General features: G+C 60.5%; 3 protein-coding genes across 3 annotated transcripts; all 3 read right to left on the bottom strand.

The window, feature by feature from the left end:
• Positions 1-4,855: 4,855 nt before the first annotated feature.
• CACNA1S (calcium voltage-gated channel subunit alpha1 S) lies at positions 4,856-60,701 on the bottom strand. Its single transcript, XM_070473808.1, has 44 exons — positions 60,550-60,701; positions 59,147-59,252; positions 46,215-46,354; positions 44,028-44,170; positions 43,745-43,897; positions 43,139-43,344; positions 41,862-41,965; positions 39,495-39,640; positions 39,014-39,095; positions 37,000-37,160; positions 34,996-35,221; positions 34,204-34,411; positions 33,952-34,072; positions 33,524-33,638; positions 33,046-33,139; positions 32,400-32,469; positions 31,761-31,893; positions 31,071-31,200; positions 30,391-30,450; positions 28,543-28,649; positions 28,097-28,184; positions 27,737-27,844; positions 25,712-25,764; positions 25,358-25,504; positions 24,774-24,975; positions 24,003-24,161; positions 22,490-22,600; positions 21,890-21,973; positions 16,868-16,924; positions 15,939-16,067; positions 15,512-15,577; positions 14,788-14,879; positions 14,094-14,253; positions 12,810-12,937; positions 11,731-11,827; positions 11,233-11,335; positions 10,480-10,581; positions 10,181-10,305; positions 8,411-8,539; positions 7,558-7,808; positions 6,563-6,648; positions 5,781-5,872; positions 5,465-5,605; positions 4,856-5,368 (listed from the first exon to the last, which is right to left on the bottom strand). Exons 1-44 carry the CDS (start codon positions 60,699-60,701, stop codon positions 5,117-5,119), a joined length of 5,619 nt encoding a protein of 1,872 aa, XP_070329909.1. The 3' UTR covers positions 4,856-5,116.
• Positions 60,702-61,480: 779 nt separating this feature from the next.
• On the bottom strand, positions 61,481-74,166 carry ASCL5 (achaete-scute family bHLH transcription factor 5). Its single transcript, XM_070473759.1, has 2 exons — positions 73,746-74,166; positions 61,481-63,019 (listed from the first exon to the last, which is right to left on the bottom strand). The coding sequence occupies exon 2, from the start codon at positions 62,668-62,670 to the stop codon at positions 62,128-62,130; it is 543 nt and encodes a 180-aa protein (XP_070329860.1). The 5' UTR covers positions 62,671-63,019; positions 73,746-74,166; the 3' UTR covers positions 61,481-62,127.
• Positions 74,167-79,220: 5,054 nt separating this feature from the next.
• Positions 79,221-91,504, bottom strand: TMEM9 (transmembrane protein 9). Its single transcript, XM_020906998.2, has 6 exons — positions 91,420-91,504; positions 90,890-90,992; positions 89,793-89,884; positions 85,987-86,095; positions 84,986-85,117; positions 79,221-80,042 (listed from the first exon to the last, which is right to left on the bottom strand). Exons 2-6 carry the CDS (start codon positions 90,953-90,955, stop codon positions 79,896-79,898), a joined length of 546 nt encoding a protein of 181 aa, XP_020762657.1. The 5' UTR covers positions 90,956-90,992; positions 91,420-91,504; the 3' UTR covers positions 79,221-79,895.
• Positions 91,505-119,617: the final 28,113 nt, after the last annotated feature.

Genomic DNA, 119,617 nt, shown 5'->3' with positions numbered 1-119,617 from the left:
TGGACTGCAGAAAAATCAAACCAGCCCATCCTAAAGGAAATCAATCCTGAATATTCGTAGGAAGGACTGATGCTGAAGTTGAAGCTCCACTATTCTGGCCACCTGATGCAAAAAGACAACTCATTGGAAAAGACCTTGATGCTGGGAAAGATTGAAGGCAGGAGAAGAAGGGAGCGACAGAGGATGAGATGGTTGGATGGCATCACCGACGCGATGGACATGAGGTTGAGCAAGCCTGGGAGCTGGTGATGGACAAGAAGGCCTGCGTGCTGCAGTCTGTGGGGCAAAAAGAGCCGGACACAACGGAGCAACTGAACAACAAGAAAGAGTCATCAGCTGCGAGCCGTGAGGTCAGTCCTGCTCAGGACCTCCCGAAGACTTCAGCCCGGGAGACAGGCTTGTGGCAGCAACACAGAGCTGCTCAGAAGAGGTGAGAGCAGGCCAGCCTCATGTGATTTGGAGAAGGGGTATGTCCCCCCAAAGCAAACATCTCACTAAGGGTTTGCTAATCATGGGGGACGGATGTCTCCAATGATGATTTTAGTGCTTTTCTAGGTATGAGAAGATACAAGAAATTAGGCTCATAAAATCTGAAACTATCTAACTCTGAAAGTCTGCTCTGCAGGCTTTTCTGGAGCACTGAGGGCCTCATTTCTGATCTCTGCCCTGAGCTCTTTCAGAGAGTATTGAAGGTTGGTAACTACAGTGGCCAATGACGTCATTCTTATGGAACCAGGTGGCCAGTGGCCCTCTCAAATGGACAGAGTTTCCCGGGGTCATCAGAGAAGGCCCGCCAGAGGAGACGGGCTGGGACAGAGGAGGAAGGTTGCTGGGTGCACAGAGGTGCCGAGGGCATTGGGGTACCCATTCTGGGTGGGTTCTGGGCAGGGCGTGGCCCAGATCAGTAGGGGGTGTGATGGGGCTGGGTTAGGGACTGTCCTGCCATCCTCCTGATAATGGGAAGTCAGCAGCTCCAGAGTGGTGTCCGGGCCCCCGCTGGACCCCTGGCCTGAAAGCTAACTCGGTCTTTCCTGGAATGAGTTTAATAACAACCCACTTCCTGGATGGTGTCGCAAGGCTGAATGAGACATTGCGTCAGGCACTTAATGAACTGGGTTTGATAAGGTCACTACTATCATTCTGTGATGACAGAACGATAAACTGGCAGAGGCGTTTTAAAGGGCCCCTCCGCTGGGCCCGCCTGTCTCTCGGGCCTCCTCCTGGAACCGGGCTCCTTGCATGGACTCTGATGCACGTTCCTCCTCTCGATCTTGGCTTCCTTTCTGACCACGATGAAATCTCCTCTTCTGATCATTTTAAACAAACACTGCTTGGCTCTCCCTCCTCTGAACCCTCCAAACCCCAGCAGCTGATGCTCCACGTGTTTCTCTGACATCCTAGTGTTTTCAATTCTTGTTTGACACCACGATTATTATTTTGCCCTATGTATCTAGGCCACCTTCTTTTAAAATGCTTCTAAACCAGATTTATGCTCCACTGGGGGACAGCTGTATGGCATAGGAAGAAGACGCGATGGGGTAGGGAGCTGGAGGACGAATCCAGCCCTGCCGGGCAAACGCCACCCTCAGCTGGCTCATCAGTAAACTGGCAGCAGGACCCTTGCAGGGACGGGGAGCGAGTGTCCCCTGCCATCATAGCTGTCGGGCCCCAGGCAGGAGTGACGTGGAACTGGGGTCAGATGCCAGGGAATGGGGCCAGGGTAAGGTCTGGGTTGACTGTGGCTTTTCCAGTGACCTGTGTGCCTGGCCTCCACACCTGCTGGCTGAGGGTCGGAGCTGCAGAGCCTGTGAGAGGACCAGCCTGATGTTGAGATGTGCAGTTGGGGGCCGAGCTGCCCAGCTCCCCAACAAGAGACTCGGAGCCCCATCAGGTCAGCCTCCGCCCCATTAGGTTGGGCTCTCTCAGTGACCAGCTCTGACCCAGTCCAAGCAGCCGCTTCTTGGAGGGCCGGGCCCTTCCACAGTCACCCTCATGTCTCCCAACAGCCTAGGAACAGAAGTCATTCCCCCATTTATAGGAGGAAGAAGCTTGAAAGGGTGTGTGAGGGCCTGACATCAGGTTGTGGGGCGGGTGGAGGGCCTTGGGGCTTCACCGGCCCGGCTCCAGGGCTGTGCTCTGTCACCTTGCACAGGGCAGCTCGGCTTCAAGGACCACTCGGCCCGGCCAGAGCTGGGCCTGGAGATGCACCGGGACCAGAGCCAGGGCGCCTCCGCACTTGGGAGCTGGGCCAGCCTCCTGGTTCAGAGACGCTCCATCTGAGCTCCACAGCTTCCAGATGAGAGAGGGGGCTTCCCGGGCCCCGAACATGGCTCAGTGACTGCCCCCGCCCCTTCACCTTGCCCCTTCTGCAGATCCCCCAGCACAGCTGGGCCCCAAGTCTGCAGGGGATGGGCTGGGAGAAGCTGGGGTGCAGCAGACAGCACTCTGGCTGGGAACCTGGTTGGAAGGCTCTGCTGACCAGAGGGGCCTGCCTGCCCCCCGCCGTGGCCCCCCGCCTGCAGCCTTCCACCCTGAGTTCCCTTTGTCCTTTATTTGGGGGCCTGACAGCCCTCCATGGAGACACTCACTGATCATTTGAAGGGGAGCTGGGGATAGGCAAGGCTGTGTACACGCCGACCATCAGGAGGTCCTGCATGTGGCGGAGGAAATGGCCTGGGCTCTCCCAGAGGGTGAGAGCTAGGCTTCTTCGGAGCTGGCGTGCACCCATCCCTTGGGCTGGGAGGCCGGCCAGACCTCCCGTGAGGGCCGTGGAGCCATGGCGTGAGGTTGAGTCCCGCCTGGGCCCTCCTACCAACGTGGGGCCTCTGGCGCATTACCTGTCCTGTCCTGGTCCTACTTGTAAGAGGATGACGCTTCGTGTTGAGAACAAGAAGAAATGGATGTGGGGCTCCTGGAGCAAGGCCTGCCATAGAGCTGGCATTCTGTACGCTGGGCATTACGCTCATTAATAATTCTGCTTGTGAATGGAAACCTCCTTTTATAGACTTTTTCCTGTTAGTTTTCAGCCAGGCTGCAGGTGGACTATCTTCTCTCTTCCCCGGAGGAGGCAGAGGGGCAGGGACATGTGAGTCCTCTCCGAGACAGTGGAGCCGGGGAGGCAGATCTCACCTCGGGAGGGCCCGTGCCCCCGCCCCCTCCCCGGGTCCTGGACAGACAGGGCGCAAGGCTGCAGCCCTGGGAGGGTAACCCCAGGCCAGGGGTGGGCCCCAGCCAGGGCAGAGGGCACACTGGTCAGCATTTCCCTGCGTTTGTTTGACAGTGGCTGAACACTTTGTGTAGAAGAGTGCTCAGCTCTGGGGTTCAGGATAAGCCTGGGGGACCTGCTCCTGCCTTGGTACAACGTGGCCTCAGGCTGAAAGGAAAAGCTTTAGTTGCTCAGCCGTGTCTGACTCTTTGTGACCCCATGGACTACAGCCCACCAGGCTCCTCGCTCCATGGGATTCTCCAGGCCAGAATACTGGAGTGTGTAGCCATTCCCTTCTTCAGGGGATCTTCTCAACCCAGGGACTGAACCCAGGTCTCCTGGATTGCAGGCAGATTTTTTACCAGCTGAACCACCAGGGAAGGCCTCGAGCTGGTGTGAAATAATGTCACAGTGGTGACCTGCTGCAGTGGGGACGTGTGTCATGGAGCCCCCAAGCCTTTGGAAGCATTTGAAGGGTGCTCTCTGCAGGAAGTAACAGCGAAGCTGACAACAGGCGAGGGGTCTGTTGGGCTCAGGGTTGGCTAAAAGGCGGGGCAGCTGTCCCCAGCTGGGCTGCAGCGGCTGGAGGGTGGGTAGACAGGCTTGAGGGCCAGGGCTGGGTCCAGGGCAGCCTGTCAGCCCAGGCATGGGTTGTGCACCCTATGCCGAGGCTTTGGGGGCTTCAGGGGATTTAAGCGAGGGGCTAAGATGGCAGGTTTCTCCATTGAGATGGATCAGGGTCAGGCTGGGGGCGGGCAGGAAGCTGTGACGCCTTTGGGCGGCTGTGGCTGTAGGTGAGGCCGGAACGAGGACCGAGGGTCGGGGGAGCCACCGTGGGAGAGGCTGGGCTGAGAAACAGCGGGACAGGGGCCCATGGGGCAGGGCGGGGGAGGGTCCGCCTTAGACTCGAGGTCTGAGCAGAGTGGGGCCCCAGGTCGCAGGCTGTAGGGACGGGTGAGGAGGTCGGCTCTGGGCATGACGGGCTTTTGGCTCAAGCAGGACATCCTCAGAGCTGAGGAGCAGGACGCGGAGCAGCGTTTAGGCGAGATGGACCAGGCCACTGGGGTGGGACCGGTCCGGGGGGCGGGGCCGGGCCATGGTGGGGTGGGGACGAGCACGGGGATGCAACGGGCCACGGGGCAGGGCGGGGCCGTGGGTGCGGGGCCGGGCCTCGGGAGGTGGGGATGAGCACGGGGATGCTACGGGCCACGGGGCGGGGCGGGGGTGCTCGGCACTAAGTGAGGAAGGTGATGTCCAGAGAGGGGGCTGACCCTGCAGGAAGCAGGGAGGACCCAGCACCCTGAGGACGCCCTCGCGTGTGAGGTGAGCGGCCTGGGGGAGGTCACCGGGAAGCCGGCGGAGGGAGCACGTGACAGGGGAGCACCAGGCAGAGCGAGCAGGTGGATGCCAGGGCCTTGCTCCCCGGGGGGGGCAGCCCCCCTGAGGCTCTGGGGGGCGGGCAGGCAGTGGATTCCGGTCAGGCTGCGGGGAAGGGCAGCTGTGAGGGGCCTGGCCGGGCAGAAGCTTTGCGCCATCTTCAGCGGCCCCTCCGCCCCTGCAGGAGGCCCATCCGGAGGCCCCTCCGTGGGAGCAGGGTGGGCGGAGGTATAGAGGGGCCCCCGGAAGGAGACAAGCAGAGGCAGCGCCCTATCGCAGGCCTGGAGACTTTAATGTCTTGCTGGCACTGACCAGGCCTCTGAACGATACAGAAGCTCTGTCCACTCACGCAGCTTGCTGGTGAGGAGAGCGACTTCACCTTCTGCACGCTGCCCTTGGACGTGTTTCCTGACCCCCTGCCTGCCCCCAGCTCATCCCTCTGTCCGTCGAGGCTGCTGAGTTGGGCTGACCCTCCCACTCCAGCTCCCCCACCCTCAGTCTCGCCAGCCCGGGCCCACGCTGATGCCGGGGCCCTCATGGCCTGCGGGGAATCAGGGTCTCCTGGGAGCCCTCATGCTGGTCGAGGCTGCCCAGGGAGGACCCGAGGCCCGACCACCCCTGGGCACCAGGCACTCCCTCCGGGGCCTCGCGTCCCTGCAGAAGCTCTGCGGCTGCCACCTCCACTTCCCGCGGTTCCATCTGGCAGGCCTCCGCCAGTGCCTGGCCCGTGGCCATGACGAAGTTAGTATCCGCCGCCAAGCTGTCCAGGCCCCCTCGAACCAGAGCCTGCAGGGAGGGCAGGCCAGGTGGGTGGTCCCGAGGCGCCCCCCACCCTCTCCACCCCAGGCCGTGGCAGGACTGCCCCAGACGCAGCACCCTCACCTCTCGGATCAGCAGTGTCGTGGCTGGAGCTGGGCCCCCGGGGGTTCCATCCTCCATCCTACTGCCGGGGTGTGCCTCCCCAGGCAGGGACCCTGGGGTGGGGCTCCTCGCCTCGGGCACCGGAGACTCTTCTCCCATGAGCTGCTCAGAAAGCAATAAGGCAGAGACCCCTCAGGGAGGCCCGAGCCCGTGGGGATGGGGAAGCCCCAGCCAAGACCCAGGTGGGGGAGGATGGGGGTCCTGTCCCTTCTGCTGTTGAGTCGCTGCCGCCCGCTCTCTGCCTGGAGCCTGCTTCCTGTTGTCTCTGGCCTGTTACCTGGCAGGAGGCGGCGGGGGCCTGGGTTCGGGGCATCCTTCTCCAGGGCTGCTGTCCCTGCAGCCTCTCCACTTGGGACTTGCTGTGGGGCCCTGTGGGCAGAGTGGGCTCAGGGCTCTGTCCTCCTGGGGGCCTTGGGTCCACAGAGCTCCCCTCGGCCAGTCAGCCCCACCCTGAGGCCCTCAGGGTCCTAGAAGTCCACCTACCCCGGGCCGGGCAGGACCACCCCCCGCCGCCGCACCTCCCCACCCCCATTTGCCCTGGTCTCTGTCCTTGTGGGCTTGGGAGGGGATCAAGGCCAGACCCTGACCAGCTTTGGCCAAGCTGATCTTTGTGTGAGTATGCACGGGTGAACATGCGAGTTGTGTGTGCGTGCTGTGTGTGGGTGTGCATGAGTGTGTAAGTGTGTCAGGGTCGGAACACGTGCCGAGCACCCTCGGGCCCTGTGAACTGCAGCTTCCTCGGTTCCCTCCTGGCCCGCGCGGGGGTCTAGGACCCACTGGGCAGCCGCCAGGTCAGCTGCTGAAGGGCAGAGCCGAGCTGACAGTGCGTCCAGGGGCTCTCCTCTGGCCGGGCAGGGGCGTGCCCGGGGAGGGCCCTTTCACAGTGCAGACACCACCGCCCCCCTTCACTCTGGCCCCTGTGCGGCCCCTTCCTCTGCCTGGGTGACGAGCTGCCCCCGTCACCACAGGCTCTCCCGACCGAGTTCCCCAGCCGGACTGCAGGCTCCCCAGGCCTCTCTGGGAGAAGGCCAGCCGCTCAGGGGTGCAGGAGAGACTGACCCAGGGCCTCCTGGGGCCGACCGAAGGGGGGTCCTCTGGCGGCAGGTGTCTCTGTCTCCTGTGCAAGCTCCCCTTCATAGTGGAGGCTGAAACAGAAGCGGGGCCAGTGAGCCGCAGGCTGCTGGCTGCCCCATCCCGGCCCTCCTGGGCCCCAGAGCCTCCCCTTGGGCCTGGGCCTGCTGCTGTGGAGTGGCCTTGACTCCCGAGTCCTCGGTTTTGGAAGCTCCCTCAGTGTCCCTAGCTAGTTGGGTCCCAGGCCCTCTGTCTTCTCAAGAAGTACTCTCTGAGGTCATTTGGTCACAGTTGCACCCCATGGCACACGCCCCGACCAGACTGCGACGGTCTGGACACAGGCCCGGATCTGCACGTCTGTAGTGCCCCACACCACACTGACCCTGCAGGCGTGGGAGTGCAGGCGCCCTCCTAGGTGTGTGGACTTAATTCAGGGGCTCTCTGGCTGGAACGGGGTGCAAGCAGCCTGGCCTGGGAAGTGGCATTTCCCCTGACCTCTGCCCTGTCGTACCCATTACGGAGGGTGAGGAACCCAGACTCTCCAGGCCAAGCACACCCCAGCCCTGGGCCTCAGGTCTAGAACAGAAGGTCTGCGTGGAGGGCCAAGGCCCTCTCTGCTCATCCCTCGATCCCTGGTTATATCCAGTCCGAAGCCCGGGGCTGGCAACAGAGGAACCACCGGAGCCCAGATCCAACAACAGAACCTTAACTGATCAGGTTTTCATAGGATGTGCCTCTCCTAACCTAGCGGGTCCTATTCTGGACCAGCCAAGACCATGGAAAAAGCCACTAGGTGCTGACTGAGGCCGACCCGAGGCTGCCCCCTGCTGGCCACACGCGTCTCTGCCGCCCAGGCCAGTCTCTCGCAGCATGGCAAAGGCTGGACCCCAGAAAGTGCCCCTCAAAAGCCCGGAGCCCACCAGCCATGTCTACCTGGCCCCACCCCAGCCCCTACATCCTGGGCTGCTGGCTGCTGCCACTACCTGGGAAATGCCTGGCTGTTGCCATGGTTGCTGTTGCCACTGGCAACATTGGCGTTGGCATTGTTAGTGTTGGCGCGAGCAAGGGGGTGGGTGCTCGGATGTTGAGGGAAGTCCTCCAGGAAGACGGGCGATTCCATCTCCTCCATCTCAATTTCAGTGAACTGGAGGGGTCTCTGGTTGGCCATGTGCGGGGCCAACGAGTTGGTCCTTTCCAGGAAGCTGTCCACCTGGCCAAACAGGCCGCCGGTCCTCTGGGGTGAGGAGGAGAGGGGAGGGACTGAGAGCAGGGACCGGGGCTGGGAGCGCGGAGGGACCAGCGCCCGGACGCAGGCCAGAGGGGAGCAGGCCAGCCTGAGGTCACAGGAGGGACCGGTGCCCTCAGGGTGTCCTCAGTTTGGGGGAATAGACTAGACACCCCTAAGAACTGTAGGGTACCAGATATTCAGACAGGAGTGTGGGGAGTGGGAAGCCTGGAGCCGGGCGTCTGGAGGAAGGGCTCTAGTCCCGCCTCCGAAAGTCACTTGGAGAACGGCACTGGACATCTCAGAGGGTCTCTCTGGGCCCCCCTTCCTATGAATAACCCAAGAAGCTTCAGCAAGGTGGTCCTCAGAGACCCTCCAGCGAGGTGGGTGGGTATCTGATGGGTGGAGCTGCCTCGGGCTCGGGAGGGGGAGGAGGAGGAGGTTGGGAGGGGACAGGGGGAGGGACAGGGCACCCAAGTAGGAGGGTCACTGGGTGGGCATGCCGGGAGCCGTGGGCAGCGGGGCAGCGGGCGTCCTCAGCCCTGAGGGCGTGGCGGGGCTCCCAGGCTCTGTCCTGGAGCCCACACACCAAGGGCCACCGCCTCGCTCACCCGGAAGATCCCTTCCTCCATCGCGGCCTCCACCATGGCCCTCTCCAGCTCCTCCTCAGCCGTCAGGTCCCCCGAGATGGTGCGGCGGATCTCGGGGGCTGCCTCTTCCTCGATGGTCCTCAGTCCGGCCTGGGGACGGAGAAGGGACTCAGGGGCGCTCCAGGCCAGGAGGGGAGGATAGGCTGCTTCCCTCACTCGCTCCTAATACTGGCAACCGGGGCTTCCCTGAAGGCCCGGGCCTTCTTTCATGCCCTGGGGCTCCTTCTCTAGCCTCTGGGATCATGCACGCCCTAAACTCTCAAGCTGTCTTCTTTTGCCCTCATGGGGACTTCATCTCCGCCCAGGTCTCCTGGCTGGGAAATCCTCTCACTCCACACCTTCTTCATACACATGACTTCTTTGGATTGCAGTGTCATTAATGCCACATTGAGAGCTGATCAGAGTTCATCTCATCAGCAATGGGACAAATCAAGGTTGGTGTCCCCTGACAGTCTGCAAAGAGAACACAGCATCCATGCTGGGACATTCCTGTCCAGGAAGCAAGCCCTTGATCTGTCACGAGGGAACGTCCCACAAACCTGGCTGGAATCTTCCCAGTGTCAAGGTTGCATCAAGGAAAGACTGAGGAGCTAAAGACTAAAGAGATCGCACAGCTAAACACAACACGTGATCCTAGGTCCAATCCTTTTGCTTCGAAGGACGTTATTGGGACCACTGGTGAAATGTGCATGGGGCCTAAGGATTCCACGGGACTAAACACATCCATCTCCTGATCTTGGCGGCTGCATCAAGGGTATGCAGGAGGCTTACGGAGGAACATGCCCTTGTTTTCAGGAAATACACACTGACCTGTTCAGGACCAATGGAACACTGGGCATGACTCTCAAATGGCTCAGAAAAAAAGTTTTATAATGCACATGCAACTTTTAAAACTCTGAGATTGTTTCACAGTAAAAATTGAAATAAAATTTTGAACACACAGCCCAATTATGTGGATGCTTTTTTAATTTATCCATTATGTGCACTATACTTAAAACATTGAAATTAAAAACAGACAAGGGCTTCCCTGGTGGCTTGTGGTCAAGAGCCTTCCTGCCAATGCAGGAGGCATGGGTTTGACCCCTGGTCTGGGAAGATCTCACACGCCGTGGAGCAGCTACGCCCGTGCACCACCACCAGTGAATCTGTGCTCTAGAGCCTTGGAGGCACAAGCTACTGAACCCATGCACTGGAGCTCCTAAGCCCGAGTGCCCTAGAGCCTGTGCTCCACCAAGAGAAGCCACTGCACTGAGAAGCCCGTGTAACCAAGCGTAGCCCCCGCTCGCCACAACGAGAGGAGAGCCCGCGAAGCAGTGAAGACCCAGCGCGACCAAAAAATAAATTAATAAAATAAAAGTTGTAAGAAGAAAACGGACAAGATAACACAAAATTCTACATATATTTGCATACCCAGTGGGTCATTTCAAGCCCTTCCTTCCTCTGGAAACCTGCCCTCTTTGGAGACCACAGCTGTCACCTAGCCCAATCTCTCCCTTGTGTTCAGGGGGTAGGACCATGGCTCTGGGTCATATCATCCCAGGGACGGAAGGGCTCCGGGTTCCTCCCTTGAGCTTGAAGCGTCTTCCATCTGGAGCCATCATCTCACCGCCACGCATCCTGGCCCCTCCCGCCCTGCCTGCCTTCCCTGCCAGCCCCCAAACACACAGAGAGGGAGCTGGAGTCTGGAGACCAGCTCAGCAGCGGAGCCCCCGGAGCTCGGGGTGGGCTTACCTGGATCTGCACGGTGTTCTTCTTGGGTCGGTACCCATAATACTCCTCCTGGCGCCTCATGAACTTCCGGAAGTGCTCCTGGATGAGGAACGTGGCGTAGAACTTCCCCACCGTCACCTCGTCATCTGCGGAGGGGCCGACCGTGGCCAGCGGGCGTCTGAGGCTGGGGTCTGCGTGGGGCCAAGCCGGGACTGGCCCCCAGCTCCCCTCCTCTCGCTGGCCTGAGTGCATGGGGTCCGGCCAAGGCTACAGAGGGCCAGGTCGCACTCCGACGCCTCTGGGCCCCAGCGCGCACCCACCTCCTATGGGAGGGATGACCTGGTCCAGGAGCTTCATGCTGGTTCTCTTCCAGACCTTCTTGATGATGGCCCGCAGCTCCTCGTTGGCCTGCTCGAAGTTACCTGGGGCAGCGGACAGGCCGGGTCAGCAGCACTTGACAGGGCCACCTCTCGCTCAGCAGATGGTGGCCAGCTTTCCCCTGTGCTGGCGGCTGCCCTGGGCACAGACTTTGCTGGGGGTGGGGGGTGACAATTGCTGTGCCCCTGGGGCAGCCCAGCCTCAGGTCACATTTGCCCCAGGCCTTGGCTTCCAGCACCCAGAGTGGCCGACTGCAGAGGCTGTCCCCTCCTGTCCTCCCTGCCGTCCCAGGACAGTCATCAGTCCCCTGCACACTTGGTCTGTTCCGCCTCCTCCAGGCAGCCCTCCAGGTGCTCGGCCTCGGCCCCTCCCTGACCCCGGCCCTGTTCTCCTTGCCCTCCTGAGGAAGCCTTCCCTGCCGTTGCCACCCCCACCCCCCCAGCCCATCTGTCCTCCTGTCTGACAATCCCCCGGGGCCCACGCCTCCCGCCCCACCCCCGTCAGAGCTGGCCGTGTGAGGACAGAGGCTGGGGGACTCTGCCCTACAGAACCCGGGGGCGCCCGCTGAGCCCAACGTGGCCTCGGCTGGGGTCTGCGCTTTGCTTCTCCCCAAGACCCCCGAGCCCGACCTTCAGCTCAGAGGGCCTGGCGGGACCTGCGGGAAAGCCCGACCCCCGGGGAGGGGCCGCCCACACCTTCCGTCTTGATCTTCAGCGCCGTGCGCACCAGGGCAAACAGCGTGGCGTTGAAGGTGACCGTGCCGTCGCTGTTGAGGGGCATGTTCATGCCCACCAGCCGCTATGCAGAGAGGGGGGCTCACTGCGGGCGGGGCCACTGGCCAGGTGCTCCTCCTCGCCGGGAGGGGGCGGGGGGCGGGGCTGGGGGAGGTCGACCATAGGGGGGAGGGGGGAGACTGACCATGGGGAGGGGCCGGGGCTGGGGGAGGCTGAGCATGAGGGGAGGGGCTGGGGTGCAGGGTGGTCACGGTCCCCTCCCTGAGGGGGTAAAATGTGAGCTGGGGACGCTGCTGAGATTTAGGTCCCAGGCAGTGATGTGGGCACCCAGGGGACAGCTGCTCTAAAGTGACTCACCCACTCGCCCCACCCCAGGGCCCCTGCCTCCTCCTCCCGCCCGGGGTGCGGGTCGGTGGAGGTGGGAGGGGGTGCCCACCTCTCACCGGCAGCGCTGGTTACCTTACATGCTACCCGGTGGGGGCAGAACTTCCCGAAGCCCAGCGGGGGCTGGATCCTCCTCAGCAGGGTCACGACGTCCAGGTGCTTGATTCTGCCCCTGCAGGGGGACCCCAGCCCTGTGAACCGTGCAGCCCCGGACCTCCCTCCCTGCTTGGAGAAGGGCTCCGGGGAGGGGCCAGGAGACTGGGACGCCTCCTGCCTTTCAGTCCTGTGTGGGCAGCGGGAGCTGTTTCCTTTCTGAACAAGGAACAATGCTCGAATTCACCGCTGCCCAGCACACAGAATGGGCTCTCTGTTGGCGGGAGTGGGTGGGGGGCGGCAGGTGAGAAGAGGCCAGTGTCCCTTCAGATACCGGATCTCCAGGGCTGGGATCCAGACCTCATTTTTCCCACGGGGGAGGCTTCCTTGGGCTTTAGTCAAGCTGTCTGGGGGCTCGTGGGTTGTATTAACAGAAGCAGAGGGTGTGGATCAGGGGAGGGTAAAGCCCACTCGCAGAGATGGGTGGGGACGGCAGTGCTGTCACAGGCTAACTAACGCATCCCGGTTGGCACAGTGCCTAACACCTGGGAAGTCATCACCCGTGAGCAGGCAGCCTTCTTGGCAAGAGCGTAAGGCAGCCAGCCTCCCCAGAGTTCAAGTGCACTCAAGGCCCGGAGGCCACGTTACCCCAGCACAGACCCTGGTCCGGTCAGTGTCGGGCGAGGCCGGGGCCTGCACTCTCCTCAAGCTCAGCTGCTTGCCCAGTGCCCACATCCTGGGCAGTGGGGCCTAGAATGCCTGGGGAGGTAGAGAGCGCTCTGCTCCTAGAAGTGTCTAAGCGAAGCTGGACGACCATCTCCCAGTGAAGAGCAGGGGGCTTCTGCCCCGGGGGCGGTGGGTTCCCTCCTAACCCGGAGAGACTCCACTTCTCTGCTCTGGGCCCTTGGGTAGCAAAGGGAGGGAAAGCCCGCTCCTTCCTGTTGGACTGGAGGGTGACTTGCTGTCAGACGCCAGGCTGGGAGGGGGACCTAAATCTCCCACTAGAATCGGAGGAGTTGGTGGAGGGACGGTCCAGCCCCGGGCCGGCAGCCTGGACTCACGTAGCCTCCGGGTCGTACTCCGCCCAGATGGCCTTGAACTCGTCCAGGTGATGAGGGCCCAGGATGGACCAGTCCCGAGTGAGGTAGTCAAAGTTGTCCATGATGACGGCCACGAAGAGGTTGATGATCTGTGGGAGGAGAGCAGAGGGGTCTGCATGGAAAGGCAGATGGCACGGTGATGCGCTGGGGGTGTCCACGGGGCCTGGGGTGTCCACAGGGCCTGGGGGTGTCCACAGGGCGTGGGGTGTCCACAGGGCCTGGGGGTGTCCATGGGGCGTGGGGTGTCCACAGGGCCTGGGGGTGTCCACAGGGCCTGGGGGTGTCCACGGGGCTTGGGGGTGTCCACAGGGCCTGGGGTGTCCACGGGGCCTGGGGGTGTCCACGGGGCCTCGGGGTGTCCATGGGGCCTGGGTCCATAGCTTCTCCAGGGGCCCTGTCTCCCAGCCCTTGTGGCAACTGCGTCCCGCACACGAGCGGCCTCTGTCACTGCTCAGGTCCAGGAGGCGTCCTCGGCCTGGGCTCCAGGGACTCCTGCTCTAAGTCCCAACCTCGGCCTCTCGCCTTCACCCCCAAGGGACGCTGGGCCCCCGGACACCGCCACTGTGCTGTTCTCGCCTGTTCTGTATCGCTGGGTGTGCCTCTGAAATGCAAGCTTTCTTGCACACGGACCCCTGGCACCCGGGGGTGTCTTCAGGGCCAGGACAGTGTCCTAGTCACGTTCACGTTTCTGTCCTCTGCCCTGAGCTCAGGGAACGTGAGATGCTCAAACTGTTTTAATGAACATAGGAAAGAAAAAAAGCGAGGGTCCAGGGCTGCAGGGCGCTCTGCCCCCTGTGTGGGAGACGGCGCCCTGAAGCTGCAAACCGTCTGTGCTCTGCTCCAGGCCCCCGCGATGGCTCTGCTTCCAGACTCTCAACCTCTCAGGGGTGGCAAGCTTCTCTTCCAAGGGAAGAGAGAGGGGCAGATGGCTTTGCTCTCTATTTTAGGAAGTAAAATAGAAGCCTCTGTTTTAGTGCAGAGTCTCAGTAAATTCTTTTGATTTTTTGATTACTAATTGCTAATGACAACAACAAAAAGGTAAAACCTTTGAACAACTCCTCTGGAGCCTGAGAATCACAACTAGGAAAAGAAGCCACACCCAGACTGACCACAACAGGGATGCCAGCCGGAGCCCCGTCTGTCTCCTGTGTCCCTGAGCTGCGTCCCTGGAGGGGCAGAGGCGGCCGGGGCGGGGCGTGGGGCTCCCCCGGGCTCGGCGCATCCCGCCTGCTTGCGGGCCCTCACCAGGAAGGCGCACAGCATATAGAAGCTGAGGAAGTAATAGTAGGCGAAGTCCGTGCCGCAGGTGTACTCCTCCCCGGGGGCGTAGTCCGACTCGGGGTCACAGAGCTGGCCGTAGCTGCAGGCCAGCAGGATCTCCTGCCACGCCTCGCCCGTGGCACACCTGGAAGGCACAGGTCCTGGCACCTCTCGGGGGAGGGAGCCGCCAGCCCCGAGCGAGCAGGACGTCTGGGAGCAGGTTGGCGCCCCGCGGGACCTGAGGTCCCCGGGCTGCCCCTCTGCACCGAGGCTCCGCTGCTCTTCCCCACGTGGGGTGCCCCGGGCAGGGGCTAAACAGAAAGGGGGCTTCCTGGACGGAGGCGCAAAGTCAGTCCAGGACTCACGTCATCAGCGGGGCAGCAGGAGAGCTGACCCCGGAACATGGGGTCAGAGGTCGTCAAGGCCTCCCCCTCCCTCCGAGGGACCCTGGACTTCTGCCTCCTGCCTCGGTGCAATGAGGGTGGGGGACATGCAGGACCCCAGAGCACCATGGAGTGCTCGTCCCGGAATGACTAAACGGGGGTGCGGGCTGTCCAGGGTGAGCTTCGAGAAGGACAGCAAAGCCTTGGCCCTTCTGAACGAGCGCAGGGCCCACGTGTGGGAAGCCAGCCGGCCTCCCATGGACTGGGGAGGGGGCAGCGGGGAGGGGGCCTCCTGCCTGAAGAGCAGCAGCACCGCCTGGGGGAAGGTCTGAAAGTTGTTGTTGCGGTTGATCTGGGTCCCGTCCACCAAGGCGATCTTCCCGAACATCTGCAGGCCACGAAGGGCTGGACTGTGGACCTGGACAGGTCTCCCACTGTCCCCAGCTCCAATACCCTCCACCTCAGGTCACACAAACTGGGCTACAGCTGACCCCTGAGCAACGCCAGGGTGTAAGTCAGCCCTCCGCCCTGTATCCACGGTTCCACATCCATGGATTCAATCAACCGTGAATCCCGTGAAGCCCTAGTACATGTTCCCTGAAAAATACATGGATACATGGACACCCGAAGTTCAAACCTGCCTTGTTCAAGGCTCACTTGTGTTTCCAAGGTTGGTGAAGTTTTTCCCCTCAAGCCAAATAAATCTGGGAGGGGGGACAGTGTTCCTAACCAAGAGCTGACTTAGAGTCTCAATGCAGGGAGCAGCAGGGTGCTCCAGGAGAGGGTAGCTGAGACTACCAGAGCCTCCAACAGGGGCCTTGGAGAGCAGCTCCGGCCTTGTCCATCTGCCCGCAAACTTCCCCTGGGCTGCCTCCTCCTGACTGATGCTGGCCCGCCTGGGAACCACCTCCTCTTCTGGGGCTGTGGCCAAGCCCTGGGCTGCCAGGATGCAGAAGGCAGGCTGGGTGAGGGTCCAGGCTGCAGGCCGGCCAGCCTCCCCGGGCCCCTCTGGCCCCTCACCTGCATGCCGATGACCGCGTAGATGAAGAAGAGCATGACGATGAGCAGGGCCACGTAGGGCAGGGCCTGCGGGCGAGGACGGCAGCTCAGGGTGCAGGGCTCCACCGTGTGCCCGGCTCGGGGCCCTCCCTTAGCTCACCGGGGCCCCGAGGCCCACGGGCCGCGCACAGGGTGGCCCCGACGTCCCCGCAACCCCTGCGGATACAGTCCAGTGGGTGGGCGGGGTCCCATGGGTGCGGTCCCCGGGTGGGCAAGGTCCCCTGGTGGGCGGGTTCCTGGGGTGGGCGGGGTCCTGTGGGTGAGTGGGGTCCCTGGGTGGGTGCTGTCCCTGGGTGGACCGGGTTCCATGGTGGGCAGGGTCCCGGGGTGCGATGCGTGGGTGTGATCCCAGAGTGGGCGGGGTCCCGTGGTGGCCGGGACGGCACACCTGGAAGGACTTGATGAAGGTCCAGAGAAGCGTGCGCACGCCCTCCGCGCGGCTCAGCAGCTTGATCAGCCTCATGACGCGGAACAGGCGGAAGAAGGCGCTGGAGATGCGGGCGCTCTCATCGGGGTCCTGCGGGGCGCAGCCCCAGGGTCAGTCTGGGGCCGGGGGCAGGCCGGGAGAGGGCAGGCAGGCAGGGAGGGCAGTGTGTGAGGGGCGTGTCGCGGTGGAGGTCTTCTAGCCCACCCTGCGGGGCCTGCTGGGCCCTCGTGGGGCCCAGGGCCCTGGGCTTGCTCAGCCGGAGGCAGGGTGGGCGGGGCGCCAAGCGGTGTGCTGGGAGGACAGGCATTCCCGTCCGCCCTGGGGGAGGCAGCGGCCAGCCCCCGTACCCGCCCTCTGTCCTGCCTCGTGTCACCTCCTCCCCAAGCTGCCACTCAGCCGAGGACCCCGGCAGCGCTCCCGCCCCTCCCCAGTGCCCCCCCAGCGCAGAGTCTCCCAGAAGCTCAGCTGCTCTGTGGCCATCGATTCAATGGCCACTCCACGCCCACCCTGCCCCGCACATGGCTGTCCCAAGCCGGAAGGCCTCTGCCCGTGTGCCCCCCTGAGACACTGGATGAATGGCCAGGAAGAGCCCCTGCCTGGCCTTTGGTGTCCCCACAAGCTTGGTGCTGGTGACCCGTCACTGAGGTTCTCTGCCATCCAGTCCTCTCTGGATGCTCCCGCCAGCACAGAGCCCCACTTCCCACCGCACCCATGCACACTCTGGTGGCACAGAGTCTCCACCCACCCCCAACCGGACCCTCGGGGGCCTGCTCGGGGCATGGGGCCCTGAGTGCGTCCGCCCCATGCAGTCCAGCAGCCAGGCCCGGGCATGCAAGCTGCAGGGCAGAGCTGGCGGGCGAGCTGGGCAGGCTCATGCAGCCTGGAATTACAACGTTCCCGCAGCCGCCACCCAGGCAATACAGTCCCCCGCTGGAGGCCAGGAAAGTCTGTGGAGAGAGAGGGGGAGGGGAGAGAGGAGGGACACGGTGGGAGGGAGGTGAGGCGTCAGAGAGGACAGACCACGGACAGCTACAGAGAGAACAAGGCGGTGAGGCGGGGGGGTGAGGACCCCCGGTGGCTGCCGGTTAGGGGTTGGGTGAGTGGGTGGGCGGGGGTGAGGAGGAAGCTGTGGGGATGGTGAGGCGACAGGCCGGGGGCCGGGGAGCAAGAAGAGGAGGAAAGACGGAACACAGGCAGGCTCCCCTCGCCTCCAAGATGCAGCCTGTGCGTCTGGGGTTTGTGGAGCCGGGGCTGTGTGTGTGAGGGCACGGAGGAGAGCCCTGCTCACGGTCGCAGGAGAAGCCAGGGGTGCTGGCCCCCATGGGGGGGGGTCCCATGCTCCAGGCAAAGGCCTGGGAGAGTCTGAGAACCCCTGCCTGGGAGCCGGACCAAGGCTTCCATCTCAGGGGCCAGCCTTCCAGACCAGCTGGGCTGTGGGCCAGCCTTTTCTCCTGTCTACTCTGAGCTCCTCCCTGGGGCCACATTTCCAGAGAAGCCCTGTTTCTGGAGCCCTGGGATGGGGAATCATGGTTTTATCTTTAATTATTTGGGAGACTGGTTCCCTGGGCAGCTTTCTCCTGGACCAAGTGTTCTCAGCCCAGGCGGCACATCAGAACCGCACAGAGAACTTAAAAAAATATGCACCTTTGCTGGGTCCCCACCTGGCTGATTAAGGCAGCTCCTGGGGACTGGGCCTGGCTTCCACGGTGTTGCACCCAGGTGATTTAACACACAGCCAGGGATGACAAGCCATGTGCCAGACCTGTGCTGCCAGTGGGGTGCCCGCAGCCACATGTGGCCATTTGGATTATGGTGAAAATGACACAGATGTAGATATTCACGTCCCCGGCTGCACTGGCCACATTTCACATGACCAGCAGGCACCCGTGGCTCGTGGCTGCCGCCATGGACAGAGCAGAGCCCTCCTGGCAGAAAGCGCTAACAGACGGCGCTGCCATCCTGCTCTCTGGATTATATGGCAGGAATGTAAGTCAGCATTTTAATTCAAAGTCTTAACATGACTTTAAGCAGACAGGCCTGGTGATGGACATCTGCTGTCCCTAAAAATCCCACGGTGACCAACGACGCCCTTGGCCCTCCTGCACGGAAGAAAGGGCTCCGCCTGACCCTGATGCCCCCCACCCCCCGCATGGACCTCAAGCTCCAAGAAGTGACTGATTGTCATTCAGGCCAAGATTGAGCTGGCAAGAGGTACTGTCCCAAACCCTGGGCCCATGGGGGCTACTTCCCAGGAAGGCCTGAGCGTGAAGAAGACACGCACACAGGCCCAGGGCACACTGGTCTGCCGCCTCGGCCCCGCCCCCTCCAGCCAGGAGTGCCTAAAGTCTGTCCCGTGTGTGGGGTGAACCGGACCCCATGCCAGGCCTGCCCCCACCACCGAAGGCACTGCTCTCTGCCAGGCCCCTCCCTTGCAGACTCCAGACTTGTCCTGGCTGCCCCTCCCCCCAGTCCCCCATCCTGCCCCCACCCACCCACGAGGGCCAGCCCTGGGCTGGCAGGGCTGCGGTGCTCATTGGTGGGCCGTGGTGCACGCTGGCTTGGGGACTGGTCCTCTCCTGGACCCCTGCAGTCACCTTGCCACGGCCACCCACGTCCCAGGCAGGATGCTCTTCCCCACGCGGTCTGGGGGACGCGGCCTTGTGACCCCAGCCTCGGGCTCCGAGATGCCCTTCCTGTCCCCTGCTCCCCACCTTCACCTGCAGCCTCCCCAGCTTCAGGTCCTCGGCGAGGCCGCCCTGCTGTCTGTCAGCCCCACAGCCCACGGCCTGGGTGCTCCCTGGCCTCCCAGAGGCTCTGCTGGCTGGATGCCTGGGAACCTCCACTCCCCTGGGCTCCAGCTGTCCCCTCCCTTCATTCATGGGGGCGGCTGCCACGTGCTGGGGGCAGAGACCCATGTTTCCTGGCCTGTGTTTCCAGTGATGCACGACCTACCCCCCACATACAGGGCAGCTCCCGAAACTCAAGCCCCAGCACAGAATCATGGAGATGCCTGCCCCAACCCCCACCCGTGTCCTTGATGCCTTCCTTCCCGTGGGCCTGGGCAGCACCCAACTCATCCCGCTGCCCACAGGTCCACGGGACTCACGTCCCCCTCCTGCTTGGGGATGAACCAGGTTCCCAGAGCCAGCAGTGCCCCGGGACCCCAGGGCTCCTGCCCTCTCACCCAAGGACGTGGCTCTTGCAGTCGCCGCACCGCCCCCCCCCCACAGCCTGACTCTCCCCTGAGCCCAGGATGTGCTGTAATTTCTCCCGTTTTCTAAAGAAACTCTCCTTGGCTGCACACTCTCCAACTTCAAGGCTCTTTCTCTTTGTAGGAAAAAGAGAGAACCGTCCAGGCCCACAGCCTGCTCTGCCTCTCACCTGTCCCGATTCCCGACGGGCGTCCTTCCCCGGGAGGCCATAGGGCAGGGCTCCTGGAGGAGCGCCACCATCCAGCCCCCGGACCTTCGCCCTTCAGACGCCCTGCTCTCTGCCACTTGTCTCACCCACTCCCACAACTCTAAACGCCAGCTCCTTCCTAGAGTCTCCGACTTAGGGCTCCAGCCTAAGCAGCCTCTGCGCTCCAGGCCCATGAATCCAAGCCAGCTCCGCGTCGCCCCGAAAGCATCCTGAGCTGTCACGCCCCGAACAGGACTCTTGGTTCCTGCCCCCCTCCCACTCCTCCCGGAGTTTCCACGTCTCAGGAAACGGAAGCTCAGTTTCTTGGGCAAGATCCTTGCAGTCACGGTTGATTACTTTTCCTCCCCGCCTAAATCAAGTTCATCAACAAATGCTGTCAGCTCAACGCTCCAAGCAGATCCAGCTGCTGGTCACCTGGCCCCTCCACAGCTCACCTGCCACCCCTCGTCGGGTGCTCGGGGTGCCTCCTGACCGCTCCCCCGGGTGACCCCAGTGTTCCCTGCACCGTGCTGTCAGCGCAGCATCCAGAGGGGCCTCTGAGAACCAAAGTTAGACCAGGTGTAAGCGCCTCCAGGGGCTCTCATCCCCCCAGAACAAAATCTTGGACTCTAACAAAGGACTGATTAACAAATTGTGGAAGATTCCTCAAGAGATGGGAATACCAGACCACCTTACCTGAGAAGTCTGTATGCAGGTCAAGAAACAACAGTTAGAACCGGACACGGAACAACAAACTGGTTCCAAATTGGGAAAGGAGTACGTCAAGGCTGAATATTGTCACCCTGCTTATTTAACTTATATGCAGAGTACATCATGAGAAACGCTGGACTGGATGAAGCACAAGCTGGAATCAAGACTGCCAGGAGAAATACCAATAACCTCAGATATGCAGATGACACCACCCTTATGGCAGAAAGAGAAGAAGAACTAAAGAGTCTCTTGATGAAAGTGAAAGAGGAGAGTGAAAAAGTTAGCTTAAAACTCAACATTCAAAAAATGAAGATCATGGCATCCAGTCCCATCACTTCATGGTAAACAGATGGGGAAACAACGGAAACAGTGACAGACTTTATTTTCTTGGGCTCCAAAATCACTGCAGATGGTGACTGTGCCATAAAATTGAAAGACACTGGCTCCTTGGAAGAAAAGCTATGACCAACCTGGACAGCATATTAAAAAGCAAAGACATTACTTTGCTGACAAAGGTCTGTCTAGTCAAAGCTACGGTTTTTCCAGTAGTCACATATGGATGTGAGAGTTGGATTATAAGGAAAACTGAGTGTGGAAGAATGGATGCTTTTGAACTGTGGTGTTGGAGAAGACTCTTGAGAGTTCCTTGGACTGCAAGGAGATCCAACCAGTTCATCCTAAAGGAAATCAGTCCTGAATATTCATTGGAAGGACTGAGGCTGAAGCTGAAACTCCAGTACTTTGGCCACCTGTTATGAAGAACCGACTGATTGGAAAAGACCCTGATGCTGGGAAAGATTGTAGGCAGGAGGAGAGGGGGACAACAGAGGATGAGACGGTTGGATGGCATCACCGACTCAATGAACATGAACTTGGGCAAGCTCTGGGAGACAATGAAGGACAGGGAAGCCTGGCGTGCTGTAGTCCATGGTGTCGCAAAGAATTGGACACGACTGAGCAACTGAACTGAATAAAGGACCAGTCCATCCCCTGCCCTGTGTCTGAGCTCAGCTCCCCGCCCTCGGCCTCAGCCCACACCCTCCTAGCTGCCCTGTACCGAGGGCAGAGCACTGTCCCCTCCACCCACCCATGCCTCCTGCAGGGCTGGACTGGGGCCAGCCGACACCACCTCCCGCCCCTTCACCAGCCACACCTGGCACGTGGTGGGTTGGCTTTCACTGCCCATCTGCCCTGGTGCTGTTTGCTGCTGTATCTCCAGCCCACGTGGGGCACAAGGAGAGTGTCTGAGGAGGAGACGACTGCCTCCCTGACTGTGCACCTGCTCTCAGCCGTCTCACCTCCGGCCCTGGCCCCCAGACTCACTTTTTAGAAGTGCGGCTTTGATCCTTCCACTGCCCTGCTCAGAGACCCCCAGTGACGCCCCCACTGCCAGGGACACAAGGTTCGAGCCCCCCACATGCCTCTCCCGCAGTCCCCCCACCCCCGCACGCTTGCCTGCTTCCACTGCGCTGAGCTCTGCACGCCCTGGACCTTCTGTTCATTGATCTGCCTCCTGCAGCCACCCTGCGGCTTGTCCCCGCCCTACTTCCCTTTCCTGAAGGTCCCCTCACGTGGCACCACCTCCACGAAGCCTTCCCTGACCACCCACCCGGAAAGGACGTCTCCTGTCCACTGTGGCACTTGCCGTGGGCCGCCTGGCACCCTCATTGTGCCTGGACTCTGCAGTGTCTGCTCTGCAGGACGTGTGGCCTGGGGTGCCGGGCTGCACACCAGTGGGTGCCCCACCAGGGTCTGTGGCCTCAGCCCCGCCCCAGTGATGGCTCCGCCCGCCCGGTACTCACGTCGATCTCACTGAGGATGACGTCGATGATGCTGCCGATGACGATCAGGAAGTCAAACACGTTCCAGGGGTCCCCAAAATAGCCCTGGGGGAGGGGGTCTAAGGGTGAGCTGTGGAAGGAAGGAGCTTGGTGGCCCTGCCCGAGGGATGCAGAATTGCTGGGAGGGGGCATGATGCCACTTCCCAGGGGTGCTGCAGGGCCCCTCCTCTGCCCCCCTCCCTCCAGAGCATAAAGTGGCCCAATGGGAAGGCAGCATGCCTGGGAGACTCAGGATTGGGGTCCTGTCCACACAGGGAAGTCTCCCCGCCTGACCCCCTGAAACCCAGTCTGGGGCTTGCAGGCAGACCTGATGGGGTGGGGGGAGGGCAGCGTGGACTTGGGGACCAGGACACTCCCAGGCCCTAGGGCTGCCGCTCAGACGCTCAGCGACCAAAGGGGCACCGGCACATACTGCCCACTCCTGTGGCCAGAACCGAGTGGCCGGCCAGGTCTGAGTGCCCAAGGGGCTGCCTGGGAGGACGAGGCTGTGGGGGGCTCCATGGGAAGGCCCCCCCAACACCGGCCACATGAGTTCGCCTCTCCCCAGAGCCCAGGACTCACCCTGGCCTTGAACGCCATGAGCTTGAGGACCATCTCCAGCGTGAAGATGATGGTGAAGGCCACGTTGAGGATGTCGGAGATGTGGTTCATTTGCTCTGACTGGTTGTAGTGCTATGGGGGGCACAAGGAGGGGCTGGGCAGCTCCCCCAGAGCCCCGCCTTCTTCCCCAGTCCCTGCCCCTCGGGAGCCTGCTCCGGCCACATCCAGAATCCTACCAGGCCTGATGGCCATGCCCTCTCCCCGGAAGGACAGTGAGGGCAGGAGAGGGGTGCCCAGCACCAGTCCTGTGAGCAGGTTACCCACACACATCTGTTCTGGGAGGCCAGAGGCGGGGCTCTGTGGCCAGCTCCCCGGAGCCGCCTGGGTGCAGGACCAGGAGGCAAGCACCCTGGTTCTAGGCTGGGATAATCACCACCACCCGTGGGTGGCGCCTGCGATCACCTGTACCTGCCAGCTGGCCCCCAGGGACACGGAGGCAGCCCGGAGCAGCGCCCTCAGCCCCCTCGAGTCTCCCCTACAACCCTCCTGAGATCTGTGTCCTCCAGCATTTCCCAGGCGTCTCTCACCCTTTTAAAAATAAAGTTGACAGAAGCTCACTTCTTACCTGAGACCTTCCCAGGCAGCAGAGGCTCTGGCGCTGCCCCCGCCCCAGCCCCCCACTCCTGGCTGGGCTGCTGGATCCATTGCTGCCTCCGCCCCCCACGTGAGCCCAGCTCCTCCGCTCTGGGCCCCCAGCTTGGGACTTCCTTTCCAGACCCAGCCCACCCGGCAGCCTGTGGTCCTTGGGAGCATGTGTGACTCCTGGCCCAAGGGCCTTGCTGTGCGATTCTATTGATTCACGGGCGTAAGGGATCAGATGCTTAATTAAGGCTTGATAACCATGCTGCTTGAGGGGCTTCCCTGGCGGCTGAGCGGCAAAGAACCCACCTGCCAATGCAGGAGACCTGGGTTCGACCCCTGGGAGGGGAAGATCCCCTGGAGAAGGAAATGGCACCCCACTCCAGTACTCTTGCCTGGAGAAGCCCATGGACAGAGGAGCCTGGAGGGCTGCAGTCCACGGGGTCCTCAAAGAGTCAGACACGCCTGAGGGACTGAGCACGCAGTGACGCTGCTGACTGTGACTTGTCTACAAACTGTGCTCGAGGTCTCCCCAGACACCTGCTCTGTGCATGTTAAACCCACTTTTCTTGGGACTGGAACCAAGATTCCAACTACCTCCACCACCCAGACGTGCAACAGCAGAAGGAAAACAGAGAAGGCACTTCAGGCTTCCCACACGGCCCACCCGTGTGGCCGGCCCCGTCCCAGAGTGGGCGCGGCCACGTGTGTGCCTGAAGCACCGCCTTCAAACACTGCTGAGTGCCTGGCACCCGGGCCTGCGTCCCGCTCCCCTCTCTGCCCCGCGGGGCACCTCAGCACAATGCTTGGCACAGAGCGGGCCATCCAGCCTGGAGCCCCCTCCCCCGGGCTGCCCAGGCCCCTCCACCGCGGGCCCTGGTCCCGATGGCCTCACCTGCATGCCCAGGCAGATGGTGTTGAGCATGATGAGGGCGAACATCAGGTACTCGAAGTAGGAGGAGGTGACGATGTACCACACCTTGTACTGGTAGGGGTTCTTGGGGATATAGCACCTCAGGGGGCGGGCCTTCAGGGCGTACTGCACGCACTGGCGCTGAGACGGGAGCATCGGGCAGGTCAGCGCCGGGGCCAGGCCCCGCCACGCCCACGCCCTGCCCCCGCCACGCCACGCCCACGCCCTGCCCCCGCCCCGCCCCCGCCCCGCCCCTCGCCCCGCCCCGCCCCCACCACGCCCGCACCCCCCGCCCCCACCACGCCCCGCCCACGACCACGCCCACGCCCCGGCCCCCCCCCCCCCCCGCCTGAGCCAAGCTGCGCCCGCGCGCCCCCCCCTGCCCACGCCACGCTCGCGTCCCCGCCCCGCCCACGCCCCGCTCACGCCCGCGCCCCGCCCACGCCCACGCCACGGTCACGCCCACGACCACGCCACGCCCATGACCACACCCACGCCCGCGCCCGGGCTGGAGGGTCCTGCCCTCGGCAGACCAAGGGCAGCTGTGACCTTTGCGGACTGTTCAGGGAAGGGTGCCCCCCAGGCTGTGGTTCCTCTGGCGCCAACAATGCCCATTTCTAGGGGCTCTGGGCATCACGACAGGTCCACAGGGGACCCCACCCGACCACCGAGTGCCGCTCCGGGTGGGAGCTGGGTTGGGGGAGGGCCCTTGTCCCTGGCCCGAGCCTCAGCCCGGCGGCAGGGGCCCAGCACCTGGTTCTTGTCCAGCTCGCAGTTCTTGTACTCTGTCTCCCCCTGCTCCTGGAAGGTGACGATGACGAAGCCCACGAAGATGTTCATCATGAAGAAGGCGATGAGGATGATGTAGATGATGAAGAAGATGGCCATCTCCACGCGGTGGTTGTACACGGGGCCCTTGTCCTCCTCGTGAGAGTCGATGGCCTTGTACAGCAGCCTGGGGTGGGCAGAGGACAGAGGCGGGCTGGACAGGCTAGGCTGAGGCCGAGCCCGGCTAGGAAGGGCAGGCTCTGTCCCACCGGCAGTGGGGGAGAAGTTAGGACCCTGCCCGCAAAGGCTGCGGCCGGTCCAGGAAGGGGCCTGCCTCCCATCCTGCACGGGGTGCCGTGTCCCCCCAGTCACTCAGTGGGGCGCCCCTGTGGCCGGAGAGGCCCAGCCCTGCGTGACCCCGGCCAGGCTGTCCCTGGAGTGAGCCACCAGCACCCCATCCCGCACATATGCCGTGAGAGCCCCCGCCACGCCAGGCTGGTACGGGGGGGCGGGTGGTTCCCGGGCCTCCCCCAGGCATAGCCGTGTCCCCAGGGTCCCCGCTCACTCACTCAGGCCATCCCTCGAAGGTGGACACAGTGAAGAGGGACATCATGGCCGAAAGCACGTTGTCAAAGTGGAAGGCGTTGTGTACCCACTGGCGGGGACGCACCTCTATCTGTGTGGGGTCCCCATCCTTGTACACATAGTAGTAGCCCCTGGGGTTGGGGGGCCAGGTCACCACACTGCGCGTGGCTCCCCCACCATGTCGTCCCGGCCCTGGGCAGTGAGTGTGGTCCAGACCCAGGACCCTTCCCAAGGCCACCCGAGGAAGGGGCCTCTGAGCCCAAGGGGCTCAGGCTCCCCAGTTCCCCAGCGGAGAGCCACCCTGCCCCGCACGAGGCACTCCCCCAACCCCCGCACACCTGCATTCCTCCTCTGTCATCTTGGACAAGTCGTTGCAGCTGAAGAACTTCCCCTGTGTCCGGGAGGGAGGTAGGGAGACCGGTTGTCATGGAAACAGGGTGGAAAGATGGGGCGGCAGGGAGGAAGGAGGGTGGGATCTGGGTCTGTCTCTGCAGGGCGGCCTGGCCATGGGGCAGCACCCAGGACTGTCCATCACACCCTGCTCCCCACCAGGCAGATGGCAGCGAGGCTGGCACCGGCTCCTGGGTGATGGCACTGCTGGCGCCCAGGCCGGCCCGAGGAAGGGAAGCGTGGGCACAGCCCCTGCCCCCTCTGCTGGGTCTCCCCGTCACAGAGCAAGGACCAGGCTGCCCTGCCTCCCCACGCCCCGCTCAGGCTCGGGGGACAGAGCCCAGCTGGGCCAGATGAGACCTCTTATCTCCACGTGGCGCGGGGGTCCTGGCACGCCCACCCCCAGGGCTCAGTGGGTGGGCCCTGTGAGCCGCTCTTCGGATTTCAGCCCGAGCAGCTTCTCCTCTGATCTGCCTCAGACACTGGGCACCCACAAAAGGTTTCATTTGGGCAAAAGGGGGTAATTGCCAGTCTGACTGTGGCTAAATTAAGTTTGAACCCACAGATACTGCTCCGGGTCCCTCGAGGGCCAGGAGAGGGGGCTACCTCGGCCAGGGACACAGGACAAGCTGAAGGCCACACCCCGCCCTGTCACCACCTCCCCTGATGTCTCAGAGCAGGTGAAGGTGAGGCAGAGGACGCGACTGCCCCTGGGCAGGTCTCCGGGCACTTGAAGCCAAACGGCCAGTCTAGCATGGAAGGCAGATGTGACACAGATGCATGAGACAAGTGCATTACAGACACGGTGCGCACGCCACCCGTGCCTGCTGTTTGACTGCGATGTGGGCGGGCAGGAACCGGGGGTGTGTTGACAAGAGACTAAGGCACAGAGGGGGTTGAGGGCGGAAGGGCAGCTGCTGCTTGTTCCTTGGGGAGCGAGTCTGGAGGGCTCCCATGCGGCGGCCCAGATGGTGCCAAGGTGAGCATGAGTTGGTCACATCGAGACCCTGCCCTCGGGGGGCCAGGGTCCCCAGGCTGCAGAGGTCAGGGCTGGGCAGGAGGGTGGGGCAGTCTGGCTGGAGCTGGGGATGGGCCGTGTGCAGCCTGCTGGGAGCACTGTTTTGAGACTAAGCTGTCAGTCCAGATGCCCCTCCTGCCCCTCCACCCACAGGACCTGGCCCCTAAATGTCCTCTGGGAGCCCCACCCTGACAGCTCTCCCCAAAGCCTGCCCCTGCCCGCAGGGATGACATGGTGGGGTTTGCTGCATGGCCCTCTCAAGCCCTGGCAGAGGCCTGGACCCAGAGAAATTGCTCCTGAAATGTTAGTTGAATGAATGAAGGATTGTAAGATGAAGCTATTGCATGTCTAAGAATGATTGAGGTTATATAATCGCAATTGAAAAGATAGTGCTTTGGGGACGGGAGCAGAGGGTTCTGGAAGGACCCGGAAGGTCATGAACGTGGATGTGTCCTCAGGGTCCGTGTCTGTGTCCTGCATGTGATCTAAAAGCCAGAGGCATCCAGCAGTCAGCTCTGGAAGAGAAGCTGGACTGCAGGGCTGGCTGAGTCCCAGACGGGAGTGAATGGCTGAGTTCTCCCAGGAAACAGAACTGGAGGGAGCAGCCCCTAGATGGGACACAGCAGACCCCCACCCCCGCCCTGCAGAGGCTCCCAGTGGACGCACCGGCGGGCACTCGGCTTGCAGAGGCAGGGTGGGTGAGGGTTAGGCCCGGCACTGTCCCCAAGGGTGGAGGGGAAAACAGCAGGGAGGATGCTGCTCGGGCCGGCAGACTGGGGCCTCGATCTGCAGACCCAGCGGGGCAGCGGGGGGCCACCCCTGAGGGTCCGCGCTCAGGCTCCTCACAGCACGCCTTGCACCCGTGCGTTCGGGACACCTGCCCTCATAGCGGCCTCCCTTTGCTTGGAGGGGACGTGGGCTGGCGAGCGCTGGGCCGGGGGCCGGCGGGGCTCACCTTGAAGAGCTGGACGCCGATGCAGGCGAACATGAACTGCAGGAGGGTGGTGACCAGGACGATGTTCCCGATGGTGCGGATGGCCACGAACACACACTGCACCACGTGCTGCGGGGGTGGGAGCCCTGGTTGGCACCCGCCCCTCCTCACTGCCCAGCCCAGTTCAGGGGCCCCCCCAGTGCAAGCCTAGCTGCTTCCCAGCTTGTCAAGGACAGAAGGGGCTCACAGGGACAGAGCTGCCCAGGCGCACCGCCATCCTCACTGAACACAGGGGGCGGGCTGAGCCGGCGCCGTCTGGGCCGAGTCTGGAGTCAGGCCTGGGGTCCCCTCCCCCCGAGGGTCGCTCTGGGCGCCTCTCACCTTCAGGCCTTTGGCTCTGTTGATCGCCCGGAGCGGTCGGAGCACCCTCAGGACCCTCAGGATCTTCACCACGGAGATGGCGCTGGACCTGGGGGCGGCCTGCTCAGCCTCCCCCTGACCCCAGCTCCCTGCGCCCCCGCCCCCGCCTGGCCCTCCCCTGGGGCTGCGTATGTCCTGGGACAGAGGGGCCTCCCGCCCCGGGGCTGCCTCCCTCCGGGCAGCCCACAGCCTCGGCCCTCTGTCAGACAGGAGCTCCCCGGGCACAAGCCCGTGTTCCCCACGCGGCTGGGGGCGACTGCCCTCTCTCCACATGCCTCCCGGCCTCCCGCACACTCCGCCCGCCGCACCTTGTCACTCAGGCCAGTTGGTGCCCGCCCAAGGGGCTCTGAACGCCATCCCCGGCAGCTCGGTGCCCACCAACCAACACGGGCGGCTGCCCCACTCACTCGAGCCCCATGGAGATGAGGGACACGGCCACCACCACCAGGTCCAGGATGTTGAAGTAGTTGCGGCAGAAGGAGCCCTTGTGCAGGAAGGCCCCGTAGGTGGTCATCTAGGGGGTAGAGGCGACGTGCTGGGCGGGGGGTGGAGCCTGGGCACACGCCCCTGGTGGGTGGAGCCTGGAGACACGCCCCTAGTGGGGGTGGAGCCTGGGACACGCCCCTGGTGGGTGGAGCCTGGAGGTATGCCCCTAGTGGGGGTGGAGCCCGGGGACACGCCCACGGGTAAGTGGAGCCTGGGGAAATGCCCCTGGGTGGGTGGAGCCTGGGGACACTCCCCCAGGCGGGTGGAGTTTGGGGACACGCCCCCGGGTAGGATGGAGCCTGGGGACACTCCCATCTGGGGGTGGAGCCTGAGGACACACCCCCTGGTGGGGGTGGAGCCTGGAACACACCCCCTGGTGGGGGTGGAGCCTGGAACACACTCCCTGGTGGGGTGGAGCCTGGGACACACCCCCCCTGGTGGGGGTGGAGCCTCGGACACACCCACCCTGGTGGGGGGCTGGGACACTCCCCCTGGGGGGGGAGCCTGGGGACACTCCCCCCTAGTGGGGTGGAGCCTGAGGACACACACCCTGTTGGCAGGTGGCTGGGACACTTCCCCTGGTGGAGACGCCTGGGTACACACCGACCTGAGTCCTCAGGGCACTGCCCCATCCTCAGTGCCCAGTTCTGGAAACTCAGGGACCTCTCTTGGGCAGCGAGGCCATGGGAGCCCCGGGTCTCCTTCTTATGGAAGCCCTGCCCTCTGCCCTGCAGATACAATTCCCCCTCCTCTTCCTCTTCTTCCTCCGCCCTCCTCCTCTTCCTCCCTGGAAAGTGTCCTAGGCATGGTTGGGTCAGGCTCAACAGCCTGTCAAGACTGAAGACCTTGCCCAGCGCCACCCCCCCACCCCAAACCTGCTGTATCTCAGCCCAGAGGGGCCACTTTCTCCTCTCAGCACGTCTCAAACATCTCTGTACAATGCATCAGTCACTGTTTTGTCCAGGACTGCCCTGCTGTCTCTCTGATGAAGTCCTGTCCAATTTCAAGGCCTAACTCTAACATCACCACCTCCAAGAAGTCCTCCTGGACCCCAAGGAGTCACCATTTTCCTCTGATCAATTCCTTCAATAAACAGGCCCGTGAATGAAGGGACTGTCCTCCCTTCACTCTGCAACTGGCTCTCGGCCTGCTCCCCTTACATGGCTCCCCTCTCCCCTCTGGGTACGTGGAGGTGACCCTCCGGGTCCCGGTCACAGATGGGAGGCCTCTGCCCCCAGACCCCCCACCATGATGGTGTGAACCCAGTGGGTCCGCTGTGAGAACAGGAGGGCAGCAGTGTGCTATGGATGTGGGGGATGGGCTGGGGGGGGGGCGTGAGAGGGCGGAACTGCCAGAAATCCCGCCCAGGGCAACAGCCGCTTCTCTGGGACCCTGGGGGAGCCCTTTCAGTCACTGACAACCCAGGCCTGGGAACAGATCACTGCTTCCCGTCCGCACCTGGGTGAGCCGAGCCTGGACATTGGAAGAAGGTGCCCAAGGCATCACAGACACACAGGACGCTCTGCTGAGAGGTGCATGGGCTGCCTGCTGACCATACCCCAGGCCTGCACCCACCTGCCTGCTCGCCCGCTCATGCCAGCTCTGAGCTGAAACCACCTGGTCCCTTGGGTCCTGAGAGTCTGTCCCTGCTGCTCTCTGCCGCCTTCTGGCTTGTCCCTCCTCCCTGCGACCCAGCCCCCAAGGGAGCACAGCCTGTGTAAGCGGGGGTCCCAGCTGGCCCGGGGTGTCATCTCATGGCCTTCACGCACCTTGAGGACAATCTCCACAGTGAAGACAGAGGTGAACCCGATGTCAAAATACCCAAGGATCTGGTGGCAGGGCAGAAGTCAGCGAGAGAAGGAGCAGAGCAGGAACGGCATCATTACCCTCATCAGCATCAGCACCACCACCATACCACCGTCACCATCAAGACCACCCCCACCCCAATACCACCATCCCCCCATCACCACCGCCCTCCCATCCCCACCACCATCCCCCATCCCCACCATTGCCCCCACCACCATCAGCACCACCACCATCAGCACCATCACCGTCAAGACCACCCCCACCCCACCACCACCACCATCCCCCCATCACCACTGCCCCCCCCCCATCACCGCCATCCTCACTGTCAGCAGCACCACCCCCTTCCCCACCCTTCCACCACTAGGACCAGCACCAGCTCCTCCCTCCTCACCAGCATCACCACCGTTATCTTCACCCCCACCATCACCACCACCATCCCTACCATCATCACTGCTAAAACCCAGCACCCAGAGCCAGTTTAGGGTGCATGCTGTGACCACACTGTCTTGGCCCTCTGGGGACTTAAACTCTAAGCAACTGTGATGCGGGGACCACATAGCAGGTACAGCCGAACACGGGGCCTCAGGGTGAGGAGTGGGCGCCTGAGGCCTGGAGTGGGGGGCGCTGAGTTGGCTGCCGTCACCTGGTTCCTCACGGACTCAGCCCGGAGGGGGTCCTCGGCGGCCAGGGCGGCGCTGCTGAGCAGGATGAAGAGCAGGATGAAGTTGGTGAACCAGGTGGCGTTGACAATGCGGTGACACAGGACGCGGATCCTGCGGGCGAGGGGGCGGTCAGGAGGCTCTGAACAGGGCCTTCGGGCCTCAGCAGCCTCCGCCCTGCTCGGTGGGGAAGGTCAGCCTGCATCCAGGCGGCCTCTGGCTGGACACGCCGGGCCCCGCCCGGGCTACGCAGCCCTATCCCATCCCCCAACAAGCCCTCCCCCAACACTCTGCCCATCCCATGGCTCCCATCGAAACACGGGCAGACTGCTCTCCAGCCCCGAGGCTGATGGCTGAAACTCCAGAACTATGGTCTGTTATCTAAAGGTGTCAGACTGAAGCCTGTGAGAAATACAGCCCCACTCTGCTGTCAGAAAGGAACCAACATATCCGTCCCGTCCCTCTCGGGTGTAAGTAATGTGTGAGGCTTAAGATAAATGTCTCCTGGGGATGCTGGCATTTTAAATGGGGCAAGAGATCCAAAGTTAAAGGAGTGCCTTTCTCACAGCGTAAGTAGGCCCAGAGAGTTGGGAGAAGGTGGTCTTCTCGGAGCAAAAAGCAGCCTTCTCTGAGACCCCACCACCACCCTGCCCCACCGCCGAGGGGCCACCCACTTGTTGGTGGGGCTGAAGATGAAGAAGGCGCTGGCTTCTGGAATGGGCACTGCCTTCTCCTTCAGCTGCAGCTCAGCCAGCGGACGGGGCCGGGGGCTTATTGGGACCTCGGGCTCGTCTTCCTCATCATCCCCTGTGGGGAGGGGAGAGAGGCTGGGGTGTCTTTCCATGTTTCGCTATCCCCTTAACTCTTGTGCTCTGAACCCAACCCCCAGCAGCCAGGGCGTGGGGGGCCAGCAGGGTCCAGCCGGGCACCTCCCTTCGCCACAACACACTGGCCTGAGAGCTGTTGGCCTCAGGACCTTCCAGAAGTGGGGCCAGGAGCAAGGTCCCAGAGCCTTGCTGCTGTAGCTCCTGTCTCGGGGCTGGATGCGCTACCCTGGGGTGGCTCACAAGCTGGGGTTGCAGGGGGCCCTGCTCTGCAAGCGACTGCAGTGCTGAGCCTGGCTCTGCCCCTGACTTGCCCGCCAGGCAGGCCCCCAGCTCGTGCCGTTGATGAGGGCAGGAGTCCCGTTGAGATAAATGGACTCTGAGCTTCTCTCTCCTGGTTTCGGGTTCCACAAACCCTCCTTTGGGTGGGGGACAGCCAGCAGGAGGAGCCAGCCCAGCACACCCCGCCCTCGGTCTCAAGACCCTCACCTGGGAAGTCGGCAGAGGGGTAGGGGTCCTTCACCTCGTTGACGTTGGATTCAAACTCATCAATCTTCAGCTGGAAGGAGGAACACGAGGAAGATGAAAACGAGAGTTGTGGTTCCCCCGGCCGGAGGGCGTGCAGGTGTGAGCTCACCTGAGCCTCCCTCCCTCCTGGGATGCTGCTGTCACTGTCACTCCCGTCTCACGAAGGGGAGGCCAGGCCCAGAAAGCCACCGGGACCCCCGCCTGTCTGAGCCTGAGCACTGCCCCCCCCCATACCTGCTTAGTTCTCAGAAGACAGAGGAGTCCCCAGGCCAGGAACCACCCCCCACCCCCTGCCCCTCTGAGCTCTACTCCCTCAGCCCCCAGGCCGGGACAGGATGGCAGGGCTGGAAGCTGGTCTGCGCTGCTCCGCGGAGCAGACAGCATCAGATGGGAAGAGGGCACAATACAGAGGAAGTCTGCTTCCTGGGTTGGGGCATGTGCACCCTCAGCGCAAAGGCATCCCTGCGATGGAGCTGCCCTCACCTGGCTGGTGCCCAGGCAGACAGCCCCCTTCCCCAGCACCCACCCTAAGGCATGGGCAAAAGGGGGACTTTCAGAGGCCCCTCCCTGCGGCCCCTGAGAGCTCCCCAAGGGCTGACGGGCTCACCTTGGCGGTGGTGGGGATGCCCTCCCCCTTGGGTTTCTGCTCCAACTTCTTGGCCATTGTTGCCTTCTCCTCCTCCGACTTGTCCGGGAGCCCCCTGAGTTGGAAAACCAAGCAAACCCAAAGTGGAGGCCCCGCTCCTCCACGGAAGAGAACCTCCACCTTCTGGGGTCCGCTCAGCCTGAGGGCACCCTTCCCGACCCCACCCAGGGCTCGAGGAGGGGGGCGCTCCGTGGGGGCAGGGGCAGCACAGGCCCAGCGCGTCCTCCCCTCGCTATGAGTGAGCAGTGCCAGCAGCCTCAGTGTCAGCCACCCCAGGGCCTGCCGGCCAGTGAGAGTACAGCCGTGGCACCGTCCGGGGTGGCACTGTCTGGGTTTGCAGCATGGAGTGCGGTTTGGTCCAGGACGGCTCAGCTCTCCTGTGTGGGGTGCCCTCCCTCCGTCCCTCTCTCAGGTCCCTCCCACTGGGTCACCCACTCACTTGGACATCTTCCTGCGTCTCCGCTCCTCAGCCTTGGCCTTCTGGGCGGAAGTCAGGCTCTCGGCCTCTGCCAGGTTGTCCACAGCGATGGCCAGGAAGACGTTGAGCAGGATGTCTGGGGTGCCGCTAAGGAGCTGGGGCGCTGGGCTCGGCAGGACCTGCCCGCCCCGCTGCTCCGGGCCCCCCGTCTTTCTGGGGCTGACTCCTCCCCACTGTCACTAGTCACCCTGAGGTCGCCTAACTTCCTGCTGGAAGGAACGGCCCTACCGCTGTCCCCACACAGCACCTGCTGTGCCCCCTCCCCGCTCCCGGCCCCGGGCGCTCCCCCTTCCTGCAGAGGCCCTGGGCCCCTGGGCCCTCCGTCCCAGCCCCTCCCCCGGCCCCGCCCCCTCCGGGCTCTCCTCTGAGCCCTGCGCCCCAGGGGATACAGTTGCCGCAGACAAACAGGATGATGAAGTAAATGCAGACCAGCACCCCGGGGTAGGACGGGCCGCCGTAGGCCATGATCCCGTTGTACATCACGGAGTTCCAGTCCTCACCTGTCAGCACCTAGGGTCGTGGGGTACAGAGGGATGTGAGGGTCTTCCCTGGGGACTACGTTGTCCAAGAGTCCCCTTCCAACGTAGGGGGGCGCGGGGCGGGTCAGAGGACGCGAGGCCCCGCCTGGCCAGGCTCGGTACCTGGAAGACGCTGATGAGGGCCTGCGGGAAGCTGTCGAAGTTGCTGCGCCGCACCTCGGTGTCCTCGAAGTCGTACCGGCCCCCGAAGAGCTGCATGCCCAGCAGGGCGAAGATGACGACGAAGAGGAACAGCAGCAGCAGCAGGGAGGCGATGGAGCGGATGGAGTTGAGCAGGGACGCCACCAGGTTGCTCAGCGACGTCCAGTACCTGGGAGACGGGGAGGCCCGGGGCGCGGAGGTCAGGCGGCCGGGAAGGCTGGGGCTGCCCGGACCCAAAGCTCCCACCCCGGTTTGTCATTGCATTCTCCTTAGTAGCGTGGCCGTTTGACTTCCGGGGCCACCACTAGACTCTAAACCCCACGGGGATGAGGCCCACTCCTCCCCTGCACCCACGGCCCGCGACCACTCCACGCCCCCTTCTTTGTATCCTTCCTCACCACCCCCTTCTCCTCCCCCCTTTCCGTCTTCCTTTCCTTCCTCTTCCAGTCTCTTCCCTTTTCCTCCCTCTTTTCCATGACCCTCAATAAACCTGGTGAGAGGTAAGGAAACAGGAGAGGAGGAGGTGGAAGGGGGAAGGGTGGAGGGGCGGGGCAGCGCGGGCGGGACCACGCCCCATAGTGGGAGGGTCGAGGGGGGCGGGCGGAATGGGCGGGGCCGGTAGAAGTGGCGGGGCGCCTGGAGGGGCGGGGCGCGGTGACCACGCCCCTGCTGGAAGGGTGGAGAGGGGCGGGGCAAGGCGGAGGGACGGGGCCGGTGTAAGGGGCGGGGCGCCGGGACCACGCCCCCGCTCACTTGGTGATCTTGAAGATCCGCAGGAGGCGGATGCAGCGCAACACCGAGATGCCCAGGGGCGTCATGGCGCCAGACTCCACCAGTAGGATCTCCAGGAGGCCGCTGCACACCACGAAGCAGTCGAAGCGGTTGAAGATGGACATGAAGTACTGGCGCAGGCCCAGCCCGTACATCTTCATCAGCATCTCCACGGTGAACAGGGCCAGCAGCACCCGGTTGGCCACGTCTGCAGGGAGGCCCGCGCAGCTCAGCGCCACTCCCCTGCGCGTCCGCCTGGGCCAGGCTCCCAATGACCCCCCACTGCCGGCGACACAAGGGCCCCGCACTCGGCACCCTCCCTGTGTTTCCAGGGCATCCTCTTCTCCCTGCCCTCCAGATCCAGTAAAACCTGGTGAATTTTCCCCATTGAAGGAACACAGCCTAGATTTCTAACAAGGTAAACCGTCCTGTGTTTGGCAGGCCCACCCTCCTCACTCCAGCAATCAAGCCACGGGTATTTTAACCCCATTTTCTTGACCTCCCAGAAACACAGCAACCAGGGATCGAACCCGTGTCCCCTGCAGTGGAAGGGCAGAGTCCTAACCACTGGGCTTCCAGGGAAGTCCCCTCTTGAGTTTTAAAACGTTTGCTTCCCTTGCATCCTGAACACCGCATCCCCCTGGGATCCCCCCAGCTTCTCCTGTACCCCTCTACAGAGGCACCCCCACTTCACCCTGAGTGCTGCACTTGAGCTGAGCACGTGAGTACATATTGCCCTCTGGGGACCTGGTGATGTCTTCTAAGGGCAAGCTTCGATTATCATGCCTGCCAGTGACTCCAGACTCTGACTTTTCAACCCAGACCTCTCCGCTGCGTCCCAGACCTACTTTGCGTCTGTCTCCTCAACATCTCTTGGGGTGTCTCAGAGGAACCTCAAACTCAACAGGCCCAAGACTAAGCTGATGGGGACTGCCTGTCCTCCCCCACCCCCCAAAAATACCTGGTCACTGACTGTGTTCCCCGTCTCAGCAAGTGGCACTGCCATTAATTTATCTGCATAGGCCAGGGACCTCAAATTCATCTCGGACCCCTCTTGGTGGACAGTGTCCACATTTTGTCCACGTTAGTTATTGACAATGCATTGACTATGCCTGACACACTTAAGGGGTTCTCAAGAATATTGGCTGCAATGAATGGATGGATGGATAGTTAGGCAGGTGGATGGTTAGATGGATTGATGGATGGATGGATGGTGGACGGGTGGATGGTTAGATGGATGGAAGGATGGATGGATGGATGGGAGGATGGATGGATGGATGGATGGATGGATGGATGGATGGATGGATGGATGAATGAACAGATGGACAGATGCATGGATAGATTGATGGTTGAGTGGACAGGCGAACAGATGGATGAATGCATACTTGCATCTGATCTGTAACATTTCCTGTCTCCTCCCCATAGAAAGAGATAGTGTTCTAGCAATTTTCCTTCTTTTTGTCTTTTTCATCATTTTAACCAGAGTGTCTTGCTCTTATCCCGCCTCCCCTCCTCTGTAATCCTCCTCTTACATTTACCTCCACCATTGCCCTCCCTATGTGGCCTGACATCACTCATCAATATCTGTCTTCTTCTTTGGCTCAGGAAGCTCCTTGAAGGTGGGAGATGTGCCTTCCTTCCTTGTGTTCCCTGCATTCTTCGCTAGGCCTTACATAGAGCGCGTATGCTGTAAACACTGCGTGAGAGGCTGCTGTGCCTGGAGTAGAGCTTGAGCGAACTTGGATGTGTGAAGCGCTCAGTTACTGCTCACCGGTCCATCCAGTAGCTATGTTTGTGATCATTTGCCCAGGCACCTGGCAAACACCTGGCGGGTCCCCAGTGTGTTGCTGTTGTTAATATTTCCCCTGGTAATGCCACAAGGAGGAGAGGACCACCACTAGAGTTCCTAGAAAATGATGTCAACATTTAACTGACTTCACAGAACCTGAGGCACCCTTGGCTTTGGCTGTCAGTCACGTGTCTCACCTTGCAGGTGGGTCAACCACAGAGGCTGGTGGTGGTGCTCCGAGGCGATCGACAGCGTGTTGAGGGCGACAATCAGGATGACCAGCCAGTAGAAGACTCTGGACTTTACCACGTCATGGCATTTCCAGCGGAAGACACGATTCCACTGCCTCCAGTGTCGTCTGAGAAGCAGGCAGGGAGGGAGGGGAAAAGGTTGTGTTACCAGAGCTGCCACCTTCCCAAGGCTGCCTTCAGGCCACTCCGGCCACACTTAGTCTGACCACCCACTCCCTCCTCCAGCCACACCAGAGGAGACAAGAATGTGAGCTGCAGAGACAGGTGGCAAATCTTGCCTCCTAGAGCAAATATCTTCACATTTCAGAGGAGAACAGCAGTGATGCAGACCTTGGGGGTCACTAGAGACAACGCAAGTGCCGAGTTTAGCGCAGTGCCGGGCCCAGAGTAGGGCTCCATACGTTTCCATCTTAAGTAAAGCCACACTGGGATGCCCCGTTTCACTGGTCATAACGTCAATTCTTTAGCAAATTGGTCATATTGGTGTTGGGGAGGGTTCACAGAAAGGGCACCTCCATCACTGGCACAGCCCTTGTGCAGCGTTTACCAGGGTTCAGACTCTCCATGCCCTCTGACCCAGCAAGTCTGTTTCTAGGAATCCACCAGGCAGAGATGTTCACTATTACAACTGTTCCCTTCAGCACCATGTGTACTGCCCCAGACTGGACAGATTAACTAGACTACGACATATTCATGCTGTGGAATATTTTATGTTCAAAGATCTACCACCAGAAGGTGTGTGTCTGAGCTATCACACCTTGCAAAGCTGCAGAGGGACCTTAAATATGTGTCACTAAGTAAAAAGAGCCCGCCTGAGATCACACTCTGTGACATTCTGGGAAAGGCAAGACTTTGGAGACAGTAAGCTCAGTGGTAGGTTGCCAGGGGTGGGGGGTGGAGGTGTGAATAGGCAGAAAGAGAGGCTTTTTAAGGCAGCAAAAATACTCCATATGATATTATAATGGTGGGTATGCATCATCAAACACAGGATGAGCCCCAACATAAACTGGACTCGGGGTGATGATGCTATCCACGCAGGCTTATCAGTTGTAACAAATGGACCATCTGGTGGAGGTTCTGATGGTGGGGGCCCCGGGCAGGGTCGGAGGGGGGACAGGTGGGCCGTCTCTGTGCCTTCTGCTCAGTTTTGCTGTGAATCTGAAACTGCTCCAAAAAAAGAAAGTCTTTTTTTAAAAAAGCAAGTTTTCGTGTGTATAAATTTGCCCTAAATAGACCATTCTAAATTTAGAATGTCAGTTACTAGTTGTGTGTGAATCGTATTCATTTATCCAGCAAGCTCTCCTGTGTGTTGGGTACTTTTGTTGGTTCTGAAGTGACAGTAGTTAATATGAGAAACCCTGTCATGTAAAAAACTCGTGTGTGTAGGTGTGTGTGTGCCCACGCGTGCATGTGTGTGTAAGATGAATGCGTCGAAGCAGCCTTGGAGGGATGCAAATCTGTTACCATGGTTACCTCTTTAAAGGGCAGCAAGGATTTCATCTTTTCTTTGATGCATTTCTCTATTGTTGGATCTCTCAAAGTCACAATTGTGTGTGAATTTGGAAGCAGCCGATCAAATAAACACACAGTCCTCTCGAGACAAAGGTGCTGGTGTTCCAGCCCCCTGCCCCAGAGGCCTGCGATGCTGCCTGCCTGCCCTGCTGGAGCAGAGGCCTGCGATGCTGCCTGCCTGCCCTGCTGGAGCAGAGGCCTGCGATGCTGCCTGCCTGCCCTGCTGGAGCAGAGGCCTGCGATGCTGCCTGCCTGCCCTGCTGGAGCAGAGGCCTGCGATGCTGCCTGCCTGCCCTGCTGGAGCAGAGGCTCCCAGTGTCTTCCTCACGTGATGTGGAAATAGGTCATCTGCTCAGTGCCCTCCGCCCGCACTCAGGGAACGTGACCCAGAAGCCACTCACGGGGGGTGACTGGGGCTAGGGGGACCCGGAGCTGGGCAGACACTCACATGAACTGGATGACTTTGTTCAAGCCCGCGATTTCATACAGGCTTTCCGTGTCGGAGCCACCTTCATCTAGAGCCAGCTTCCCTGGGGACAGAGAGGCACAGGCGGCCTTGCTCCCCTCTGGGCTGGACGCACCAGGAAAGGTCACTGACCGGGGACACCCGGGGCAGCGGCCCTGGGTGGGCCTGGACCCCTCCCTCCTGGGAGCCAGAGAGCCTGCACCACTGGGAGGGTGGTTCCTGGGGGCAGCGAGGCACTTTAGTAGTCAGGGCTCTGGGCAGGCCCTGGGCCCACCTGGCCGCCTCCACCTCAGGCATCAGGCTTGCCCTCTAGGGGCCACGCTTCCTTATCTGCAAAGTGGAGCCGGCAGTCCTGCTCGTCAGGCCCCGGGGCCATGGGGGAGCAGGGCGTTGGGATGCCCTCACGGGGGCCGGCGCAAGGGCAGCTCGGGGCGGGGTGCTGACCGTGGCCTGTGGCTCCCACCTTCTCTCAAGTCGTCCACGTCCATGACCTCGCCCTGTGTGATCCAGCTCAGGTAGCCCCGGAGGTCCTCCTCCAGCTGCTGCTTCTCCCGCAGCTTCTGGAAGGTTCCCCTGGACTTGGCCTTCTCCCGCTCCTTGGTGAATTCCCTGCAGGGGGCCGGGGAGGAGGAGGAGGAACCGGCTGGGGAGATGGAGCTTCTCGGGTCACCGAGCCCGTTCTGAGGCTGGACGCACCCATCCTCCTGGCCCAGCTATCGCCGGGTCCAGGGACCTTCCGGGGGCCAGGGGCAGCCCTCCCCCCAGCCCCGCCCTCCAGGATACTTGGCACACTCAGCCCCCCTCTGTTGCTCCTTCTTCTCATCCCGTCTCATTTCTCCCGCCTTGTCTTGGGTGACCTTGGGCAGGGGTTAGTGACACGACCACCCACTGCCTAACAGGACTGCCTGGACCCTCCCGAGACAGGCTGGGACCTGTGACCCTTCGTACCCTGCATGCACCTGGACACACCTCTCCTCCAGGAACAAGATACAAAGAAACTGCTGCTGCTGCTGCTAAGTCACTTCAGTCGTGTCCGACTCTGTGTGACCCCATAGAAGGCTCTGCAGTCCCTGGGATTCTCCAGGCAAGAACTCGGGACTAAAAATACCTGTGTGCATGTGTAGCTGGGGCAAACTCTGGACCAAAAGATACCAAGACAAACCCCTGCCCCCAACTGCCATTTCTCAAGAGCCAGGAGTAAAAGCAGGTTACTGCACACGCCCCCCCGTGCTCAACACCACAAAGGGGTGGGCACACTACCTCGGGCCCCTCCTCCGGCCCAGCCCCTGGACACACCACTGCGTCCATCCCACCCCAGGAGCTAGCAAGGCAGGCTCTGGCTTGTGGCTCCCTCCTGTAGCTGCTGCAGGAGCCCCAGTGACGTCTGGCCTGACTTCCTGGTCTGGCCCTAGCCAGTTTATATTGTCTGGGGACTGAGAACTACCTGGTATCACTCGTTTTCCCTGCAGCCCTGACCTTTTAGGCCGCCTGACGAATTTAGTTCTGCTTACAGACCTAAGGCCTCGGGGGTCCTGGGCCTGGAAGAAACCAGGCTGCACTGGGGCAGGGGGACCGAGGGTCGGGGAAGGCTCTGAGCTGGGCGGGGGGCAGCCCGCCGGAGGGGCGGGGGCCGCTGGAAGGTCTGCTTACACCGCAAGCCCTCACGCTGCCGGGGCAGGGTCCAAGAGGGTTCTTGGCCACCTCGTGCCCTGGTCCGCTCGGTGCTCCTGTGAAAGCTGTGGGTCCCTCCTCAGAGCCACGGGGAAAACGCTCCCTTTGGGAGGATTTGGGGGAACATTGTAAAATGTTTCATTTGGAAACCAGAGCCTGACAACAGAACCAGTGCTATGAAAACGTGGCTGTTGAGACATAAATAGTGTTAAAATTACATAGAAAACTCTGGGAGTTGGTGAAAGACAGGGAAGCCTGGCGTGCTGCAATCCATGGGGTTGCAAAGAGTCGGACATGACTTAGCGGCTGAACAAATGCTGCTTTAGTAATTCATTAACTGGCAAGATCTAGTCGCAGGTCTAATAACCATCATAATTTTAAGGTAGTGAAACTTGCAACACTGGGATCTGACAAGGGCTTCCTACTGGGACCAGTCACGGGCGGCGCTGTGACCACTTCCTGAAAGGAAGTGTCAAGTTCCAGTTAGAGGCAATAAAAACAAAAGCATGTCCTTCTTCTCCAAGTCCACAGACAGCAACCCCCCGCCAATGCCAGGAGGGCAGCTCCTGGGGCTGGTGGTGGCCACTTCCAGGCTGCCCGCCGCAGCTGGGGCGCAGCCTCAGAGAGGAATGGCCACGAGCACTCAGCGCCCGCGGTGTGCCGGCCTCTGCCCGAGTACGTTACAGGAACTGACTCGTGCGCTTCTCCCAACAAGCCCGTGGCTCAGGCCCTGACATGACTCCTCTGTGACAGAGGTGGACCCCGAGGCACAGAGGGGTTCGGGAATTAGCAACGGTCACACAGCCAGCGAGCAGCAGTGCAAGGGTTTAAACTGGGGCCTCGTGCCCCAGTCTGCGTGCTCAGCCCAGAGGCCATTCTTGGAGCTGAGCCTCAGACCTTGCACCTCCAGGGGCAGCAGGCTGGGGTCTCGGGGACTTCACGCAAGGGGGCCGAAAGAAGCGAGGACAGAAGAAGGCTTGGGGGGGTGGAGAAAGGGGGGCTCTCCCTGCACCTTCACTCTCCCTTGCTAGCGGGGAGCCTGCTCCTGGCTTAAAGGGGACCGGGGAGGAGTGAGAGGTCTACGTCACACCCCCCGCCCTCTTTCCTCTCTCCCTCCCCACCCCCTCCATCCCCCCCCCAGTTGCTTCTAGCCCCTCACCCGCTCAGGACGCCCAGCACCAGGTTGAGGATGAAGAAGGAGCCCAGCAGGATGAGGGTGACAAAGTAGATCCAGGGCCACTCGTTCCCAATGGCATCATTCACCTGGTCCAGACATGGGTGTGAGTCCCCGGCGTGCGGGTCCAGGCCCTCCGCAAGCTGGCCACCTGGGTCCGGCCTGAAACGCAGCACTGGGGCCTTGCTGACAGCTACCTGGCCGGCGGGACAGAGCCCTGCCTCCCTCCAACTGCCTGGCTCCCTGCCTGGACCCGGTCCAGCCGGCTGCCTCCAGCCTCCTTTCCAGCCAAGATTTCTCCGAGTACAAACACTCCAAGCCTCGGCCTGCACTCGGCCGGCTCCTTCAGGAACCATCTGTGGCTCTGATGAGTCCCCGGCATCTCTGAGCCCTGTCCCAGCACCTCCTGGGCTGATGATGTGACCTCGCTCCTTACAGGCTGGTCACAGGCGAAATGACATGTGTGACAGTCCTTTGAAACGTTTAATAATTGGCTCCCATAATCTGAGCTCACAAGAGCCAGTCACACTATTCCTTTGTGTCTGCAAAGCATTTGACAGTTCTATGACTGTCCCCCATAGGCAGTCACCCCGTGGCCAGGCTCCGGGGTTGGAGCCGGGTGGATTAGAGGTCAGTCTTGGCCATGTCGCTCACTAGCCACCAGAGGCCAAGTCACCGAAGCTCTCTGAGCTTCAGTTTCCTTATCCAGAAAATGGGATCCTGCCTTCCATTGCTGGAGGATCAAATAGCTCTGAGTAACACCAAATAAAGAGCCTTCTCAACAGGAGGACTACACTCTGGGTGTGCATCGGCAATGTGGGGACTCAGTTAACAGCCTCACTGACTGTCATAACTACCCGATGATGGAGCTGGTATTTTTATTCTACAGACGAGGGACCTGGTATCCCACTTGTCTTTTTATGGGAGAGCAACCTTGCCCAGCAGTGAGGAGAGAGACTCACAGGGCCCTTCCTCCCTGGGGAAATCTGAGATTCCTGGCCATCAGGGGTGAGTCACTCATAGCCAGGCTTGGGGACAAGGGAGGAGCTGAGATAGAAGCCGCCAAGCTCCCGGTTTCCATCCTCACCGCTCCTGGGGCTGCGGACACAGGTGGTACCTCAGCCCTTACCCCGGGGATGCTGGGACACTCGCCTGGGAGGGGGAGGGGGAGCAGCGGACCCTCCAGGGTCCAGGACTGACAGGCCCACCCACGGCCCGAGCCCACGAGTAGGGGCAACCGGCAGGCTCGGGCCCAGACCCACCCAGTAGAGGACGTCGGTCCAGCCCTCCATGGTGATGCACTGGTACACGGTGAGCATGGAGAAGCCGAAGTTGTCGAAGTGGGTGATGCCGTGGTTGGGGCCGGGCCACCCGCCCCGGCACTCGCTGCCGCTGATGGTGCAGGGGCGGCCGGAGCCCGTCCGGGCGCAGGGGGACGGCTTCTCGTTCTCCACCGTGGCCACGATGTCTGAGGGTGGGCGGCGAGAGCAGTGAGCCCCCCGGGGGGAATGGGAGGGGGCATCTCAACAAGAGTATGAAGTCGGGAGGACAACCCCGGGAGAGTGCGGTGCAGGGAGGCTGAGCGGAGGGCGGGCGTATGGATCCGGAGACTGATCCACGGATACCGGTAGGCTCGGTGGCGCCTGCGGGCGGCAGCTCCGGGCAGACCTCCCTGGAGGCGAGGCTTCTAGGGACCACAGGCTGCGAGGCACGCCACGGATCACTTGTACCCACAGACTTTGCAGCGGGGCGGAGGTGTGGGCAGGGCCTCTCGCCGGCACTTGAGAGCTCCTCTGGGCCGCTGAAGCGGAGCCCGCCCCCGCCCCGCCGCGCACCCGCCGCGCACCCGCCGCGCACCCGCCGCGCACCCGTGCCGATGAAGTAGCAGGTCTTGTGCATCTTGCCCTTGAAGAGCTCGAGGCCGATGATGGCGTAGATGACGACCATGAAGAGCACCAGCAGCGCGATGTGGAAGAGCGGCAACATGGCCTTGAAGATGGAGTTGAGGACCACCTGCAGGCCTGCGGGGCGGGGCGGCGCGGACTCAGCCTCCCTCCCGCTCGCCCGGCCCTCCCCGGGACGCCCAGCCGGGAGGGGCCCAGAGCCGGGGCAGGGAGCAGGCCAGGGGAGGGGCGGGGCGGCGCCACCCACTGGGCACCCCGGACACCAGCCGGAGCGGGCGGAGCACGCGGAAGGCCCGCAGCGCCTTGACGTCCAGGCCGGCGCCTTTGCTGCTCATCGGGGCCGTGTTGCTCTGGATGAGGTTGACCTGCTCCAGGATCGCCGTGAAGACCCTGCGGCGACGAGAGGGGGAGGCGGGGCCCGCGGTCAGCTAGGCCTCTGCCCGGGGTCGGGGCCCTTGTCCCGTCCGGGGACCTGTAGAGGGGCAGGGCGGCGGGGGCCGCGGGGCCGGTATGGGGCCCCAGACCCGGGGCTGCTCTGGTGATGTCTGTCTGTCTGGGGAAGTTTATAGAAGCCCCTGCCACCGTGTTCAGGCTCAGTGAGACGAACACTGGGTCCATATGTGATGTCCACTCTGACCCTGAAGGTGCGGGTGTAGCTGCGGGTGTCCCAGCATCTGTGTCAGGCCTGGGGGCTAAGCGCACCCCGGGGTGGGTGGGCGGTTCCAGTGGCCCCACCCCGGAGGGCGGGGCAGGGGGGACGGGGAGGAGAGAGCCCGGGGCTGGCTCTCCTGTGGGCATTCCTTCTGCTGCCCATCTGACAAAGCCCCGGACGGTCCTTCCTGCTCTCCGGTCACTCTGAGCTCCGTCTCAAGCCCTTCTGTATCCTGTTGACAGCCGCCCCCAGCCCGCACCACGCGGGAGTGCGGCCTCCAGCCAGGAGTCCGTCCAGGGCAGAGGCTGACTCCCGAATCCTCCTTTCTGTGTTCTGCCCAGAGCAGTACTGTACAATTGCTAAGTAAGCACCACGGCTTTTATTGACTTGCAGGGCAGCTTAGTGGTTAAGACAGCAGCCTCTGGAGTAAGAGTCGTGTGTTCGGTTCAGTGGCTCAGTCGTGTCTCTGCGACCCCGTGGACTGCAGCATGCCAGGCCTCCCCATCCCTCACTATCTCCTGGAGCTTGCTCAAACTCATGTCCATCGAGTCAGTGATGCCGTCCCGCCATCTCATCCTCTGATGCCCTGTTTTCCTTCTGCCCTCCATCTTTCCCAACATCAGGGACTTTTCCAATGAGTTGGTTGTTGGCATCAGATGACCACAATACTGGAGCTTCAGCATCAGTCCTTCCAGTGAATATTCAGGGTTGATCTCTCGTAAGATTGACTGGTTTGATCTCCTTGCTGTCTGAGCAAGACCTTCAGGAGTCTTCTCCAGCACCAGAGTTCAAAGGCATCAATTCTTTGGCGTTCTGTCTTCTTTACAGTCCACATACCCACTGGGAAGCCCTGTTATAGTTAGGTGGTGGCTGCTAGATCTTATGTCATGGGCTTAGCCATGCTCCCCACTCCCCACTCCCAGTTCATATGCTGAAACCCTAACTCCTGGGATCTCAGAATATGACTGTATTTGAAGAAAGGACTTTAAAGAAGCGACTCAGTGAAGAGGAGTCTGTTAGGGTGGGCTCTGATTGCCCGATTGGTGTCCTTAGAACAAGAGGAAATGTGGGCACACACCGGGGGTGCGTGTGGATGGAGGAAGGGCCATGTGGGGACACAGCAAGAAGGTGGCCATCGGCAAGCCAAGAAGGGAGGCCTCAGGAGGAACCTGGCAACACCTTGACCTTGGATGTCCAGCCTCCAGAACCGTCAGCAAATACGTGTTTGTGGAATCAGCCCCCAGTCTGTGGCATCTTGTCATGTGCTTCCTGCGTGCTCAGTCACTCCAGTCACGTCTGACTCTCTGTGACCCCAGGAGCCCCGCAGGCTCCTCTGTCCCTGGGCTTCTCCGGCAAGAACACTGCAGCAGGTTGCCATGCCCTCCTCCAGGGGATCTTCCCGACCCAGGGACCGAACCTGCGTCTCTTATGTCTCCAGCATTGGCAGGCGGGTTCTTTACCACCAGCACCACCTGGGAAGCCCAAGCAGACTCCCACAGGTTACGACTAAATGTCCGTTCTCGTGAACTCAAGTGACACGTGCTCCACACAGGTCCGTGGAGAGATGATAATGAAGGCTGTGATATTTATGAACGTCCAGAAGCTGCTGGGCCCTGGAAGCATGCACGCATTTCCAGCCGTGTGTGCAGAGAGCAAGCGGGCTGGCGATGCCTGGCTGGGGAGGGTGTGACTTACTGGCGCCCCCACTGCCCCCACCCCCTCACCTCTGCACCCGCCTCTGGGTCCCCGCCAGGCTCAGCCCCGCACCCCGGCCTCGCTCACCCCAGGAAGACGATGGTGAAGTCCAGCACGTTCCAGCCGCTGCGCAGGTAGGCATCCTGGTGGAACAGGAAGCCGTAGGCGATGATCTTCATGGCAGCCTCGATGGAGAAGACGATGAGGAAGAAGTACTCCAGCTTCTCCTGCAGGGCGAGGGGGTCACACCAGGGCTCAGCCGCCTCGGGACCCCTGCCCCTGCTACCCTACCACCTGGGTCCCTCCCTCCGGCCGGACCCCTCCCCCGGGGGCCACACCAGGCCCTGGGGCCACCTCTGACATCCTCTGCTCCTCCTCCCACTCTGTCTCCTGAGCATATCCCCAGCTGAAAAAACCACACGCTTTTCTATCTGGTTCCTTTCCCGTCTTCCTCACTAGAATATAAACTCCCGGGGGAGGGGGGGTGTTGTTGATTTTTTGCTCTTTTATTTTTTTGGCCATGCTGCCTTGTGGAACCTTGGTTCAAGGACCAGGGACCAAAATGACGACCCCTGTGGTGGAAGGGCAGAGTCAACCGCTGACCACCAGGGAAGTTCCTCCTTTTTTAGAAAAAGACTCTACACCAGCCTAGAGTGGGACGAATGGATGAACAGCCTGACAGCCCCCGGATGAAGGCCCCAGGTGGCTCCCGTGCAGGGGTCTTCTCCCTCATCCTGAGGACTCACAGGAGGAGGGTGGGGGAGCACTCACTGGGGTTCCGGAGGGGCCTTCCGGGCTGGTCAGAGTCTTCCCTTTCATCCACTTTCTGTGACCCCCTCCACCCACCCCACGTGCCCACATCCAAGGTTGACAGGCACCACTCGGCGGGCACAGGCGCCGTCACAGATGGTGGGGACATTGCGGGGTCACTGCCGTGGAGGGGGCAGGCTCCTCCAGGCCTCTCCTGACCCCGCCCAGTGACCCCTCCCTGTCCCTGGGCCCAGGAAGCAGCTATTTCCAAAGTAGCAGCTCACCCTGTCAGGGCTCCAGGCTGACACTAAGGTCTTCTGAGCCAGGCTTCAGAGCTCTGTACCCGCCCCCGCCCCGCGCCCCCCACAGGCTAGACCCCTGGACAGCCCTGCACAACCGCCCTCAGGAGCACAGACAGGGTCCTCCGGAGCTGACCCCCAAGGAGGCCTGAGCCCCACCACCCACGCCTGCGTCCCCACAGGTCACCCGCCCCCACCAGGCCAGCACCGGCAGAGCCGTCGCTGCGTTAGGGCCGCCTGGCTAACGACCCAGAAGGGAAGTGACTTTAACTTCCAAGAGGGTTGCTGTGGAAGGCAAGGTCCCCAACAGCTCACTCACATGTAGCCGGTCGCAGAGACCTCCCATTTAGTATTTAGAGCATTTTCCTGAAAGCACGATTTCCCCTTCCATCCAGAGGAGGAAACTGAGGCACATATGGGCTAAGCCTGCTTTCCTCAACGGGCCCCTCATTTCTTCCACCAACTTGTAAGCCCAAAGCTTCCTCCTTCTTCCAGAAAATGGCACTGTAGGACTGGAAGGCAAGGCTGCACCATCCTACTGAAGGGCTTGTGTAGGGCCTGTGCTTGAGCTAAGTAAAGCAGCCGGGAACTGGGGCCATCGCCCGGGGCGGCTCCCTGCGAGGGCGGGGGCCGCACAGCAGAGCTGAGGGGGCGGGGGTCCCGGCCCTGCAGGGCAGGCCTCTGGGAGTCCGGCAGCCCGAGGGGGCAGGCAGGAGCAGCGAGTGAAGTCAAGTCAGCATTTAAACCCTCCAGCGGCTGCTGCCCCGGGGGCAGAAGTGGGCTTAGCGGAGGGAGAACAGGGCCCAGAATAGCCGCAGAGCTCACGGGCTGGGCGGCGGCCACGCGCCGGGGGTGGGGCCCTGCACCTGCCCCTGCCCATCCTGCTTCTGCTTGGCCACTAGGGCGCCCGTCGAGGCCACGGGACTCTCAGGGGCCGCGGCCGTCAGCTCCTGGCCTGGCCCTGAAGCGCGTGGGGTTGCTGAACTCTGGGTGGGCGCCCTGTGTACACGTGCGCCGCCCCCCCTGGAGGCAGGGGGCCGGGCCCCTTCCTTCGTCACAGGAATGGGGTCCCATGGAGTCACCCCCAGCCCCCCAGCCCTGGCTCTCCCCCTGGGGCTCACTGAGCACCACCCTGGAAGCCGTCTGTGATGGTGGCCCCGGAGGCCAGCCTTCCCGGAGCTCCCCGGCTGCCTGCTCCCCTGCGCCCCCTTCCCATCTGCTGTGCCTGCGTCCCCCTGCACCGCCCCGCTGGTTCTGATGGAGCCGTGGTCCGCGGTCGCGTCCGGGGGCGGCCAGGGCTGGGCCCCGCGTGTCCCGCCTCTGGCCTGAAGGGCCCCCCAGGTCCTGCTCCCCCACGGGGTCCCCGGCTCCGCCGATGGCACCAGCTTGCTGAGCGGGACTCCTGCCTGGCTCCTTCTGAACGCCTCCCACCGCTCTGCCTCGGGCCCCGGCACCCACCACGTCCAGACCTTTCTGCACCCTGGTGATTTCTGATCCGCCTGCCCCCAAACTCACACAACCTGTGCCCCCACGCCTCCCAAAGCTCGGGGCTGCCCATGGTTTTTCGGCAGCGGTCCCCATCAGCAAAGGGATTGAGGAGTGGGCAAAGGTCACCTTAGGCGGTGTCCCTGAGTCTCTGCTGTGGGGGGCGAAGGGAGGTTTCATGGGGGGACTCCACCCCCACCCACGCCAGGCATGCCTCCCCCCAAATCCTGATGAAGGCACTGGGGCTCAGGGCTTCCGCCTTTGCTGTTCCCCTGCCAGGACTGTCCTTCTGAGAGAGCCCAGGACTGCAGCCTTCTCTCTCAGGGACCCCAACTCCAGTGTCATCACTGGGCCCCAGGACCCCTCCTCCCCTCCCCCGGCTGTCTTCTTGCCCCGCTTCGGGTGTCTGTCTGCAGCCGTCCCCACTTGCCACACCCCATCTCGTTCTTCCTGACCATCCACCCGCCTGACTGTACCGCCCAGAGCCGCTGCCCCGTCCCCTGTGTCTGGCACCCAGCGGCCGCGTGGGCATCTGTGGTCGTCGGTGTCCCCGGTGCCGGCCCTCGGTCCTCGCCTGCAGTGGGAGCCACGCAGGCTCCAGAAGTGGCCTTTGGGAACCGTCAGAGCATTGCACGCTACCCCCAGGCACGCAGGCGGGTCACAGGCCAAGCTCGCGGAAGCCACGCGGCGAGCCCCAGGGCCAGCCCACACAGCGCGCTGCCGACGAGGTCTGTGGGGGAGCAGCGCCCGTCAGACTGCGGCGGCCGGGACGCGCCAGCCACAGACGGCGCTGGCCTCACAGGTCGTCTGCAAAGCTCCGTGCTGGAGCACGCAGGACCGCCTGGCACACAGTAGGGCCTCAGGCAATGTTTGATGAATGAATATGCAGCAGAAAATCCATCCCTGATGCCGCATGCCTCAGAGGCAGCCATCAGAGGCCTCACCATCTACGTTTCTGAGAAGGGATGCTGGACCCCATCTGCGATGCCCATGCAGGGAGACAGTGCCCGCCTCAGAGCCCTGGCACTGCCCAGGCGAGACCACAAGCCCGTCTGAGCGGGAGCCGAGACCAGCTCCCCACAGCGTGTGCTGAGTCGCTCCAGTCGCGTCCAACTCTGCGGCCCCGTGGACTGCAGTCCGCGAGGCTCCTCTGTCCCCGGGGCTCCCCAGGCAGGAGCATTGAGCGGGTTGCCATGCCCTCCTCCAGGGGATCCTTCTGACCCAGGGGTCCAACCTGGCTTTCCTGTATTGCAGGCAGATTCTTTGCCACTGAGAGACCAGGGAAATCCCATCGAGGAAGGGCCTTAACTAGCAAACGTCTCTGCACAGACAGGCCTCTCACTGGGGCTCCAGGGTCAGTGTTGGCTGGAGGTAGGCCTGCTCTGCGACCCTGACCCACAGACCGTGCACCTGCTCCTGGGGGCGTCGGAGCCCTGGGCTGGGAACGGCGAGGCTCAGACCGCACCCCACCAGCCGCTGCCTCTGTCTCCAAGGGTCTGCCATCCTGGCCTGACTCTCCGTGCCCCAAGGCCCTGGGCTCTGAGGGGAGATGGGGGCAGGGTGGGGCTCCCTCGGGGGATCTGCGGGCCTCAGCTCCCCTGTCTGACCACACTGGGGCCTTCAGAACAGCGGTCCTGGACGCCAGCAGCCCTGACGCCAGCGGCCCCTTGGAGGGCTCTGGGCTCTGCAGGGCTCTGGGCTCTCCAAGGCCCCCAGGCTTGTCCAGGGCAGGGCGCATGGAGCTGGGTAGCTCCTGTCAGAGTTCTGAAGTCGGCGGGTCATCCCCGACCCCCAGGCCTGAGGCTCCTCCCTTAGGGGCCAGGCGCTGTGGCCTGTTCGGACACAAATCTTACTGGGGTGGGCGTGGGGCAATCCACTTTTCCAGTCACAGTCATTCACTGTCAGGGCCAGAGCGAGTTTGGCTGATGGAGGGAGCCTGTGGGCAGGGGGCACCGGTGGGGTCTCACTTGGAGCTGGCCCCCGGGCGCTGCGGCTCCAAGACGCTCCCCGCCACATCCTCCCCGGTGTGATCCCCAAGCAGACGCTGGGCCTGCTGCCCCGGGAGAGGTAGGGGGCACGTCCGGAGCTTTGTCTCCTAAAGCCCCCACCCCGGCGTGTGGGAGGGCTTGAAGGGAGCAACCATCTCCCCAGCAAAATAGAGCCTCAGCCCAGGGTTTGGAGGTTCGAGGGCCTGCTTCCTCACGGTACTCTGAACTGCGGCAGCGTCTGAGGGCACCGGGGGACCCCGAGACAGCAGGGGGCAGCCCTGCCAAGGACGCCTGCCTCCTCAGCTGCCTGCGGGGACAGCAGATGATGGCCTGGGGAAGCACGTGTCTAGAATGCTGTGGCCTCGAGGGTGGACGGGGCCACCTGAGACCGGCGTCGGGCCGCAGGCTGCGTGAGCGGAGACCAAGCACGGTCCAGTTCCGTCCATCCCGGAGGACAGACATGGGGCCCCGGCAAAGTCGGCCTCTGGGAGCAAAGAGGGCACCTCTTGGGCACCCTACTCTGCTGCTTTTCCTACGCGGAGGTGAGGGGCGAGGGGGCGAGGGGCAAGGCCCCGGCCCACCTGCCCTGGCTCAGCCCCAGGCGTACAGGGAGCTGGCCTGTGGAGTGCAGGCCCTGGGGCGTGTCTGCAGGACCCCTCAGCCTCCAGGCTGGGAGGAGAGCCCGCTGGCGGGAGGGCAGTGTCTGCATTCATCCTGATGCACCCTCCCCTGCATGGACGGGACCTGAGCCCCCACTCTCCAGTCTCCCCTTCCCTTCCCAGGAGAGCCAGCTCCCGCGGGCCCGCACCAGGGTCGGGGGTCAGCAGTGTGTCCAGAGGAGGCCAGCAGGGCTGAGGGCCGCAGTGGGGGAGCCCGGTCACCTGGGGGGCAGGAAAGCGAGGCCCCCACGTCGTGGGCAGGAGACGGGGCCTGGGCTGGCATGGTGACGGCCGCGCTGGTTCAGTGAGCTCGTGCGCCAGGTCCTGCTATAGTCACACACGCACACGCATGCACATGTGCACACACACGCACGTGCACGCACACACGCATGTACCCCCACCCTGGCTGGGGCTCACAGACTGCAGGGATCTGAGCCCGAGCCAGACAGGGCAGGGGCGGCAGGCGCCGAGGCTGCCTGAGGCCTGGGCTCCACTGAGGCCCCGGGCCGACCCGCTTGGGCCAGGTGTGCAGGGCAGCTTCGGCTCTGCCCACCCGCCGTCTCAGTGCCCACGTGGCACCTGGGCTGAGGGGGGCACGGAGGAGCGTGGGGAACTCTGAGCCCCCTGGTGGGAGAGGGCAGGCATTTCGCCAGACCCCCGAGCCGTGGTCCCAGCTCAGACCCCTGTGCCCGGCTGGCCCAGGGTCTCTGATGGGCTAGGCCAGCGTGGGCCGCTTCCCGGGGAGGTGGGGCAGCTGAGCGGCAGTGGGCGCATTCCAGACCCTATAAAAAGACGGCAACCCGAGCCCAGGAATGTCAGGGGCCCGATGGAGGGCAGGCGCAGGATGGGGGCGGGGACGGCCGGCCCCTCAGCACCATGGCCGCCCCAGGCCAGCCTGACTGGTGTCAGCAAACCCTCCAGACCTCGGAAATCAGCACTGGGTCCTTGCTGGAACCTCTGCAAGCAGGCCTGGCCAAGGGGTCTGTCGGGACCTCCGCCCGGCCTCTCCTGTGGGTGGACAGCTCTTGGTCGGCAGCAGGGGGCAGTCCTGGGCACTGGGGGTGGCGGGGCAGACCCCCGGCCTCTGCCCTGTAGACACTAGCGGTGTGCTCAGGATACACACCGAGGATACACACTCAGGACACACACCCAGGAGACACACTGAGGATACACACCCAGGAGACACGCTCAGGACACATGCCTAGGATGCATGCTTACACAACCAGGATACACGCTCAGGACACACGCCTAGGACACACGCTCAGGACACATGCCTTAGGATGCATGCTTACACACAACCAGGATACACGCTCAGGACACACACCTAGGACACACGCTCGGGAGACACTCTCAGGACACATGCCTAGGACACACGCCCAGGAGACACGCTCAGGACACATGCCTAGGACACACGCCTAGGACGCATGCCCAGGACACATGCTCAGGACACACGCTCAGGAGACATGCCTAGGACGCACGCCCAGGACACACGCTCAGGACACATGCCTAGGATGCACGCCCAGAAGACACACTCAGGACACACGCTCAGGACACACGCCCAGGAGACACACTCAGGACACACGCCCAGGACACACGCCCAGGAGAAACACTCAGGACACATGCCCAGGAGACACGCTCAGGACACACGCTCAGGAGATATGCCTAGGATGCACGCCCAGGAGACACACTCAGGACACATGCTCAGGACACACGCTCAGGACACATGCTCAGGACACACGCTCAGGACACATGCCTAGGATGCACGCCCAGAAGACACACTCAGGACACACGCTCAGGACACACGCCCAGGAGACACGCTCAGGACACACGCCCAGGACACACGCCCAGGAGAAACACTCAGGACACATGCCCAGGAGACACGCTCAGGACACACGCTCAGGAGATATGCCTAGGATGCACGCCCAGGAGACACACTCAGGACACATGCTCAGGACACACGCTCAGGACACATGCTCAGGACACACGCTCAGGACACATGCCTAGGATGCATGCTTACACACACCCAGGATACATGCTCAGGGACGCACGCTCCCTCCAGTCTCTAGACTGTCAGCGAGAGCCCCTCCGCTTCCCACCCTGAACACCACTGACTGGGGTCTGTCCCTCTGACCCTCAAGACTCTGCCCAGTAGGAGCACAAATAGACACCACAGGAGCCTGATAGACACCATCCCTGACGGACGCGCCGCCGCCCGGTAGGACGCTGGCCCGCTGTGGTCCACCCGGCAACCCTAGCCTGTCATGCTTCCTCCAGGGCCACAGATTTCTGTTTCTCGAATTCTCTTTGAACCAGCTGTACCCTCCTCCTTGATGTCTGTGCATTGGATCAACCTATAACATGTGTTCCTTCTCTATTTTAATCAGTCATGTCTATACTTTCTGCTTGGGGGCAAAGTGACAGATAAGCAGGTAAAGTGACATTTCTAGCCTGTCCCAGAGCTGGTCTCTCTGGTCACCACCGCCATGGTTTTTCCGCATGGGTCCCCTCGGTCTGGGCCTGGCTGGATGGAGACACTCCCAAAGGTTTCCTTTCGTTCATTCAGTCGGGGGTCCCCAGGGGCAGGCCCCTTCAGGCCTCAGGGAGCAGGTGGGCCTTCGAGGGGCAGAGCTGACCTCCCGGGGTCCTGGACTGGGCTGCGGCTGGCGCCCTAGGTCCTAGTTGGGCTTCCATCCCACTGCCCCTCCACTGGCCCCAGGAGGGCTCAGGGTCTATTCCATCCTCCTGCTTCCCTGACACATGCTGGCCCTGTGTGACCGATGTCCGCAGCCTCCACTAGGCTGGGGAACCTGGCGCAGTCAGGGTCGGTCAGTCCTGCAGACATAAAGCAGCCTGCCCTCTGGGGGTTGTGGGGGTGGGGCTGGATCTCTGAGCATCCTCCTTGGCCTGTGTGGCAGCAACTCCACAGTCTAGAGAGAGGGGTCCTGGGGAGGGGCTGGGAGCTGCTGTCCTGGACGCCCCCTCCTCCAGCCCCGCTCAGGACCACTCCCCAGGGAAGCAGAGACCCCCTGCGTCCCTTCCCCTGCACGTGGAGGGAGCCACACGCAGTGCCCAACCAAGGGTCCAGGTCTCCCTGCAGCGCCCCCTGGACGGGCGCGGTGCCTCAGTTAGTGAACTGTGCTGCCCGCTGGGGCCGCGGCGGGCGTTCGGGGGGTGAGGCCCTGAGCATGTCACAGCAGCGCCCGGCACAGGGCAGGTGCCCGACGGATGACGCCCAAGACGAAAATGGTGATGATGGCGTTCGGCTGGAGGAGGGGGTGGAGGCCAGGAAAGCCGTCCAGATAAGTCAGAAGTTGGAAGGAGAAGAAAAGGGTTAAAGAGGTCGGACACAGATCGTGGGTGGGGTGAAGAGGAAGATTTCATCTGAGACAATCCTTTGGTCATCGCTACAAGTTACATCCTTTGAGTCCAGAACAACCCAGGGCCGCACCTCTGTGACCAGGGCCCTGTGGCTGGGAAGCCCCCACAGGGGTACTGAGACCCAGCACAATAAAGGCTCCTGTGTTGACAGACGAGGTAGCACAACCCACAAGGTCTTGGCTCATGCAGAACCTCCGGGGAAGTTTGTGGTGCTGACCCCTTTTACAGGTGAGGGCGCAGGGAAGCAAAGCAACTCGCCCGAGATCACCCAGCTGCAGCCCCAGGGCCCCCTCTCTGAGCTGCCATCTGTGTCTCCAGCCTGGCTGAGGCAGGGTCCACGCCCCCTCTGCCGGCTGGGATGGCATCACGGTGGCCGGTACGTGGGTACCGATCCCACCTTCACAGGCCTCTGACCATGGTGTCTCCCCAGGCCTCCTGGGCCTCTCTGGGCCTCAGCTTCCCCTGCTGCTCTGACCCTGGGCTTCCCCCTGACACAGCATCACGGGGCCCCCAGCTCAGCCCATCAGCCTGGGTGAGAGCTGGTGGGTGGGACCGGAATGGCTCCCGGAGGGGCCCTGGCCTCCTGGGGGGGGGCTCGTTCCCAGAGCAGGTGTCAGGGCTGCCCTCCCGAGCGCGGGGCCAGCTGCCTGGGTCCGCACGAGGCCCGCCCCTGGGAGTCTGCGGTCACCCGGAGTGGAGCCTCTGCGGCCCGGGGCTCCACCCCGCACGTCCAAGGGCCGGAAGGCTCGGGCCGCACCCGCGCGGCTGGGGGTGGCCCTGGCTGTCCCCTCCCCCGGGAATGCCTGCTCGTCACCCTCCCTGAAACCCCCGCCTCCCTCCCCACCTCCACTCTCCATCCCATGCCCATCAGGCGCCGGGTCCATGGAGCCCACCTCCTAACCAACCCCCTCACTGTTTCCAAGGCCTCTGTTCACCAGACACGGCTTTGCTGCCCACCTTGCCCCAAGCCCACTCTCTGAGGTGCCTGAGAGCCGTTCCGGCCCCAGCTCACGTCTCCACCTCATGCCCCCAGCCCTGTGTCCGTGTGGCCCTCGCCTGGGGCCCCCTCCCTGCGGGCCTGGGGATCCTTGCAGCCCCAGCATCCCTCTGGACAGCTGCAGGGCTGGCGCGCCCGGGGATGGTGCCCACACGGGCCTGGTCCAGGAAAAGCGCCATTGAAGGTTCTGGGATGCCTTCCTGCCGCGCTCCCCCGGCAGCCTCTCCTGGTGGGGGGCTATGGCCTGTTTAATATTGGTGGGTGCAGACCCGCCCGGGCACCCCCCACCCCGTGACCCGGCTGTGCCCCGGCCTGAGGTGGGGAGCGGAACTGGCCGTCCCCCTGTACACAGGCCCACCGCCTCTGCCCGAGGGGGACAGGCCTCCCCCAGGGGTACGCTGACAGCGGAGGGGAGGGGCAGGCTGAACCCTGCGGGGCTCCTCCGGCCATGGTCCTGGCAGCCCCGGCGGGGGACAGCTGCCCGGACACCCCACACGGACATGGGCAAAACCTGACCCTCCCAGGACCTTGGGCAGGTCCTGCCAGGGGGCCCAGGGCCCCAGCTGAGAGTCTGCCCTTCGAGGCAGGGAAGGCAGGGAGGTGGCAGAATCCCGGCCTGTGAGCGAGCCACTGCCCCGAACTCCGGTGCGTGCACCTGTCCCCGCTGGGCCCCACTTATAAAACACAAATACGAGGTGATGAAATGATTCAACGCAACCATGACTGCAGAACATCGTCCCCTCACGCGCCCCCCCACCCCACCCCGGGCAGGTCACACTCCAGGACACCGCCTCTGCCCTCCCGGCCCAGGTCAGACCTGCCACCCTCTGGGGCCTCCCTGACCCCATGGCTCGCCCAGGTTTCCCTCCAGGACAGCATGCTCATGGCCCCCGACCCCGCACATCTCCTGTCCTTTTAACTGCTTGTTTGATGGACTGGACTGATCTCTGTGAAGACGGGAACTCTGGTTCACAAGGCCGTCCCCCATAGGTGCCGGGAACGTAACAGATACGTGACAGATGTTTGTTAAATGAACAAGAGAATGAACGGTGTTCCTAACCGTGGCTCTGTTGGATGGCTGGGGGGGACAGGAGTTCTCTGGCCTTCCTCTGATTCTTGTAAAGCAGCCAATCATGGGAAGAAGAGAAAAAGACTCCTTCCCCCTGCCCCTTGCTCTGCCTACCCTCACTTCCCTCTTGCCGGTTTTGTGACGATGAACACGTAATGGACAAGGGGGCCGGGAGACCTCAGCGGGGAGCCGGCCGTGGGACCGTCAGCGTCCCTGCCTCTCAGGCCATCACAGTGGGGGATCCCTTGCAGACGAGCGACAGCCCATGCAGCTCTGACCCTTGCCGTGGCGCTGGCTGTCTGGGAAGGCTTCCCACACGGTTCTTCCCGGGAACGCATCACCTCATCTTTGCAGGCTCTGTCACCCAGCCCACAGCGCCGTCTGGACTTTCTGAGGGGGCTGCTTTGTTTCAAGACAAAAGGTGACGTGCCCACTAAGATCTCTGACACTCTCTGGAGGATGGAGCGCCTTTCCAAAGCCATCACCCTCTTAGGGACTTGGAATGGAACCAACGCCCCCAGACACAAACCGCTGAAGAGCGGGGTGGACGCAGGGCGTAGAGAAGGGACCCGTCACAGGGGCCTAGGGCTCCAAGGAGCGCCTCCCTACACCTGCCTTGCCCACATCGGACCCCACTGTCTGCATTTTTCCAGTTATCGCCAAGCACACGCTCAAGACTCCCAGCTTCTCCCCAACTGAAGATAGATGGGTCCCGTGGAGACAGGCGCCACGCAGAGGCAGAGACGACACTGTCTTTCCAGGCCCTGGAAGCATGCACCTGGCTTCCTCCTGCCCACCGCGCAGAGATAGTGCCCGAAAAGCCTGCTGAAATGAGGGGCCCCCACTGCCCTGTCCCCCGGGAGCCTGGGCGGTAGATGCCCGGGGCCACGGTCTCCAGGGGCTTTCCTGGGGCATCCGGGCGGTCGCCACGTTGGTGGCACAGCGATCCAGTCAAGTCTGAAAGTCAGAGCCTGAGTCTGAGACTCTCTGGGAAGACGGACATGTGCGGGCGCCCCGAACAGAGTACCCAGACCCCCCGAGTCTCAGCTTTCTTGTCTTGGAATGGGTCTAATGACTTCACGGGGGAGTAAAAGAGACAATAATGCAAAATATTTAGTGCGGAACTGAGCATCTAATAAGCACTTGGGCAATTTGACTATGACCTGGTTTTCGGGTAAGTCCATCTTTTATCCTCTCCAAACCTCAGTTTTCTCATCACAAACAGGCTGAGGTGGGGAGGAGCCAGGACAACCTGACCCTGGAAAACCCCCTCCAGCTGCAGCATTTCCTGGCCTGTGGACGCGCTGTGGGTGCTGGACTGAAGGGAACATGGCGCTAACACAAACTCTCCCAGAAAAGCAAGCTCCACAGAAGCAAGTTTCTTCCGAGTTACATCCAGGGGAAGGGAGGTCAGCATCCAGCCCCGTTACTGGCCTTACGAAGCCTCAGTTTCTGCATCTGTCAAATGGGACTGGTTTAGGAACTGTGTTGCAGGGGACACAGCTCACTCACAGCAGTGAGTCCCAAGGCTGCAGGCGTGAGGCCCCACGGCCACACAAGTGGAGCCAGAACTAAGGTCACCTCCGAGGCTGACCGAGGCCCTTTGTAACCTTTGCCAAAGCCCCCTGATCATCACTAACAAGCTTCCTGACTCCAAATTAAGCCAAAATGCTGACCCCCTTGCTCACCCTATTGCACCCTAACCAATCGTGCGTGCGTGTGAGCTAAGTCAATTCAGCCATGTCCGACTCTTCGTGGCCCCACGGACTCTAGCCCCCCAGGGCTCTCTGTCCATGGGATTCTCCAGGCAAGATACTGGAGCGGGTTGCCATGCCCTCCTCCGGGGGATCTTCCCACCCAGGGGTGAACCCATGTCGCTCACACCTCCTGCTTTGGCAGGGGGAGTTTTTACCCCTAGTGACAGCTGGGAAGCCCTCCCTAACCAGTCACCTAACAGCAACCTTCCAGCAGGAATTTGCTTTGTCTTGAGGCTGTAAAAATTGGCTTCTAAATCAGGAAAGTGTTGCCTGTCTCAGGTCTGTTAGGAGGTCAGCCCCCTGAGCCCACAGCGCCCCCATTTTCTCTGATCTTTGTTCTTAGCAAACTCATTCCCTTCTGAAATGCTCCAAGTCCGGACACTCGTTTCCAGCCTGCGCTTGGACTGCCTCAGCGCTGAGCACGGAGCTGGCTCGGCGGTGCTCGCTCAGTGCTGGCTGCTGACCCGACGGAGTCCAGCCCAGCCAGGCCTCTCTACGGAGCTCAGAGCTGCTCAGCCCGCCCCGCAGGTCTCGGGGACAGGGGTCTCTATCCTCCCGGGGGGTGGGGTGAAGCTCCAGCATCCCCCACCGGGCGCGGGCAGGGGGATGGCCAGCAGGGGAAGGACCACCCTCTTACCAGGCCGAGGTTCAGCCTGTTGTTGTCGTCCTCCGGCATGGGCAGGTACATGGCCAATGCCACGCAGTTGGCGAAGATGGTGAGTAAGATGATGGTCTCGAAGGGTCTGGGGCGGAGTTAAGGAGCGAGTGAGGCGTGGGACTTGCGGGTGGAGCGGAGAGTGCACTGGGGGTCTGTGCGGACCACAAGGCCGGGCTCTTATGCTCCTGGGGTGGGGGCGGGGACCCTCCTCCAACAGGGGGTGACTGAGACGTTCAGGGACCCGGAGGCGCTGGCTCCTGTCTGGGGGCTACTCGGCTCCAATGCTCAGGCAGTCTTGAGTCCCATCTCAGACCCTACACCCCCACCCCTCGCCCGGCCCCCAGCCCCTCTGTCCCCTCCAAGACGCTACAGTCAGACAGTCCTCGGGGCCTCAGAGGAGCAGCCAGGGAGGCTGGGCTGGTGTGAGCCAGGTGAGGCCCCCGGGGCGGGACGGGGAGCGGGTGTGCGCCCTGAAACCTCGCCTCTGCGGCCTGAGCAGGGGAGACTACCCCCGGGCTCCCTGGACTTGCCGAGGAGCAGCAGGGGCCCTGGGGGAGGCCACCGTGGGAGGTGGGGGTGGAGAGGCCTGAGGGGTGGAGACGGAGGAGCGGAGCTGCGCATGAGTGGGCGGTGGGGGAGTGCCCTGTGTCCACGGCTCGCTGGAAGGCCCCGTGCCCTTCCCAGCCTCCTTCCTTGGGTTTGAAGAGAGGTGGCCTCAGGGCAAAGGCCTGGAGAGGCGCCGGGAGGCAGGCGAGAGAGGCCCCCGGCTCCCCAGACGGAGCGGGAAGGGGGCCCGGGGTGGGCACAGCGGTGTGGGGGCAGGCTCAGTCCCACCCAGGCGTCTCAGCTCCCGGGTTTCCCTGCCCCTCCAACTCCCTCACTGTCTTCTAGGCAACAGCTGGTGGGAGCCCGGTCTTCCAAAACCCCTCAGAAATATTCCAAATATTCCCAGCTAGCGCACTCAGCACCCCCATGACAATGGCCTTCCTCTGTCCTTATCTCCATTCCCCACCCCCCGCCCCCTGTCTCCCGTCCCCAGCAAGCCAGGCGTTTTCATCATTCTTCCTCCTGGCGCTGATGCCAGCGTGAGGGGGGTTCACGTCCCTGTGCCCAGGGTGTGCGGCCACATAGAGCTCGGTGCTCACCCCCTGGCCTCCCAGCCGGCCCACTGGCCCCACCACCCCATCCCATGTCAGGGCCTCCACACCTTCTAGCACCTTCCAGAGGCAGCCTCGGGGCCCTGCGCCTCACCCCCAGCCCCCTGGGCCTCCGTCAGGGCTGCCTTCCCAGAGGCCCCCGGCTGTATCCCAGGCCCTGATGCCGGCCCCCAGAGCCTGAGATCTGTGAGCCCCCCTCCCCCCCGCACGGCCCCTGTAGGATACTTCCACTCCACGATGCTGATGCAGGCTTTCCGCACGGGGTTCTGGAGGGTCAAGCAGAACAGGGCCCGGGGCGGCCTGGGCAGGACCTCCGGGGCGGGCTTCTTGGCCTGCTTCCTCCGCAGGCCCTCGTCCTGGGCTGGGGACGGCTCCATGGCTCCCGCAGCCTGTCCTGCTCCCCCACCGCTGCCCTCTCCTCCCCGCGTCCCAGCGCCCCCGCCTCCGGGACTGGGCGGCCGAGCTGGGGCGCCTGGCCTGCTGAGCCAGCCGGGCGGGGCGGGATCACTCTCACTGCTCCAGGGGTAAAATTAGCCTCCCCTGGCTCCCCGCTGGCCAGCCCCGGGCTCCGCAGCCAGGCAGCTGTCACCCCTCCCCGGCCCGGCCGGCGGCATCCTTGTATGTCCCCAAGGAGGCAGGGGGAGGGTCACACGCGGGCCCAGGCTGGAGCAGCGGACAGAGGGTTCAGGAGGTGATTGGGAGCCGCCAGCCTCACTGAACCCATGGAGGGGCCACCGACAGCAGCTCTGGGGTGTCAGGATCAGCCCCCCTCCCTGCCCCACAGCACCGTCTGGAAAAGGTGCTGGGTGGCCCGGCTCAGTAGGGGTCCACAGCCCTCCTGCCATCTTGACTCCGCAGCCGTCCAGCCAAGACCCTGCACTCGCACTCCACGCCCTGGGGTGGGGGCTCCTGGGCATGCACACCTCTGTTCCCCACCCCACGCCACCCCACCCCACCCCACCCGCCCTGACTGTGCAAGGGGCAGGTGTCTGCCCTGGGACTCTGTCCCCTCCGTTTACTGGAAGGTACTGAGTTCTCCATAAACATCAGCTGAATGCATGAGTGAGCAGAACACCCCACATGTGCCGGAGGCAAGTGCTCTGAGTGGAAGGAGACTGGGTCGCCAGGGAAAAGAGGGTGGATAATGACCGGGAACCACAGAACTCAGCATCTTTATTTAGCCCCTTGGTGCAAACACGGTGCTACACACCCACGTGGTCTGCATGCCCACAGAGTACGGTATGAGGGGAAAAAGCAGTCCTCTCCCCACCTGGGAAAAAAGGAAAAGGCCACACTGGGGGCTGGGGCTGGAGTCTTGGGTCCTCCATTAAGGAAGTCAGAGAGCAGCATGGACCACAGGCTCTACCCCCACCCCCGCTCCCCCCGGGGCTGAGTGCACCCTGCCTGGCCTGCAGCTCACCCTCTAGGTGTCCCTGGGAGGCGGGCTGGCAAGCTCCCAAAGAGGCGCTGGTGTCTGAGGCCATCTCCTGGAGAGTCCAGGCGAGGCCTGCCCATCAAAGCAGGCTCGCCTTCTGGGCTGCGCCTGTTGCCCGGGGGGACGGATCCGGGCCGCCGTGGCTGGATACGCACTGGAACCTGGGCTTTTAGACATGTTCCCACGCGGGGCCGAGGCCGAGCAGGAGCCCGACCCCGGGGTGGCGTCTCCCGTGCCCCTTGTCCGCCGGCTGTCAGGGCTGGGGCCGGGGTGGCGCTGGCGCAGGGAGGATGCGGCGGACCCCGGAGCGCCGGACGGCGGGGACCCCGGGACCCGGCGCCCCCCGAGCCCGGGCGGCCCCAGCCTGCTCAGTGGCTGCACTCTTCCGACTCGAAGAAGGGCGAGGAGGAGCCGCAGGAGGGCTCGGCCGAGTCGGACGCCAGGGAGGGCGCCGCCCGGGACTCGCGGGGCGCGGCGCCGTCGGGGGCGGCGCTCAGCAGCTCCTGCAGGTGCTTGATGTAGCGGATGGCGGCGCGCAGGGTCTCCACCTTGCTGAGCCGCTTCTCTGCCAGGGCGCCGGGCAGGTGCCCGCGGAGGCGCGCGTAGCCCTCGTTGACGCAGCGGACGCGCTGGCGCTCGCGCTCGTTGCGCTTCTGGATGAAGGCAGGCTCGAAGGGGTAGTCGCAGGCGCCCAAGGCGCCGGGGAAGGGCGCGCCTGGGAAGGCGGCAGCGTAGGCGTCGCAGTAGGGCGGCCCCGCGGCGCCCGGGTAGAGCAGGAAGGGCACCGCGCCCAGGGGCTCGGCGCCGGCCGGGGGCGCCGGCCGCGGAGGGGGCCCAATGCCCAGCGGCAGGCACCCGGGGGCCGCCGCGGGCCGGCGGGCCGCCAGCGCCCGGCAGAAGTCGTCGTTCATGGTGCCGCTCGGAGCCGGACCCAAGCGAGCCCCGAGTCGCCCAGGCTCGGGGTCTGCGCGCCCTGCGCGCAGGGCGAGTCACATCGCCGGCAGCGGCTCGGGGCGCACGGACTGGTCAGCGCTTTTTTCCGCTCTGTGGGGAGGCTCCGAGGTCCCCCTAAGGCGCACCATCGCGGCGGACTGGGCTGCCGCGCAGAGGAGGGATCCGACGCAGGGTGCGGGCCTTCCCAGGGGCGCAGCCCTGTGGCTCCCGCGGCCCTGCGCTGCGCTCTTGGTCCTCGCCGCCCTCTGGGACCCTGGCCTGCTGCCTGGAGTGCGCAGCGCCGCAGAGGCTCCCGGGGAACCGTCTCTAAAGAGGAGAGTGGAGATGTCAGTTAGAAAAGGGCTTTGTGGGCTCCTTTGTGGGCCCCCCACCCCCTCGACCCTCCAAGGCGATTGTAAGCATCACGAGCAGAGGCGATGGGCTGCTGAAGACACATGCAGAGCAGGGTTTGGACCCCCGTTCACCCCTTCTTGCTGGGGTGACCTCTCTGAGCCACGGTTTCCAGTAGGGAGAGAATTAAAACATCCTTCCCAGAATAATACTGTATGAGGACCAAGTAAGAAAAGAAATGCACCTGAAGACACCTCCTCCAGGGCCTGCCTTATAAAAGTGCCCGGATGTGCTCTCCCTTGAGAGTGAGGGGCAGGTCTGGTCACTCCCACCTGCCGGGCCTCACACCCGGAGGCCCCCAGCCTGGGGTAGGAGTGGGGAGCTGGGGCAGGGGCGGAGGGGGCTTGTGCTGGCTCAGGCCTCCTGGGTTTGTCCCTCCCGCCTCCGTGAGTGCAGAGCACGCCGTCCCAGTCTGCACAGATAAGAGCTTGTTGAATAACTGACAGGAGGGATGAGGCAGGAAGCTGGGCTGGTTGTGGGACTAAGTTACACACAGCCTTCCCCAGACTCCGGGGCCCTGTTGCTTTAGAAACGACTGGCCTGGGCTGCGCCCCCACCCCAGCCCTCTCGCCCACGGTCATCAGATGCCACTCTGTGGTCACTGACCCGCCCTCTCCCTGCCAGCGTGCCCCGCTGGCACCCTCTGCCCCGTCACATGATCTGCTCTCGTGCCCGCCCCACCGGAGACCTCAGGGTCCCGCCACCCCCATGGGCAGTGATGGGGCAGCGGGGGCCGGAAGCCGGGTCAGGCTTTCCGTGTGACAGAGGGCCAACTCTGTCCCCAGTAGGGGACGTGCTCAGACCCCCACGAGGCCCCTGCACCTGCTCACCACCCCCTCCTCCAGCTCCCAGGCTGGGTCCAGCTGCCCCACCCTCTGCACTGAGGAGCACTGGGGAGTCAACAGCCCCCTAAGCACCTGCTCTCGAAAAATCGCGTGAGGCTTCGGGACAAAACCACATACCCCTCCCCCGCTCCAAGGCCCCCAAGGGACCCCCTTGCGAGGGAAGTTTCCTTCAAGGGATGGTTCCAGACAATCTCTTCCAAACGGCCCTTTCGCTCCGTCAGGACCAGTCTCCCCTGTGTGCTCCTGACCTCACCCCTCGGTCGACACAGACCCGGCCGGCCATGGACCCTCTGCCTCCCCAGTCCCGCCTGTGCTGATTGCCTGAATTCTCCAGCCCCCGACATGGGCGTTCGAGGCTGTGAGTTCTGAGTCTTCAGCAGACAGCTGCCGGAGGGCAGGGCGTGCTCTCACTATTAGGCAGCCCCTCAGTCCCTTGCCAGAGCTGGGCATGGAAGGGTTGCTCAAAATTATTTGCAATCAGTCCTCTTGTTTTATAAAAAATACGAGACCCAGACTGTCCTCTCCCATGTGATCCCTGCCTATTCATACTCAATTTATTTAAATATAATTTGATAGAGATCAGACATTTATTTACATCTAATGACAATTGGTTGTAAATAAATAAATAAATGACAATTAGTCGGGACCTGACTGTGGCTCAGATCATGAACTCCTTATTGCCAAATTCAGACTGAAATTGAGGAAAGTGGAGAAAACCACTAGACCATTCAGGTATGACCTAAATCAAATCCCTTATGACTATACATTGGAAGTGAGAAATAGATTTAAGGGACTAGACCTGGTAGACAGAGTGCCTGATGAACTATGGATGGAGGTTCATGACACTGTACAGGAGACAGGGATCAAGATCTTTCCCAAGAAAAAGAAATGCAAAAAAGCAAAATGGCTGTCTGAGGAAGCCTTACAAATAGCTGTGAAAAGAAGGGAAGCAAAAAGCAAAAAGGAAAAGGAAAGATATACCCATTTGAATGCAGAAGAGAAAGAATAGCAAGGAGAGATAAGAAAGTCTTCCTCAGTGATCAATGCAAAGAAATAGAGGAAAACAATAGAATGAGAAAGACTAGAGATCTCTTCAAGAAAATTAGAGACACCAAGGGAATATTTCATGCAAAGATGGGCTCAATAAAGAACAGAAATGGTAGGTACCTAACAGAAGCTGAAGATATTAAGAACAGGTGGCAAGAATACACAGAAGAACTGTACAAAAAAGGTCTTCATGACCCAGGTAATCACGATGGTGTGATCACTCACCTAGAGCCAGACATCCTGGAATGTGAAGTCACGTGGGCCTTAGGAAGCATCACTATGAACAAAGCTAGTGGAGGTGATGGAATTCCAGTTGAGCTATTTCAAATCCTGAAAGATGATGCTGTGAAAGTGCTGCACTCAATATGCCAGCAAATTTGGAATACTCAGCAGTGGCCACAGGACTGGAAAAGGTCAGTTTTCATTCCAATCCCAAAGAAAATCAATGCCAAAGAATGCTCAAACTACTGCACAATTGCACTCATCTCACACGCTAGTAAAGTAATGCTTAAAATTCTCCAAGCCAGGCTTCAGCAATATGTGAACCATGAACTTCCAGATGTTCAAGCTGGTTTTAAAAAAGGCAGAGGAACCAGAGATCAAATTGCCAACATCTGCTGGATCATTGAAAAAACAAGAGAGTTCCAGAAAAACATCTATTTCTGCTTTATTGACTGTGCCAAAGCCTTTGACTGTGTGGATCACAATAAACTGTGGAAAATTCTGAAAGAGATGGGCATACCAGACCACCTGACCTGCCTCTTGAGAAACCTGTATGCAGGTCAGAAAGCAACAGTTAGAACTGGACATGCAACAGCAGACTGGTTCCAAATAGGAAAAGAAGTACGTCAAGGCTGTATATTGTCACCCTGCTTATTTAACTTATGTACAGAGTACATAATGAGAAACGCTGGGCTGGAAGAAGCACAAGCTGGAATCAAAATTGCTGGGAGAAATATCAATGACCTCAGATATGCAGATGACAACACCACCCTTATGCAGAAGGTGAAGAACTAGAGAGCCTCTTGATGAAGGTGAAAGAGGAGAGTGAAAAAGTTGGCTTAAAGCTCAACATTCAGAAAACTAAGATCATGGCATCCGGTCCCATCACTTCATGGCAAATAGATGGGGAAACAGTGGAAACAGTAACTGACTTTATTTTTTGGGGGCTCCAAAATCACTGCAGATGGTGACTGCAGCCATGAAATTAAAAGACGCTTGCTCCTTGGAAGGAAAGTTATGACCAACCTAGATAGCATATTAAAAAGCAGAGACATTACTTTGCTGGCAAAGGTCCGTCTGGTCAAGGCTATGGTTTTTCCAGTAGTCATGTATGGATGTGAGAACTGAACTATAAAGAAAGCTGAGTGCCGAAGAATTGATGCTTTTGAACTGTGGTGTTGGAGAAGACTCTTGAGAGTCCCTTGGACTGCAAGGAGATCCAACCAGTCAACCCTAAAGGAGATCAGTCCTGGGTGTTCATTGGAAGGACTGATGCTAAAGCTGAAACTCCAGTACTTTGGCCACCTCATCATGCAAAGAGTTGACTCATTGGAAAAGTCCCTGATGCTGGGAGGGATTGGGGGCAGGAGGAGAAGGTGATGACAGAGGATGAGATGGTTGGATGGGATCACCAACTCAATGGACATGGGTTTGGGTGGACTACGGGAGTTGGTGGCCAGGGAGGCCTGGTGTGCTGTAGTTCATGGGATCACAAAGAGTCAGACACGACTGAGTGACTGAACTGAACTGAATGACAATTTTAATAAATACAACTTAGTATCTGTGTCAACTCAGTATTCAGTACCTATTCACTTTCCTTACATGCTGTTTACATTTTTTATAAGATAGTCACTGAAGCAAGAAACCTCACAGCTTGACCATGTGTTTCTTGAACCAGGTCTCTCTTTCCTGTTAGACAAGGACTAATAATGTGGCTATAAAGACCTATAAAGAAAGCTGAGCGCCGAAGAATTGATGCTTTTGAACTGTGGTGCTGGAGAAGACTCGTGAGAGTCCCTTGGACTGCAATGAGATCCAACCAGTCAACCCTAAAGGAGATCAGTCCTGGGTGTTCATTGGAAGGACTGATGCTGAAGCTGAAACTCCAATACTTTGGCCACCTGATGTGAAGAACTGACTCACTGGAGAAGACCCTGATGCTGGGAAAGATTGAAGGCAGGAGGAGAAGGGGACGACAGAGCATGAGGTGGTTGGATGGCATCATCGACTCATTGGACATGAGTCTGAGTAAACTCTGGGAGGTGGTGATGGACGGGGGGCCTGGCGTTCTGCGGTCCATGGGGTCGCAGAGTCGGACACGACTGAGCGGCTGACCTGACTGACTGATCAGGTGGCGGTGGGCTCGGGTGAGGCCGCGGCTGTAGGTGAACTGTGATCCGTGTTTTCCTCTGTGGAACGCTCTACCCTGGCGAGGAGCAGAAGGATGTAGGGTGTAGGTTATCCTCAGGAGGGCGTCGGTGCGTGGGACTGCCCTGGGAACTGGGATGGAGCCAGGCACAAAACGCTTAGTGAAATAGCAACACTAACAGCTGTCACTTATTACCCTTGATGTGCATGGCTTCGTGCCAAGTGCTTCAAGTGAAACATCACATTTATTCCTACACCATTCTTGTGAGGTGGTGGTGGTTTAGTTGCTAAGTCGTGTGTCCTACTTTTGCAACCCCAGGGACCGTAGCCCTCCAGGCTCTTCTGTCCATGGGATTCTCCAGGCAAGAATACTGGAGTGGTTGCCATCCCTTCTCCAGGGGATCTTCCCCACCCAGGGATGGACCTCAGGTCTCCTGCATTGCAGGAAGATTCTTTACTGACTGAGCTACCAGGGATGCTCATTTCATCTGGTTTAGTGGTGAGAAAGCTGAGGCTCATACAGGTGAAGTTACTTACTCAAGCTTCCACAGTTAGTGATCTCATGAACTATCACTCCTATCCATCTCCACACACCCCAGCTCCCCCTCTATTTCTCCTAGAGTTTCCTATTTGAATCAAAAGTTCAAAAGAGCAGCGCTGACCTCTTACTAATCTATGCTTCCTGTTGGAGGGGCAGTTCTACTGCAGGTTCAGATGAGGGCGCTGTCTGAGCTCCTGCCAGGCCAGGGGGATGCCGGAGGTCACCTGGTGGTCCCGGGAAGATAATGCCCCTCGAAGGTGCTCTAAGGAGGATGGCCGCGGGAGGGGAGGAACAGGTAGACAGTCAAGCACCTGGAGCCCTACCCCCGGGACCCCGGCGAGGAGGCCCCTGCCTGAGCTTAAGAACTCCAGAACTGGGCTCCTCCTCCATCGGCAGAACCCCAGCGGGATCTGACCAGCGGCTGGGGACCAGTCCGTGGCCTCTGCGCCCTGACTGGGCGGAACCATTGTCGACAGCGACACCGCGTGGCGGTGAGGAGCAATAGCAGCTGCAGTTTGCTGAAAAACTCAAGGTCGGGAATCCACTGCGACTCCCTTCCGGAACCTGAGTCCCCAGGGCTTTTGGAAAATTCAGCTTAAGGGAGGGTCCCCAAAAACAGCCATGAGATTTTCCTTCAACATCGACTACTTTTCTCCCAGAGCGGGTGGATCAGCTCACATCAGTTAACCATTCGTCATATACAGATACAGAAAAGATGTATCATTAAACATATTTTGGAGTTTGAACAAAAAAACAGCAGATTGTGTCAGTATGAATCAACTTACTAGCTAAAACTGTGCTTCTGAAATAGTGCCTGGGGGGCTGTCCCCGCCCACGAGGCACTAGTGGATAGTGAAGGGAGGCCTTGAAGCAACACTCTCCACCCTTCTAGAGACCTGGCTCCTTGCAGGCTGGGCTCCTTGCCCTGGGTGCTGGTCAGGCAGCTGCCAGCGGGGTCTCCTGGGCTCCCTTCCTCCGTCCTCGCTGCTCGTAATTCTGCATCAGGTGCATTTGCCCCCCCTCCCCCAAAACCTCACTGTTAGCTCCTTGTCCGCATCCTGCCGGAGGCTCTCACTGCCCACACTCCCCCCCCACCCCAACGGCGCATCATCTCAGCTTCTCGTCGATGATTCCAGAGCACGGCCTGCCCACCCAGATCCTCCCGCTCCGAGGTGTCCACTGTCGCCTGGCCCCCCGCCCCCTTCCCCCAGCCCTACGCTCTTGCTTTCCTGTGAGGAAGCCGAGGACTTGCAGTGACAGCACGCGTGGCCTTCACCTCCAGGGAAGGTGTTTGCTGAGCGCTCTCCCCAGAGCGCTCCATGGTCGGACACTGAGAAACGAGCCCCTTCATCCTGTCCTGGAGACGCATCCCAGAGAAAACCCTGCAGTGGAGAGCTGCTTGCCTTTAACCCAGAAACCCCCAGTGGGCCTCTCAAGCCTCCTAACATTGGGTAGAATACATTTCAGGGAATTTCACCTTAAAATCTCCAGCATAAGCAAATGATTTGTCTTTTTTTAAATAAGAAATGTCACAATCTCCCTTGAGAGTTTGTCTGATAGCCGGTGATTATATCTAGGAGGATAGCCTCACCTCTCCCCCCATCTATATTCAACACGCTCAACTCAACAATGATCATTTCAGAATCTCTAAAATACTCTGGATCTGACCAGAGAAGGGGCCTCAGGCCCGGCGACCACGAGCCCACGAGCATCCTCGAGGCTAGAAAGTGGCGCCCTGTTCTCTGGGCAGCCACAGGGTCCGGGTGCCCGGTTTGAGCCCCGGTGCCCCGCTGGCACGTGATGAACAAACGAGGCCGTGCTGTTTGTGAGCCCCCCAGCCCGGAGCCCCCCACGCCATCCTCCGCGTCACGCGTTTGCCCCAGGCTTCCGCCTGCAGCCACTTCTGGAGAGCAGGCTTGCAGAGCCCTGAGTGGGCGCCCTGCCGGGACTCTGGAAGGGGGAGGAGGGCGCAGAAGGAAGGCCGTGGGCAGGGCCCTTCCAAGGCCAGACTGGTGGGCGCCCTGCTCTCTGTGCCCCGGAGCCCTCAGCCTGTTACAGAGGAGGAGCTGATGGCTCAGAGGGGCTGCGGGAGCGCCCGGGTCCCACAGGGGGGTCGGCTCACCAGGCTGTGTCCAGGCTGAGCCATGAGGACCTTCTTAGCCAGGCAGGGGCGCCCCACTCTTGGGGGAAGAGTCCTCATCTTTACGGGATTTCCTGGGGGCCAGCGCTGGCAGAGGGGCTCATCCTCCCTAACTCCGTGACTGTACCCAGCATTTATGACAATGGGGAGTCACGGGGGTGATTTTGGAGGCGGCTGCCCCCAGCCCCCAGGAGGACTATTGGGCTCCCAGGAATGGCTCATGGCCCAGGAGCCCCGGGCGAGTGGCAGCCCCACACGGGGAAGGCGGGGCTGCAGGCCGGGCCTCCCAGCCTGGGTCCTGGGCTCTGCCTGACTGGTGAAGGTGGCACTGCACAGGCCTCAGTCTGCACGCCTGCAGAATGGGGGCACAGACACCTCAGCCGTACATGAGTCCCGTGCCAGGGATCCCTGGCAGCTGGCACTGCCAGCACGGCCAGCCGGGCCCTGGGAGGACCCCCGGAGCCCTTAGATCCTCCAATGTGGCTCTGACGGGCCTGAGGCAGCAGGTGCCGCCCCCGCCCAGCACGGCGTCCAGAGGCTCCAAGCCATGTCTGTCCTGGGGATCGTCCACAGGGGAGACTCCGTACACGAGGGACCAGCCCTTTCCTCAGGTTTCTGAAGGACTAGGGTAACTGCGTTCACACAAGTCTCTGAAGAAGGTGAACGCACTTGGTGAGCACCCTCCTGCCGGGTGGATCCACCCACCAAACCTCCCCTGACCCCTTTCAGGGACACTCACAGGGGACCACCTGGACTGCTGTGCCCAGGGTGGGGGGGTGGATGAGGCAGGGCGGCGCCTCGAACCTCACTTCCGCTCTGAGCGTGCTCCCCACAGCCCTGGGGGGCCCGCAGCCCCTTGCTACCGATGAGGACGCGGAGGCCCAAGGAGGTCACAGAGCTGCCCAGGGTCACACGGCTGGCAGAGCGCAGAGCGGAGATCCACCCCCAGGCCTGGGGCTCCTGGGTAAACACTGCTCACTACAGGCATCTGAGAGGCAAGAGCCGAAGGAGGTGAGGAGCAAGTGAAGACACAGGGTGGTGTCCTCTGTGGGAGGTGCTCTCCTCAGTGACGCCTGGGCGTGAACACGCCCGTACACGCCCACACGTGCCTGCACACGCTCACACATGCAGGCACACGCATGCACACACATGCACAGTCACTGAATCCTCCAAGTAGGGACGATCGTCACCCTTGCTTTACAGATAGGAGAGCTGAGGCACAGAGAGCTGAAGTGACTTTCCCAGGGTCACACAGCTGATGCATTGCGAACACAGCATTCGAGAGAACCTGGCGTACACCTTGGGCTGGCCGGGCGTCCTCAGGCTGCCAGGAATGAGTATTCCTTAGCAGCCCGAGGAGAGGAGAAGCCTGAGGCTCGGAACGAAGGCGGCTCAGGAGGGTGCTGCAGCCCACCCCCACCCCTGCCCCCGCTGTAAGCGGTACACAGTGGGCTGGGGAGGAGCCGCGACATCTGGACGCTTAGCCCAGAGCCCCCAGTGCCAATGTGACAGGCCTCACCAAGCTAAAGCGGGCCCTCAGCAGACTCCAGAGAGGGTGTGGGTAGCAAAAGCTCAGAGACGCCCAAATCCTCGTGGGAGTGGATGGGGCTGGGGGTGCAGGCGGAGGGAAGCAAAGGTGGGACCCTAGCTACAAGGTCAGAGGGCGCCCGGGGCCTAGCCGGCCGGAGGGATACACACTGCTGCCCCAGGCACGTCCCGCAAGGCCCTCTGGTCGCTGCTGGCACAGGACTCGCCCTCCAGGGGGTTCAGAGCACTTGGGATTAGTCAGGGTTGATATCAGAGAGAAGAAAGAGGAAGGGAAGTCACCCTCCAGGGGCTGTAAAGGCACCGTGAGCCTAAAGCAGGCGACTCTGTGGGGGCTGCTGTCTGGCCTGGCAACCAGTCCCCCGAGCTAGGGGGACAGCATGGAAGCCTCCAGCCCCGTGGGCTGCCTGCCAGGCCAGCGGCGTGCCTGTCTCCCACCAGGGCTCCTGCTCCGGCCCCGTGCTGACCCCAGGTACCCGAGGCCCCGGCCGTCACAGACTTGGGGATGGAGGAGGAAGTTCCGCTCCCTTCACCGCCCAAGGGAGCCTCCCTTCTAGGTGGCTGGGGTCTCATGGGAAAAAACCTTCGGGGGCCACAGAATAGAAGTTCAAGGTTTCCCGAGCCCCCCCTGCGTGGATCCGGGCTATCGGTCAATGGGAGGTGACGCCGGGCCGCGGGCCGTCAGGGACACATATCCGTGGCCTGGGTCTGCAAGGAGAAGCACACTCCCCTTGCTCACACGCGCGTCACCCCGGGCCATCTGCACGTCCCTACGAGGAAGGGTCCTCACCCTGAGTCCCTGGGAGGACGTGGGCTGGCAGGTGCCCCCGGGTCCCTCCCCTGTGGGTTCAGGATGCCCCAGGACCCTCCCGTCTGTCTCGCTCATGAGGTTCCCACGTTTTAGAGAGAGTCAGAGCTCTCTGCGCCTGGCAGAAATGTGGTTACAACCACGGCCTCTACGACCACCTCCCAGCCAGGACCTGGGGCCAGCCGGGCCCTCTGCTGTGGGGCGGCACCGCCCTGGGGGACCCTGCGAGGAAGCATCCCGGCTGCCGCCCGCCCGCACAACCCACCCGGACACACTCCTCTGCACTCAGCTCCCTCTTCCAGAGGTTGCTTTAACCACTGCTCCCTTGGACCGCAGGCCCTTGTGTCTGCTGCCCTACCCCGCGCCCCCAGCCCGGCCTTCAGCCCCGTGGCCCCCTTCTCCTCCCCATCTCCCCTCTCAGCTGGGCAGCTCCCCTCCCGGGGCACCCCCGACCCCCGGCCACCCATCCCCCCTGCAGACAGTCTTGTCTCTCCATGTCCACAACGCCCCTGCCATCTCCTGCCCTCTGCTTTCTCCTTCTCCCTGAGTCCTCAGGCCTGTGCCTCTGGGGACACTCCCTGGGGGGTCCCCACCACCTGTGTGCCTCGCTCCCCCAGGAGAAGGCCCGTGCCTGCCGTGTCCCAGCCACCTCCTGCAGGGCGGGCCCCTCTCCTGGTCCCCAGGGGTGCCCGTGTGTGGTCACACGTGAGTGCCCCAGCCTGATCGGAGAGTGCCACTGGGAAGCAGGTGCTCTTACGGGCCACATCTGCCATCTAATGTCCATGCAGAGCAGCTCTGGAGGGGCCCTGGGCTGAAAATGTGAAACTGCTATGCAGAGGCTTCCTTTGGCAGTGGGGTGAGAAGCCTGGGCCCTGAATGCAGGGAATGTGGGGGTTGAACAGGGACAGACCTCAGCTGACGTGACAGGGAGCCCTCACAGGGCACCTGCCTTGTGCTTGAAACTATTTAACCCCCTGGAGGTGACTTTTCATTCCCATTTTGCAGATGGGGAAGCCGAGGCTCAGAGAGCTTCCATGAGCTTAAGCAAGCCCATGCTTGCACGACGGCAGGATTGAAAAATCAACAGAAGCGCTTCTCCAGCCCCTGTTCCGTGCTGGACACGAGTGTGACCTCTTGGCTCATCTGACCCTCACTGCTGTGTGACGAGGCAGGTGCCATTTAACAGGTGATGGGGGAAGCCAGCCCAGCCAGTGGCCTGTGGCCCCTCAGCCCCAAGAGACAGGGCCGTGACGAGACCCCGTCAGCCTGCTGCACGGCCGTCTGCAGCCCCGGGCCCACTCCCACGTCAGCCCCGGGCCCAGCCTCCCCCAGCCGTCACCCCTCACCTGCAGCTCCTTTTCAGGACGCCTCCCGGGACGATCTCCACCCAGAAGGCCCACACTTCAGTCTCCGGGGACTGGCAGGCGGCAGGCAGTGGCCCCAAGGGTGAGCCCACGGACGGACCCCCGCTGGCGGTGATGCCCCAGGCTGCACGGGTGCCGGCCTCTCCCCCTCCCCCCAGCAGGTGGCTGAGAGCCCCCCCGCCACGCGCCAGGAGGCCGTTCCCTCTGGGCTGCTCCCAGCACAGTGGCTCCGCTGCGGAATGGGGACCGGTTCTCCGGGAGGGCCCGCCGTCCCCGCTGCGTCCTTGGCCGCCTCTGGCTGGCTTCCCGCCGGCTCGGGAGCCAGGTACGCTCTGCCCGATTAAGCTTCAAACGGCGACACACCCAGAAGGGGGGGGCGGGGGGCGGGCTGGGGGCGCCTCTGATCCAGGATGGGCCCCGGGTGGGGGAGAGGGGGCCGCCCCGCCTCCAGTGATTGGCTCCCACGTCCCAGGGACACACACGCAGTCCCAGTCGGAGCCCAGGGTGCTGGGGATGCTGTCCTCCAGGGCTGCCCTCCTGGGGCCGAGGGAGGGCCAACGCAGCCGGCCCGCGGCCGGAGAGCCTCTCACCGGGCACCTGCGCAGCAGGAGGACGTGGCCTGGGGCCCAGGGAGACGCAGGGACTCCCGCGGGGAAGTGCTCGTGCTCAGGGGAAGACGGCCCTGTCTCCGGGGGGACTGCAGTGAGGCCAGTTTGGGTGGACGGTCACTGGGCACCCCTGGGGCTGACTGGGAGCCAGGATAGTGGCCCCTCCAGGGACACGGCTCCAGGGCTGGGGACCGCTGGGCAACCCGCCAGGACTCGCGACCACAAGCCGGCGGGGCTCTTGGAGGCCACCCAGGCCGCCCTCCTCGGTGGTCAGTGGAGGAAGCTGGCACCCAGAGCGGACAGATGTGCCCTAGGCCAGGCTGGTGTGGCTTTGGGCCTGGGCACCCAGCCCTAACAGGAAGCCCACTGCGCTGGGGGAGACGGGGGGAAGGGAGCCCCGTGTTCCCGCCCCTCCTGTCACCTCGCCTCAGGCAGAGCCCCAAGCTGCTCCCTTGTGGACGGGCCTGCAGCCCCCCTGGAGCCACAGTGGGGAGACACATCTCACATCTGATGTAGACACAAATCACACCCACCTGGCACTTACACACTCACCTGTGACATGACTTCCTCTCCCCGTTCTCCCAGCTGAGGAAACGAAGACACAGATCTTCCCCAGGCCACACATCTGGAAGGGTCAGCTCTGGCCCCGGACCCAGGCAGTCTGGCCCGGTGCCGCCAGACCTGGCCGCTGCACGACAAATCCTCTCCCGACCGGGGAAGTCCGGGGTTTCTGCGTCAGGGTCCGCGCGGAGACTGTTCTGAGCCCTGCTGCAGCGCCCAGGCAGCAGAGCAGGCCGAGACCCTCCTGGTGCCCTGTCGCCCACGAGGCCGACGCGGAGGCGGCAGTGAAGCGGCGTCAGGGCTGACGGCGGCCTGCAAGCCAACTTCAGGGGCGGGGGTCCCGAGCGGCAGGGCTGCATGTTGCTCCTTCCGGAATCTGAGCACCTGATGTCCCCTTGCACGTGCCCACCTGCCCCCTTCACACTGACATTCACACAGTCACGCCGTTTGTGCTAAGGACGTTTTGACCTAGTTTATTAGCATGACCACATAACCGCTAGAGTAGAAAGCGCTCTCCCAGGCACCAGCTGGAGTCGCCTCTGGTTCCAGGTCCTCCTGCCTATCTGGAGGGCACGTCTGCGCCGGTCACACGGCAAGGGGCGGCGGGCCGGGCCAGGCTCCTGACGCCTGGGGAAGCCTCACCTGTGGTGCCGCCCGGATGCAGGAGTCCTTAGGCCTGCAGCCTGCCTGCAGCCACTCACTCCACACCCAGCTGGGGACAGCAGCGGCCCAGCCCCCCGGGAAGTGCAGAGCTCCCTCAGGTGGGCCAGCGAGGGGCCAGGGCCCCTGGTGTCCTAGGCCCTGAGCTCTTGGCGAGGACAGCCCTCTGGCTGGGCGGGCCAAGTGCAGGGTGGTTCCAGGCATTTTACACGCAAAGTGCTCCTTACACAGCCGTGGAGAGAGAGGCAGAGCTGCGGTTTGCACCCACTTCTAACGCCCTGCCTGCGTTACTAGATGGCAGACCAGCCTTCTGGGGGTTTTCATCCTTGCCCCTCATCTGATGAGGCCGCAGGCCACGGGATACTATGGAGGAGACGGGCTCAGACGTGAGGGAGTGGAGCAGCTGACCGGGGTCAGGAAGCCAGGTCCATCCCGCTTCCAGGCCAGCTCTGCCCGCCCACCCTGCCCGCTCCCTGGCACCGGAGAAAAGGCCCTCAGGGATGGGCAGAGAAGTCAGGCCTGGGCATCCGTTTCTGCCTACTCTCCAGCCCTCCAGGACAGGGCAGTGGCCCTCGGAGCCTGGGGGAGGCGGCAGCTCCTGCCAGCATCTCCTGCGGGGGGATGCAGGGCCCCTACGGCAGGCACCCCCGCCCCCCATGAGCATGTGTCTGGGGGCCATGGACGCCCCTCTCAGGGCCTCAGGGGCCCGACCAGCAACTCCCAACAATCCACCTGGGGTCAAAGGCCAGAGAGGCAGGTGGACAAGGGCCTCAGTGAAGAATCCAGGCCCCAGGAAGGTTGCCTGTTGGGGAACTGGGATCTCTCAGGCTGCGAAGTGTGGTGGGTTTCCGGCCTGAGCATCTCGGCCAGTGGGAGCGCCACGCGCCCAGATGAAGGAACTAAAAAGCAGCCTGTTTCTGGGAGAGGATGAGTTTACTTTTCGGACGTGCCGATTTTGACAGTCTCTGTGGTCCCCAAAGGGAGGGTCCAGCTAAAAGCCAGGCAGATGGTCTGGAGCTGGGGGTCAAGTCTGGGCTAGAAACGGGCATTCTAGAATTAACACCACGAAACCACAGGCGAGAACAGTCTCAGGGAGAGAACTCAGACATTAAACTGTAGATGGAGCTGAGCGGGCTCAGCAGGACCACCCGGAAAACTGCAGTATTGGGCAGAAGGACCCCTCACAGAGCAGCGGGGGGCTGGAGCGCTGAGCCAGGGACACGCCAGGGGTCCTGCAAGGAAGGGGAGGGGACCCCCGGGGCCAGAGGTGAGCATGGAGCCCACGGACGGGTCTTTCAGGCAGGAGACTGAGAGTGCTGATAGTCTGGAAGGGACTGGAAGCAGGACTAGCGTGGAGGTGATGAAAGTCCCAGGGAGAGGGGACCGCTGGGCTGGCTTTGAACAGGAGGGACACACCATCTCCAGGATCAAAGCAAAGCAGTTGAGATAAGCAGGAAGGAGACTTTGCAGGTGGGGGTAAGGAAGCGGCGAGACCACGCCTAATGGCCTGCCTTTTCCTGAAGCAGTCGGGGAGGATTTGCCGGGGTGGGCAGAGGGAGAAACAAACAGGAAGATGGCCCAGGGAGTCTTGGGAGAAGCACTGAGCTGCCCAGGGGCACAGGCCGGGCTGAACACCCGCAGTGGGGGCTTCAGGGTAAGAATGGACCCAAGGAAGCAAGAGAGCCAAGGCGCTGGGGCTGACCTGGGTAAGAAGCAGAGGTAGGGGCCCCGGGGAGCAGGCTGACGCCTCCCTCTCTGCCCCACCCCTCCCCTACGGGATGACTGACCTTACTGGCTAAGAATCCGCCTGCAAGGCAGGAGACCCTGGTTCCATTCCTGGGTCGGGAAGATCGCCTGAGAAGGGATAAGCTGCCCACTCCAGTATTCAAGGGCTCCTCTGGTGGCTCAGAAGGTTAAGAATCATCCTGCAGTGCAGGAGCCCTGCATTTGATCCCTAGGTCGGGAAGATTCCCTGGAGAAGGGAATGGCAATCCACTGCAGTATTCTTGCCTGGAGAATCCCATGGACAGAGGGGCCTGGCGGGCTACAGTGTATGGGGTCACAGAGAGTCAGACACGACTGAGCACCTGAGCAGACACATGAGGCACAGTCCCCTGGGCCAAACCCAACCCGTCTGTCTGTCCGAAGTGGCAACAACTGCTCGTAGATCAGCGTGGCTGCGGGGCTGATGGGACACACACGGATTCCTGAGCACAGCCCTAGAATTCACCTCACAGACGAGGTGAAGACTTCCATCTGGCGTCTGCGAGCTGGCTGCAGGGACCCTGCTCCAGGGTCACGCACAGAAGCCTCCGAGGCACGTCGGGGTGGGCGTCTGACAGCAGCTTGCGTGTGAAGTCCAAGCGCGGGGAGAGGCTGGGCTTCTGGCTGAACCATCAGGGAAAGTGAAGAGGCACTCCTCAGCATTTACGTTAGTGTTTTCTCGTGAACCGGGCTTCCGGACAGTCAACAGCAGCTGCCTGCCACAGACCAAACCTTTAAGACCATCACAGGCAGGTCAGAGCGCTTGCAGGACTCAACCGAAACTCAGGGACACGGGACCCAGGGGACCCAGGTCTCCCCACGGTGGGGTTACAGGGGTATCTGGGAATCTGAGATGCCAGTTTCTGGACGGGTTATTCTTGATACGCTGAGCCACCCATGTGCCAACCAGCAGAAAGCGTCCCCGTCATGGAGGAATTCTCAGGCTCACCAAGGCCCGCGAAACAGCACGTGACCTGGTCGGAGCTGAGCCTGTGCCAGGCCGACTGAGGACAAGAACGCAGCCAGTGCCGGGCCCTCCACCGGCCACCCGTGGGCTAACCCGCCACGAGCCCCCTGCTGGACGAGGATCCCGGTCAAACCCACTCCTCCGATCATCCCTCACTAGCTTCCAGTGCCGCCCCCAAGGCTCCAGGTTCCTGCTGGAGCCCCATGGACGCGTCACCCCCTCCCCCCAGTACCTGCACTTGGCTCTGAACTTTGGCACATTGCTGCCACCTGAAATGCCCACCTCACCAAAACCCCAGCTCAGGGCTCCACAGCAGGCTCCTCAACGCGCTGACCCAGGCAGACCCCAAGGGTGGAGATTCAAACAGATCCCATTGGGCCTCCAGGTCCTTCTTTCTGCCGGAAACGCCCCTCACTGCACGTCCGGGATGCCTGGTGGTGCTCAGCCCTGGGGGCACTGGAAGCCTCTCCTGGGGCGCGGCCTCCCCTGCTGGCCCCGCTCCCCTCTGAGCACCTGCTGTTTTCATTTGGGGAAATGTGGCGGACAGAGGAGCCTGCAGTGCTGCGTGGGGTCACCCCATGGGGGGTGCAGTCCATGGGGTCGCAGTGACTCCGCGACTAAACGGCCAACAGTGGGCTTCTCCGTGAGCGCCGGGCACGGCGTGCCTAAGGTGCTGACGTCAGACGCTGTTCACTCAGGAGACTCACGAAGACAAGATGCGAACTCGGGAGAGCCCCCGGGCCAGCCCACCGCCTGCTCCTTGCAGGGGACAGAGCCTGAGGGGACAGACACCCCAACCCCGCCCCGAGGGCCGTCCAGCCCTGGGTCCACGAGGACACTGCTCCAGGGCCCGCCTGTGAAACAGTCAGCTCTCAGAATCTTTCGAAATTCACAAAGTGAGAGGGAAAAAAAAAGACAATTTAATGATGGCAAGTAACAGAAGGACAGTTGTCTCCATGCACGGGGACACTGAAACTCAGGGACACGTGGCCACCTGAGGACAGGGGCCCAGGGGCTTGGGGCCACCGCTCAGCCTCGGGGTCCTGTGGTCCCACCAATGGCTCAGCAACTGCAGCCTGAGGGGCAGGGACGGGCTTGGGGGGGCAGCCTGTCTTCCTGAGGCAGGAGCAGGGGCCGGGGCAGAGTGAGTCAACCAGAGAAGACAGGGGTAGGAGCCGGAACACAACCAGAGGCCCTGAGGACCAGCAGGTTGAGCACTCAGCCCTCCCAGCAGGGCCGGCCCGAGGGCTGGGGGGTCCGCTCGGGAGGCAGCTCCCGATGACCCAGACCCCAGGGTCTGCAGGTGGGAGGGCGGTGCATGGGCTGGGGTGGGGACGGCCCAGCCAGGAGACAGGCCTGCTCCAGCCCCAAGAGCCCTGGCTGGCTGTGGTCTCCTCCCCTTCACCCTGAGCGGGGAACCAGCACCCTTCCTGGGTCACCCAGCTGAGCACGACATTTCAAAAGAGGGAGAGAATGAAAGCTGCCTGGGGCTTTAAAGGGGAAGACCCGGAGTGGGGCATGGAGCTGGGAGAGTGGCTGGGCTCTGTCCGGCCCAGAGGCTGAGCCGGCTGCCTAGCTGAGCATCTTGTGCCGGTCAAAGACGGTCTTCCGCTGCTCCTGCACCTGCAGCTTCCACCGCTGCTGCGCGCCCTCCACGCGCTCCAGGACCGTGTTCGCCCGGGGCCCGAAGGTGGCGGCGGCCGCCGCAGAGCGAGCATCCTGTCGTGCAAAGGAGAGCAGGGAGTCTCAAACGCCCGACACCCAAGGGGTGCGGGGATAGCGGCCCTCAAGTCCGGCCTCCCGGAGGGCCCTGCCAGCACAGGGCAGTGGCTGGGGGGCACGCGAGGGCTCCGGGAAGTGGGGCTCGGGCCAGGCCCGGCTGCACCCCAGGCATCCCTGACCCTCGAGGGGAGCACAGAGACTCAGCCTCAGGCCCGCCCGGTCAGCACAGACTCAATCATGTCGTGTGAGGAAACGCATGCACGTGGCCCCGCGGCTGGGACCAGGCTAGACACCCCGGCCGTGCTGGCCAGAGACAGCAGGGAGACCCCCGGGACTGCTCCGCAGGGGCCGGAACCCCAGCCTGCTGCCGGAAGGACAGTGTCCAGCAGAGACGGCGTGGGGGGCCCACCCTGCATGCCCTCCCAGGCCCCTCCGCCCCGGGGCTCGCAGCCTCCCCCCGCTGCACCCGCCCTCACGCTGTGGCTGTCAAAGGCAGCGTGGTCCCCTAATTACCACCTCCCTGCCTCTGAGGCTCCAGAGCTAGCGCATTTCCTGCAGGACCCAAGCTGATCTTTGGGGGAATTAGAGCCGAGGGCCAGGCCCACAGCCCGGGGGATTTCCTCCCCAGCTCTGCCTGCCTCTCATCCCCTGCCACACATCTCTTAAGGGATTAGCACACCTCTCCAAGCCCAGAGCCGCCCAGTAAATGCAACTCTGTTGCTAATGCCCTGAGCTGGCACGGCTTCTGTCACCACGCAGCTGCCAGGCGGGGGATGGGGGTGGGGAGTGGGGGGTGAGGGGACAGCAGGCCGAGCACCAGCAGGAGGGGTGAGGCTGGCGGGCTGGCCCCGGGGGAGCTGGGGAGGGGCACTGCCCCCGAGCCCGCTGCCCCAGACCCCGAAGAAGCGCGCTCGGCCCGGCTGGGCGAGGACCAGGGCCGCAGGGCTGAGCGGGCGGCGTCTCAGGACCCCTGGATTCCGGGCCTGGGCCTGAGGGGCACGCTCTCCGCTCAGCAGCTGCATGTCCCTAACGAGCGACCTCACCTCTCCCGGCCCCAGCTTAATAAAGCCCGTCTTCAACTTGACTAAACTGTCGGCAGGAATCACATACACCAGGCGATCCAGCATGCGTGCACACGCGCGCGCGCGCACACACACACACACACACACACACACACACACACACACACACACACACACACGGCCTCACAGGACGCTCACTCCCTGCCCCGCTCCTCGTCGCTGCGCTGACGTTCGGCGCGGCGGTTACACAGCCCGCAGCAGCTCGCTGTCCCTGCTCCCAGCAGCCCAGGGTGGGAACACGGCCATGGACTCAAAGCTGCCCCTGCACCTGGGCTCTGACCGGGAGGACCGAGCACCACCATCCTCCGACCCTGCTCCCTGCCATGGACGGTGCCGCAGGGACAGTGAGCACGGTGGTTAGCAGCACCTGGCAGATTGCAAGTGCTCAATTCACAGCAACAACTGTCAGCGTGAGACCCACTCTGGGAGCCCCCAGGCAGGCGGAGGGGGACAGCCACCTTTCAGGTCCCTCCCAGGCTCAGGACCAGGCTCTGCGTGGGCGTCTAAGTGACGGGGTGCTGAAGGCCGCCATGGAGGCGGTGGGCCCGTCAGGACCGAGCCACACCAGCTCTGGGGCCCCCGGGGTCCTCTCCCTGCCCACCTGCCCATCCTCTCGCCCCTCCTGGGAGCCGGCGGGCAGGCCATTCTTGCCCTGGCTGCTTCCCTGTCCCGTCTTGGGGGGAGGCAGAGGGAGCTAAGAGCCGGGCATTAAGTGAGCAGCTGAGATTCACCACATTCCCGCAAGACCGCGGTTTCTCCTTCACATAAAGTCTTAATAAACAGCTCCTAAGCGGGAGAGCTGCAGCTGAGCGGCTGCGCGCTTCCACTGCTAACAGTCTGATTAGCGGTAATTAGAAACGCCACCCATCCTAGAGACGCCCAGAGCAGGACAGACGGACAGGTGCTACCACGCTAGAGCTGGGCCTCTGGACACTGAGGGCGGGAGGGGAGCCCCGGCAAGCGGGAGGAAAGTGGGCAGCACGACAGGTGTTCCAGGCGCCCGACGCTTCGTGGGTGCGTCACCCGCACCATCCGCAGGCTCGGAGACCGGCCCGTCCGCGGCTCCGGAGGCCACGCGCCTGCTGCCCAAGGTCATGGCGGACTTGGGCCTGCATGTCCTGAGCCCCGCACTCAAGCCCCCGGGCGGGCCGCCCCGGCCCCGGGTCTCCGGCCTTGCCATGCCGGTGACCATCTTCGCCCGGCCTCCCCCCCCAGCAGTGAGGGCGCTGCTCCACGCTGGGGCCCCACCCGAGGGGCCTCCTTCTCAAGGCACATACAGCACTGCCTCAGCTACACGGGGACAGCTCAGACTTGGAGAGCTGACCAGGTTAAACCCCTGGACAGCGTGTGCAGCGCGGGCTCCGGCCCGTGGCGGCCCACAACCCCAGCACCGCACTCCCAGCGCCCGGGCCGTGAGGTCCTGACAGCCGTTCCAGGGGCGCCCACTGGCCCTGCCCCGGCCACCCTGGGCTCAGCGGGCCAGCGCACCGCCCATCTCGGGCTCCCCTCCGCCCAGGAGAGGGCTGCTCAGAGGCCGGGGGCCCCGGCTGCCAGCAAGGTCATGTCCTCCACAAGTCCCTCTCCCTCCTCTGCCCACCCCCCACCGTGGGCTGCGATCTCGGGGGACCCTCAGAGCTCAGGCCTACGCCTGTGAGGTGCAGAAACCCTCCCTCCTGTCTTCAAAGGGGCCCAAACTGCACATGTGACGCGGCCCCGTTTGCCATCTCTGCCCAGCAAACAGGCTGGCTTCCTCCTTTCAAAGGGCGTCTGAGCCCGGGGATTACTGCCAATGCCGCTGGAATCCTGGGGAGGCAGCGCCCTGCGCCGGGCCCACCGAAGCCCGCCGGCGCCTTCAAAGGGAGCGAGGCTTTCATCTCCTGCAGGCGGCGGGCAAGGTCTCCCCTTCCTGCTAGTCCTTGAGCCCCACGGCAGGAGCTCCCGGCTACAGGAAAGGGGTGCCGAACCAAGGGGCACCGGTCCTGGGACATGGTGGACCCACCCATCTCACCTTTGACCCCGACTCCCAGAGTCGGGGGGGGGGGGGGCTTCACCTCAAGGTCACTGAGTTGCCCAGGCCTAGAGCCTTTCTTCCTCTTGGGATGAAAGTTGGCTCCCAGCGTCAGGGGGACCCCATCCTTCTAAGGGGCGTGCTCTTCAGACCCCAGTCACCCAGACACACAGCCTGAGCCTGGCAGGTCCCCCTCCCAGACCCTACATGCACTGCACAGCGGGAGACAGCCGGGTACCCACTCACTCAGCCCGAGCACCCTCAGCACTCGAGCACCCACCCTGGAGCCCCACTGCCAGGAAGCCCTCGCCCATTGACACCCAAAGAGGAAGTGCCACCTCCTGCCTGTCTGGAGCGCCCAGGCACCCGGCCCTCCATGCTATCTCCTAACATCCACCCTGCACCCTGCTGGGCTCAGCCCGAGGTCTGTGCGTCCACATGGGCACCCGCAGGACCCGGACACAGCAGGAGGAAGGGAAAGGACGCAGGAGGGGCCGGAGCGCCAGGACAGGGCGCACACAGAGTCGCGCGGGCCGCCCGCCTCTGGGGCCCCGCAGCCCCGAGGCACGCATTCCGGGAGGCATCGGGGTGTGTAATCATCGCCCGTCTCTCAGCCGCTCCCCGGCCAGGACTGCAATTACCGCCTCCCCCTAATCGCCCGGTGCTCAGCCGCGGGCTCCTCCCCAGCAGAGCTGCTATTACCGCACGTTAATCACCAGGTAGGTGCTCCAGGCTTCCTCCTGGATGCGGACCACCCAACTGCCAGCTTCGCCACCTCCCGGCCCAGCTCCACCTTGCTAAGCACGTGTCAGCAGGAGGCTGGGGGCACACACCCTGGAGGGGCCAGGAGGCCCAAGGCCCTTCCAGGGCCCTACCTGGCCGGGAGCCGCACCCTGAGGCCCCAGCCCCGGACCTTCTGGGTGGGGACCTGCCCTTCCCTGCTCCAGGCGGGCACTGCATGGGATGCTCTTAAGGGGGCAGGCCGGCGGCAGGGCAGCCTAAGCCTGGCGCCCTGAGTGGCCACTCACCCCCTCACCGGAGCCCCCCTAGCCCTGGCTCACCCTGTCTCTGTGAAAGGAGGCCCTCTGACCTGGCACTAACCTCCCGGCTCTGGTCCTTCTGCCCTGGTCTTACATACACCAGGCTGAGGCCGAGCTCTGTGCGACACTCTGAAGGAAGGCTCTCACGCACCTTCTTCAGCCTGGACCAGTTTTCCTTTCATGCTAAAACATCTTTCCATGTTTTCCACTAACTCTCCCTGGACTCAGACCCTCCACCACCAGACGGCCCTGGTACAGCCCCCGGGGGATGCATGGCCCAGTCCTCCCCTGGAAGAACACAGGAGCATCTCCCCCAGCAGTGGGCAGCCCGTGGCCCCTGCCCGCAGAAGCCCGAACCCAGGGCCTGAGGCGCCCTGAGCCCCGCCTCCTGCAGATGCCGGGACTCCTCCCTCACCTGTCTCGGGCACAGCTGCACAGGGCAGGCCCGAGAGGCGCGCTCCAGGGGCCCCTGACATCAACAGCGCTCTGGGCCTGGCGTGCCCTGCCCCCACGCCCACAAAGAGCTGCCAGGCCTCCTCTGCCCCCCTGGGCTCTGCTGACTCTTCAGGCGCCTGCTCCAAGCCCACTGTCAGCCGGACGCTAGGCCTGAGCACCCACGTGTGGGCGGGCTCACACCCCTCTGCCAGTGCGCCGAGGCTGCCTGATGCCAGGTCAGTGGGGTTCAGGGCGGCCCTCCTTGAGGAAAACACTGCAGAAGGGAGAACGCGGAATGGATAAGAGTGAATGGGGGCCCGGGGGCGGGGACCACGGCCCCCACTCGGGGGCCAGGGGGGCCAGCAGGGCCCGTACCTCACTCTCCTCCTCATTGTGCAGCCGCTCAGTGTAGGCGTCCGGCTTCCGGATCAGAGGGTCCACCAGCATCAGGAAGGCCATGTAGAGCAGGAGGGCGCCCACCACAGACAGGTAGATGACGATGATGACCTGCATGCAGAAGAGATCCAGCTGCCCTGCGGACTGTGGGCCGTGTGGCCTCCACTGCTGCCTGCAGACGGGCCAGGAGACCTCGGCCATGGGCAGACAGCGCACCCCACCTTCAGTGACCACGCCCTCGATGGAGGGGACCGCACGAGGACCACTGGTCCCCCAGCAGCACCAGGGCGACAGACAATGAGGGCTCAGCAGTGCCGCCAAGTTCTGTAAGGTTCTTTCCTGACACTGCTGTTTCCAGACCCTTCACAACACACACACGTGCCCCTAAAGGCTGCCTGGACCAGGAGCAGCTTGTGCAGGAAAGCAGCAGGCAAGCCTGGCTCACCACAGCAGGGGCGGAGCCGGAGGCGGCAAGCCTACCTGGGGCAGGGGCAGGGGCCAGGGGCCAGGGCTCTCCCAGCCTCCCACCAGCTCTGCCGGGTTCACCCCGTGACCCACGAGAACGGGGTTCAGGGGCAGCAAAGGGGGCGTCTGGGACCCGTCCTGCCAGGCCTGCGGCTCTGGTGTTGCTCTGGAAGCTTAACCAAACCTGGGGTTCCAGAGGGCGGCTACCTCCCCTCCCAGTATGGTGCACGGTGCCCACGGCACAACGGGAACCCTGCCACTGTCCGCTGAGCACGCGGCAGGCGGGAAGGGGAAAAGGGGAAAGTAGGGGGCGGGGTCTCCAGCCCCTCTCCCGGGTTCACCCTGCAATGCGATGGGGTCAGAGGGGAGAGCGGCTCCGAAAGGAAGGGAGAGGCTGGGGGGCGGGGCCGCGGCGTGCAGGGGCGGGGCCAGGGCGACCCGGGCGGGCGGGGCCGGCCGTGGGGGCGGGGCCGCGGCGGGCGGGGCCGCGCGGGCGGGCGGGGCCGGCCGGGCACCTTGATGGTGGTGGTGCTCCTCTCCTCGTACTTGCACTCGCAGAGCAGGCAGTAGGCCTCCACGTCGTGGCCGGGCACCGGCATGGGCTCCACCACGTGCAGGCAGTTGCTGCAACAGACAGAGGGCAGTGGGGGGCCAGGCGCGGGGTGGGGAAGAAGGCTCCCCAGGGAGGGCAGGGTCTCTGATAGGCTGGGGGCGGGGGCGGAACCCCTTTCCTAGCCCACAGCCTCAGGGCCCTTGCCCTCGGTGACTCACTGGGTGAGGGTCCCACTGGCACAAACTCCACCCCCGCCCCACCTCCAGTCCCGAGGGTCCGAGGTCTGTCCCCACTGCAGACAGCGCCTCCACCAGCCGCTCCCCTGACCAGGTCAGGCCAGGAGCCACACCCGACCCATGAATCCACCAAAGTACCCACCAGTGACTCGGCTTCCTTCCAGGTCTCTGAACCCCACTTCCCTACCCCCTCCCACTCCTGCCTCAGCCGGGGCTGTGCCCTGGCCCTGACCCTGACCATGCCCCCGGCCTGAGCCTTCCAAGGAGCTGCAGGGGTAGTGCCAGAGGACCCTCTAGGCCCTTCCCTTCCTGCTCTGACCTGAATCCTTGAAATCAACCAGCCTGTCCTCAGCTTCCCCAGGGCCCCTCAGGCTGAGGCTGGGTTTCTGGCAGAGGCACCAACAGTGTGGGATGGCATGTCCTCCATTGCCTCTGTCCCCTTAGAAGTCCAGTATATGGTGTGATTTTACCTAAACCCCTGATGACTCCAGTTCTCGCGCTGGGCGTGTGGCTCCCTACTCTAACTCAGCACAGCGCCCAGGGAGGGGCCGACAGACGGACAGGGTCAGGCCCACTCCCGGCACTGGGTAATCACTCCTGGGGCCTCCCATCTCAGGGGCCACATTCCTGGGCCCGGATTCCTCCCTGAGTCTGGGAGGTCACTCTGGCAGGTCAGCAGGATTTATGGGTTCCCCACCAGGGATGTGTTCCCCACCAGGGATGTGTTCTCCCCCCGAGAATCGGTGAAACCGTGACATGCACCTTCAGGGGGATCAGTTACAACACCTTAGGGGAGAGGGTCACAGAGGGGCCAGCTGGTTGAAGGCTCTGTCTTCTGCAGGTGATGTGGGTAACTTCTCTGGGCCTCAGGATCCTCATAGGCAGAGCAGGTTGAACTATGCTCCCTGGCGCACCCTAGGGCCCTCTGTGCGGGAGGCTGGAGGGAGGGCAGTCCTGACTGCTTTACTGGGTGTGTTTCCAAACAGATTTGTTTGAAAAAAGGTTCTCTTTTTAGAAATATGGAAGACTTGCCCTAGCCAGCTTCTCAGGTGTTCTGCTGCTCTGGGGCTGCCCCACCCTCAGGGTGAAGGTGTCGGGGTCTCTGCCCCTTGCAGAGACGGGAACCCCCACCACAAGATGGCAGAGCACGGCAACACAGAAGCAGCCCTGCGCAGCGCAGACGCCCAGGCTTCCCCTGTTCAACCAGGGGCCCGTGGAAGGGGCTGAGGACAAGGCTGGGCTCCTCTGGCCCTGGCACCAGGGTCAAGGATCACAGGGCCAGGCCCCACGCCTCCTGAAGGGACTCCAGGCAGTCTGCGATGCCTCCCCTCATGACAGCCCATGGCCAGGGTCACGGGGTCACAGGACCCTGGGGTCGAACGTCCCAGCATGTTTCCACCCACCAGCCTTCATGGGATTGGAGCCCCCTAACACTGACTGCTCAGGAAGGAGATGAACCACAGCCTGAGAGGCCCAGTTAGGACCCTGTCCTCCAGGGGAATCCACACTCTCGTTTTCAGGCCTTACTCTCGCCCCAGGACCTGAGGGGTGCAGCCTTATTACCTGGTGTCAGGCTGGGACAGTCTATCCTGATGCCATTTAAATGAAAACCACAAGATACAAAGGGGCTTCCCTGGTGGCTCAGAGGAAGAATCTGCCTACAATGCAGGAAACTGGGGTTTGATCCCTGGGTTGGGAAGATTCCCTGGAGAAGGAAATGACTACCCACTCCAGTATTCTTGCCTGGAGAATCCCATGGACAGAAGAGCCTAGCGGCCTATCGCCCATGGGGTTGCAGAGTTGGACATGACTTAGTGACTTAACAACAATGACAACAACCCACAAAAAGCATCAACTGTCCCTGGTCTGTCAGGAGGATGGCCCACTCTGCTTGTAGTGCCCACATCATCTCTGCTCTTTGCTCTTAATAAACACTCCTTTCTACAAGATTAATAAACACTCCTTTCTACAAGTCTCTGTGTCTGGAAATTCTTCTCTAACTGCTCAGACTGCCACAATATACATTACTATCAGCCAACATTTATACAGCACTCACCACATGCCAGGAATTGTTCTAAGTGCTATACTTATAACACTGCACAAGCATGCATACACCCACACACACACTCTTGTTCAAAACTCGGAATACTGCCACTGCTTTACAGATGAGGAAACAGAACGCACTGGGGATTAAGTAACCAGTTTCCCAATGAACAAGGAGCAGAGCTGTTTGAAGGCGGGCAGGCTGGATCCAGGGTCTGCATCTGACCAGAATGGTTCTCACAAAATCACACACTCTGACGACTCAGGGCTGGCAGGATGGGTTCAAATCCCCACGTGGTCTCTGGGCCATGGCACTGTGTCACAGTCGTGCCCCACCCCCCCACAGTCACTGAATCCAAGTCTTTTGCGGGGAGGGGATCAACTGTACAGCGTGGTGACTACAGTTAACCACACTGTATTATATACACGGGAGAGCTGCTGAGAGGAGATCTTAAACGATCTACCACCCCCCACCCCACCACGGTAATCAGGCGAGGCAAGAGAGGTGTTATCTATATCTTACCTCACCCCACAATATGTGTGTATCATGTCATGCCATCCATTGAAACCTTAAACAACGTCGTATATCTGATTTATCTCAGAAAAGCTGGCAACAACAAGAAGAACCCAAAAATCTCAAGGGAGGGGGTGCTGGAACTCTTTATTCTCTCAAAGCCCCTCGGTGATCCTGGGCCGACTCCCACCATGTGAAGGAACCCCATCCACAGGGACCTGGCCCAGGCATCAGCCCCCCTGTGCTCAGAGCCCTCAGGACACAAGCCCCAGCTCCTGACACGGCCTGGATGCGGCCCCTCGCACCACACTGCAATCTGGTCCCCCGCCACTCTAACGCACCTATATGGAAGCCCCCGCAGAGCACACGACCACTCCCCGCCCTTTCAGATACCTGTGCCCCCAAGGCCTCTCCTTTAAGGCCTCCTTTAAGGACTCCAGGTCCTTAAACCGCTCTTCCCAGGACAGCATGTTGAAACTTCTCTGCAACAAGCGGGCCTCCTTTCTCTGAATGAATGCTTATTTATTTCCCTCTTTTCTGAAGTGAGGCATCCAGAAGTGGATTCAAGACTCCAGGAGTAGAATGGACATTCTCTCTGGGCCTCCATCTCTGCAGTTATCACGGGAGCATGGCCTCACAAGGTGGTTACAACCCTGACACCAAAGAACACAGCTAACAGAGCTTCGAGAAAACTCCCACAGTATGTGGCCCTGAAACCTCTCTCTCCCGACGTGTTACCATTCTGCAGACATGAACAAACACCCAAAACAAAGCAAAATCCACTCCTCCGACCAGGAACCCCTCAGCTAGAAATAAAGACATCTGGGTCTTATTTCCAATCAAATGTATGACCTGGGACAAAATATTCTTTTGTAAGGCTTTCTGTGGAAATGGGGGAGTGAGCTTATCCTCTGGGGGTCCACACGGCCCAGTCAGCACCCACAACCTCAAGGGCCAGCCTGGGCAACACCTTACCAGTCCTTCTGTGACACATTCTGGTTGTAAATGTGCCCGCTGATGTTCCTATACGGCGGACAGATGCATTTACAACGGATATCTTCCGAACTCTGCAAGAGAAGTCGCGGGTCAGGTGGGCAGGGTCACTGGGTTCAAGTTCAAGCAAGACTGTCAACTTTCAGCTCCCTCTTCCAGGTGACGATACAAACGCTCCTGACCTTCTCCCAGGCCCAAGTTCAGCAGAAATGACATCTGCAGGAAGGGTGCTACACCACAGGGTCCTCAAGAAACTGTCTGGGGCTGCAAATGATACTCACAGCTTCAGGGAGGGGCAAGCAAGGTGGCAGCCCTTTGCCCTGGGCCTCACACCTGTGTACCGGGGTCCAGCAGTCTTAGTGGCCGGCCTCTTCTCCCCACCCCACCTCCAACTTCTTAGGTAAGGGTCAGGGAAAGGAAAGGCTGGGGTGAACCACAGAAAGTGGATGTTTCCGTGGAAACACTCTAGCAAACCCTCTGGAAGTTCTCCCTCTCTGGAACAGGTCAGAGACAACACAGAATTTTCATTCCAGTTAGGAATTGCCCAGAGGAACTGGAAGCAAACCACAGACTCCGTCGGATTAAAAGCCTCAGTAATTTTCACAATCTCAAATTCCAGAGACCTACTCAAACCCAGCTCCAGGTCTTTACGCCTAAAGAATGAAACTGATCTCGAATCCCTGCTCAGAGGTGCGGACTCTCCACCCAGAAACCTGCTTCTGCACAAACCTCACACCCCTTACATTACACCCACTCCCTAAGTGACTTGAAGCTCCCAGTACAGCGGTGCTACTGGCACCAGCCCAAAGACATTCAAGAGCAAAGGAAGGTACAGAGAGCCTAAACAACTTCCCCAAACACAGGACCCTGTCTGGAACTCCATCTTGCGCGTTTCAGATCCAGACGTGGGCCCTGCGGACCACCCCTCCCCAGGCGCCTGCAGCCTAGGTCCGAGAGAACACACCCCTAGCCCGGCACGGCCCGCAGGGCAGCGAGGGGCCGGGCTGGAGCAGTAGCCCCTCCACCCTCCTCCGGGACGCCGGGGCAGAGGCAGGGTGGGCTGTGCATGGGCGTTGCACCTTGTTGGCTTGGGCTGGGGGCACCAGCAGACTTCCGACCACGGCCACCACACACAGGAGCTTCATCTTCTCGGGCCTTCACGGGACCGGCAAGATCCCCCACCTGGAAAAACGCAGGCGGGGAAGGGGCGGATGACCACGCGGCACCCTCGGCCCCGGTGCGAACCGGCCTGCTCCGGCACGGGAAGAGGGCGGGGGCTGGGCCCGGGGTCCTGAGCATGCCAAGCCTGGCCGCTCAGGCGCTTCCCTCTCGCCCGGGCCTCCGTCTCCCACTGCCCACCGCGCGGGCTCGGCGGCGGGGCCTCCTGGGCGGGAGGAAGAGCCTCGGATCTCCGGGACGAGGCCGGCGGGCGACCCCCGCCTCGCGTCTCCCCGCCCTCCCCCATCGCCACCCGCAGCTCCTCCCCCAGGGCGGAGGAGACCCTGGGGCGCTGAGTCTCCGAGCCCCGATCCCAGGACCAGGCCGCGGATCCGGGACCCTAGGACCCCCACAACCCCCGCTACCCCTCCCCCAACGCGCCCCTGCTAACCTGCAAGCCCCGCCGCGGCGGCACAAGACCCGACTGGCCCCGCCCCTCACGCTTCTATTGGCTGCCGGGGCGACCCCTCAACGCTACCTGGCTGTCTCCAAGGCAACAAGGCCCGCCTCCGCCGGGGCGCCGAGGATCCGCGCAAGGGAGAGGGAGGCATTTCTCAACCCAACCAGACAGGAAAAGGGAGCGTCGGCCAAGCGAACGAGCAGCGGGAGGGGAGTGGCCTGCTAGCGGCAGCAGAGTTCCGCCGCCGAGGTCGCCGCTTGCAGTATTTAAAAGCCGGGGTTCTGGAGAGGACCTGGGCTGTTCAGTCTTGTCGTTTTATAGAGAAATGTCTTGATAAACCAAGACAACGATAAAAGCAAATTCAAGGGCTGTCTCCGCACTCACAATCCGGAAATGTTATTTGAGTTGCGTGCTTGCTGCAGAGGCGGCCCCTTCCTTCTCCCACAGGAGGAGGGACCCGGGCGGCGAGAGGGGCTGGACCCGTGAAGGGTGCGCCCCGCAGGCCCCGGCCTTGCCCCCTGCCCGGTGCGCGTTCTGGACCCCGCAGGCGGGGGCAGGGTGTGCGGGAGGCGGGGCTGGGCCTTGGGCCTCTGGGCCGCTGAGGGGCAGGGGTGAGCTCGGTCCAGCAGCGAAGGGAAGAGAGGAGTTGTCCCAGGCTGGGACTCCGACCCCGGTGAGGACATCTGGGCTTTGGCCCTGCTCTGCCACCGAGTAGTGGTGTGAACCTGGAAGACACCTCCCCCCTCAACTTCCTTGTCTGTGAAATACTTTGGCTGGATGCAAAGACCCTTTCAGTCCCTATGTTGGGATTCCGGAGTCGAGGGGTGCTTAATGTGGCCCGCATGGGGGTCAGCTGGGTCCAGGAGGCCTAAAGTGGCCAGCCCCAGCCCTCCGCGGGCTCTGTGGACAGGGTGGGCGCTTCTTGTGGGGGTCATGGGGTTTGTGTGGGCTCCTCCTGCTGATGGGTGTCTCTCCCTGTATCCTCAGCACCTGCAGGGTCCCTGTGGCCCGGACTGGGTAGAATTTAAGTCCTCCCAGCAGGAGGACCGGCAGGAGGCACCCAATCCTAGTTCTTCCCTTTCTAGTTGGGGGAATTTGGGTGGTTGGTTTATCCTTTAGGGAGCCTCTGTTTCCACGTCCATTAAATGTGCATAAAGTGACCTACTTTCACGGTATAGCGAGTCTACCTGTGCAAAGCACTTGGAACAGTGGGGGCTCTCTCAATGGAGACCTCAGCTCATTCTGGAGGTCACAGTGGCTGCTTTGGGGAGCAGGCTGGGGCAGAGAATGCCTGCTATGTAGGGGCAGGAGGGACAGTTCAGGTCCTGGAAAAACACCTTGTCTATACCCATGAGTCAGAAGCTCGAGGACCACCAGGACTTGTTAGTGACTCTGAAGTTGGGGGAGACGCGTCCACCTGTGGGCCGGAGTCCTGAGCCCATGAGTCTGTGCTAATCCGTTAGCGTCAGACTCCCAGCGGGTATTGAGGAATTGCTTGCTTTGTGGAAACCCACACATCTGGTAACAAAAGTATTGATTTAAATGGCTGAGTACAGTAAGGGATACAGGAGTGTCTTCCCCATTTTCACATCCCCTTTACACTCTTCAAAATTACTGAGGACCCCAAAAAGCTTTGTGTATATGGTCATATCTATCAATATTTATAGCATTAAAATTACAACAGAAACTTCACATGTATTTGTTTTAGAGTGACAGTAATAGGACTTCTCTGATGGTCCAGTGGCTGTGAATCCGCCTGCCAATACAGGAGACACAGGTTCCTGGTCCCCGGTCTGGGGAGATTTCACATACTGTGAAGCACCTCAGCCTTTGCACCCCAGCTACTGAGCTCTGGCGCCTGCACGCCACGCCTGCTGAGCCCGCGCGGCAGCTGCTGAGGCCGTGAGCTGCAGCCTCTGAGGCCTGTGTGCCTAGTAGCCTGTGCACGTAGGCGGAGCGCAGCCCCAGCTGCACCTGGAGAAAGCCTGAACGCAGCAACGAAGATCCAGCGCAGCTGAAAGCAATAACAGAATCAGTAAAGAGCTTTCCAAAAACTCACATTTTCCAAAAGAAAACAAATCAAGTGAGAAGAGTGGTGTTGTCTGACATTTTTTGGTAAATCTCCACCGCGTCTGGCTTAGTAGGAGACAGCTGGGTTCACACATGTGCTTCTGCCCTCAGCCCCTTGTGAGATCACATGTCACCCACCCTCTGGGAAAGAGCACGGTGCGCTTGCAGCGGAATGAGGGTGAACGAGGCAAATCCCCTCTTAGAATTGCTAGGAAACAGTTTGATCTCCCAAGAGAGCCTTGGGAATGCCCTGGGTCCTCAGATCACACTGTGAACACTGCTCATATACAAGCCCCAGGCTCCTAACATGCTGTGGACTTTCTGGCAATCCCCCATGATAGTGTTTTTCAAAATATGTTCCCTGGAATAATATCACGGGATGTTATTGTGGGGGTGGAGAAATGTGGTTTCTATGAATAAACTAGTTTGGGAAGCCTTGCATGCTAAGTCACTTCAGTGGTGTCCGACCCTGCAACCTCATGGACTGCAGCCCACCAGGCTTCTCTGTCCTTGGGATTTTCCTGGCAAGAATACTGGACTGGGTGGCCATTTTCTTCTCCAGGGAATCTTCCCAACCCAGGGATCGAATCTGAGTCTCCCGAGTCTCTTACGTCTCCTGAATTGGCAAGGGGGTTCTTTACCACTGGCGCCACCTGGGAGGCCCTTTGGGAAGCTTCTTGGGAGACCTTAGTTTGAAGCAAATTGCACATATGGATTTTACTACAGGGTTTTTTAGAATGCTTCAGTGTGATAACACACGTTGTGAATCCCTTTAAAAATACATATAATTGTGTATGATATTTCCCCAACATTTTGATGATAAATTCTTTTTTTTTTTTTTTTTTTGAGAAGCATCTTTAAAGACTCATGTACCAAGGAGCATACTTTGGGAAATGCTGCTCCAGTAATTCCTGGGTACTTTTCCTGAGTATCAGCAGATAGGACTCTACCATTTGGAATCCATTTTTCTGTAAGTTAAAGTCTATATGCACACTTTTTGGAAAAGAACTTTTTTGGTTCTTTAAATGCAGAGACATTTTTGGTAGTCGTATCTAGGACTCAGAGAACCTTGGGCTCCTAAAATTTTGGCCTCTGGATAAGCTACATTTTCCTGCAAATGAAATAGAAAGAATATCAGCAATTCTGTTAGTAGTGATGTTTATAAATATATCTGATGAATGAATGAATGATAATGACCATTTCTCAAGCATCTTCTACACACCAGGAACCTTTTTAAAAGACACGGTAATCAAGACTGTGCGCTGTTGGTGGAGGAATGGAAGCATAGATCAATGGAACAGAAGAGAAGACCTGGGAATAGGTCCGTGCAAATATATGTGACCGATTTTTGACAAAAGTGCAAAGCAGTGGAGGAAAGATAAACTTCTCGACCAACAGCGCCGGGGCGGGTGGACCTCCAGAGACAGAACAGTGAGCCTGGGCGGAGGTAATCAACGCACAGGGGCTCACAGACAAGTAGGGGTGGGATGCCTCTCCTGGGAAGCAGCAGTCAGGGTCCCCGCGCGCACCACCCTGCTCTCCATGTCAGGGTGACACCTCGGTGCTGAGAGAATGAGTATGTGACACATCTCATCAGGAATCCTCTCCGGCCGGCTCTAGCTTAGCTTCAGAAGTGACAACGCATCCCCCTGGATACTTCGGTTCTCACCAGCAGCACACATGACACGTCCTCACCCGCGGGGGGTGGGGCTGGGGTGCCAAAGCGCTGGGCACACGACTCCCTGAGGGACAGGTGGGCGGGGGGACGCGCCACCCACCACGGTGTCGGGTGCCCGCTGAGCGTCCAGCACTGCCTTGGGCACCGAGACTCTTTAAGCCAGTGCAAAAATGGAAAGGTTACATACTTGCCCCTTCAGACGCAAAGGGCAAGTGCAGCGGCCGGGGCCGGACGGGCTGGCCGGGTCCGGAGGACACCCTTCTGGCCTGGGCCCCTGCCACCCTCGCGTGGCCCCTGCGCCACCCATGGGCCACTTCACATCCTGACGGTCTGATCGCCACCCTCCGCCTGCAAGGCCCTGCTCACGACCAGAGGCTGGGGTCCCCTGGGGAGGTGGTGCCCCCAGAATGAGGACAGCTCTGTCCTGGGCCAGCAGCTGTCACCTGAGAAAGACTGAGGGCCCCTACCCAGCCACAAGGCTTGTTGTGCCCAGACGGGCGCAGCTCAGATTCCAAGCAGTGGTAATTAACCTCGGAAAAATGTGACAGGTCCCTGGGCCCGCCCTGCGGCCGCTGCCCAGCCCTGGGCCTTCTTGGCAAGGCCCCGGGTCTGGGTCTGGCAGACGGGGGGAGAAAACTGGGAGGGAGGCCTCCTCCCTTTCCTGGGGCCACGGGGTGGCCAGCGTGGTTCCGTGGGGGTCCCGGCTCCAGCGCTAGTCCCCGGCCCACCCAAGACGGAAGCTGGAAGCAGAGACTTGGGGCAGGAAGCAGCAGGGCACTGCGGGGGGCGCTGCCCGAGGGCTCTGGCGCCAGCCTGACTTTCTGAGCCCTGAGGTCACCGCTCCAGCGGTCCGCAGAGACACTCATCCATGGCTTTTAACCGTCATCACTCCGCCCTGTGTACCTCTCACCACTGGAGGGACCGGGGCAGGGCTAGGGTCGGTTCAGCACAAGGCCACTGTGGGACTGAACCTCGGGGGTGGGGGCTGCCCCTGCTGCAGATTGCAGCCTCTCTCTGGACTCAGTTTTCCCACCTGTTCAATGGGTGAGACCAAGCTGGTTGCACGTCACTGCCTTATAAGGATGAAAGAGAGACCCCACTGAGATTGAAAAGCTAAAGCCCGTCAATCTGGAGTAAAGAGGTCTCCTCTGCGTGGGACCCTCACACCCCTCTGGCTTGTCTGCTATTTTCCCTTTGCAAAGTCTGTATCGACTTGAAGGACCCCCAGCTACCTGCTTGTCCAGGGGAGGGGGGAGGTGGGGGTGCTCTCCTGGGCAAGGGCTTCTGATCCCCAGGCCCTGTCTCAGGGATGCTGAGTGGGAGGGCGGGGAGGGAGATGCTGCAAAGGTCCCGGTGAGGCGGCAGCTCCTGTGATACACCAGGACGCTGAGGCCAGACAGGCTGTGACCTGCCCGAGGGACACAGCTGCCGGCCAGGGTCGCTCCGGAATGGCCTCCCTAACCAGCCTGCCCCCGCCCCCCGTAAGGAGTCGGCTTCCGGGGTTTGGGCCCTTCTGCCCAGGGGCTGGTGGACTGGCTTGGGCTTCAGGAGCGGTTCAGCACAGCGGTGCGTTCTCTGACACTGTCCTCACGCCGGGGCCAGCAGGCTGGGGGGGTGAAGAGTGTTCCCTGGTGGGGGTTTGGCGAGGGGGGAGCGCTCGGCCCCCGCGCTCGATCAGTTTACAGCATGCTGTTAATAGAGGCCATCAATCACGGCCACGGGCAGCTGGCTCAGACAGGGGCCTCCTTCTCTTTCAGTTACCCCGAACCGAAAACCCGTCCCAGGAAGCCGGTGGGAACACGTGCTCTGGACGTGGTGATGTGCGCGACTGGGGTCTCCCTCTTGCTACGCGACCCCCCAGATGCCCTGGCCTGAGCAGAGCTCCCGACACGGCCGCTGGCGCACAGTAGGTGCTTACTGACTGCTTTAGAAGGGAGTCCGTATTTGAGAGGCTTTGCACCCCACCCCCAACCACCAGGAGAGAGGGAAGGAGAGGTTCTGGGGGCTTCAGCTGCTGGCTGGACGCGAGATCCCTGCAGCCATTAGTGCCCTGAGGGCAGAGAGGCAGCCCCTTAGCATGGGGCAGATTCTGCCCTGCCAGGGGCAGCGGGCTGGGGCCCCGGCGGGACCAGTGTGCTCACGATGTGAGCATCACAGTCAGAGCTTCCTTCTCTCTCCACAGCCTCGGAGTCAGAGGGCTCTGGGTCCTGAAGTCCGAAGTGCCTCCAGGATTTCTCGGGGTCAAGACCAGGAAGACCGGCCTTCTGTGGGCCTGCCCACAGAGTCCTGGATTTCTCAGAACAGAGCGGGTAGGAAGGCCAGCTGTCCTGTTCTAGAATGTTCTACCACAGTCAGGCTGTGCCCCAGAGCAACCACTGAGCCATCGGGTCCCCTCAAAGTCTAAATCAGAGGAAGTATCTGCCACTTCTTTTGCCAGCTACTTGTTGTGATGCTTGAGCCTAGAACATCAGCGAGTGAGTATATTTTAGGAGAAAGGATTCACCATGACTACTTGTTGTGATGATTTAGCCTAGAACAGCAAGTGAATATAAATTAGGAGAAAGGATCGCCTAACTGGCTGCGATCCCCACACCACGCGCAGGGACTCCCCCACGCCAGCCGCTCTGCTACATGTTACTCAGATATCATCTCACTTACCATTCCCAACAACCCCGCAAAGCAGGTGTTATTTCATCCTCATTTTGCAAGTGTGGAAACGGACCTGAAGAGAGGTTGAATCATCTGATCAAAGGCCCAGAGCAGGAAGTGTCAGGGCTGGGTTTCCCGCCCGGCTGTCCGGCTCCAGGGACCACGCTGCAGCCACTCGGAGAGGACGGGCCTGGGGTGAGGCTCCCGGCCGTGGTGGTCAGACTCAGTCCTCACCCAGAGGCTGCCCTCCAGCCGCGGGTGCGGCCATCCCCGGAGCGGGGCCAGCCGGCCTCACACCCTCCCGAGAGAGGCCCTGGCTCCCCGGCCTCGCTGGCTTTCCTTTCCGCCCCGTCCCCAGACTGGTCCGGCCTCGCGATGAAGGCCATCAGCTGTCGTCGTGGGCCGGCAGAGGGCTGTGCAAACTCCACGGGATTAGGGGTGTTGACGGATGAGGCAGCCGCCAGGCAGCGGGATCACTTGACAGGCATCTCCGTTTCACTGCCCCCAGGGCCGAGCCTCGAGCCTGCTGCCCGCTCCCGCCCTGGCCTCCCCGTGACCCGGCCCTTCTCCTTTCCAGCCACCCCGCCCCGCACAGCTGCTGTTTTCCTGAGACCCTCCAGGTTCTCCCTGGCCACCTGGTGAAAGCTCACTCCAAGGGCTAAGAAGCCCCATCTCCTCCTCCCTGCCCACCGAAAGCTCTCCCTGAAAATCTCCCTGGTAGGACATTCCTCAGGAAACTGGTCAACAGGCCTCAGCCATGGCAAAGCCATGAGACCAGTGCTTTGCTGAGACGGGATCCCAGGGAAGGGTGGAGAGCGGCAGGTCTCCAGGAATTTACTGAGGGTCCTTACAGGCTTTGAGGTACTCTGTGCACCTAGCCCAGAGGTCTGCAGGCTACTTTTTCAGGCCATACAAGCTCCCTGGAAGCCACTCTCTTCTGTTGTAACACAGAAACAGTGGTAGAAGACACGTCAGTGAAAGGGCGAGGCTGTTTCCAGTAAAACCTTCCTGACAAAGACAGGCTACACCGCCCCAGGCGGGGCACAAAGGCACACCCCTGCAGATCCTGAGTGGACAGAGGCCTCTGGGGAGCAGGGTCGGGGCTGCTGCTGGAAGCACCGGGAATGGGGCCCCAAGGTGCCGACGCCTGGGGGGAGCCCTGGTGACCTGCACAGGTCAGAGGGGGAGGCCCCCGCCTGATCGTGGGCTGACACCCTCAGCTGCTGCTGGGCTTGGGAGAAAACCCAAGGCCAGGGCTCCTGAGGCTGTGGCTGGTGAGGACTTTCCTGTCCTTGGTAGGGAGGGGCCGGAGGAATCCTCCCAGATAGGATTATTTCTTTTCCTCTGGGGCGTCTTTCTCTTTTCTACCTGGAGGCCTCTGCAGATGCTGTTCCCTCTCCTGGAACACCCTTCCTCGATTTTCCTCCTTGTAGCTCAGTTGGTAAAGAATCTGCCTGCAATGCAGGAGACTGGGGTTCAATCCCTGGGTTGGGAAGATCCCCTGGAGAAGGAAATGGCAACCCCACTCCAGAACTCTTGTTTGGAAAATCCCATGGACAAGGGAGCCTGGCAGGCAACAGTCCATGGGGTCACAAGTGTCGGACGCGGATTAGTGACTAAACCACCACCAATCCCTGCTCCTCCTGTCACTTTCTCCAGGAAGGCTCCTCAGACTGTCTTGTCCCTGGGGTCACCCCACACGCTCCCTCTGAACCTCGAAAGTCCCCTTCAGTTCAGTTCAGTTCAGTCGTTCGGTTGTGTCCAACTCTTTGTGACCCCATGGATGGCAGCAAGCCAGGCCTCCCTGTCCATCACCAACTCCCAGAGCTTACTCAAACTCATGTCCATCGAGTCGGTGATGCCATCCAACAATCTCATCTTCTGTCATCCCCTTCTTCGCCCGCCTTCAATCTTTCCCAGCATCAGGATCTTTTCAAATGAGTCAGCTCTTCGCATCAGGTGGCCAACGTACTGGAGTTTCAGCTTCAATATCAGTCCTTCCAATGAACACCCAGGACTGATCTCCTTTAGGATGGACTGGTTGGATCTCCTTGCAGTCCAAGGGACTCAAGAGTCTTCTCCAACACCACAGTTCATAAGCATCAATTCTTTGGCACTCAGCTTTATTTAGAGTCCAACTCTCATATCCATACATGACTACTGGAAAAACCAAAGCCTTGACTAGACAGACCTTTGTTGACAAAGTAATGTCTCTGCTTTTTAATATGCTGTCTAGGTTGATCATTACTTTTCTTCCAAGGAGTAAGCGTCTTTTCATTTCATGGCTGCAGTCACCATCAGCAGTGATTTTGGAGCCCAAAGAAATAAAGTTTGCCACTTTTTTCCCATCTGTTTGCCATGAAGTGATGGGACCAGATGCCATGATCTTTGTTTTCTGAATGTTGAGCATTAAGCCAACTTTTTCACTCTCCTCTTCCACTTTCATCAAGAGGCTCTTTAGTTCTTCTTCACTTTCTGCCATAAGAGTTGTGTCACCTGCATATCTGAGGTTATTGATATTTCTCCCGGCAATCTTGATTCCAGCTTGTGCTTCCTTCAGCCCAGTGTTTCTCATGATATATTGTGCATATAAGTTAAATAAGCAGGGTGACAATATACAGCCTTGATGTACTCCTTTTCCTATTTGGAACCAGTCTGCTGTTCCACGTCCGGTTCTAACTGTTGCTTCCTGACCTGCATACAGATATCTCAAGAGGCAGGTCAGGTGGTTTGGTATTCCCATCTCTTTCGGAATTTTCCACAGTTTATTGTGATCCACACAGTCAAAGGCTTTGGCATAGTCAATAAAATTCCCCTTACCTCATTGTACTTGAAACTATGTACCTCACATTGCCTTTTCATACTGTTGAATTTAATACAGATGACCATTATATCTACTCCTGTGGACAACAATCCCTTAGAAGAAATGGAGTAGCCCTTATAGTCAATAGAAGACTCCAAAATGCAGTACTTGGATGCAGTCTCAAAAATGACAGAATGGTCTCAGTTTGTTTTCAAGGTAAACCATTCAGTATCACAGTAATCCTAGTCTATGCCCCAACCAGGAATGCTAAAGAAGCTAAAGTTGAATAGTTCTGTGAAGACCTACAAGACCTTCTAGAACTAACACCCCAAAAAGATGTTCTTTTCATCATAGGGGACTGCAGGAAGTCAAGAGATACCTGGAATAACAGGCAAATTTGGCTTTGGAGTACAAAATGAAGCAGGTCAAAGGCTAACAGAGTTTTTCCAGGAGAACACACTGGTCATAGCAAACACCCTCTTCCAACAACAAAAGAGAAGACTCTACACATGGACATCACCAGATGGCCAACACTGAGATCAGACTGATGATGTTCTTTGCAGCCAAAGATGGAGAAGCAAAACAAGACGGGAGGCGACTGTGGCTCAGATCATGAGCTCCTCACCGCCAAAGTCAGACTTATACTGAAGAAAGTGGGGAAAAGCGCTAGACCATTCAGATGTGACCTAAATCAAATCCCATACAACTATACAGTGGAAGTGAGAAGTAGATTTAAGGGACTGGATCTGATAGACAGAGTGCCTGATGAACTATGGACAGAGGTTTGTGACATTGTACAGGAGGCAGTGATCAAGACCATCCCCAAGAAAAAGAAATGCAAAAAAGGCAAAATGGTTGTCTGAGCAGGCCTTATAAATAGCTGAGAAGAGAAGCAAAAAGCAAAGGAGAAGAGGAAAGACATACCCTTTTGAATGCAGAGTTCCAAAGAATAGCAAGGAGAGATGAGAAAGGCTTGCTCAGTGACCAATGCAAGGAAATAGAGGAAAACAATAGAATGGGAAAGACTAGAGATCTCTTCAAGAAAATTAGAGATACCAAGGGAACATTTCATACAAAGATGGGCTCAATAAAGGACAGAAATGGTATGGACCTAACAGAAGCTGAAGGTATTAAGAGGAGGTGGCAAGAATACACAGAAGAACTGTACAAAAAAGATCTTCATGACCCAGATAACCACAATGGTGTGATCACTCACCTAGAGCCAGACATCCTGGAATGTGAAATCAAGTGGGCCTTAGAAAGCATCACTACAAACAAAGCTAGCAGAGGTGATGGAATTCCAGTTGAGCTATTTCAAATCCTAAAAGGTGATGCAGTGAAAGTGCTGCACTCAATATGTCAGCAAATTTGGAAAACTCAGCAGTGGCCACAGGACTGGAAAATGTCAGTTTTCATTCCAACCCCAAAGAAGGTCAATGCCAAAGAATGTTTAAACTACCGCAAAATTGCACTCATTTTACATGCTAGCAAAATAATGCTCAAAATTCTCCAAGCCAGACTTCATCAGTATGTGAACCATGAACCTCCAGATGGGTAAGCTGGATTTAGAAAAGGCAGAAGAACCAAAAATCAAGTTGCCAACATCTGTTGGATCATTGAAAAAGCAAGAGAATTCCAGAAAAGCATCTACTTCTGCTTTATTGATTACACCAAAGCTTTTCACTGTGTAGATCACAACAAACTATGGAAAATTCTTCAAGAGATGGGAATACCAGACCACCTTACCTGCCTCCTGAGAAATCTGTATGCAGGTCAAGAAACAACAGTTAGAACTGGACATGGAGCAACAGACTGATTCCACATTGGGAAAGGAGTACGTCAACACTGTATATTGTCACCCTGCTTATTTAACTTATATGCAGAGTACATCATGTGAAATGCCAGGCTGGTTGATGTGCAAGCTGGAATCAAGATAGGTGGGGGAAATATCAATAACCTCAGGTACACAGAGACACCACCCTTATGGCAGAAAGTGAAGAGGAACTAAAGGTGCCTTTTGATGAAAGTGAAAGAGGAGGGTGAAAAAGTTGGCTTAAAGCTCAACATTAAAAAAACTAAGATCATGGCATCTGGTCCCATCACTTCATGGCAAATAGATGGGGAAACAATGAAAACAGTGGCAGACTTTATTATTTTGGGGCTCCAAAATCACTGCAGATGGTGACTGCAGCCATGAAATGAAAAGACGCTTGCTCCTTGGAAGAAAAGCTATGACCAGCTTAGACAGCATATTAAAAAGCAGAGACATTACTTTGCCAATAAAGGTTCATCTAAGTAGTCAAAGCTATGGTTTTTCCAGTAGTCATGTATGGATGTGAGAGTTGGACCATAAATAAAGCTGAGTGCCAAAGAATTGATGCTTTTGAACTGTGGTGTTGGAGAAGACTCTTGAGAGTCCCTTGGATTGCAAGGAGATCCAACCAGTCCATCCTAAAGGAGATCAGTCCTGAATATTCACTGGAAGGACTGACGCTGAAGCTCCAATATTTTGGCCACCTGATGCGAAGAACTGACTCATTGGAAAAGACCCTGATGCTGGGAAAGATTGAAGGCAAGAGGAGAAGGGATGACAGATAATGAGATGGTTGGATGACATTGCCGATTCATTGGACATGAGTTTGAGTAAGCTCCAGGAGTTGGTGATGGACAGGGAAGCCTGGCGTGTTGTAGTCCATGGGGTCGCAAAGAGTTGGACACGACTGAGCAACTGAACTGAACTGAACCTCACATTGGGACTTGATCCCGTGATCTTTTAACTGAGATCACACACCTGATCTCAGAACGTCATGAAGCTCAGATTCTTGCTGTCTCATGGCAGAAAGAATTCAGTGAGAGACAAAGTGATAGGTAAGAAGTGGATTTATTTAGAGAGAAACACTCTGGACAGAGTGTGGGTCATCTGAGAAGTTGAGAGAGGCTCCAAAATCTGGTATGGTTAGTTTTCATGTGCTGAGTAATTTCATAAACTAATGAGTGGGAGGATTATTCCAGGTATTTTGGGGAAGAGGTGGGATTTCCAGGAATTGGACCACCACCCACTCACTCCAATATCTTGCTTGGAGAATCCCATGGAGAGAGGATCCTGGCGGGCTACAGTTTACTGGGTCGCAAAGAGTAGGACACGAGTGACATGAGTTGGACAGAAGTGACTAAGTACATAATACTTCACTTTTTGGTATTTGGCGGTCAGCCTCAGAACAGTCGTGCTGACTCTGGGTGCGTCACGTAGCTTGCCGCGTGTCACGGTGAGTGTACACTGAGGCTCCAGGTCCAGTGGAGATGGTCTCATCTGCCATCTTGGACCCGTTGGTTCGAATCAGTTTATGGCATGTCCTCAGGCTATTTCATTCTTTCAGAAGTTGAGACCTGCCCCCTTCCCTCCTGCTTCATAATCGCATGCTTTCCCGGACCCCCAGCTAGAATGTGAGTCAGACTGAAAACCCCAGAGGCAGGACCCCAACTCTCTCCCAGCACACAGCAGCTGCTTGACAAATACTGATGCAGTGAATGCATGGATCTCACCCGCGTCACAGGCAGAGATTTCCCGTAACTACCGTGGGAATAAACGTGTGTGCCACACCCTCTTTAAACTGCCCAAGAAGCTGGAGGGGGCAGAGGTCCTGCTGTAACAGGAGGGAAAGGGGCAGGGCACAACTTTAGAAAGAATGACATCACCAGGGACACAACATAAACCGATTAGAATCAAATGGGACCATAGGCTAGACCTTGATCCTCAATCCCAAGTGAAACGACAAACCCAGAGGCGCCATGACGGTTCCAAGGCATTCCTGAAAGACCAAGGAGTGGGCGGTGGCCCAAATCCTGGAAATCTCCACCCCTTTCCCAAAACAGCTGGAATAATCCTCTCACCATCAGCATATGAATTGCCCGGCTCTGAAAACTAACCACGCCAAATTTGGGGGCTGCACTCACCCTCTGCCAGGGCCCACCCTCTGTCTGTGGAGTGTACTTCTCTTTGAATCGGCATAAATCTGCTTCTTACCTATCACTTTATCTCTCATTGAATTCTTTCTGCGATGAGACATCAAGAACCTGAGCTTCATTAGGTCCTAAAACCAGGTACCGTGGGTTTTGGCTGGGTTCGAGTCCCAGTCTGGGGTAAACGGTTACCCCCCAAATTGGGTTTGCCTTTTGGTGAGTGTTGAGCCAGAAGACACAACCAAGCCAGAGATCAGAAGGAAGGGTTATTATTATTATTTTTCCTGTAACAAGTGAGAAGAAAACTGGGATCTTTCCCAAAGTGGTGTCTCCTGGGCAGCAGGACTCGGGGGTTTTTAAGCTAGGGGCTCAGGTATGCTCATGAAGGGGCTTGAGCAGGGGAGAAGTCAGCACATGATCCGGTAAAGGTCCACAGAGCCCAGCCTTTAGCTGATTGCAGTCGTGGGGTCAGAAAAGGTCAGCGTCCTCCTCCCGTGTGTCCCTGTCTATCCAGTGGCCGAGCTCCAAGCTGATCTTCACCATTGACTCAGAGCTGGAGTCTTCACAGCTGATGTGCTGTCAACCGTGTGTCCCTGTCTATCCGGTGGCTGAGCTCCAAGCTGATCTTCATCATTGACTCAGAGCTGGAGTCTTCACAGCTGATGTGTTGTCAACCGTGTGTCCCTGTCTATACGGCGGCCGAGCTCCAAGCTGATCTTCATCATTGACTCAGAGCTGGAGTCTTCACAGCTGATGTGCTGTCAACCGTGTGTCCCTGTCTATCCGGTGGCCGAGCTCCAAGCTGATCTTCACCATTGACTCAGAGCTGGAGTCTTCACAGCTGATGTGCTGTCAACCGTGTGTCCCTGTCTATCCGGTGGCCGAGCTCCAAGCTGATCTCACCATTGACTCAGAGCTGGAGTCTTCACAGCTGATGTGTTCTCACTGCTGTTGTTACAGCTCTTGCCCAGTAACGATTTGTTCTCAAGGGAACCCGTTGAGAGTGTTGGTTTCTAAGACCCCTTCAAGGACAAGCACTGTGTCCAGGCTCAGATCACAAAGTGGCTCAGGCCAAAAATGGCTTCTCTTCTGTCAGGAAGGGCTCCGCCCAGTTCTCTCTCCAGGGGCGCCCACCTTCTCTGTTCACAGTCCTTTCTGTGGTGATAGAGACAGTCTTTCCATTTCAGCTCCGTTCCATGGACTGACATCTGAACACATGCCCGGGTTGTCTGGACGGAGGCTGGAAGCTTCTCTCAGTGGCCTTCGCCTGGGGAGGGCAGGCGTTGGGGCGATGCTTTCCTCAGCTTTGCTGAAACGAGACTTCCCGCCGCCCTCGTGCCGTCACTTCCTGTCAACTAAAACACATGACAACTTGAGACTTGTGACTGAAGTTTTATTTGGGGCAGAATGAGGGCTGTGGATGAGGGTGTGGATGTGGATGTGCCGAGGAGACAGCGCGTCAGGCAGCTCTGAGAGGCTGCTCTGGAACGGCGGTGGGGAAGGTCCGCAGGCAAGAAAACGGCGAAGGGGGCGTTCAGTGCCATCAAGCTCTTACTTCACAAACGGATTCTGCTAGTCATGTGGAGCTGATGTCACCACGAAGGGATTTAGTGTTTTCCAGATGTGAGGAGATACAAGGACTGGGATCAGGGAGCCAGTTCCTGAAAATATCTAACTATGTAGAGACCTGCCTGCCGGGCACCAGGTTCCCTGGAGCACAGAGCGCCTCAGTCCACCCTGGACCCCCTCAGAGGGTCGTGAGGTCAACAGCTGCAGCAACGGGGCGCTCAGTCTCCACAGAGGCAGATGGCGAACACTGCTGCTGGTCAGTCGCTGGCAGACGCTCTTGGCAAGTGCCAACTGTAGTTGACGCCTTCACAAGTGGGAAGTTACTGTGTTTGTGGTATATGCTTGTGGGGTGTGTATTTATACTGTGTTCATGGTGTGTGGGCTTCCCTGGTGGTTCAGAGGGTAAAGCGTCTGCCTGCAATGCGGGAGACCTGGGTTTGATCCCTGGGTGGGGAAGATCCCCTGGAGAAGGAAATGGCAACCCACTCCAGTATTCTTGCCTGGAGAACCCCATGGACAGAGGAGCCTGGTAGGCTACCGCCTGTGGGCTCGACTGAGCGACTTAGCTTTCACTTTCGCTTTCACGGTGTGTGTCCGTTGGGGGCTGTGATGTGCTTGTGGCAGTGTCCAAGCTCCGACTGCTTGTGCCATGACAGGCCAATTAACAGAGATGAGGTGCCGAGGTGAGGAATATGACTTTAGTCAGAAAGTGATCTGACTGAGAAGATGGCCAAATAATGTCTCCAATTATAACCATCTTGTTGGGGTTTGGGTGCCAGTTTCTTTTATAGGACAGAGAAGGGGAGGAGGTGAGGAAAGAAAGACCATTATCTTTCAAATGTCTCCAGGAATGGCCGACGTCAGAAAGGGGTATGTTAATCTCTTCAACAGAGGGGTGGGGCTGCCCAGGAGGTCATTATGTGTTATTATAATAACAAAAGCAATGAAAAACAAAGGTTAAAGTCACAGATATCAACTTATATGCTTATTTAACTTATATGCAGAGTACATCATGAGAAACGCTGGGCTGTATGAAGCACAAGCTGGAATCAAGATTTCCAGGAGAAATATTAATAATCTCAGATATGCAGATGACACCACCCTTATGGCAGAAAGTGAAGAGGAACTAAAGAGCCTCTTGATGAAAGTGAAAGAGGAGAGTGAAAAAGTTGGCTTAAAGCTCAACATTCAAAAAATTAAGATCATGGCATCCAGTCCCATCACTTCATGGCAAATAGATGGGGAAACAATGGAAACAGTGACAGACTTTATTTTCTTGGGCTCCAAAATCACTGCAGATGGTGACTGCAGCCGTGAAATTAAAAGATGCTTGCTCCTTGGAAGAAAAGCTACAACAAACCTAGACAGCATGTTAAAAAGCAGAGGCATTACTTTGCCCACAAAGGTCCATCCTGTCAGAGCTATGGTTTTTCCAGTAGTCATGTATGGACGTGAGAGTTGGACCATGAAGAAAGCTGATGCATTTGAACTGTGGTGTTGGAGAGTCCCTTGGACTGAAAGGAGATCAAATCAGTCCATCGTAAAGGAAATCAGTCCTGAATACTCACTGGAAGGACTGATGCTGAAGCTGAAGCTCCAATACTTTGGCCACATTGTTTCCCCGTTTATTTGCCATGAAGTGATGGGACTGGATGTGAGAAACCTGACTCATTGGGAAAGACCCTGATGCTGAGAAAGACTGAAGGCAGGAGGAGAAGGGGACGACAGAGGATGGGATGGTTGGATGGCATCGCTGACTTGATAGACATGAGTTTGAGCAAGCTCCAGGAGTTGGTGATGGACAGGGAGGCCTGGCGTGCTGCAGTCCATGGGGTCGCAAAGAGCTGGACACCCTGAGAGACTGAACTGAAAGTCACAGAAACAGCCCCAGCATGGAGTCAGACTTGGCATCCGTGTCTGTGAAGGAACCCTCCGGAGAGTGGACGTTATCTCTGAGTGGTTGGAGGGGTCTTCTTGTTAAAGGGGGGTTTCTGAACTCGCCTGTTGTTAGCTCACTGGCTGTATCTGGGTCAGGATTCCGCAGCCTCCACCTCCCGGCTGGGGCACAGAGGCCGGGCTTACGGTCCAGGGGCCCTGAAGTACCCCAGTGGGCACAGTAGCTGTCCCCCAAGAACCAGCTCCAGGCCTACCCGTGTCCCCAGTGGACAGGAGGGGCAGACATGGGTGCTGTAGAGTTGTGTAACCTGGGAGGCAAGTTGAAGAAAATCAGCTCAAAAGCCCATGGGAGTTTGAGTTGAACCGCAGCCCACCCTCCAAGCCTACTGCCTGGCTCCTGCTATGTCCCTTGGCCCCCTCCCCTGTCGTGGTCCCTGCAGGGCTAGCGCTGCTCCCTGCCAGCCCAGGACCACCCCCCAGGGCTGAGGTCCAAGAGGCTGCTTGGGCTCCACGTGGTGGGGGGAGGGGGATGGAGAGAGGGTCCCCCTGTTCTCAAGGCTGCTCTCCTTCATGCCCACTTCTGCTCACCTCTCAGTGAGCCTGTCTGAGGATGTCTGTCAGCTCTTCGTTGGGGCCAGGCTACACGGCCACTGTCACAGCCCCAGGGCCCCCAGGGTCACAGCCCCACTACACCAGCCTGCGACTGGGCAGTGGCTGCCTCTTTTGATTTCAGGGTTCTGGGTCTTTGTGATGGGATGACCTTTGGGTGGGGAGGGGGTGGGGAGGCGGACCGCAACTGAGATGAGCCTGCCTGCCAACTCAGCCAGGCCTTGGTGATGAGCAAAACAGCAAAAAATAGATCTCAGACAAAGACATCATCTCTCCTATTCCTGGCCTCTGCTCTGCCCCTCGCCTCGGGGACCCTGGAGGCAGGAGTCTGACTGCCCTCGGGGCCTTCCCGGCCCTGCAGTCACCTGCTTTCTCGACTCCAGGCCACTCTGCAGCCTCTCGCCTCCTGTCCTCGCCAGAGAGTGGCCCTGGCAGAAAAGCTGACGAAGCAATTAACAGCCTGGCTGGCTCGTGAAACGCCAGCGCTGAGACCCGTTAAACCTTCTCCAGCTGTCAAGGGCACCGCCCGTAGGTCACGCGGGAAGGACACTAGGCCTGGCTCCCCGGCAGCCCCGGGCCGGCCACGGCCACCATCCCACCTGCCAGGCCCGACCCTCCCCTCTCCTCGGGTCATCTGCGAACACGTGATCAGCTGCATCTGCTCAGGTTTCTGCCTGAAGGCTCCCATCTCCTGGCACGGCTCCCAAGGCTGAGTAACTCCCGGGAGGCACCCAAGGATGGGGTGGTAGGGATGGCCAGAGGGAGACGGTGGCGCCATCCTCTCCTCGGGGGGCACAGAGGACAGAGGGGACCGCACGCAGGCGGGCGGCCTGGCGTGTGTGCGACGCTGGAATGGCACCAGCTGGAACGGGAGGACAGGGGGCAGTGTGGGTGAAGAGGGATGAACCAGGGAAGGATTCTGGCAGAGGAGGGCCTTCGCAGGCTTTAAAGAATGGTGCTTGACAGAAAAAAAATGACCCCGCTTCAGGGAGGATTAAGTGACATCCAAACAGGGCTCAAGGCAACTGGGGGGCCCTCGGGTGGGCAGGACCACAGCCCTTGGAGGTTTGCTGGCCAGTGCGAGACTCTTCTCTGCAGATCGGACCCAGGCAGCGCCTCCGTCCCAAGGCTAAGTCGCCTGGTGCCAAGGTGTGGGTGCGTCCTCGGGGCCCAGCTCCTGCATGAGGTGTGCAGGCACCCCCTCCCCTCCCTGCTGCCCTGAACCACGTGGCTGGCGGGCTGCCCTAGCGCCAGCATCAGGCCAGCCATGCTCCTCTTGTTGCCTTCCTTCCTTTCTTCCTTTCGGCTGCACTGTGCCACTCAGCACGTGGGATCTTAGTCCCCGACCAGGGGTTGAACCTGCGACTCCTGCAGTGGAAGCACAGATTCCTAACCTCTGAACCGCCGGGAAAGTCCTCACCAGCTGTATTCACAGAGGCCTGTTTCTCTCTCCTTGTGGGCCCTCCCCTCACGACTCCTTTCAGCCTGGGGTTTTCGGGCTGCAAGTTTTCTGCTCCCGCCTTCCCTGCCCTTCGCCTCAGCATGGGCTTCTCCAGGCCCCTGCTGTGGCTGCAGCCCCGCCCCACCCTCGTTCCTCTGGCCTTGGAGTCAGAACAGGGGCCGCGGGGCGGGCAGGAGGGCCTGGGGTCAGGGGCACGCGGGAGCAGCCACAGTTCAACGTCCTTCACCAAGTATGGCTGAGCCGGGCTCCATCGGTGGACAATAGCAGCTCACGTTTCTGCCCGGGAGCTCAGTCCAGGGGAACTGACACCTGACGTAACCCCCCAATACTCAATGACAGACTGTGACGTCCAGCCAGACCGCCATCGTCCTGCCCGCAGGTGCTTCCAGGACCTGACCAGGTCTCCCTCCCCTGCGGTCCCAGGGGCACCTCCTCTCGGAATGACTGTGGGACTGCTCATCTGCTCCCCCGGCGGCGTGTGCATGCCTACTCAGTCATGTCTGACTCTCTTATGGCCCCATGCACTTCTCGTCCATGGGATTTTCCAGACAAGGACGCTGGGGTGGGTTGCCATTTCCTCCTCCCGGTTTCTCGACCCAGGGATCGCACCTGTGTGTCTCGCGTCTCCTGCACTGGCAGAGGGTTCTTTACCGCGAGCCCTCCGAGAAGCCCATCTGCTCCCCTGCACACGCTATTTCCCTCCCGTCTGTTTTTGCCCCACAGCCAGAGGGGTCCTTTAGAAATGCACGTCCAGGAGTTCCCTGGTGGCCCAGGGGTTACGAATCCGCCTGCCGACGTAGGGGACATGGGTTCCGTCCCTGGTCCGAGAAGGTTCCTCATGCTGTGGGATGACCAAACCTGTGCACCCCAATTACAGAGCCCACATGTCTAGAACCCGAGGTCAGCAACAAGAGACGCCAGTGCAGTGAGAAGCCTGCTCACCGCCACTAGAGAGGAGCCCCTGCTCGTCACAACTAGAGAAAACCCACGCACAGCGACGGAGACCCAGCACGGCCACATAAGTAAAATAAATAAGTAAATATTGAAAACTACCAGCTCACGTCAGATCTCATGATCCCTGCGCTCAGGACACCGCAGCGGCTTGCTGTCTTATTCAGAGTACGAGGCCACTCATCACCACGGCCCGCGGCCCCGGTGATTGATGACCCTCTGCCTGGCTGACAAAATTCCCTCTGCTTCCCTCTGTCCCAGCCACTCCAGGCTCACAGCCTCCCAGTTGTAAAAGTGGTATTTAAACTGGAGTCCATCTGATTCAAGAGTTCACACCCTTTCCATTGAGAACAGTATCCTCCTCTTTTACCAACGAGAAAACAGATGTTCAATATGTTTAGAGACTCCCCTGGTGGTCCAGTGGTTAGGACTCGTGGTCTCACTGCTGTGGACCCAGGTTCAATCCCTGGTGGGGCAACTGAGTCCCACCTGCTATGCAACCTATAAACAAATAAGTTTGAGACCAGGCTATGCTTACGTGACTAGGAAATTATATCAGCATTATCCATAGAATTAAATCCTGGCATCTCCCACCACTTCTTCTAGAAGATCACAAATGTCCACTAGTGTTGACCAGGTAATAAGGTCATTGGCTGTTTGCTTCTACCACCAGATTCCTCTGGATTTTATCTCTGCCCAGCTTATTGGGCCATAAAGAAGGCTGAGTGCCAGAGAATTGATGCTTCAGGATTGTGGTGCTGGAGAAGACTCTTCAGAGTCCCTTGAACAACAAGGAGATCAAACAATCAGTCACTCCTAAAGGAAATCAACCTTAAATACTCACTGGAAGGACTGATGCTGAAGCTGAAGCTGAAGCTCCAATATTTGGCCACCTGATGCGAAGAGCCGACTCAATGGAAAAGACCCTGATGCTGGGAGAGACTGAAGGCAGGAGAAGGGAGCAACGGAGGATGAGATGGTCTGATGGCATCACTGACTCGATAGACATGAGTTTGAGCAAACTCGAGGAGACAGTGAAGGACAGGGAAGCCTGGCGTGCTGCAGTCCATGGGGACGCGAAGAGTCAGACACGACTGAGCAACTGAACAACCACCTCAACAGTCCAACTTGTAGGCTTGGTCTTTTTAGCCTGGGGTCATTTTTAACCCATCTCAGAAAGCCAGGAGACGACAATTTTCTTCCTTTAAATGCTCATGCTACCCACCACATAAGGGCAATTTTTTCATCCCCATAATTTTTGTAAATAAAGCCTTCTGGCCTCCGGGAGGCCCGAGCTCACACCTGCCCCCAGCCTGTGCAGAGAGGCTAAGTCCAGGCCAGTCTCAGAGGGTGCCGGCCTTCGCTGCATCATCAGCGGAACCGTCTCGGGGAAGCAGAGGAAAGAGTACCAGGTCCCTGAGGGGCCCACGAGCTCCGGATGCCATGTCCCACCCACACGGTTCAGATCACGCCCGTACAAGAGGGCCCTGGCCTACTTTCTCCCGCGTGGAGATGGGCCCAGGGCTACTTCCTCCAGGGTGGACACCAGGCTGGGACGCGACTGGGCCTCAGGTGGTCAGGCTCCCGGTCCCTGGAGCCAGCACGCTGGGGCCCCATCAAGCACGCCTCCAGGAACACAAACCCGTCACCAGGCAGTAAATTCCTTTTCCGCCGTGGGCATTAGTGAGACCCAGCCAGCCGCTGTCAATCTCCCTGGGGCAGGCATCCAGCGACCTAGGCTGGCAGGTGCCCCCTCCCCGGATGTGGTCGGTGGGGAGCCCGGGGCGGCCTGGGGGCATTCTCTAGAATTCTCTGCGAGGACGGTGGGAGGCATGAGGGTTTTAGGAAGAGGGAAGTGGGGACCTAGGCAAAGGTGTGCCTCTGGGTCCTGCAATCACTTGTGGCTGCTGGCTGGGTGTTTGGAAGGAGTGGCACCAAAGTGTCACTGAGCCAGCGAACCAAAGGCTCAGTGGCCTCCCTCCGTGACTGGCGCTGGGTCATGGCTCTGCTGGAATGCTCTTTGTTTTACGGGGGGTGGGATTCTCTCTCTCTTTCTCTTTCTCACTCCTTCCTCGCTTTCTTTCTTTTTCTGTCTTTTCTGGTGCCTAAGAGCAAGATTTGTAGTGGGGATTGGACAGGCTTGTGGGTGAGCACACCTGGTCTCTCATTTTATAAATGGAGAAACCCCTGTTTTGAGGGGCAAAGAGGCGTGTCCACCTGGCTCCCTTCCCAGCCGTGTGGCTGAGTCGTCAGGGCTCCCCAGCCCCAGCGTCTCATGGCGACAGGAACCCCCTGCAGGATAGCTGTGGGCTTAGAGGTGCCCAAGCCTGCAAGAGCCCAGGAGGCGCCTGCCATGAGGTCAGGGCCCTCGGCAACCATCTGGTCAAGGATGTCACGTCTGCCTGACCCCTCCGTCGTCAACTGGACTCTGACAGCAGCCCACACCTCCTGGGATCTTGAATTGTAGGCTTTTGGAAAAGAAATCAAGCATTTATTTGGAGCAAGGTTTGAGAAGTTAACTGCATGGGGACCAATTGAGGTAGAAACATTTGGCAGAAGTTAGGGAGGTGACGTGTGTCTAAAGCGCTGAGACCTCTCAGGCTGGCTCCTCCAGCATCTGCAGACCGTGCCTGTGTCTCACTGGACGGCCCTCGTAAAGTGCGATTCTCATCCTTACGTAGTGACCTGAGTCCTCCTGGACTCTGTGCTTACTGCCTGCTGCTGCTCTAGTATCTGTGTTCGAGAACATTTAACTCTTTGCTGGAGTTCCAACACTTTGCGTCTCTGATTCGGGTTGGGAGCTGAGCCCTAATCAGTGAAGGGAAGCTGGATTTGCCTGTTGTCTGTGGTGCCCCCTGTGTCCTTGGATGTTAAGAACCCACCCTCTCCACCCAGGGCTTCCTGCTGGCTCAGCTGGTAAAGAATCCGCCTGCCATGCGGGAGACCCCAGTTCAGTTCCTGGGTTGGGAAGGTCCGCTGGAGAAGGGGACGGCTACCCACTCCAGTATTCTGGCCTGGAGAATCCCATGGACAGAGGAGCCTGGCGGGGTACAGTCCGTGGGGTCGCAAACAGTGGGACGCGACTGAGCGACGTTCACTTTCACTTCACTTTCCTCTCCGCGCAGGAGCAGGAGAGTGGATGGCTTGGGGACGATGCGGCGAGGGTGGAGGCAGGAAGGGCCCTCGACTGATCCTGTGCCCTGCCCCCACCCTCCAGGCCGCACTCTGAGGCTGTGACCAAGCGCTGTTCTAACAGCTGCTGCTGAAGCACCTGTGTGATCCCTCGTGGTCCCGCTCCATTTGGAGGCTCACCGGTCCTGTCCCCCTAGTTTACCTGTACAGAGCGCAGACGGGGCTCCTGCTTCCCTGCCGTTCAGGCTTCATCCTTCCAGGCGGTCCCCCTGTGCCCGCCTGAAACCAAGCAGTGGTGACCAGAAGTGTCTGCACCCCGAATACCCTCTGGGTGGGGGTGGGAGGTGGTCGTTCCCTCAACCAGTGAGGGCCAAGCATACTCTCAACTTACAGGGGGGCTGGGGGTTACATTGCGAACTGGGGAGAGGGCCAGTAAACAAACACAGGGCTCGGTCAGCACAGTGGCCAGAGCGACTTGGCCTTGGAGAGTCAGAGGGGGAGGAGGCGGGCAGAGGCTGCCCACCGCCCCGGGGGGACCCGGAAAGGCAGGCGAGGTGATTAGTGACACCGCAGTGCCCATGCCGCTCAGCCACCCACCGCAGAGGCTCAGAACCAGTGGCTCCCATCCCTACTGTGGCCGCCGGCGCCGCCTGGGGAAGGGACAGACACAGTTTACTGCGGCCTGGCCATGCAGCTGAAGCCTCCCGGTTGGACGGGAGCTCTCTGAGGAGGAAGGGGAGCCCGCCCCCACCCCAGGGCAGGCGGTCTCTGCTCCAGGACCCTGGGAGGGTCCCGTCCATGGATCTCTCAGCGGGGCGCTGACAGCCACATCTCCTTCACGGCTGGGTCCCTGAGGACCCGAGTGCTGGCTGCAGCCTAGCTCCCTGCCCTGCCCTGGGCTGGACCCTGCCCACGACGTCCTGCTTGGGCACGGCGCCCCCAGGCCGCACCGCAGGTCGGGGATGGGGTTTCAGCCTGATCTTTAGCACCAGCTGCATGCGGCCAGGCTGCTGGGAATTCAGGGAGCTGGTGCCAGACGGAGCACAGCCGACCCCAGGAGGCAGCCCTGCTGCCCTTGGGACCTGAGGCTGGGCGGCCTCAGACTGTCCCCCCGCCCGGGGTCCTGGCCCCAGCTGGGCAGTGGGCATGGGGGTCTGGGGGCAGCCATGACCCCACTGGGCCTCAGTTTCCCCGGGTCAAGCGGCCCACAGCATCGAGCTCCCCCTGGGGGTGTCTCGGGCTTAGGCACAGGGGTGGGGGTCCCCATCCCCGCCCTTGGAGGCCCTGGGCTGATGTGGGAGACCCAGCCCCTCCCCTGGGAGTGCCAGTCTACTGGGGAGACAGGTCCTGACTTCAGCATTTCTCCACTCAATTTAGACAACATTTGACACCCAAGAGTTCTTCCTAAAACACAGCCCTGTCACTTCTCTGCCTGGCAACCTCTCGCGGCTCCTCACCCACTCCAAAACAAATACCAACTTCCTGGCAGGCGCATAAATCACTATGAGTGCTGGCGGGGGTGGGCCTGCTGGAGAAGGCCCTTCCAGCCCAGAGGCCCCCCCCAGGGCAGGCGGAGCTCTCTTTTGCCCAGAGGGGACGCGTCCTTGCGGGGTGGGGAGGGCACAGGGTAGAGACACTTCTGACCAGCTGCCAGCCCGGGGGCTGTGGGTGCAGGGTGGAAGCAGGCATCACGGGCCCTGGGGGACCCCTGGCTAGGGGGAGGCAGGCCTGAGACACGAGCGCAGGCGAGCCCGTGGGCCACAGGGACCAGATGCTCCACGTGGGGGTCACAGGAGGGCGGGCGGGTCATCCTGCGGACAGGAGAGAGGGTGAATGCAGGGTCGAGGGGCCGGTGTGCCCGAGCTGGAGCAGACAAGCATGTGGGTTGGGAGTGGGGGAGGGTTGTCTGTGGTGGAGAAAGCTTGGCCACCACCAGGAGCTCAGATTCAGGGCTAACAGGCTTCTGCACGGCTGGGGCCTCCAAGGGGCCCCAGGGTCTAAGTCAGGAGACTGAGCTGGGCTACCTCCAGTGCTCCCGAGGCAGGGCCCCCACAATCTCCAGTAGGTCATCCATGTGGTCAGAGAAAACACTGATGGGAGCGAAAGACAAGGACACGTTTTGCGTCTTCATGCACAGATGGTGTGCACACCCACGCTGCAGTACTGGCAGAGCACCAAGGATCGGCCGTTCATCGCCAGTGGTCATCTGCGGTCGGAGCCACGAGGGCGCCTGGCGTGTGCGTCTCTGGGCTACAGGTGCCGAGTGCTGCAGTGTAAATATTTAAAATATACTACTCATATTTTATTTATTTTTAAGTTTGTACTGGGTATAGCTAATGAATGGGGCTTCCTCATTGGCTCAGTCGTAAAGAATCTGCCTGCAATGCAGGAGACACAGAAGACATGAGTTCAATTCCTGAGTGAGGAAGATACCCTGGAGGAGGAAATGGCAACCGAGTCCAGTATTCCTGCCGGGAAAATCCCACAAAGGAGCCCACAGGGGCACAAAGAGTCGGACACAACTGGGCAATGAGCACACAGCCGATGAACAAACATCGCTCTAACAGTTTCAGGTTACTACTCATCTTTTAGCCCTGTTTTATCATTTCTTCCTTGAAAAAAAATACCAGAAGGCTCAAAAATTGCAAACAGCTGGGCCCATCTCAACTTCTGAGAGGCCCTGGTGTGCCTTTCAATGAGGTTCTCAAGCAAAGAATACAGCTTGGAGGCTGAAAATGTCGACTTTATTATTATTATTATTATTAATTATTTTATTTTTGAAAATGTTGACTTATCTAATTTTTAAAAGTCAGAACGTCAGGGGGAGGAGGCTGAGCTGTAACGAGATGAGCCCACCCTCGCTGCCCCAGCCTGGGTCACTCACAAGCCTCGGCCCGAGGGAGCCCTGGGCGACGGCTCTCGGCCCGGCTTCCCTCTCCATGAACCGACACGGTGCGTCCACCTCTGGGGCTGTCATGAGGGCAAACGGCACTCTGGGGGTGACAGGGGTGCAGGTGGGGGACGGAGGAAGGGCCTTAAGAGGTTCCAATCTTCAGCTGTAAAAAAACAAGCGGCAGGGATGGAAAACACAAGGAACCCAGCAAACAGGACAGGTATGACTTGGGAAAGCTGACTCATCATGGAGAGCGTTTAGTCATGGAGAGTGTTTCATGATGGAGCAAATGTTGGACCCTGGAGAGGCTCAGGGTATCTCAGGGTATCTCTTGTACGTTGGCCGTGTTCATATAAAGAAAGTGCAGGCCGAGTCATCAAAGACTCAAGGGTGTCCCACCGGAAGGGAGCTTGTCTTGTTGCTGCTGGAGGCTCTGGAAGGTTCTGTCGGGCCCCGAGCCCCGGGAGGCCCCACCTGCCCCAGGAGACTGGGCCCGCGGAGGCCCAGCCCTCCAGGAAGCCAGGGTCTGCAGGCCCTTTCTCAGGAGAGCATGGGCCCAGGCTCGCGTCTCCAAGGCTGAAAGCTGCCTTTCAAGCATGAAATTGCCCTCGGGGCTGAGGGCTTCATTCCTGGGAGGCCACAGGGGTTCGTCACAAGCAGGAGGTGAGAAAGACATGAACTGAGCCTGACCGGTGGCGGCGGGCTGGAGCTGGGGGGGTCGGGCACGGACAGCTGTGTGCCGGGGGGTGGGTGTGGACGGGTCCGGAGAGCAGCTGGGGGTTGGAGGGAGGCGGGGGGCAGGGGTGTGTGCCCTCAAGCTCTCAACCCTGCCTCCCTGAGGAAGGAGCGGTGGAGTGGAGCCCTGGGTCTGACCCCAGCCCATACGTGGGCCCAGATCCTGCAGCCGTCTCCACAGGGCCACGGGCAGCCTTTTCATTTCTGCAGAGTCCCGTCTTTTGGTGTCGCTGTGATGTATGTACGTGGGCACGTGTGTACAGGTCTTCAGTCAGAAGCCTGCCCAGCACATTCGCCTGCACCCCAGGCCAGCAGATCCTGACCCAACCCGCACAGAGAGGTCATGGACTCTGAGTTCAAGTGCTCCCCCGCATCGGAGGAAGTCACCCGGCCTCCAAATCCAGGGGCCTCACCCCGGGAACCCACTCGGGCAGCAGGTCACAAGACTCCAGAAGGTTCTGGAGATCATCCCAGTCGCCCCAAGCCATGGGGAGCAAGAGGGGTCCCGTGCGGGCCTGAGCTCCTTGTCCTGTGGGGACGGGAGAGCGATAGTAAACCGGACTGTGTCTTCACCCAGAGTCGCCCAGGGGGAGAAAACAGCGCAGCCCCCACCTGGGGCGCTTCTGGGACGTGGGGAGCCCTCCACTAACCAAGGGCCCCAGGGGCTTGAGCCTCCACCCCCAGGAGGGCCGGGAAGGCCATGCCCAGGGAAGGCTGTGAGAGTTCCCTGGCTCGCTGGGAGAGCTCCTGGAGGACGGTCAGAACACCCCACATGGGCTTGCGTGGGAGCCAGCGAATGCCTCGGAGGGGCTGGGCTGGGGGCTGGACGGCCCTGTTTGCACCCTCTTCTCACCCTCTGCTGTCACAGAGGCCCACGCCAGTGCCGGCCCAGGACAGGGGATGCAGGAAAGTCTCACTCCCATGGTGTGCGTGGCTGACCTGGCTGCACATCACGTTCCTTTGACAGAGGACATGGGACGCGGGACGGAGGGGAAAGGACGCGTGAGAGCCGTGGGCCCGTCTCCTCAGAGTCCAGACGTCTGAACCGTGGCCAGTGCGGAGCGGACCGGCGCATCTGAGCAGGCCTGGGGGCTGCCTCGGGCTCTGGGGAGACTACAAGCTACCCGCACTAGCCCAGACGACGCAGCACTGGGAACACACAACCCGTGTGTACGTACACATGCACACACCCCCCCCCGAGTGTGAGAGGCCAGACAAGGGCCCCCGGGAGTACACACACAAGTGAGCCCCGGGGCCACGGTGTGCCAGGGGCGTGTGCCACGCCGTGCCCTCCCGAGAGGAACCTCGGCCCCTTCGCCTTCCGCTTTGTCCGGATCTGCGATCAAGCCTCACTTACTGGATGCGACAAACCGGCTCCCTGTCCTCAAGGACTGAGCGGGGGTTGCCCGCAGCAGACGGAGTGGCCCTGTGCCCCGGCTCCTTCTGGGCCCGCCTGCGCCCCCTCCTAAAGGAAACCTGTTACCAGCCCCCCACCTCGATTCCCACCTTCCATCCGCACGTCCTGACACCCAGCCGTCTGCCCTGCCTGCTTCAGCCCCCAGCCCGGCTGGCGGGGCCAGCTCTCCCACCTCAGGGAGCTCACCACCTCCCGGGAGACCTCCTGGAGGCAGACCCCCGGGTCTCGCCCTGCCCCTTCCCCACTTAGAGGTTACACCCTCTGGTCTGTCTGGGGCTGGGACTAGCTCCCCAAGGCTGGGCCTGCGTGGTGTCCCTTCAGATGCTGATTCCCAAGAGGGCAGTGGCTTTGGGTGTCTGTGTGAC

Source organism: Odocoileus virginianus, chromosome 11, assembly GCF_023699985.2.
Source record: "Odocoileus virginianus isolate 20LAN1187 ecotype Illinois chromosome 11, Ovbor_1.2, whole genome shotgun sequence".
Taxonomy (NCBI): Eukaryota; Metazoa; Chordata; class Mammalia; order Artiodactyla; family Cervidae; genus Odocoileus; species Odocoileus virginianus.
This window is presented reverse-complemented; position numbering and strand designations above follow the sequence as displayed.

What these genes read in the sequence shown, in the direction of transcription:
- CACNA1S (XM_070473808.1), bottom strand. Translation starts at nt 60,701, where the DNA reads ATGGAGCCGTCCCCAGCCCAGGACGAGGGCCTGCGGAGGAAGCAGGCC. An exon ending in AACAAAGTCATCCAGTTCAT is followed by an intron (nt 37,161 to 39,013) that starts GTGAGTGTCTGC and finishes CCTGCTTCTCAG; the next exon opens with ACGACACTGGAGGCAGTGGA. An exon ending in GCGGTGCTGCTGCTCTTCAG is followed by an intron (nt 14,254 to 14,787) that starts GCAGGAGGCCCC and finishes TGTGCCTTCCAG; the next exon opens with GTGTGCCACGGGCGAGGCGT.
- ASCL5 (XM_070473759.1), bottom strand. Translation starts at nt 62,670, where the DNA reads ATGAACGACGACTTCTGCCGGGCGCTGGCGGCCCGCCGGCCCGCGGCG.
- TMEM9 (XM_020906998.2), bottom strand. Translation starts at nt 90,955, where the DNA reads ATGAAGCTCCTGTGTGTGGTGGCCGTGGTCGGAAGTCTGCTGGTGCCC. An exon ending in AATGTGTCACAGAAGGACTG is followed by an intron (nt 86,096 to 89,792) that starts GTAAGGTGTTGC and finishes TGTCTGTTGCAG; the next exon opens with CAACTGCCTGCACGTGGTGG. An exon ending in ACAATGAGGAGGAGAGTGAG is followed by an intron (nt 80,043 to 84,985) that starts GTACGGGCCCTG and finishes TTTGCACGACAG; the next exon opens with GATGCTCGCTCTGCGGCGGC.